Source organism: Zalophus californianus, chromosome X (assembly GCF_009762305.2).
Source record: "Zalophus californianus isolate mZalCal1 chromosome X, mZalCal1.pri.v2, whole genome shotgun sequence".
Lineage (NCBI taxonomy): Eukaryota > Metazoa > Chordata > Mammalia > Carnivora > Otariidae > Zalophus > Zalophus californianus.
Genome location: NC_045612.1, coordinates 16,590,492 through 16,724,997, shown reverse-complemented (window position 1 = coordinate 16,724,997; position 134,506 = coordinate 16,590,492). Strand labels below are relative to the sequence as shown.

The 134,506-nt window shown below is 47.1% G+C and overlaps 4 protein-coding genes and 1 non-coding gene across 20 annotated transcripts; 4 read left to right on the top strand and 1 right to left on the bottom strand.

Annotated features, from left to right (window-relative positions):
• The first annotated feature begins 8,195 nt into the window (after positions 1 to 8,195).
• Positions 8,196 to 9,013, top strand: LOC113931084 (thymocyte nuclear protein 1-like). Its single transcript, XM_035725685.1, has one exon. The coding sequence runs from the start codon at positions 8,213 to 8,215 to the stop codon at positions 8,900 to 8,902; it is 690 nt and encodes a 229-aa protein (XP_035581578.1). The 5' UTR covers positions 8,196 to 8,212; the 3' UTR covers positions 8,903 to 9,013.
• Positions 9,014 to 26,334: 17,321 nt separating this feature from the next.
• On the top strand, positions 26,335 to 97,022 carry ZNF75D (zinc finger protein 75D). Of its 15 annotated transcripts, none has more exons than XR_004819784.1 (8): positions 26,335 to 26,587; positions 28,079 to 28,605; positions 30,000 to 30,192; positions 30,907 to 30,998; positions 31,350 to 31,476; positions 59,943 to 60,069; positions 68,606 to 68,810; positions 81,160 to 81,289. XR_004819784.1 is itself a non-coding variant. In XM_035725360.1 (7 exons), exons 2-7 carry the CDS (start codon positions 28,159 to 28,161, stop codon positions 81,284 to 81,286), a joined length of 1,113 nt encoding a protein of 370 aa, XP_035581253.1. In that variant the 5' UTR covers positions 26,335 to 26,587; positions 28,079 to 28,158; the 3' UTR covers positions 81,287 to 81,506. The 15 variants fall into 15 exon arrangements, 13 of the variants coding, with proteins under 13 accessions (XP_035581253.1, XP_035581254.1, XP_027465377.1 ...); XR_004819785.1 differs by lacking the exon at positions 81,160 to 81,289 and adding an exon at positions 74,345 to 74,359; XM_035725360.1 differs by lacking the exon at positions 68,606 to 68,810 and having other exon boundaries at positions 81,160 to 81,506.
• On the bottom strand, positions 50,369 to 50,475 carry LOC113931618. The gene has a single exon (XR_003522784.1). It is a non-coding gene; the product is annotated as a U6 spliceosomal RNA (small nuclear RNA).
• Positions 79,057 to 80,151, top strand: LOC113931520 (ATP synthase subunit gamma, mitochondrial-like). 2 transcript variants are annotated; one of them, XM_027609584.2, is made up of 2 exons: positions 79,057 to 79,962; positions 80,000 to 80,151. In XM_027609584.2, exons 1-2 carry the CDS (start codon positions 79,073 to 79,075, stop codon positions 80,001 to 80,003), a joined length of 894 nt encoding a protein of 297 aa, XP_027465385.1. In that variant the 5' UTR covers positions 79,057 to 79,072; the 3' UTR covers positions 80,004 to 80,151. The 2 variants fall into 2 exon arrangements, with proteins under 2 accessions (XP_027465385.1, XP_027465384.1); XM_027609583.2 differs by having other exon boundaries at positions 79,057 to 80,151.
• Positions 96,989 to 117,635, top strand: ZNF449 (zinc finger protein 449). Its single transcript, XM_027609582.2, has 4 exons — positions 96,989 to 97,365; positions 99,365 to 99,569; positions 113,827 to 113,940; positions 114,139 to 117,635. The coding sequence occupies exons 1-4, from the start codon at positions 97,012 to 97,014 to the stop codon at positions 115,020 to 115,022; spliced, it is 1,557 nt and encodes a 518-aa protein (XP_027465383.1). The 5' UTR covers positions 96,989 to 97,011; the 3' UTR covers positions 115,023 to 117,635.
• Positions 117,636 to 134,506: the final 16,871 nt, after the last annotated feature.

Here is a 134,506-nt window from a genome sequence, read left to right as displayed (position 1 = left end):
CAGGGCCTCTTGGCAGGCAGCCTCCCCTCTGCTGTCCTGCCCGCAGGTATTCGAGAAACTTCTATCTCCTTTGCTCTGCCTCAGGTGAATCCTTTTACTGCCTGCACCACCGGCTTCCACCCCACCGATCTTTGGCCCACATTTGAGGGCCCTCATCTGGCTGAGAGAGACACCCCGTTTAGACACCACACATACTTGTGAAGATCTTTTGTTGCCTACAAAGTAGGCAAATGCCCATTATGTAAGCCTGGGGGGCACTATTCACCTAGAATGGAATATGCATGATGCCTCCAGAAGCACGAGGTTATGCACATTTCCTCCCACCTAATTCTGAAAAAAATCATTGACGTGCTTTCCGTTATGTGTTGAATTGTGCCCCTGACAAATTCATATGGTGAAATCCTAATCCCCAATACCTCAGAATGTGAGTTTATTTGGAAATAGGGTCGTTGAAAATGCAATGATTTAAGATGAGGTTATTCTAGACTAGGGTGGGCCTCTAATTCCATACAACTTGGTGTCCTAAAAAGGGGACATTTGGACACGTATTATGCAGGGAGACTGCCATGTGAAGGTGAAGCCGAGATCAGGGTGATGAAGCAGAAGCTATAAGTGTGAGGGTTGATTTTACATATCAACCTGCCTGCACAGGGTACCCAGATATTTGGTCAAATATTATTGTGAGTGTGTCTGTGAGGGCGTTTTGAATGAGATTAACATTTGAATTGGTAGATTGAGTAAAACAAATTGCCGCCTACTGTGGGTGGGCCTCTTTCACTCAGTTGAAGACCTGAAGAGAACAAAAACACTGACCCTCTTATTCATAAGAAGAAACTCCTCCTGCCTGACTGAGCAAGGACATTGATCTTTGCTGGCCTTCCAACTTGGACTGAGACATAGGCTTTTCTTGGGTGCCAAACCTGCTGGCTTTCAGACTAGAACCTACCCCATTGGTTCTCCTGGGTCTCCAGCTTGCTGACTGAAGAAGATCTTGGGACTACTCAGCCTCCATAATAACACAAGCCAATTCTTTCCCATAAATCTGTCTCCATCTACCTATCATCTATTGATCTGTCCGTCCATCTGTCCGTCCATCTATCCATTCATCCATCCATCCATCCATCCATCCATCCATCCATCCATCCATCCATCTGTCCATCTGTCCTATTGGCTCTGTGTCTTCGGAGAACCCTGAATACTACACTAAGAAATGCCAGATCTTGCTGGCAAACCACCAGAAGCTATGGCAAGAGGCCTGGAACAGAATCTCCCTCACAGCCCTCCGAAGGAACAGCACTGCCCATGCATTATCACCGCCGCTAGTCTCCAGAACTGAGAGAGAAAACATTTCTGTTGTTTAATCCACTGAGTCTGTGGCAAACTAGTAAACCTTCTGACACTACAAATTGCAGAAGAGAATTGAAAAAGCAGCATGCGGGGCGCCTGGGTGGCTCGGTCAGTTAAGTGACTGCCTTCGGCTCAGGTCATGATTCTGGGGTCCTGGGATCCAGTCCCGCATCAGACTCCCTGCTCCGCGGGAGGCCTGCTTCTCCCTCCCCCACCCACCCCCCCGCTTGTGTTCCCTCTCTCCCTGTCTCTCTCTGCAAATAAACAAAATATTTATTTATTTATAAATAAATAAAATCTTTAAAAAAGAAAAAAAGAAAAAGCAGCATGCTAGTTCCCCCTTGTAAAACAATGACTTTTCCGGTTGGGAATGGTTGTAGGGGTAACAAGAACCCATAGGTTAAGGCACTGTTCTCTTCCTTACCCATCTCTGGCTTTCTTTGAGTGGCTTTTATTTCTTTGGGTTTTCTCTTTTCTTTTCTATTTCCTTGTACCAGCCCTGTTTCTTCTGTTCCTCAGCACTCTCCATTCTGATTCCTGATGCTTCCAATGTGGTTTCATTTAAGTCATGGCTTTATTTCTTCCTCTTTTTACATGGACTTTGCTAGCTCATTGTTGTCTGTTTATTTTCTTCTTTATCTTATCATTTCTTCTTTAATTTAGTTTTTTCCCATGATTTAATATTTCTTAGTGCTATTAAAAAAAGAGTATGTCTAACTTTCTCTTATACCACCTGAGAGTAATTCTTTTTCCCAGAATTATACTTTTTCTGCCTTTTGTATTTCGTTGTTGTGTTATCTTGTTCTTCTTATTTCTTTGTTTCTTACTTTTTTTTTTCTAATAGCATCAGCCCACCATCTCCTTTATTTAAACTTCTGCTTACTACTTGATTTGAATCACAGCAAACTTAACTCAGCCTTACATTGCTTAATAACAGATCAGGGAGGGGAGGGGGGTGTGTGGAATATGAACAAAGGGAAGGTCACTGGTACTTAAAAAGGTAGTTCTCAAGTGGTTCCCATCTCTGATTTTACTCCCTCTTGTTGGAACTAGAACCTATTGGGCTCCCTGACTGCCTTCCTGCCTGTCTGCCTGCTTGCCTTCATCTTTCCTTCTTTTGTTTTTTTCAAAGTTTATTTATTTAAGTAATCTCTACACTCAACGTGGGGCTCAACCCCCGAGATGAAGAGTTGCATGCTCCTCCAACTGAGCCACCCAGGCGCCCCCTTCTTCTTTTAATGAAATCTGCACATTACATAATATCTGAAAAGACTAGTAAGAGCTCTGCATTCTTTTTATTTTTTTTTAAAGATTTTATTTATTTATTTGACAGGGAGACACAAGAGAGAGGGAACACAAGCAGGGGGAGAGGGAGAGGGAGAAGCAGACACCCCGCAGAGCAGGGAGCCTGATGGGGGGGCTCGATCCCAGGACCCCAGGCCCATGACCCGAGCCAAAGGCAGACGCTTAACCAACTGAGCCACCCAGGCGGCCCTGCATTCTTCCTTTATATGTGGTTTGTGGCTGATTCGATTCCTACTATTATTGTAAATGGAATTTTATTCCCAACATTTTAATTTTTTGTTTACCTCTATCACAATGAGTTTCTAATCTCTATTCTACAAAAAGCCACTTAGAATCAAGTTGGATAGACTAAAAATATCTGTTGCAACCCCATGGAGAAACAAGGTATACAGTTCTAGGACCGAGGGCCTCCATCCCGATGTTTGAGGAACAGACTGGGGAAAGCTCCAAGTCATTATGCCCTACTTATGGCTCAGCTTTGTATGTATAACATGAAGGGTTTAGAGAAAATACATTCTAAGCTTTCAACAGCTCTAAAATGTTTTGACAGTAAACGTGACTTCATGATTTCATGAATCATAATTGAATTATTTCAGGGAAAAGAGACAGGTTTTTGAAAGATTTCTGTAACTGTACTATGTCTAGGAAAATGAGCAGGCAAAAGTATTTTGCCTATGTTTGTTTGATTGATTGACCGCCTCACATTGATCTGTGTTCAGCTCACTAAAGAAGAGTCCATCCAAAAGAACAAAGTGCTTTTTATGGGAATTTTGCTTTCAGAAAGAAGTTATAGTCTTAGAGACTGTACTTGATACTAATAGAACTTTCTAAAAAAAGATTGATTGATTGATTGATTGATTGATCAGAGAGAGAGAGAGCACAAGCAGGGGGAGCACCAGGCAGAGGGAGAGGCAGGCTCCCCACTGAGCAAGAAGCCCAATGGGGGACTCAACCTAGGCCCCCAGATCATGACCTGAGTGGAAGGCAGACACTTAACCGACTAAGCCACCCAGGCACTCCAGAACTTTTGTTCCTAGACAGAGGTATGTTTTCTTTTTCCAAAAAATTATTCATTTATTTATTTGACAAAACTCTCGAGCATGGTGTGGGGGACAGAGGGAGAGAGGGAATCTCAAGCAGGCTGTGCGCCCAGCGCTAAGCCCAAGCGGGGTGCGATCGCACAACCCCCAACATCTTGACCCAAGGTGAAACCAAAAGTCAGACATTTACCCGACTGAGCCAACCAGGCCCCCCCAGATGTATCTTTTCTTTAGAAAGATTCTTTACAATTATAAATGTATCCATAATGCACAAGCGATGTGTCCACGTACCCTTCCACTAAATGGTCTCCCATATCCCTCGGAGCACAGACCCCGTTACACACATCAGGGAGCCCCTTCGTCCCCTTTCCTTCCAGCTGTCTCAGACTTGGGGTAGAGAGAAGGGGAGGCGGGCAGCCAACTGAAAAGTGGGAAAGAGATTTGGTGGCCCACCACTTCCTGGTTTCATTTTCACTTCTTGTTGCTCCCCAGGAAGACAGAGGACGGGTGGGCATTGTGACCCCTTTTCCGGAGCCTTTGGGAAGGATGGAACATCTTCCTTGGACGTTTGGTTCTGGTTCTCCAGGCACTGGACAGGAGACGCTGTCAAGCCCCATAGGAAGGATTCTTTTCAGAAGAGGGTCTGAGCCCGTAGACAAACCAGAAGGCAGAAGACTCTTAAGGAGGATGGGTGTGGACATGGCCAGTCCTGTGCAGGGGGTGCCCAGGATCGACTTCTGGGGTCAATTTCCTTTTCCTTCGCCCCTTTCTGTCTCTCTCTCCTGTCTTTCTGTCTCTACCAGCCACTGCCCTTTTGAATGTCTTATGTGTGCTTCTGGTTTCCGGAGACACAAATGGAGCTCTCCACATGGACACTGAAACCAGTAACTTTGTGGTGGGGGGACGTCCGTCCAGTACGATCGATCAGCACATGGTGGAGGCTCTGTGAGGAGGCCTCTCTAACCTCCAAGGCCCCCACCCCACCCCGCCGAGGGGCCCAGCCATGCACACTTCAGGGGGCAGTGAGAAGAGCTGTTACCTTCAGGAGGCCCCGAAGGTGTGACGTTCCCATACTAAAATGCCGTGTGCTCTGATTTTTTAAAAATATGAAACAGAAACCAAGACACAATGCGGTAGTGTCTCAATGATATTCCCGAGAGCGTCGGAATAAAAGAACAAACCAAAACCAGCATCCTAAACTTCCCCAGCCCGCTCGTGGCCCGCTCTTCATGTCTTTCACCAGGGTTAGCAACTAGGTTTTCCAGGGGGACACAGCCGGTGTCTGCTCAAATGCCTAGGGACAGGACTCTCCGTTCCCGGAGGGACCCACTTCTATCTACATCACCGGTCCCTGGCTTTTGTTTCAGGTTAAAGGTGGACGAGATGTGACCTGCCGTGGGATCTCACCACCTCCCAGGCTGTGCGAGCTGCCGCATTCCACGTTACCATGCATGGAATCCCCTGTCCCGCGTAACTAACCTAAAAACGCCGCTTGGGCAAGAAAAACCCACCAAACCGAAAGGGATGAAAACTCAGCTTTTATTGTAGTAGCTGAAACAAGGGAGGTGTATATTACTTTAAATCAATTTTTTTTTGTTTTGCATTTTCAGAAATTGTGGGTGGGCATAAGCAGGTAAGAACCCATGCTCTTTAGCAAGGGCCAGCTCCACCCTGCTGTGTGGCTCAGGTCAGCATCCACACCCACCTGGACAGATCCACATCACCCCTGTGCCTCCCCACCTGCCTCCCCACTAGAAAGTGCAGCACATTTTGGGTGGGCACGGTTTGTTTTGAGCTGCCACTTGTCTTCTTCTCATCGCTCGGTGTGCATGTGCTGGGTTTGACTTCAGAGTTCTCTTTCTCCATGACTGGCCAATGCCGCAGATGGCCTCACAAAAGGAGCACAACGGAGGAAGCCTGAAAAAGATGATGAAACTCAAGTGGATTCCGGGGACCCTCCTGCCTCTTCCCCCGGCCACCTCCCCGCCACACACGCTTCTTTCCAGCGTAGTCCTAAGAGATGGCTTTTTTTTTTTTTTTTTTTTTGCCTCGTTCCCCCCATCAGTCAAGAAAGGTTAAAGAGAAAGGCATTTCAAGAAGGAAAAGATCTAAGGCTGGGAACTAGGTGCTGACAGATCAGTTTAAGGCCTGGAGAGGCTGTCTGTGAGCGTCATGACCAATCGTGTTCGAAGACTGCACTCACCCCGATAGCTGACCATGAGCCCCACACCCCTGATACCTCACCAGGACCCCCAGACTGCCCTGCCTCCCAAAGCTTTGGGCAGTATTTTTTGAATCTGACCCAGTGCCAGGGTTGGGGGCAGGTACTTACTGTGTTCTCAGTTGTTGACTCAGTGGAGAAATGAAGGCACTGGCTCGGGCTACACACAGAGCTGGGACAGAAGTAAAAAGGCCGGATCTAGAGGCCCTGCTCCGCACCACTTCTCTACAGACCGTCTCTGTGCCAGTTTGAGCAAATGACAGTCCTGTAACCTCCCTCTTCTATCCAGTAGGGCTGGGGTTCATCAGGTGGGTTAGTGTGGTAACGGTCCCAAACCATATTACAGACGATGGCTTACCTCAGAGACCACTCAGGTTTCTGTAGAGAAAGGTCCGGAAGAGAGATCAAGGAGCGAGAGGAAAAATTCTTTCCTTGTTTTCTTCTTCCCTGAGCCCTAAGGCCTGATTGGCTAAGCCCCAGAGGTGTCGTGGTGACTCACAATGGCTCTCAGAACCTTGCGGCCACGTGCAAGATCTGAACACTGGACGTTATTACCAGGGTTACCTCTGGTTCAGGGCTGACGACAGTGAGTGGGCGAGCGGTGCTAGAGGAGGGACGGCTCTTATCCTCAATCATGTGACACTTGAAACAGTTGAAGTCAGTGAGAGCCAGGTCACACACTCTTTGTCTTGAGAGGCAGGGAAGGCCCACTCCGCCCACTTTCCTCCCATCCCCTGTAGAGCCACGTCAAGACATTCAGATACCGCGATCAGGGTCTAAAAGACCTCAGAAAGGGATAAGACCTATTATTAGTGTCCAGTATCATGTCACCAAAAGAAAGTAGCAAAACTGCCTTTCTCTAAAGGGATTTCCTTCCTAGAAAAACCAAAGCCACCACCCAGGAAGTAGATCAGGAAAGGTCAGTTGATAAAAGTTAAACACACACACACAATAAATTTTCCATACACTCCCTCTAGGAAATAGAATGGAAATAAATAACCGATTCTCATTAGTCACAAGCATGGTGAAACACCTACAAATATAATTAACTTTTAAAGAAACCTAGGGAAAATATACATGAACCTTTTTATGCACTTCCTGTTTGGACACTAAAATAATATTTTAAATTATTTTTACGGAGGGGGGACGGAAGACTAATCTTTGAAATGGTATCAATTCTCCTCTAAATCTGTGATTTCAGTGCAATCCCAATCAGAAGTCACAACAGGGTTTTGAGTGCAGATTTGGAACTAGATGACTGGGTTATACAATTACCTTGAAGAGAAAATATGAAGGACTTTCCCAGGGGAGAGCTTCTCATACTATCTATTTTTTTTTAAGATTTTATTTATGTATTTGACAGAGAGGGAACACAAGCAGGGGGAGTGGGAGAGGGAGAAGCAGGCTTGCCGCCAAGCAGGGAACCCGATGCGGGGCTAGATCCCAGGCAGACGCCTAACGACTGAGCCACCCAGGCGCCCCTAGCTGAACATTTTTGAAACTGCCTTACATGCATACCGGTTGAACAAATTCAGTTTATGGATGCTGGATGGTGGGAGCCAGGGCTGGTGAGTGCGGTTATACTTAAGCAAGAAGGGAATGCTAGAATGACCCACGTGGTAATGGATCAGAGTTGGAGACGTGGGTATGAAGTCATATTTATCTTAGCAGAGAGAGATGGATAGATGCAGAAATATTTACAGGTAGGCACATACAAGTCATGTTAGTTTCCTATTGCTGCTGTAACAAATTATCACAAACATAGTGGCTTAAAATAAAAACTTTTTTTTCCCCTCTTAGCCTTCTGGAGGTGAGAAATCTAAACTCAAGTTGTTACAGGGTGACGTTCCTTCTGGAGGCTTCAGGCAAGAATCCATTTCACTTGTCTCTTTCAGTTTCCGGAGGCTGCCTACATTCTTTGCTTCATGACCCCTTCCTGGCACCACACCACCTACTGGCTTCCATAGTAATATCTCCCACTACTAACCCTGCTCCTCCTGTCTCTCTCTTAAAGGATTCGTGGTGAGTTCGGGGACTGGGGGGGGGGGGGTGATCAAGGAAGACACAGGACCATGAGAGGCAGAAACAAGCTTTGTTTGGGCAGCACAAGGTCAGGGTTGTCTGAGAGGGGAACTCCCTCCCGGCAAGAGACCTTCCAGAGAGTGCCGGCCTTTCGACGCCTGGGTGGGGTTCTGTCTGCGGAATCGTGGAATCAGTGGCTTGGGAGAATGGTGACTGAATGAGAGAAGGATCAGGGAGAGAACCGAGGAGACTTTAGCGCAGTCCCCGCAGGGAAACCATGCCGAAACCCCGGAAGAGGCTCGCCGGGGCTGCTGGGCCTGCCGGGCCAGACAATAAGGGGCCAGCAGGAAAACGTACCAAGACTAAGAACCCAGTAGGGACATCAGCTACATTGGGTAACTCCAGCCCTGAGAAGACTTCAGCCTCTAAAAGCTGTGGGAAGAATCTAAGCAGTTACTGGCTGATGAAGTCTGAGCCAGAAAGCCGACTAGAGAAAGGTGTAGATGTGAAGTTCAGCATTGAGGATCTTAAAGCACAGCCCAAGCAGACAGCATGCTGGGATGGTGTTCGCAACTACCAGGCCCGGAACTTCCTGCGAGCCATGCAGCTGGGGCAAGAAGCGTTCTTCTACCATAGCAACTGCAAAGAGCCAGGCATCGCAGGACTTGTGAAGATTGTGAAGGAGGCTTACCCAGACCACATACAGTTTGAGAAAAACAATCCCCATTATGACCCATCCAGCAAAGAAGACAACCCCAAATGGTCCATGGTGGATGTACAGTTTGTTCAGATGATGAAGCGTTACATCACCCTGGCTGAGCTCAAAACCCATTACCAAGCTCACAAAACCACTGGAGGCCCCTTAAAAAATATGGCTCTCTTCACTCGCCAGAGACTCTCAATTCAGCCCCTGACTCGAGAGGAGTTTGATTTTATTTTGAGCCTGGAAGAAAAGGAGCCAAGTTAACTGGGACACTGTTGCTGGAATGGGCAAGCCATTACTCCAAAGAAGTCAAGCTTTTATAAGACAAACGAAGGTGTGTGGCACCTTGCGTGGTTTTCATGTACCTTTTCCAATAAAACATTAATATAAAAAAAAAAGAGAGAGACCTTCCAGAGACAGAGGCATGGGCGCCGCAACCCCCCCGCCCCGCCCCGGCCCAGATGGGGAATAGGGCAAGGACATTTGCAGGGAAGAAGGGGAAATGAGAGAGGAAATGTTTGTGTTTAGGTAATGACACTGAGCAGCTCGGTGGGGGGCCCCCAGGTCAGACAGTTCCAAAGCATGGCAGCAGTCTGGGGTCTTTTATGGACCCCAGTATTTGACTTACCTGTGGTTTGCAGGTGATGGGTGAGGTTTTATGGAGTATGTAAATAGGTAGGCTCCAAATGGCTTTGAAAATGTGTTTTTTGGACTATTTAAAAGAACTGAATGTATGAGAGTTTCAGTTTGACATCAGTGGCCTTTGGGCTAACGGTCCTAGCCTGCTATGAAGAAGTAAACAGCATAGCGGTTCATCATGAGGAGCCACCCACAGCTGAGGACAAGACAAAATGAGAAAGAAGGAACAGCAGTGGTCACCAGAGGCCATACTCAGCTCCCTCAACTTGCTTACTTTCTGCCAAAGCCATAAAGCAGCAGATCCTAATTTTGTTGGTAGTTATGAGAAGCTGATGAAAGCCATGGACTCACTTCCTAGAAAAAATACACACACACAACCAATTTAAAAAGTTTACAAAATGTTCTCGAACATCCACGGGCCCTCTAGAACTGTGCTTCCCAATATGATAGTCCCACATGGCGGTTTCAGTTTAATTAAGGTTAAAAATTCACTTTCTCATTCATACTAGCCACATTTCAAGCGTTCCATAGACATAATTGCAGAAAGTTCTATTGGACAGCTTGGCTTTAAAATTTCATGGGCACAAGGCTAAGGGCCCCATCCCTTAAATGAACCCTTATACATCTGGTGGCCTGAAACCCCAATCCCAGTCTAATATGGGCTATCTTCTGTTTCTGTAGATACACAGGCCACAGAAGAAATGCAGACCAATACTGACAACTCTGGTGAATGACCCTGAAAGTCCACGTGGCTCTGAGTCACCCTTGGTCACCTTCAGCCACGGGCGTCTTAGGTAGTTAGAGCCTTGCGTCCAAAAGCTACAGATCCACAACCCTTCGTTCTTCTCCACTCAAGGGCTGTGTACTTCAGCCCACATCAGCCTGACCCTCGTCCCGCGATGGCATGCCAAGTGGCTTTTTCATGAGAACGATACACTGCCTCAGGGCAGGCCACCAGCCATCTGGTCCGCATGAGTAAGCAAGGACACTGATCACGTTCCTCTTGCTATGTCCACGTGCTGTTAAAAGTCTCCCGCATACGGCAGGTCACGTAGCTCTCCCCCAGAGCGAGGACGTGGGGACTAGTATGATGCCCTGAGTACAGATGAGGGGACCGAGGTTGGAGGCTCAGGAGCACTGAATGACTTGTCCCAGGTCACACAGGAAATGCCAGAGGGAAATGGTGAGAAGGATGGAATGAAGAGATCTCTGCAACACTCATGTCTCAAATCATCCAAACGTTCTTAGTGCAATGTCTGAGGTCAAGGACATGGTCACACGCACGTCTCAATGTCGGTACCCACCTTATGCTACAGATCCTCTCTGTATCTGCCCAGATGCCTCATGTGCCTGTCTTCTTCCCTGCAGTGGCACAAGTTAAAAAATACTCATAATCTTCCTACCTAGCCATCCGAAATGTACATTGGGAACTTATCATCCTTTATCTTGATGGTAACCTGAACTTCAGCAGCAGACCCATCCACGTGCGATAACCTGCTGGCTTTGTGACCCTGACACTGAGTGCTTCTGTCTCTAACATGAAAATAATCATAGCATCGATTTCATAAAATTTCCTGTGGTGCATCCAACTGCGTGGAAGAGAACGGCAGCTGCCTGGCCTGGCACAGAGGAAGCGCTCAAGCAAGGTTACTGCTCCCCAGCACTCATTCCTAGAAAGTTCCACGTCCCCTCCACCCCACCCCAGGCATCCAACCCTCCTCCCTGGATGGCATCCAGGGACCGGCCGGCTTGAGCTGTGGAACCGCCCTGACGCTGCTCAGCCTCGCAGTTGGCCGCCCTCCCCAGATGGACCCGAACCCTCCACCACGTCCAGCAGGGCCCTGACTGTCCTGCCAGCCCTCCCTCCGCCCTTCCGCAGGGACCCTCGACTGCACCCCGGGGCTCCCGGCTTCCCCCCAAACCGGCCCGAGCGAGCCCGCGCTCCCATGGCGCACGGATAAAGAGGGTGTGCGCAAAGCGGGAACTCGGGGAAAGGCGAGGAGGGACACGTCGCGGGAACTTCTAAAAGCCGGTTACACATCGGCCGCGCGGGGCGGGGGCACGGCCCCTGCGCGCTCCCCACGGGATGTCCCGGCGCCCCGACGGGCGCTCCGGGCTCCGGACAAGCCCGGGAACGCCCGGCCGGGGCACAGGGAGCGGCGGGGGGGACCCGCGCTGGACAGGGGCCCGCCGCCGGGTCAGGGCTGGCGGCGGCCAGTTGGCGTCGCCCTAGCGGGATGGGGGCCCGGCAGCCCGCGTCCGCGGCCGGCTCCGCCCTCTGGCGGCTCAGGGACTTACTGCGTCGGGGCCCACAACTTTCCCAGGCTCCCCGGGGCAGGCGCGCAGGACGCAGGCGCGCGGCCTCCCTGAGGACTACATTTCCCGGCGGGCCGCGAAGCACGCGCCCCGCCGCCTGGGCCCGAGAGCATGCTGACGTGGGAGGGACCGCCCCTTCCTTGGCCTCCTAGGGGCCTCCTACCGCCTGGAAGCGTTCCCGTTTCCGGCCTTAAGCGCTTCCAGAGCCCGGGGGGTTGGGTGGGGCGTCCCCGGTTCGTGATCCCAGCAAGGGCTTCTCTTCCATCCGCCCCACAGTAACCCGAGTGGTGGGGACCTCCTTTAACTCTTTTATTCCTGGGTCACTGATTCTCAAACTTCTCAGTGCAGGAAGAATTTCTTGGGAGGCCCTGGTAAAACTTCAGATTTCTGGGCCCCTTTCCGATACCCTGGCGCACCGCATCTCGCATGAGCTGGAGAATTCACATTTTAATAAGCTTTCCTGGGCTTAGGACTCTAGTCTTCTTCTCGCGGGTCACACTGGCCTTGAGCTACCTTTCTAGTTTCGTTCTTGAAGACCCGAGCTTCGACCTCGTGCCACCCCGTGCGCTCCTCTCCGCCCGCGGCCACCACCAGCGGGCTCGCGGGTGTTCGGGTTCCCCCGGCGGCCCGCCTCTTGTCCTCCAAGTGGCCCCGCCGCTGGGGTCACATTTTCCCTCCCTAGTGAGTTGGCGCGAGGCCAGAGACGATGCTGTCACCGGGGAGACGTCGTCCTCACATTGGTCCACAGCTGGTGCCGTTGGTGTTGGGACACCAGACTTTAGTGCGGGGACTTCCCTGGTGGGAGCAGGACCTAGTCCTGCGTGGGCCCCGGACAGAGAGGAGACGGCAGCCTGCGATTGTGCCTCCCAACCCCGGGCGGAAGCGGGTCGAGGGGCAGGCGCCCCACCGCCCCGAACGCACAGAGGTCACGGCGCTGGAGACAGCTCCCCCCCGGGCTGGGGTTGGGCTGCTGCGCTGGGACGGGGAACCCAGGGCACGCTGATCCTGCTGTTTATTGTTGCCCGGGGCGCCTGGCGCCTTCGACGGCGGTCCCAGCTGCCTTCAGGGTCAAGAGATCTAGGAACCTGATCCTGGCGTCCGGCCCAGGCTCCCAGGAGCGAAAAGGCTCCTGATGAGACATCCCCAGGAGCTACTGCGCCTGCCGCCAGGAGCTGGCCCGCCTCCCCACCTCCGGGCGCAGCCTGGTGGCCTCCCGCCTGCTCTTGGGGCTTTTGCCGCTGGGCCCCGGGAAACCGTCAGGCGGCTCCCGGAGCTTTGCCACCGCTCGGTGGCTTCGGCCTGAGGTGCGCACCCTGGAGCAGGTCTTTGAGCTGTTGGTGTCCGAGCGGTTCCTGGCCCTCCCGTCGCAGGACATCCACAGCCCGCTGCAGAAGCTGCTTCCGCAGAGCTGCGAAGAAGCCGTGCCTCTTGCGGCGTCTTCGCGGAGAGCTTGCGGGATGAGGGAAGCGGGCAGAGAGACAGCGAGAGCGGGCGTTTCTGGTCTGGTTTGGGTTGGTCCGGAAGACGGAGACACCGCGGACTCTTACTCCCGGTTCGGATTTTCTGCATCGCCCTGAGTAGACCTTACTTGGGCAAGTGACTTTTTGTAGGTTGGTCTGGAACGTGGACCCTGCAGATTTTCCGCGGGCGCAGAGTGAGCGGCAAGAGCGCCTGTGCCCAGCGGGAGGCGGTGTTGCTGCTGCCGGCGTCAGGGTGCGCTCGCCCTGGAGCCAAGGGGCTCCGAGCCTGGCTCTGCTCGCTGCCCACTAACGGTGGGACTTTGGGTAGCTTACTGTCCCCCCTGGGGACTGTCCCTCGCCGTGGCTCAAAGGCTCCTGGGGTGGTTTTGAGGACGAAGAGGGGAGCAGCGTGTACGTGTGACGACACTGCTGGTGCGTCGTAGCTGGTGCTTGAGACTCGGCTGGCCTGGCGTGTGGTGGCTGCGCCCGGAGTCGCCGCGACTCGCGAGGCCGAGGCGGCAGGGTGGCGTGGGCCGGCGGGCGCTGTGCCGGTCGGTGTGCGGGCTACGTTCGCAAGTTCGCCGTCCCTCTGGCGAAGCTCCCAGAAGCGGGAGACCGCCAGGGTGCCCAAGGAGGGGTGGGCCCGCCCGGGTCGGAAACGGAGCGGGTCCAGATTGGCGTGGGGCCCGGCAGTGGGCTCGTGCCCGTGCAGAGCCCGTGCCTGCAGCCTGGACCACACAGGGAGACCCGTCTCCAAACAAACGCAGCGCTTCGCTGTGGTTCTGTCTGGCTCGACGGTCCGGCCTCGTCCGCGGAGCTGGGTCTCAGTTACTGGTGAGGTCAGAGAAACAGTTTGGCCCTGAGGCTCTGAGGTCACGCTCCCCAAGGCCCCCCCAGGTTAGCCGACCTAGCAGTGAGGCAAGGGAGCCACCGGAAAAGGGGGGGGGAGGCAAAGAGGGAGTGCAGATCATCAGGCGATCTGTGCACGGGGAACGAGGACCCCCTCCCGCGCCCCCCACGTACAGTCACATACACACATTTTCACTCAAACCCCTGTAGTTTAAGCCATTCTTTTTCTCTTGTTGTGTCCAGAGTGACTGGTCATGGTCTTCTGTGGACTCTGCCTTCAGATCCTTGTAATAATTTCCCTTGCCTTGTTGGGCCCTTTTATGATGATAAGTGATGGCAGGGTGGCTTTTAGGTCAGAAACAATGGGCTGAGAACAAAAATGCTTTTAAAGCAGCCTTTGCTTCAGGGGACAGCATGCAAGTCGCTGAGCTTCAAGCTGGAGCCCGGTGACACTCAGGGAAGCCCCGGCCGCATTAGCCATGGGGCCTCAGCCCAGAAGAACCCACAGCAGTAAAGGATAGAGGTGAGGAACAGAATGGGCGGGTGGGAGGGGAGAAGGGCTGTGGAATGGCCTCACTGACACCGGCCCCTAGAACATAGCCGCTAACGAGAGGGAGTTTCTGAAGTCAGTTTCTGGAAGGACCTCAGAAAGAGTGGTCTGGGTTTTTCTGGAGGAGGAGGAATTTCTTAGTAGTGTCCCTCTTTTAAATTAAACTTTTAATTTTGACATTATTATAGATTGACATGCAATTGAAAAAATGGACGGGTATCCTTTACCCTTTAGGTAGTTTCACCAATGCTGACATCTTGCACAAACTATACTACAATCCAGGGTATTGACATGAATACAGTCTGCATAGAGAACAGTTCATCCCTGCAGGAATCCCTCCTGTTGCTCTTAGAGGCTCAAACCCAACCCCGCCTCCTCCTGCCCATCCAACTCTTTTACCCAGTCCCTGATCTCTGGCCCCTGGCAACCACTTTTCTGTTTCCCCCCGTTTTTTGTTTTTTGTTTTTTTTAAGTAGGCTCCATGCCCAGGAGCCCAGTGCAGGGCCTGACCCCACGACCCTAAGATGAAGACCTGAGCTGATATCAAGGGTTTGGCACTCAACCAACTGAGCCACCGAGGTGCCCCAGTCTGTTCTCCCTTTATATAGTTTTGTCAATTCAAGAATGTTTTATAATTGGAATCCCATCATCTGTAACCTTTTGAGAATGTCTTCCCCGCCCCCACTCAGCATAATTCCCTGGAGATTTTTCCAAGGCATTCTGTGTAACGATATTTGTTTCTTTTTATGCCTGTATAGATATACAGCAGTTTGTTGAAACAGTCACCCAGTGAAGGACGTCTGGGTTGTTTCTAGCCGTTGGCTATTACAAAGAATCTGGTATGAACATGTAATTGCAATTTTTCAAAAAATATTTTATTTATTTACTTGACAGAGACAGGGGAGAGAGGGAACACAAGCAGGGGGAGTGGGAGAGGGAGAAGCAGGCTTCCTGCCGAGCAGGGAGCCTGATGTGAGGCTCCATCCCAAGACCCTGGGAGCATGACCTGAGCCGAAGGCAGAAGCATAACGACTGAGCCACCCAGGCGCCCATAATTGTTATTTTTATGATCGATGCTTTATCAGATAATTCTGACATCTCGTTAATTTTGGAGTTAGAGGCACTTGATTGTCCTTTCTCATTCAGGTTGAGAATTTCCTGGTTCTTTGTATGAAGGATGATTTTCCATTGTGTCCTGGACATTTTGGGTGTTATGTTGGGAGCCATTGGGTTCTATTTAAACTTTGTATTTTAGCAAGCAGTCCTCCTGTATGGTTTGGCCTGCGGGTCCTGGGCTACTCTTGTGGGCTGTGGTTGTAAGGACAAGATGATTTTCAGGGCCTCTGTGGTGCTTTTTTTTTTTTTTTTTTAAGTAATCTCTTCGCCCAGTATGGGGCTCGAATCATGACCCAGGGATGAAGAGTTGCATGCTTCTCTGACTGATCCAGCCAGGCGCCACTATGTGGTGCTCTTTTGGTATGCTTGGTTTATGCTGCTGCTGGGACTTCCACGTGTGCCTGTGAATCTCGCTTGAGGAAATAGAAGAAACCTATCCAGGCCAGCCTACGTCATGATTCTCGGTGGCGGATGGGATCCCACCGCCTTCAGAAAAAGCAATGTTTCCAGTGTTGGAGCTTTGGGAGTCAGTCACTTAACCGAATGAGCCACCCAGGCGCCCCCTAAGTTGTTCGTTTGTGTGTTTTTAGATTTTATTTATTTATTTGACAGAGAGAGACACAGCGAGAGAGGGAACACAAGCAGGGGGAGTGGGAGAGGGAGAAGCAGGCTTCCCGCGGAGCAGGGAGCCCGATGCGGGGCTCGATCCCAGGACCCTGGGATCACAACCGGAGCCAAAGGCAGACACTTAACGACTGAGCCACCCAGGCGCCCCTCCCTCTAAGTTTTTGACTCCTCAAAATTTCAAGGTACTTTTTTTAAAAATTCTCTTATATATTCTCCATTAATATCTTTAGACCCTTCTCTTACGACAAAAATTTCAGGAGAACTGGCTCAGTGTTCCAGCTTATCAGCTGTCCTGTCATTTGGGAAGGAGGGTCTGTGTGCTCAGGGATTTTCATCAAGCATTACTTATCATTTTGGAAATTGGGAACCGAGGACTATATCCAAATTAGGAGATTGTCTAAATAGGGTACGATGCGGCAGCGTGATGAACTATTACGCAGAAGTGTAAAACAATGCCCTAAAATATGACAAAAAGCTAATCGCTGGAGTTTGGGTGGCGGGTATACAATGTGCATTGCCCAATGTTTCCAGCTTTTCTGTATGTAGCAGAATCCTCATGAGAAACAGCTGGGGAAAGTCTTAACAAAAATCATGGTTCATGCTCACCCAGGGATGCAAAAGAAGGCGGGGGAGGGAACCCCATAAAACAAGACCCATGTACCTTAGAATCAGAAGTGCATCGAAGCCCAAGGAGGAAGGAATAACCCTTCCATTTGCTTGCATGCATCAAGTACAGGAAGTGAGTCACAGCTGTGAAAACATCGCCACTAATTCTGCAAAGGGGTCACAGCCCCTGTTTCCTTTGCCCGGGATGGTCTCCACTGTCTCCACGTCACTCTTCAGCCGCTGTGCTGCCCCAAGTCGAGCCCAGGCCCTTCGGGGAGCGCCAGAGACAGACAGGAGTCCGGACCCCCACTTCCCGGCCCGGGGCTCGTCTGAAGTCTGTCTGTGGCCGGCGGAGGCGGGGTTTGCTGCTGCGCGTGGCTCGGCACCCGCCGCTTGGGGTGTGCATTCTTCACTTCATCTTCCTCTGGACCCCAGATCCCTTTCTGGCTACCCATCTTTTTTTTTTTTTTTCCCCTCTCCCTCTGGAGTTTCCCAGGCACATGCAGTTCTATTTTATATCGACGCATAAGAATTAGGCTCTTTTTTATCCTATTAAACCCGGGTTTCAGGGTGTCACCCACCCACACATTGTAACCTCCCCCAGGAGGATCTGCCTGAGTCATCAAACCGCTTTTGCTCTTCCTTGAGGCGTTGCGCGTGGAGTCTAGAACAGTGAGCAGCCCCGGACACTCGAGGGGCACTAGAAAGGCACCCCAAGGGGAGCCCTCGCCCAGCCCCCAGTCTTGCGCCCCTACTGGCAAACGGCCCAGGCGGAACTGTTGTCTGCTGCTTGCGTGAGATGGTGCTACACGGGACATCACAGGTAAAACACCCGGCACAGAAAAAATAAACACAAAATAAAATGAAATATAAAACACTCAGCGCAGAGCCTGGTGCACACGTGCGTGTGTGCCCACGGGGGGGGGGCAGATAAAGCTGGCCCATCTCCTTCCTTCTAAGTCCCTGCCCTTGGGGTCACAGTGTGAGGTAACCCTGGCAGGACCTTCAGGGAATCACCTGCCCAGGGAAGTCAGGATTGATGACCTCCCATTCTCTCCAGGTGGTATTTCAAGCAGCAGGTCCAAGCCCCTTCCCCCAGGAACCCGTGAGGTCACTGCATGGGTGTTTTGTTTTGGGAGACAAATTATGCCCAGAGACTGAAGAATGTATTTTTTTTTTAAAAGATTTTATTTATTTATTTGCCAGAGAGAGAGAGTATGTGCATGAGCAGGAGGAGCGGCAGGCAGAGGGAGAAGCAGGGTCCCCGCTGAGCAAAGGAGCCTGATGTGGGACTCTGGGATCATGACCGGAGCCAAAGACATATGCTACACCAACTGAGCCACCCAGGTGCCCCTGAACAATGTATTCAGCACAGGTTTGCTTAGGGATTTCATAAGCCAACAGCATACAGGATAATATGTTTCAGTAGACTAATACAGAACCATCACAATCCAAATCGATCACACTATTGTTCCAGGTAAGGAAGAGGAAAAGAATAAAGTCCAGATTTAGTTGAGGTGTACCTTTATATGAGTTGGTACTAGGGAGAGATGACTTAGCCAATGGAGAGCTGACCTCCAGCTAGCAGCGCAAAAGTAAAAGTCCCCTGTTGCTAGAGCAGGTTGCTAGGGAACCAGTGGTGCCACCAATGTTGCTAGGCAAGAAGATGGCCTTCCCATGGCCAGGGCATGGCTTTCATCACTGTTGGAAAAAAGAGATGTCTTTACTGTGGCAGTAGCTAATTGCCCCCAAAGTCTTTGGAGAACTGTTTAGATCACCAAAGTGTGGCCTTGTCCAGACCAAACACTTTTGGATAGTCCTCTCAAACTCTTGGTATTTATAGTCAAAATGTCCCCTTACATGGATATGTTGCTTCTTCATATTTCTTTTAAGATTTTATTTATTTATTTGTCAGAGAGAGAGAGAGAGCACAAGCAGGGGGAGTGGCAGGCAGAGGGAGAGGGAGACGCAGGCTCCCCCCTGAGCAGGGAGCCCGATGTGGGGCAGCGTCAGTCCCGGGGTCAGAGACACTCTGTTGTGTCCACTGGGTCTTAGGGGCCCAGGATCTTTATTTATAACAATGGAAACAAAGCCCTAGTACCAGACCTAGGGTGGGGAGGTGGAAGAAGTTTTATAGCAATAATCAAGCTGATTTTTTTCCCCCAGGAAATCATTTAAAAATTTTTTCTGCAATAAAGGACCATACAGTTCTAAATATCATAATGAGAAATTTGAGGTTTTAAAGTCAGCATCCTTTGGAGAAGAATTTCAAAGCTTACAGTTGAATCGCTACATTAATTCATATCATTTTGGAATGTGCAGTATCACCACCACTGCTTGGGGGGTGCCATTGATCTAGATGTTTTGCAAGTGGTTGAAACACCTAAGTCCTAAATATGTGTTATAAGAAAACCAACTAGCAAATTTATTAGCACTAAGAGAATTTTTATTTTTGGGCACCTGGGTGGCTCAGATGGTTAAGCGTCTGCCTTCGGCTCAGGTCATGATCCCGGGGTCCTGGGATCGAGTCCCGCATCGGGCTCCCTGCTCAGCGGGAAGCCTGCTTCTCCCTCTGCCTCTCTCTCTCTCTCTGTCTCTGTCTCTCATGAATAAATAAATTAAAAAAATCTTTAAAAAAAAAGAATTTTTATTTTTTTTAAAAAAGATTTATTTATTTCTTATTTGAGAGAGAGTGCCCGAACATGAGCAGGGGGACAGGCAGAGGGAGAGGGAGAAAGTCTCCAGCTGAGTCCCTGCTGAGTGCAGAGCCCAGTGTAGGAGCTCAATCCCACCACCCTGAGATCATGACCTGAGCCAAAATCAAGAGTCAGACACCCAATCAACTGAGCCAGCCTCTAGCACTAAGAGAATTTCTAACTTTTCTTTCTCCCCAGGAGCTCAAGCATATCAAGATCAAGGTCAGTGAAAGGAAAAATGTTTGTTTTGAAGCATTTTTCCTTTATCTTTCAGTCTAGCTTACAAGCATTTTTTAAAAGATTTTTATTTATTTGACAGAGAGAGACACAGCGGGAGAGGGAACATAAGCAGGGGGAGTGGGAGAGGGAGAAGCAGGCTTCCCGCAGAGCAGGGGAGCCCGATGCGATGCGGGGCTGGATCCCAGGACCCTGGGATCATGACCTGAGCCAAAGGCAGACGCTTAACGACTGAGCCACCCAGGCGCCCCTTACAAGCACTTTTGAATAAAAACTGACTTCCATTCTGGAAAAAAAGATTTGTTTCCTTGTGATCATGTAAGTCCTTACAAAGAAGGGATTATATGTATTTCTTCTATAAGAAGAGTTTCAGATTGTCTCTTGCCTGACACAGGTACAGAGAAGAGGCAGCAGGAGGAGTGACCTAGGGAAATTGAACAATATTAGATAATGGCTACTGATGAAAACTTGCTCATATCACATCCACAAAATATTTTATTTTATTTTTTAAAGATTTCATTTATTTATTTGTCAGAGAGAGAGAGAGAGCACAAGCAGGGGGAGCAGCAGAGGGAGAAGCAGACTTCCACTGAGCAGGACCCCAGGATCATGACCTGAGCTGAAGGCAGACGCTCAACTGACTGAGCCACCCAGGCATCTCCATACCCACAAAATATTTGATAAATCTTGCTGCTAACATTAATATCCTTATACAAAGTGGCCAGTAAGCATATGCAGATATGCTCGATATCATTCGCTATCAGGGAAATGCACATCAAAATCCCAGTGAGACACCCTGTCACAGTACTGTGATGAAAAAGATTATACCAAGTGTTAGTAAGGATGTGGAGAAATTAGAACCCTCATACGCTACTCGTGGGAATGTAAAATGGTGTATCCCCTTTGCAAGACAGTCTGGCAATTCCCCCAAATGATTAAACATAGAGTTACCACATGATCCAGCAATTGTACCTTGACCTATATATGCAAAAGAAATGAAAACATGTCAACACAAAAATTTGGACATGAATGTTCATAGCAGCATTATGTATAGTAGCCAAAGGTAGAAAAAAACCCCAGTATCCTTTAACTGGTCCAGTTTTCTTTATCCATGCCTTTGTGTGGATATACCACCTTGTGAAACACTAAGTAAAAGGAGAAACTATGTAAACTTTAATTAAAGGCATTTTCTTCTTCCTGAACAGTTCAGTGTGTATATTCATACAAGGCGGCGTACCCATACAATGGTATAGTATATACCTATACAAAATCATTCGGCAATAAAATACAATTGAGGGAACAGAGGGCAAGCTGAGGACAAAGCGCAAGCTGACACCCCGCAACCCGCCCCAATCCCAGGTGGGATCTGTGTGACATTTCTCAGGCACTCCGGGCTGCCCTAAAGCTAAGGGAAGGAAAAGCAAATGGTTAACTGATAGAGATCACAGTCCTGCAGGACAAGGGTCTCCCTCGCTTTACAAATGTCTTCGTGATTTACAATAAAAAAGCATTCGTACCAATAACCTAACTTCCAGAAGGAATCTCCCAAGGATCTTAATGTTAATGCTTTACTAGAGGGAAAAACAACCTTAACTTGACAATGGCAAGGCCTCCAGGATCTTGTAGGTCCTCTTTAGCATATGAAAGTTCTTTTGAAACCCTTCTTTTTTCCTTACCTCCCCCAACTCCCAAGTTATATAATCGGTCACTCCGCACAACCCTGGTGCTGCAGCTCTTTCTGCCCACGGGTCCTGACCAGGTTTTATAGAATAAAACCACGTTTTTGCACTAAAGATGTCTCAAGAATTCTTTCTTGGTCGTGGGCTCAGGACCTCACCTACATTCAAAAACTACATCACAATGAAGTACTGATTTGTGCTACAACGTGGATGAAGCTTGAAAACATGAGGCTTAATGAAACAAACCAGACACAAAAGGTCACATATTGTATGATTCCATTTATATGAAATATACAGAATAGGTAAATGTATAGAGATGGAAAATAGATGATTGGCTGCTTAAGGTAGGTGAAAGGGAATTACAGGAAATGAGGAGTTACGGGTAAAGGGTTTGGTGTTTTCTTTTTGGGGGTGATGTAAATATTCTATAATCAATTGCCGTGTTGGTGGCACAACTCTGTGAATATACTAAAAACTACTGACTTGTAGCATATTTTAATTGAGTGAATCACATGATTTGTGAGCTATATCACAATAAAGCTGTTAAAAATATAATTACTAGAACCAGAAGTCAAAGTCATGTTTAATAAGTTATTAATATAGGGGTGCCCGGGCAACTCAGTCAAGTGTCAGATTCTTGGACTTTACTCTGGTCTTGATCTTGGGGTCGTGGGTTCGAGCCCCGCGTTGGGCTCCACACTGGGTGTGGAGCCTACTAAAAAAAATAATAGCTCTTTTAATATAGTCAGGCCTCAGTTTCAAAAGCTACCAATGTTAGAATGGAATCTATTCTGCAACCATTTTTTTTGATTACTACTTGTTGCATCTCCTTCAGCACAAAATGAAACCTTTGAGATTCACTTGTAGCATCAACAAAATCAAGGCGGTAGTCCAAACCATCATACAGCAGATACTTTTTTATTTTTATTTTTTAAAAAAGATTTTATTTATTTATTTGAGAGAGAGAGAGAGAGAGAAAACACAAGAAGGGGGAGGGTCAGAGGGAGAAGCAGACTCCTCACTGAGCAGGGAGCCTGATGCCGGACTTGATCCCAGGACTCCAGGATCATGACCTGAGCCGAAGACAGTCGCTTAACCAACTGAGCTACCCAGGCGCCCCAGCAGATACTTTTAGAAAAAGGTTTATTTATTTGAGAGAGAGAGAGCATGCACAGAGCGAGTGTGGGAGTGGCAGAGAGAATCCTAAGCTGACTCCGCACTGAGCATGGAGCCCAATGCGGGGCTCGAGATCATGACGACCTCAAGATCATGACTTGAGCCAAGACCAAGAGTCAGGTGCTTAACTGACTACGACACCCAGGCGCCCCACAGATGATACTTTAAATTCAGCACTCTGTTCTTCATTAGTCTCTCCTCTTTTCTGAACAACTGCCTTTGTAATTGCAACTTTGCTTTTTGGAGGTAGCCTTTTCTTCTTCATTCCCATTTAGCCACACCCTGTCTTTTTCCAAGTTGGCTTCTAATTCTCCCTATTTCTCAAGAATTTTTTTTAAGATTTTATTTACTTATTTGACAGAGACAGAGAGAGAGGGAACACAAGCAGGGGGAGTGGGAGAGGGAGAAGCAGGCTTCCTGCTGAGCAGGGAGCCCGACGTGGAGCTCGATCCTAGGACCCTGGGATCATGACCTGAGCCAAAGGCAGACGCTTAAGGACTGAGGCACCCAGGCGCCCCTCCCAAGAATTTATCTATAATTGCCCACTTCTTTTTTTTTTAAGATTTTTAAAATTTTTTTATTGTTATGTTAATCACCATATATTACATAATTTGTTTTGGTGTACTGTTCCATGATTCATTGTTTGTTCATAACACCCAGTGCTCCATGCAGAATGTGCCCTCCTCAATACCCATCACCAGGCTAACCCATCCCCCCACCCTCCTCCCCTCCAGAAACCTCAGTTTGTTTTTCAGAGTCCATCATCTCTCCTGGTTCGTCTCCCCCTCTGACTTACTCCCCTTCATTCTTCCTCTCCTGCTAAAAGATTTTTTTTTTTTTTTGTTCATTTGAGAGCGATACAGAGAGAGCACAAGCAAGGGGAGAGGCAGAGGGAGAGGGAGAAGTAGACTCCCCACTGAGCTGGGAGCCCAACATGGTGCTTGATCCCAGGACCTGGAGATCATGACCTGAACTGAAGGCAGACGCTTAACCGACTGAGCCACCCAGGCGCCCCTACAGTTGCCCTCTTCCTAAGCCTTTCAGATCATAGTCAGGTCCCTCTCTGTAAAGATTTCCTACGAAGCTGCTATAGTTCTTTGTTTTACTCCATCCCAGCTCTTGGCCCAGTTAAAAATCTCAACATTTTTGTGTTGTGGATTTTAATTCTGGAAACTCTTTTTCCTTGTCTTGCTCATTGTAACCTTATTCAAAATTACGATTTTCTTCAAGTTGTTTCCACCTAGAGAGTCGTTTGCAGCTCAGGATCACACCTTGATTCCTTGGGTGATTCAAGGATGAAGTGTTTAAAGGGAGGAAAATGCCCTGTAGATTTTATTTTATTTTTTAAGATTTTATTTATTTATTTGACAGAGAGAGACACAGTGAGAGAAGGAACACAAGCAGGGGGAGTGGGAGAGGGAGAAGCAGGCTTCCCGCAGAGCAGGGAGCCCGATTTGGGGCTCGATCCCAGGACCCTGAGATCATGACCTGAGCCGAAGGCAGACGCCCAACGACTGAGCCACCCAGGCGCCCCTGCCCTGTAGATTTTACATACTTTCTCTTCTGGTGTTTCAAATATATTAGCCAAACTTTAACTATAAATGGCATCTAGGTGTTAAGAGTTTAATTAGAAACCTTTAATTTTGCAGTTTTATAAATGACAACACTGCTCAATGTTTGGTTTTACTAATAACCATATTAACAATACACAATGAAATTTGTTTTAAGTAAATTACAACTTGTCTTCCTGGAGTCTATAGTCATTTGAAAGATCTTTCCCTTCAGGGTGCCTGGGTGGCTCAGTTGGTTAAGCGGCTGCCTTTGGCTCTGGTCATGATCCCAGGGTCCTTGGATTGAGTCCCCCCCATTGGACTTTTTGCTCAGCAGGGAGCCTGCTTCTCCCTCTGCTTGCTGCTCCCGTTTGTGCTCTCTCTCTCTCTCAGACAACTAGATTAAAAAAAAAAAGGAAAGATTTTTTTTCTTCAAGCATATAAACCATAGTAATTTGAAGAGAGCATTTTACTTATCTCTATATTCATTCTAAATGGTTAACTGTTTAATCTACAGATAATCTCTATTGAAGACAATTACAAGGAATAACTTTATGCAGATTAATATATGAACTTCACATGGTGTAAAAAACCGTAAGATTAAAAAAAAAACAAATAGAAAATGCCTTTTATCTAACTACGTTGGTTAGTGAATGATTCAATTGAAAGGCTAAGCCCAGGAATTGTTCAGAAGTAACGATGCCTTGACTTCTTCATTGTCAAAAAACATTAGGTTGAAAAATGCCTAACCTCAGGAACAGAGGTTTGAAAGGATGATTCTGAAAGCATTTCTCTGGTGAGGCAAACATCTTTACTAGGGTTACATATCACAGATAATGCACTGTGTCTTTGATGGGGTTTTGGAGTATAGGTGAGGTTTGGGGGTGTGAGGTCCAGAGCCCACGACCAAGAAAGAATTCTTGAGACCTCTCTGGTGCAAAAATGGTGGTTTACTAAAGCATGGGGACAGGACCTATGGGCAGAAAGAGCTGCTGAGCCGGGGTCTTGAGTGGTGATTTTATACTTGGGGGTTGGGGAAAGTAAGGAAAAACGGAGGTTTCAAAAGAACTTCCATATGCTAAAGACAACCGACCTACTAGATACCTACAAGATACCAGAGGTCTTGCCATTGTCAAGTTAATGTTTTTTCCCCTCTAGCAAGGTATTAACATTAAGGTAGTTGGGAGATCCCTGGAAGACTGTCACATGTGTCCCACCCAGAGTGGGGGGTTGGGGGAGGTTGCAGGGTGTCAGCTTATGCTTAGTCTTCAGCTAGCCTTCTGCTCCCTCATCATCTTTTTGCTTGCTTTTGGGCAGCTGTGTTTTTCAAGTGAAGACTGACCTTAACTTGAGTCTCCTTGGCTTTTGCATGTAAAAAGTCAGATAGGTGCTCTGTTTATTTTTCTCCTAGGCCTGCAGGTCTCTTTTCTGTTTGCGGGGTAGTTTCTTGCACTGACTTCCGAAACATGTCGGTTTCACCCCCACTGCCCTACTGAGCTACACAGTTTCTTCTATTTTGACTCGTAGGGACAGTTTTCATCCAAATGGCTCAACATTAGGTAAACACTGATGATTTGGAGACGCTGACAACCCAAGATACTCAGGTTCCTAGAAAGATGACTTACCCAGAAGACTATGCTGAGCATTACAGGAGTTACGCGATGAAACAAGGTTCCTATCTAACAGGGAGGCATAATGCAATAGAAAAAGCAAGGGATATAGCAGCAAGAGGCCTCAACTCTTGTCCAAAAACTGCCACTGGCAATCCTTGTGACCCTGAGGACGTCATGTCCTACAACTCAGGAGGCTCGGGACAAGTCTAGTGGCGACTTTCAGGGGCGGCGGCCCTCACTGGGGGGGGGTTCCCGGTAGAAAGGGCCAGAACGCGAGCTGAACGATCTGCACTTGGCAAGTCAGGGCCACAAGATCGCGGCACCTGGAGTCGGTGGGCTACATGCCTCCCAGGCGACTAGAAGCTTCCGGGGCTCCCCCTGGGCCTCCAGCGGGCCTTGGGGAAGGCGTGTTCGCGTCCCGGCCTGAGCCGGAGCAGAAGGCCGCGCCCCCGGCGCAGAGAAGAGCTGCGGCCCGGTTTCCGCCGGGCTGCGCCCAGACGCCACAGGTAGAGGGGGAGACGGCTGGGCGTGGCTGTCACAAAGCCGCCGGAAGCGCATTCTTTCTTTTCCGGTTGGGCCAGGTCCACAGACCGCGACCCCAAAATGGCGAGTCGGGGTACGGTCTCGGGGAGCTAGAGGGATCAGGTGGGGGACCGGTCCTCCAAGCCTCCCCCCCTCCCACCCCGCGCTCCCGAGCTCGGAGCTGCCCTCGCCAGGCCCGCAGAGGCGCGGGAACCGGGCGCTTGCTCCTCAGGGCGGCGGGGAGGCGTGGCGACATTGCTGCCGAGTCGAGGAAGAGGGAAGTGGCGCCCGCGGAAGCCGGGGCTGGGCGGAGGTAATGGAGAAGCCGCGTCGCCCCTGGGATTTGGTGGCGCGGCTGCGGGCCGCGCTGGCCGCACGTGCCAGTGGCGGCCCCCCGGGGCGGTGAGCGGGGGGGGAGGGGCGGGGCGGAGCCGGCAGCCTGCCGCGGCGCGTCGGGCGATCCCAGCCCCGCGGCGGCGCGGGCCGGGCGGGTGCGCGCGCTCGACCGCCCCGTGCAGCCTCCGCCGGCAACCTCTTTGTCCCCCAGGTGCACGTGCAGCCCGGGGACGCTCCCCGGCGCCTTCGGGGGCCGGCCGCCCGCGTTGTGCCCCGGGGGCGTCGCGGGTTCGTGGGGGCCGGGGGGGGGGCAGCAGTGTCTCCCGCTGCACCCGGCGAAACACCCCCGTTTCCGCTGGCTGATGGTCAGGTCGCCGGAGAAAGGGGCCTTTCAGCTTCAAAAGCGTTAGCTTCTGCCGACATGGAAATAGAGGAGGCTCCCCCATACCTTCTGAGCCTGCATAGGCAGCAAGGAACCAGGCGTTTCTCTGAGGACTCGTGGCATCCTCAGAAGAACTTTGTTGCTGTTTCTGCTGGAATACCTCGGAAAATCAGCCTCTCAAGGCCACCCTTAGCCTTACTTAAGCCTTACTGTGTGCCCCTGAGGAAGTGTAAAGTCAGGAGAAGGGTTACCTTTACTAGGACCCTTCCTGTCTCAGAAGAACCTTAATGATCACCCTTTCTCTTTCATTTTTTACAAGCTGACATTGTATTTGGTAAGCAAGGCCAACTTGTCTTTCCAGTAAAGTAAGCAAAAAGTTAATGCACAGGTACAAATCTGCACCGTGCCCTTGATCATCTTCCCCAAAAGTACTCCCCCCGCAAAATGTTGACATCTGGTTGCCCAGTTGGGGGGTATTTGCTGTGAGGGATAAGGTTACTTTTTTCCCTAATTGCTTTACTTTTTTTCTGATCTGGTTGCCTCCGTTCTCCTGCCAGTATTAATACAATGGAAAGGAGACTATCAAATGCTCCATGAAGTAAAGGTTTCAGTCTTCATAAGAGGATGAAGGGGCAAGTAGTTGTTTCCCCCTAACTAAAGACAAAAGAACGGAGAGGATCTGTTAAAATTTAGAGAAACTCAGATATGCCCTATTTGTGAAGATGGGACAGGAAGCACACAGATTAAACGTTGGATATTCTCAAAGCTTCTTTTAGCAAGTGGGTGAGTGTTTTCATCCACCACCTTTTCCTTGACCTTTAAGGAAAAAAAAAAGGAAAGTTGTCGATTGACAAATATTTGTCTTCTCTGAGCTGTGCTTTGTTTCAAGGCTGAGTGACAAAAAGAAATGTATGTCCTGAAGTAATCTGTCATCGTGAGTGTCCTAATACTTGGCAGTTGATTTTTAAAAGGTAGACTGGACAGGTTTTGTTTCTGTTCATTCTTCTCTGATAACTATAAATAGCAAGTAAATATGTGTCCTGTGCCTTTCTTCTTGACATGTACTTTTTTTCTCCCCTCCCTCAGTGCCCTTGGGGAGAAGATCCACTCATTGGTTTTATACCAAACCTGACAAGGCCTCAGTTGTCAAAGGTGGCACCAGGAGGATGTCACACATAGGAGTAAAACTGTTCCTAGAGCAAATGATGATGAGACATCTGGAGGTGAATGCATGCTTGTACCCACACATGGAGGCTTTGTGGGGGACTGAGGGGTCTCTGAAAGAGAGCTCCAGTGAGAGTAAGAAATCCAGCCCACAAACGGACAGTCTTGGTCCTGAGAGCGCTCGCCAGCACTTCCGGAGCTTCTATTATCATGAAGCACCTGGACCCCTTGAGGCTGTCAGCCAACTTCAGGAATTATGCCACCAGTGGCTGAGGCCAGAAATCCACTCGAAAGAGCAGATCTTGGAACTGCTGGTGCTAGAGCAGTTCCTGACTATTCTACCCAGGGAGACCCAGAACTGGGTGCAGAAGTATCGTCCACAGAGCATCAGAGAGGCTGTGGCCCTGGTAGAGCGCTTTCAGAGAGAACCTGATGGAATAAGTGATGAGGTGAGGAGATGCTTTCTGTGGACAATGAAATAGGGTAAAGGTGGAATTATCCACGTTGGGTGGGGAGGGGCAGTGGAGGAACAAGGTGGAGTAGGTAACTCTTCTGTCATTCCTTGGGGACAGCCAGGCAGGATCTGAAGCCACAGATGTGCAGCCGTAGTGGATGACAGGTTTCAGAGTCCCTGGCCATCTTTCTTGGCCCTTGGAAAAGAGAAATGCATTTTGCCCTCTTTCGGGCCAGGGCAAACTGGGGGTGGTGGGCCTCGGCTGGCGTGGCCAAGGAAGGGAGGACTTGAGTTCTTAGAAACAGAGAAATAAAAGGCAAGGCAGAGTTGGGAAAGGGGGGTGGGGAATCTGAAGAAAAAATGCACAGCACTTAGAGGTCAAAGGGGAGAGAGGGCGGCAAACAGAAGTATTAATCAGACAACTTTGGGAAGACCACAAAGAGAAGAAATGGAAAGAAAAAAGGAAGCAAGGATACAGAAAGAAGAAAACTGCCAAGAGCGGAGTGGGCAGAATCAGGGTGCCAAGAGGGGTAGGGCCCTCTCTAGTGGGAGCGCCTATCTCTGGGCCAGAAGAAAAGAGCCTCCATTGCCCTCCCTTAGTGGTCTGCCCTTGGCCTTGCTGGGAAGTGGGGAACCGGGGTATGCCCTTGGGAGATGGCAGCACCCTTCCTTTCCTCGGGAGCCCACTTTGAGGAGGACAGGGCAGGGTATGTTTTTGGCGTTTTACTACAATGGAATCACATAGAAGGAAGTGAGAGTCCAAACTTTCCTCCAGTTTTTCCTCCGCTGCATCCCCTTTCTCCATGAAATCCTTCCCTGGCTGTGGAAGGATTGGAAAATCTGGCTGGGGATCTTTTTTTATTTTTATGTTTTTTAAAGATTTTATTTATTTGTCAGAGAGAGCTCAAGCAGGGGGAGCGGCAGAGGGAGAGGCAGACTCCCCTGCTGAGCAGGGAGCCTGAAGCAGGGCTCTATCCCAGGACCTTGGGATCACGACCTAAGTGGAAGGCAGGTGCTTAACCGACTGAGCCACCCAGGCGTCCCTGGGAATCTTTTTTTTTATTCAACTCCTTCTGTTTTAGAGAAAACTGAGAAGTTAAAAATGCCCTTAGGTAAGGGTCCAAGGCAAGAACGCAAGCCAGTGAAGGCACTGTGACAGGAGGCAGTGTGCCCCCACCCTGCCAGTGGCCTGAGCTGTGGCTGTCTGACTGCCCCAGATGATGTGTATGGTTCTTTGTGGGGAATTGGTGGCACAATATCTCTTTAGTTTTTTTTATTACTTCCTTGAATGTCACAACTTCCCGAATCCGGGCTCTACTCTTGTTCATCCCTCCACCACCACCCCCAAACGAAAAGTTCTGTGCTAATGAGGATGGGGATTATTTCTAGGTCACAGCCCATGAGCTGGGAAAGGAGGCAGTGCCCTTGGGAGGAACAGCAGTGGCCCCAGGCTTTAAGTGGAAGCCAGCAGAGCCCCAACCAATGGGTATGTTCCAGAAAGAATGTTGGAATACATACCGGGTACTACAGGAACAGCTGGGCTGGAATACTCACAAAGAAACCCAGCCTGTATATGAAAGAGGTGAGGAGCATCATAATAATTCTCTTCTCCTGGGCGCTGTGATAGGAATCGGTTCAGCTGGAATGTCATGGGAATGTTCCAGGTGCCCAGCCTTGCCAGTTGTTAGGATGTCTCTCATGTGCGAGGACAATAGGCCAATGGTGGGTGAAGGTGAGGGTCAGCCTGGGGTGCACGCATGTCCAAACCAGAGAACCCTGGTATTCACACCGTGGACCTTGCTTCTTAGAAACTGGAGAGAAGATGGACTAGGGACAGGTGGGGTCATCTCACCCTTCTATGTTAGAGAAGAAACTGGGATCAGAAATGGGTCATCATGGCAGAAGGGGGAGAGAATTGTGCCCCGGGGGGGGGGGGAAAGACAGAAACCAGCTACACTGGGGGACCTGAGTCTTTCATTTTCATTCACCTCTAGTTCTTGCCTAGCCTGGTAAACCATTTATTTTATGAGAGGAAAAAAAAAATAATGGATTTCCTTTCATTAATTTCTCTCACGAAATCTGGGGGGAAACAGCCAGCTGGGGAACCAGTTCTTTGGAGTGGTAGATACTTGGTTCTCATGTCCAATGAGAAGACCACCTCTGGCACCACACACACACTTGTGAAGGTGAGCTATCCTTACTGAAGGACTCCTGAGGTTCCGTGTTCTAGAAGTCAGCTCAGGGTATTTGTAAACAAAAAAGAGAGACATTTTCTCTGGCTCTTTTCCATCCACAGCTGTGCCTGCTCAACAGATTCTAGCCTTTTCTGAGCAGAAAAGCCCCCCAAACTGGAAGATGGCATCTGAGCTCATCTTGCCTGAGTTCCAGGTGAGCTGTACTTTCCAGCTTTTCCAGGCAGCCTGCACCTGGCCTTGTCTGTGCTTTTCTTTGCTGCCCATGACCCATGGTGCTCGGCGGGTGCTCTGAGGCATGTTAGACCCGGATGTTCACCTCTAGGCGACTAGGCTGGGCACGGTGGGGACCAGGCCCCTCGCACGCTGTTTACTGTTTCCTGATCTCGGGATCTCGGGCTTTTTCCTTTTCTGATCTTACTTCCCCCCCCCCCCCCGAATCTTAATACTCTTCTTTGGTGACTGGCCTGCTGCGTAGTTCAGAGATGAGTGCTAGGACGGCTTCTGTGGTGGCAAGTACTGAACTGAAACCCATTCTCTTCTTTAGAGCCTGTTGACATTTGAAGATGTGGCAGTGTCCTTTTCTGAGGAAGAATGGAAGTTACTGGACCCTACTCAGAAGATCCTTTACAATGATGTAATGCAGGAGAACTATGAGACTGTCATCTCTCTAGGTAAAGATTCTTCCTTTCCTTTGTGTAGAAGTTGAGTAATCTGGCCGCGGTTTATGGAAGACGATCTTCTGTGGGAGAGTCCCCGTGTTCGAGGACCTGTTTGGGTCTCACTTTGACGCTGTGGGGGAAAGGCAAGGCATATCCAGACGATTCAGAATAGATCCTGACTTACCAGCCTGTCTCCCCGTCTTCTGCTCTTAGCAGCCTCGTCCAAGCTGCTGTCAGCCCTGACCCTGTCTGCTTCAGTAGCCCTGGATTCCCATTCCCCATCCCATTCCACGTGCCCTCCTGAGGCTTCCTTCTCCACTTCCTCCTTGCGTCTCCACCCACAATCACTGTAGACTAGAAGGAAGGTGCTAAATCTAAGATTCTGCCCATTTAGACATTCGGAGTAAATGAAAGTATGAAAGAGTCATTCACTCTTCCTGAAAACGAGTCTGGAATTAGGATGGCAGCCCACGACCTCAAGGTTTTATACGCAGAGCATTATTGTTACCCCCTAAACCTGAAGTAATCTGCCTAGAACAAGGAAGAGAACCATAGGTCCAAGGTCCCCAAGAGTTCAAGGACAGTCTTGGAGAGTCTCCTACAGGTAAGTATATACACGGGAAGAAGAGAAATGTTCCTTGATGAGCACCTTTACAGGGGATTAACACTCCAAGCTTCTACTCCTGGGTTTTTCTTTCTGAACTTCTTCTTGAGATAATTGTAGATTCACATGCAGATTTAAAGGATCATACAGAGAGAACCCGTATACGCTTTACCCAGTTTCCCTCAATGGTAACTTTTGCAAAAAGTATCATATAATGTCACAACCAGGATATTGATATTGATACAGTCTTCTGACCTTCATATTTTCCATTTTATTTGTCTGTGTGTGTAATTAGTTCAGTAAAGTTTTTTTTTAAGATTTATTTATTTTAGGAAGAGAGAGAGAGAGAGAGCGTGCGCAGGGGGAGGGGCGGAGGGAAAGATTCTCCAGCAGACTCCCCACTGAGTGGGGAGCACAACACAGGGCTCAATCTCTTGACCCTGAGATCATGACCTGAGCCGAAATCAAGAGTCTGAGGCTTAACCAACTGAGCCACCCAGGGGCCCCTAGTTCTGTAAAGTTTTATTGCAAGTGTAGGTTTGCACGTTCACCTCTGCAGTCAAGATACTGGACAGTTATATTACCACAAGGACCTTTCTTGTGGCCCTTTTATCATCACACACGTGTCCGCTATACCTCACCCCATCACCGACCCATGCCAACCCCTGATCTGCTCTACATTTCTGATATTTTGGCGTTTCAAAAGTGTTACATGAATAGAACCATAAAATGTGTAACCCTTTGGCATTAACTTTTTTCATTCAGAATAATTCCCTGGAAATTGATCTGAATTGTTGTGTGTATCAATAGTTGTTTGTTTGTTTGTTTTAATACTGAGTAGCATGCCATGATGTTGAGAGACCACAGTTTGTGTAACCATTCACCACTGAAAAGAGATCTTTGCTGTCTTCAGTTTTGGGCTAGTGTGAATAAAGCTGTCAGGAGCATTTGTGTGCAGGGTTTTTTATGGAGATAAGTTTTCATTTCTCTAGAATAAATACCTTAAGGGTACAGTTGCTGGTTCATATGGCAATTACATGTTTAATTTCCTGAACACTTGCCAAACTGTTTTCCACAGTGACTGTACCATTCCACATTCCCAGCAGCAAAGGATGAGTGGTCCAGTTTCTCCATGTCCTTGCCAGTGTTTATATTATCTCCATTTTATGTTTGCCATTCTGATCGGTGTATAGTGTTATCACGTTGTGATTTGGATTTGCATTTCCCTAATGGCCAGTGATGTTTTATAGCTTTTCATGCACTTACTTGCCATCTCTATTTTCTCATCAGTGAAATATCTTTCACCCACATCTTAATTGGATTGTTTTTTAACTGTTGAGTTTTGAGAGTTTCTTATATATTATAGATTCTAGTGCTTTGTCGAATATGTCGATTGCAAATAGTTTCTCCAAGTCTGTATATTGTCTTTTTAATCCTCTTCCCGTGGGCTTCCACAGAGTAAAAGGTTTTCATTTTGATGAGGACCAATTTTTCATTTTTTCCTTTTATACATTGTATTTTTGGTGTCAAGGCTAGAACTTGGACTAACCTTAGATCCCTAAAATTTTCCGCTATTTTTTTTTTAAGATTTTATTTATTTATTTGAGAGAGAGAATGAGGTAGAGAGATCATGAGAGGGGGAGGGTCCGAGGGAGAAGCACACTCCCTGCTGAGCAGGGAGCCCGATGCGGGACTCGATCCCAGGACTCCAGGATCATGACCTGAGCCGAAGGCAGTCGTTTAACCAACTGAGCCACTCAGGCACCCCTCTGCTATTTTTTCCTAAAAGTTTTATAGTCTTGTATTTAAGTCCGTGATCCATTTTGGGTTTATTATATGAGGTGTGAAGTTTAGGATGAAGTTCATTTTTTGGCCTATGGAGGGCCAATTGCTTCAGCTCCATTTTTTGAAAAGGCTGTCCTTCCTCCATTGAATTGTTTTTGTTTTTGTTTTTGTTTTTTTTAAAGATTTTATTTATTTATTTGTCAGAGAGAGAGAGAGCAGGAACAGGAGGAGGGACAGAGGCAGAGGGAGAAGCAAGCTTCCTGCTGAGCAGGGAGCGCAACTGGGGACTCAATCCCAGGACCCTGGGATCATGACCTGAGCCGAAGGCAGACAGACGCTTAACCGGCCGAGCCACCCAGGCGCCCCCTCCACTGAATTGTTTTCGCACTTTTGTCAAAGAGCAGTTGGGTATATTTGTGTCCATCTCTTCTGTTCCATTGAGCTTTGTGTTTGTGCCTCTGCCAATATTGCACTGTCTTGATTGCTGTAGGTATGTAATATCAAAGCCTTAATATCTGTCAAATAGACCGATTCTTCCCACTTTATTCTTTTTTGTAAAATAAAATTTTATTTTAGCCCTTCTAGGGCCTGTGCCTTTCCATGTAAATTTTAGAGTAAGCCTACCTATGTCTACAAGAAACTTTATTGGGATTTTGCTAGATATGACATTAAACCTATGTATTAGTTTGAGGAGGATTGTTGTCTTTACTATGTTGATTTTTTTGATCACTGAACACAGTGTGTGTCTATTTATTTAGGTTTTTAATTTCTTTCATCAACTTTTTGTAATTTTCAGCGTACAGATCCTCTATGTGTTTTGCTAAATATAGGCCAGAGCGTTTCATTTTCACAGGAACATTTGTAAATGGTACTATTTTTAATTTTGGTTTCTATGTGTTCATTGTTTTTTATATAGGAATGCCACTGATTTTGTATTTTGATCTTGCATTCTGTGATCCTATTAACTCACTTATTCTAAGAGGTTTTTTTTTTTTGTAGATTCCTTGAGATTTTTACACATAGATAATCACACTATCTGCACTGCCTTTTAATTTCTTTTTAATGCCGTAACTGCAGTAGCTCCAACTTCCTGCTATGTTGAGTAAGAGTGGAAAGAGCAGACATCCTTATCTTGTCCCAATTTTATCATGAAAACATTAAGTTTTTCACCATTACCTATTTACATTGGTATGGTTTTTTTAATGTTGATATTCTATTATTGAGTCAGTATAATTCCTAACTTAGTGTTCTTATCATGAATGGATATGGAATTTGTGAAACACTTTCCTGTGTCTTTTGATAGGTGTATGATCTTCAAAGCTTGTTGATGTGGTATGTTATGCTGATTGATTTCAATTGTTGAATCAGCCTTGCATACTTGCAGTAAATCTTTCTTGATCCTGATATATAATTCTTACATATTGCTACATTGTTTGCCAGTATGTTGTTGAGTATTTCCACACTTAAGGTCATGGGAGATGTTAGTCTGTAGTTTTCCTTTTTAAAAAACGATTTATTTATTTTAGAGAGAGAGAGAGAGGGAGAGCATGCACATGCATGCATGAGCGGGGGTGGGAGGGGAGGGACGGAGGGAGAGAGAACCCCCAAGCAGACTCCCTGCTGAGCACAGAGCCCGACCTTGGGCTCAATCCCAGGACTCTGGGACCATGACCTGAGCCAAAATCCAGAGTCAGCTGCTTAACCACCTGAGCCACCGAGGCACCCCAGTAGTTTTCTTTTTTAGTATTGTCTTTATATGATTTTGCTATCAGGGTAATACTGACCTTATAAAATGAGTTGGGTAGTATTTCCTCCTCCTCTCTGGAAGAGAGTGTGTAAAATTGGTGTTAATTCTTTAAATATTTGGTAGAATCCTCCAGTCTCACCATATGGACTTGGATTTGGGGGGGAAGCTTTGAAACTATGAATTCAATTTGTTTAATGGTGATAGTGCTGTTCAGATGATCTGTTTCATGTTGGTTGAATTCTGTTAGTTTGTGGTTTTGAAGAATTGGTCCATTTTTTCCTAACTTTTAAAAGTCATGAACATAAGATTGTTTATAGTATTATCTTACCATCCTTTTATTCATTTTTATTATTTTTTTTTAAGATTTTATTTATTTGAGAGAGAGAATGAGAGATAGAGAGCACGAGAGGGAAGAGGGTCAGAGGGAGAGGCAGACTCCCCACCGAGCAGGGAGCCCGATGCAGGACTCGATCCCGGGACTCCAGGATCATGACCTGAGCGGAAGGCAGTCGCTTAACCAACTGAGCCACCCAGGCGCCCTATTTTTATTATTTTTTTAAAGATTTATTTATTTATTTTTTAGAGAGTGTGTGAGCAGGGGGAGGGGCAGAGAGAGAGGGAGAGGGAGAGAAGCAGACTTGCCTGCTAAGTGCAGAGCCAGAAGCAGGGCTTGATCTCAAGAGCCTGAGGTGATGACCTGAGCCGAAATGAAGAGTCAGATGAACGGGCTGAGCCACCCAGGCGCCTTTCTTACCATTCTTTTAGTTGCTGCGGGATGTGTAGGGATATATCCAGTTTCCTTCCTGATACTGGTGATTTGGATTTTCCTTCCTTTTATTTTTGTCAGTGGTGATAGAGGTTTATCAATTTTATTAAGTTTTTTGAAGAACAAGCTTTTTGTTCGGTTGTGACTTTTGCTCTGAGCTTTATTATTTCCTTTCTTTAACTTGCTTTGGGTTTATTTTGCTTTTTTCTCTGGTTTATTGAAGTAGAACCTAGATTATTGATTTGAGACCTTTCCCCTTTTCTCTTGTAAGCACTTAGGGCTGTACCTTGTCCTCTGAGCACTTCTTTAGCTGCATTCCACATATTTTGATATATTGTAATTTTCTTTTCTTTTTTTTTCTTACTTATTTATTAAAAATTTTATTTTTTAGTCATCTCTACACCCAACATGGGGCTTGAACTCACGACCCTGAGATCAAGAGTCACCTGTTCCACTGACTGAGCCAGCTAGGCACCTCTGGAATTTGATTTTCTTTGTTTCTTTGTTTTTTTTTTTTTTAAGATTTTATTTATTTATTTGTCAGAGAGAGAGAGAGAGAGCACAAGCAGGGGGAGCGGCAGACAGAGGAAGAGGGAGAAGCAGGCTTCCCGCTGAGCAGGGAGCCCGATGCGGGGCTCAATCCCAGGACTCTGGGATCATGACCTGAGCCAAAGGCAGACGCTTAGGCAACTGAGCCTCCCAAATGTCCCTGGAATTTGATTTTCATTCAGCTATGTATTTTTAAATTTTCTTTGAGACTTTCTCTTTGAACCATGGAAATTTTAGAAGTATATATATATATATATTTAAAGATTTTATTTATTTGAGAGAATGAGAGAGAGAGAATGAGAGGGGGGAGGTTTAGAGGGAGAAGCAGACTCCCCGCTGAGCAGGGAGCCCGATGTGTGGCTTGATCCCTGGACTCCAGGATCATGACCTGAGCCGAAGGCAGAGGCTTAACCAACTGAGCCACCCAGGCGCCCCTTGTTTCCACATATTTCTAGATTTTCCTGTTGTCTTTCTTTTTTTTTTATTTAAAGATTTATTTATTTATTCATTTGACAGAGAGAGATACAGCGAGAGAGAGAACACAAGCAGGGGGAGTGGGAGAGGGAGAAGCAGGTCTCCCGCTGAGCAGGGAGCCTGTTGCGGGGCTCGATCCCAGGACCCCGGGACCATGACCTGAGCCTCAGGCAGACGCCCAACAACTGAGCCACCCAGGCGCCCTTCCTGTTGTCTTTGGGTTTTTGATTTCCAGTCTGATGCCATTTTTGTTAGATTGCCTTTTTTTACTCCAGTTGTGATTTTTTTTGTTTCTTGGCCTGACGGGTGACTTTTGATTGTATCCTGATAGTTTGTCTATTATTTTAGAAGAGTCTGGGTCCTTTTTAAATATTTTAATTTAACAGTCACCCTGTTTTAGTTTAGCACATAGTTCTTTCCTACTTTTGTGGGTTATACTTCTAGTGACAGTTTTATTTTTTTATTTTTTTAAAGATTTTATTTATTTATTAGAGAGAGATACAGCGAGAGCAGGAACATGAGCAGGGGGAGTGGGAGAGGGAGAAGCAGGCTTCCTGCCGAGCAGGGAGCCCGATGCGGGGCTCCATCCCAGGACCCTGGGACCATGACCTGAGCCGAAGGCAGATGCTTAACGACTGAGCCACCCAGGCGCCCCTCTAGTGACAGTTTAATTTTCAGAGCCTTTGTGGTGATACTGTGGTTTCCTTGGTTTATGTGGTACTACTAGGGCTCCCATATGCCCCTGCTGGTATCGCCTGAGGGTGAGGAAGGTATTTACACAGGCCAGAGTGCCTCTCAGTGGGAAAGGGGAATCTCAGACCCTCAGGGATGAAGAGGCTTCCTAGGCCAGGCTACTGTGGCTAGGTGCCTCTTGCTCGTCCCGCCTGCCCACTCTGGTGTCTCTTAACTGGGGTTCTGATATTGGCAGGCTTCTCATTCAGAGCTAAGGCTGTCTAGGTAGCTTTGTGTTGCTAGGTTGAGGGTTGGAAGATGCTAGCTCGGGTTGCCTTCTCCTGGCGGCTCTGGGGATGCAGGACACCCTGCTGTGTTACTCTGCTAGGCCTGGCATCCCAAACCATTTTGCTTTCTTCTTACCATGTTTTGGAATTCTCTGTTGGTTGTGGCTTGCGTTCTTTCATTGGCTTGTTGTTGTGCCCAGCAGGGAGGATCAGGAGGAAATGCATCTGTGCCATTTTGTCCATATTGGACCAGAAATCACTTATTCTTTGTTTTTTAAAGGCAATCATCATTGATTTTTCTCTCCATTCCTATAGTTTTCTTGTTCTGGGACACAGACGGCTGACTCTTCTGTTTGTTCCAACAGGGTTAAAGCTCAAAAATGACACTGGAAATGACCAACCTATATCTCTTTCTGCATTAGAAATACAAGCATCAGGATGCAAAGTATTAAGAAAGGCCAGAATGAAAGTTGCCCAGAAAACAACAGGCAAAGAAAATCATGGTGGTACACGCAGGGTACGGAGACGGCACCGAGCTTTTCTAGGGAGGAAAAGAAAGAAACTTTCAACTTGTAAACAAGAGCTTCCAAAACATAAGGATCTTCAAGGGAAAGGCCATGCAGGAGAGAAACCTTTTAAGTGTCAGGAATGTGAGAAAAGCTTCAGAGTTAGCTCTGACCTTATTAAGCACCAGAGAATTCACACTGAAGAGAAGCCCTATAAATGTCAACAATGTGATAAGAGGTTTAGATGGAGTTCAGATCTTAATAAGCACTTAATGGCACACCAAGGAATAAAACCATACAGATGCTCATGGTGTGGGAAAAGCTTCAGTCACAATACAAATCTACACACACACCTAAGAATTCACACAGGAGAGAAGCCCTTTAAATGTTATGAATGTGGAAAAAGATTCATTCAGAACTCCCACCTTATTAAGCACCAGAGAACCCACACAGGTGAGCAGCCGTATACTTGTAGCGTATGCAGGAGAAACTTCAGCAGGCGGTCAAGCCTTCTTAGGCACCAGAAACTCCACAGGAGAAGGGAGTCCTGCCCAGTGTCTCCAGTCTGAAGAAAGTCACCATGTGGATCTTGACCCTAGAGGTGACGAAAGAGTATAAAACTGTGAGGCACCAATGATAGGAATTGGTCACCCACAGGAAATTTGGGAGGGGTTCGTGTCCTACTTCACAGAAAGGAATCTAAGCTGTCTCTCTTGTTCAGCATTGTATCTTCAGTGCCTAGCACGAGACTGATACACAATGAGTTACTTGATCAATAAAAGTGGAAATATAGCTATCAGCTATCTATAGTTATCTATTCATCTATCTATCTGTCTATCTGTCTGGTTACTCAGCTTCCCCACCCTCGGTGATCTAAGTTCTTCAAGTGTCAGGTGCTCAGCAAACACATGATGGCCATGAGTCCTACTCTCATTCTTTCTCAAGAGAGGTGGAAAATAAGAGTGTTCAGGTCCTCTGAAGGGAGCCTAGAGAGAATTGCTAAGCTGGAGAGAGTTTCTATGGCTATCATTCTATCGACATGACCAACCAAGCCCAGGGCTGAGGGAACTTTATTCTCCAGCAGGAAGAGAGCATTCGGTGTTTGCCCTGGGAGAAGTGCCCCCATTCCAGTGGCCGTTCCCCTCAGCGCCCACTACCACAGTGTTTTCTGTCAGAGTCCCAAGCAGCAAGCGGAGGCCTGAATGCCGCCACAGACCTAGGGACCTTGCACGCCCTTGATGTCTCTCCTGCTGACCCTCTCAGCACTGAGGTATATAGAGTGAAACGATGAAGGAAGCAGTCTGGGCCCTCAGCCACAGATTTATCTCTTTGTAGAAATCCCAGGGCCATGGTAAATGGCCTTTTTCTTTTTATTTTTTTGACTTCTCACCATGTGGACTAGAGGTTTTCAAATTGGTGCCACACTGCTCCAGGGCCTAAAGGGAAGCCGGTTTTTATGGCTGTTCAGCTACAACCCCATACACTTGGGATGCTGTGCAGGAAAGTCTGGAAGTTTTGTAAACGGATATACTGAGAATGGCAAGGTGAGCCCCGTGGCCTCATGGTCTCAGCACACATTGGATAGCAGGAGGGAACATCCAGAAGTGTCAGGGCAGAGTCAGGCCCACGGCCTAGTGGGATGGCCCCAGTGAGAACTAGGTCAGATGGAAACTGTCTTGGTTTTTATTTTTATTTTTTTTGAAGATTTTATTTATTTATTTGACAGAGAGAGAGACACACAGCGAGAGAGGGAACACAAGCAGGGGGAGCGGGAGAGGGAGAAGCAGGCTCCCCGCAGAGCAGGGAGCCCGATGAGGGGCTCGATCCCAGGACCCTGGGACCATGACCTGAGCCAAAGGCAGACGTGCTTAACAGACTGAGCCACCCAGAAACTGTCTTGTGATATTGGTATTTTCTCTTCCTTCCCCATTGGCCTCAGGGATTGTCTCCTGAGAAGACAATGTCATGTCAAGGGCAGGGCAGGGAAGTTGGAGGACATGGATTTATAGCTATGTCACATCCTACTTTAAGATGTTGGTCAAGGCTTCGCTACCTTTATTATTTCATAAAATTTTACTTTTTTAATGACATGAAATGTTTCATATTAAACATGAAACAAAACTCCATGGTTACTAAATCACCCAGAGATGGCAGTCACTTTTTTAGCATAGATATCTCCAGATATTTTTTCCATCAAGGGACCCCTCTACGCCTGTTTTCAGGTTTGTAAAATGGAGATGATAATTCTATCCTGTTGGCTGCTGTGAGGATCAAATGAGGTGTGAGCATGCCTCACTCTGATGGGCCACAGTAGGTGTTCCATAAACATTTGGAACATTCTTCCTTCATCTTTCAGCTACTTTTTAAAAAGATTTTATTTATTTGTCAGAGCGCGCGTGTGCACAAGCAGGGGGAGCGGCAGGGAGAGGGAGAAGCAGACTCCCTGCCGAGCAAGGAACCTGATGCGGGACTCAGTCCCAGGACCCCGGGATCGTGACCTGAGCCGAAAGCAGACACTTAACTGACTGAGCCACCCAGGCTTCCCTCAGCTAGTTATTTTAAAAAGAAAATTAATTAGGAAAGTTGAGCATCCTTAATTAATGGTGTTTCCATCATTCCCAGCTGTTTTTTTAAGCCTCTTTGTGGTGGTCAGAAGGGTAGCCTGGTATGCCATTCTTTTCTAGAGATACTTCTCTCTAGTCAGTGTGAAGTAATAAGCTAATGTCCCCCAGTGAGCTAGATATAGCCCTAGCAAGTGACAACCCAAATAGACTAGAAGCCCCCAACTTGACATACCTGCAGTGTGGCGGGGAAGCGATGGCCAATGGTGGGCTTTTTGTGGACGGTATTTGCACTATTAGGTGTGTCCGTCCTCAAACTAGTGGGAGAGGAAAGAGGAGACTAAAATGGACGCTACAAAGAATGCAAGGGCTCAGCCCGGAGGAGGAAGTGACCCAGAAGAAAAGGATCCTGAAGGCTTGTAGACTGACGGCCCCACCCTCCCTCCTAGAACTGAGACTGTACTCTTGGAATTAGGGGGAAATTCAACTTCTTTCAGAGGGCACTCTCTTTGCATGGCTCTGCGTCCAGTACCACCCCGGACAGCTGCTGTCATACCGCACCATTGAAAGGACCTTTGTTCACGTAGCATGTAGGAGAGGAGACTGACGTGAAAACTGAAGGAAGTTCTCTATCAGTGGAGCTAGCCGTTACTGCCTGCTTTTTTTTTTTTTTTTAAGATTTTATTTATTTATTTGACAGAGAGAGACACACAGTGAGAGAAGGAACACAAGCAGGGGGAGTGGGAGAGGGAGAAGCAGGCTTCCCGCGGAGCAGAGAGCCTGATGCGGGGCTCGATCCCAGGACCCCGGGGTCATGACCTGAGCCGAAGGCAGACGCTTAGCCACCCAGGCGCCCCCGTTACTGCCTGCTTACGAGAGTCAGCAGAGTGCCTGAAAATGAGTCCGCAAAAGGCCACTCCCATTTTCTTAAAGCTGCCAACCCCTGTTATCACACCTGTTAGCCTGAAAGCTCATTTCGGAGGTCCTTGTCTACACTGGCATCCCCAGGAGAGGCCAGAACCAGGGGGCCTGGGGCCTATTGTAGAGATCAGTTATTTAGGGCAAGTGGCAGGAAGGCCTTTGGATGTCAGTGGGCAGAGACAGGAAGAGACTTGAGGATTCCCGGTTCTGAATTCAGACTCCACTGCCCTTCGCATGCAAGGGCTCCAGGAAGAAAGGACATTCTCGTCCCTGCGGTTGTGGGACAGGATTTCGAACTTGGGGCTCCTGGCTGACCTATCAGTACCCATTCTTTCCCTTTCAGCCCTCTGACATAGCTTCCCAGGGCCCCCCATTCCCCAAGCATCCTGACCATCATGTCAGCCCTGTCTCAGAAAGAGGAGAGACAACGGGCACTAGGGAAAGAAATGGCCGAACGGAATAAAGGAGAGCGATGTCCTGCTGCTTTACATCGCCCGCCACCTCCCCAGCATATGGCTAAGAGGCCTCAGCTCCGCTGCCTTTCTGAGGACGCGACGGGAAGACACACAAACACTCGGAGACGGCACAAGCAGGCTGATGAGTCATCCGACGGGCAGAGCCAGGAGGCCAGAGGCTCCCAGTTCAGACCCCACGGGCAGGGACGGGACTGAGGAGACAAAGGCTGGCCTGAGCCCCGTGTGAGGGCTGTGGGTTGCTATCCCAGTGCCGGTGCTCCTGTCCCTGGCTCAGAGAGCACAGCGCCACCACTTGCTGGGGCCGAGGCCCGTTCGTGTAGGACCCAGGTCTTGACCTTCTCTCTGCCAGCAAACCAGGGCACGGCCGCCACCCAGGAGCGTGTTCGGGTCCCTCCGCAGTGACTGTTGCAATCGCTTGGGGCTGTATCCCCTACTCCCTCCAGTCTCGTAGTACACCGGGGCTGAAGGGCCCTTGGAAGCCAAGGAGACCTCACTCCTTATGTTACAGAAGAGGCAACTGGAGCTTGGGGGGGTTTCCCTTCCCAGGGCCTTGTGGCAGAGGGAGGGACTGAAATAGTCTCCCCAGCCCCAGGCCTCTCTCTCCAGACAGGATGGATACGTTCAGCTCCCGGCAGCGGCTTCTCGGAAAGTGTCATTCGTCAGCCTCTTGGCTGTCGCCCACAGGGTGAGGAAATCCCTTCTGAGCCATGGTCTGCTTTGTTCTTGGAGGACTCCAAACCCAGTTCTCTCAAGATAACCCCTCAGGTGGGAGGTTCCACATCTGAGCTCTTTACAAAAGAGCTGCCCTGTTAACAGGGGGTGCCAGTCCTCCAAAAGTACATCTTGTCCCTCTACATAGACTAGGACCAGGGAGCCATCCCCCTTCCAGCCATTCTCTCACCCAGAGGGGTCTGGGACTTGTAGGAGAGTCACGGGAAGAGCTGGGCATGGGGGGCATGGCCCCTGAGAGGCAGGCTCTCCGAACGCCCCACCTCTTTACTTCTGGGCTACATATTCCTGAATTTTCGTCCCAACACCGTGCTCACTGAGTCAGTCTTCACTCAAGCCCCCAGCAGCCCCCAGCTCCCACATCCTTTATGTTCTGCCTCTACTCGGGTTTCCTGTGCCCCAGCTCACAGACCCGATGCTCAGCCATACTGTTAATGCGCCTTCAGTTAGCCTTTGTTTTTAGCCCCCAATAGCGCCTCCCGACCTGTCCAGATCCTTCTTTCTCATGTCACATCACTTCCTCCTTTTGCTCCCCAAACTCACTCCATACTGACTGTCCTCTTAGAACGGCATTTATTTTATTTTATTTTTTAAAGATTTTTTAAATTTATTTGACAGAGAGACAGCCAGAGAGGGAACACAAGCAGGGGGAGCGGGAGAGGGAGAAGCAGGCTTCCCGTGGAGCAGGGAGCCCGATGCGGGGCTCGATCCCAGGACCCTGGGATCCTGACCTGAGCTGAAGGCAGACGCTTAACGACTGAGCCACCCAGGCGCCCCTAGAACAGCATTTAAAACCCAGGTTTTGTTAAAACACTGATGGCCGGGCCTCACCCCCAGAATTTCTACCTCAGTCGGCCTGGGGTAGGGCCAGGAAATGGGCATTTCTGACAAGTTCCCACGTGATGCTGATGCTCCAGCACTCCCCCTTTGAGAACCGCTGTCTTAGAACACCTCTCGTGTACTTTCTCTTGTGGGCAGAGATGGTCTTAGAACCTCAGGAACTGGCAACGGCTGGCCCAGGGCTGGATGTCAATATAAACTCCCTGAATGTGTGGGGCTCGCTGCTTTAGGGTTAAATGTGAACTTAAGCTGCACTTCACTCTTCTATAACTGGCAAATCACTACCAAAAACGAAGTGTGGCTGTAAAGGCTCTCGGTGTTTCCTGAGTTTTGAGGCCTCCGTCCCGTCTCCCTGATCTTGCTGTCGGTTTCAGCCTCTGGGACTGCCAGCGTGCCTGGCCCTCCTCCAGCTCTCTGGACTTGGGCCCACACTGGCTGGGGCACTGGTGGATCAGTCACCATGAAGCTGGCTGCATTCAAGACCCCTGGGATCTGGTGGCCTCTGGGAGTGGCTCTGACCGAAACACCTCGGAAGCATCTCTGCAAACTGGTTTTTCTCCTTCCTGATGCTGTGTCTCCTTCGATGTTTCTGCCCGCCTGCCAGCCTGCCAGCCTTTTGCAGCTCAGCCTACCCAGCATGCTGTCCTCGCTGAAAACTGACCTTGGCAGAGGTCATCGAGCAGCCCCAAAATGATGCATTAGGGAAGCACAGGGGCCTGGTGGTCTCCAGGGAGATTGGCCTTTCTCTCAGGGCTCTTAACTCCTTCCTCATTTTGGAGATGAGTGAGGGCAAAAAACATCCAGTGCTCCAGAGGTGAACTTGGCAACTGGTGCAGTAAGGTAGACCCTGCACCCGCGCTGTGGCCTGCAGCTCCCCAGCCCCTGTAGGTCAGCAGCGGCCTGGGTGCTCAGGACCCAGAGAGGCCTCTTGGAGATGCAATCTGAGGAGCCTCTTTTTTTTTTGGTAAAGATTTTATTTATTTATTTGACAGAGACACAGCAAGAGAGGGAACACAAGCAGGGGGAGTGGGAGAGGGAGAAGCAGGCTTCCCGCTGAGCAGGGAGCCGGATGTGGGGCTCGATCCCAGGACCCCGGGATCATGACCTGAGCCAAAGGCAGCCACTTAACCGACTGAGCCACCCAGGCGCCCCTGAGGAGCCACTTCTGAGGAGTCCTTTAGTGACCAAGGTTCACTTGTGCCTGGCAGGGGTGCGTCAGGACCGCCCAAGGGAGATTGGGGGCATGGATAGTTTTACATGAATCTATTTCTTTTAAAAAAAAAAAAAGATTGTATTTATTTGACAGAGACACAGCGAGAGAGGGAACACAAGCAGGGGGAGTGGGAGAGGGAGAAGCAGGCCTCCCACTGAGCAGGGAGCCCGATGCGGGGCTCGATCCCAGGATCCTGGGACCATGACCTGAGCCGAAGGCAGACACTTAATGACTGAGCCACCCAGGTGCCCCAACAGAAATCTATTTCTGAATCCTTAGTTCCATACGTTCTTTCTGAAACTGATGTGAGGAAAACCCAAAGGGATGTCCTACATCCCCACCCTCCCCTTCATCACCACCCTTCCACCGCTCTTCCCTGCTCTGGTCTTCCCATGGTGCATTGCCCCAGAGTTTAACATGTCTGAGGAGCCAAAGAGGCATTAAAATATCCTGGCTGGGAAACTGAATGATGAATGACTGGGCAGGGAATCCTGCATATCGAATAGTTTCCCGTGTTTTCCTTTAGACAGAATTGAAGGACTTATTAATGAACTGATCAGCTGATAGATCATTGGGAAAAACTTGGGGGTGGCTCAGTACTTGATTTATGCCATATAACTCTAAAGGAAATTTTAAAATTTTGGGTGACCCTGCTATAACAAAATTCTGTCCGTGCCCATTGACATATCTCTGAAAATGAGAAATAGGGATATAATTGGTGATGAGCCAGGCCTCATTCTGGAAATAACTAATATTTATTCATGATATGAACTAATTTCAAGGAAGTCATCTATATCATTAGGAGTGGGATTTTCAATACTTATTTTTGCTTATAAGTACCCAAATTTATAATATGTTTATGTTATTTAATCAATACTATTTAATACTTGTAATAATCAAAAGAAACACATTGATACTTAGAGTCTCCTCCTCTTAGGGCATTTTCCCCTATTTTCATTTACAAGTCATATTATTTTACCTTATACATTTAGATCTAAAATTCATCTGGAATTGACTTCTTAAACAAAATGTGGTATACGCAATGGATAATTACATAGCCAAAAAAAGAATGAAATATTGTCACATGGATACATGACACATGGACACATGCTACAACATGTGGGTGGATGAACCTCAAAAAACAATATGCTAAGTAAAAGAAATCAGGCACCAAAGCTCACATACTGTATGGTTCCATTTATATGAAATATTCCGTATTGGTAAATCCATAGAGACAGAAAATAGATTAGTGGTTGCCAGAGGCTGGGGAGGATGGGAGTCTCCTTTGGGGTAATGAGAATGTTTTCAAAGTAGATATGATGGATGTACAACATGGTGAAGGTACTAAATGCTACTTTTATTGTACACTTTTTTTTTGAGGTCCATCCGCGTTGGAGGTCCATGTATCAGTTCCTCATTCCTTCTTATGGCTGAATTATATTCCACTGAATAGATATACCATATTTTGTTTATTCATTCTTCCACTGAAGGATGTTTGGCTTATTTTCATCATTTGGCTTTGTGAATAGCGCTGTATGAAAATTCATGTACAAGTATTTGTTTGGATGCCTGTTTTCAAAATAATTGAGATAGTTTTCAAAATAATTGAAAATCCAATTCTTTCAGTATACCTAGGAGTAGAATTCCTGGGTCAGTTGGTAATTGTATGTTTACCTTTTTGAGGAACCTCCAAATGGTTTTCCACAGCAGCTGCACCATTTTACATTCCCACCAGAAAGTACAAGGATTCCAATTTCTCCACATCCTTGCCAAGACTTGTTAATTTCCATTTGTTTTTAATTATAGCCATACTAGTGGGTGTGAGGTTTTGTGGTTTTTACTTGCATTTCCCCAGTGACTAATAATGTTGCGTATCTTTTCGTGTGCTTATTGGCCATATGTATATATTCTTCGAACAAATGTCTATGAGAGCCCTTTGCCCATTTTTTAATTGGGTGGTTTGTCTTTTTGTAGTTGAATAGTAATAGTTCTTCATATATTCTGAATAATGGGCCCTTATTACATATGTGATTTGGAAATATTTTCTCCCATTCTGGAGAAATGCATCTCTTTCTTGATGCACAAAAGTTTTTACTTTTACTGAAGTCCAAGTTATTTATTTTTCCTTTAGTTGATTGTACTTTTGGTGTCATATCTAAAAAAATCACTGTCAAATCCAAAGTCATCAAGATTTGACCTTTGTTTTCCTCAGAATTTCAAAGTTTCAGCTCTTTGAACATTTAGGTCTTTGGTCCATTTTGAATTAATTTTTGTATATATTGTAAAGTAGGGGGTTCAGCTTCATACTTTCTCATGTGACTAGCCACTTGTCTCAGCATCATTTTGTAAAAAGCCTAATTTTCTTCATTGAATCATCTTGCACCTTTGTCAAAAATGAGCTGACTGTAGATGTATAGGCTTATTTCTGGACTCACAGTTCTATTCAATTTCTCTGTATATATCCTTATGCCAGTACCACACTGTTTTGATTATAATAAATTTTGAAATCAAAGTAGGAGGCCTCCAACATTGTTCCTCTTTTTCAAGGTTTTGGCTATTCGACTTGTCTTGCAATTTCATATCAATTTTGGGGTTGGCTTTTCTGTTTGTGCATAAAAGGCTATTGGAAGGGGCGCCTGGGTGGCTCAGTCATTAAGCTTCTGCCTTCGGCTTGGGTCACGGTCCCAGGGTCCTGGGATCAAGCCCCACATCGGGCTCCCTGCTCGGTGGGAAGCCTGCTTCTCCCTCTCCCACTCCCCCTGCTTGTGTTCCCTCTCTCGCTGTGTCTCTCTCTGTCAAATAAATAAAATCTTAAAAAAAAAAAGGCTATTGGAAGTTTGATAGGGATTGTAATGAATTTTGTAGATTGTTTTGTGTAGTATTGCCATTTTATTTATTTATTTTTAAAGGTTTACTTATTTATTTTAGAGAAAGAGTGTGAGTGGGGGTAGGCACAGAGGGAGAGGGAGAGAGAGAGAACCCCCAAGCAGACTTCCCACTAATCTCAGAGCCTGACACAGGGCCCGATCCCAGGACCCCAAGATCATGGCCCCGGGCTAAAACCAAGAGTCAGCTGCTTAACCAACTGAGCCACCCTGGTGCCCCTAGAATAAATAAATCTTAAAAAAAAGAATACAACTGATTTTTGCGTGTTGCTCTTTTATCCTGCAACTTTGATGAATTTGTTTATTAGCTTTAGTAGTTTGTGTGTGAGTTCTTTAGGATTTTCTATCTATAAGATCATGAAATCTGTGAATATAGTTATAGTTTTTCCATTCCGATCTGAGGATTTTTTGGTTTCTTCGTTTATCTGATTGCTGTGGCTAGAACTTCCAGGAGAATGTTGTCCATTCTATCTGGGTTACCTAATTTGTTGGTGTTCAGTTATTCTTAGTATTTGCTTATAATCCTTTATATTTATGTAAGGTCACCACTTTCATTTCTGATTTTAGTGATTTGAGTCTTTCCCCTTTTTTTCTTACTTTGGCTAAATGTTTGTCAACTTTGTTGGTCTTTTCAAAGAGCTACCTTTTTGTTTTGTTGATTCGCTGTAGTATTTTTCTGTTCTCTCTTTTCTTTATCTCCACTCTAATCTTTATTATTTCTTTCATTCTACTAGCTTTGTATTTAGTTAGATCTTTTTTGGGGGGGGGTTTCTTAAAGTGTAATGTCAGGTTACTGATTTGAGATATTTCTTCTTTTTTAATGTATATGTTTACACCTCTCAAGTTCTTTCTTTTTTTTAATATTTTATTTATTTATTCATGAAAGTCAGAGAGAGAGAGAGAGAGAGAGAGGCAGAGGCAGAGGGAGAAGCAGGCTCCCCGCATAGCAGGGAGCCTGATGCGGGACTCGATCCCAGGACCCTGGGATCATGACCTGAGCTGAAGGCAGACGCTTAACCATCTGAGCCACCCAGGTGCCCCTCAAGTTCTTTCTGAGCACGGCTTTTGCTACATCTCATAAGTTTCGTTATGTTGTGATTTAATTTCATACATTTAATTTCCTTTCTGGTTTCTTCTTTGACTCAATGTGTTTTAAGAGTGTGTTGTTTAATTTCCACATATTTGTTAATTTTCCAGTTTTCCTTCTGGTTTTGACTTACAGCTCCATTCTGTTGTGGTCAGAGAAGATATTTTGTGTGATTTCAGTCAGTTAAAATTTATTGGGACTTTTTAGGGGGGCTTTTAAATTAAGTTAAATTTATTTATTTATTTAAAGATTTTATTTATTTATTTGACAGAGAGAGAGAGAGCACAAATAAGGGGAGTGGCAGACAGAGGGAGAGGGAGAAGCAGGCTTCCTGCCAAGTGGGGAGCCCAAATGTGGGGCTCCATCCCAGGACCCTGGGATCATGACCTGAGCCAAAGGCAGACGTTTAACAACTGAGCCACCCAGGTGCCCCCAATTAAGTTAAATTTAATTTTTGTAAAATGCTGAATATGAGATCTACCCTCTTAAAAATTGTGAATTGTGAAGTGTACAATACAATGTTGTTGAATATATGTACAAATGTTGTACAGTGGATCTCTAGAAGTTACTCATCTTGGCTTAACTGAAACTTTATGCCCGTTGATTAGCATACTCCCCATTTCCCCCTGTCCCCCAGCCTCAGCCAACCACCATTCCACTCTGACTCTATGAATTTGACTTTTTAGATACCTCATATATTTGTCTTTCTGTGAGTGCCTTATTTCATTTAGCAGAATGTCCTCAAGGTTCTTCCATATTGTCACATTTTGCAAGATTTCCTTTTTTGTGTGGCGTTTCTTTAAAAAATACGGAACAGTTCACAAATTTGCATGCCATCCTTATGCAGGGGCCATGCTTATCTTCTCTGTAAAGGGCCAGTTTTTGTACATGTACTGCTGAAATGAGCATCCTTCCTTTTAATGCTGAATAATACTCCATTGCATGTATATACCACATTTTCTTTATTCATCTGTGAATGGACATTTAGGTTGTTTCCACATCTTGGCTGCTGTGAATAGTGCTTCCGTGTACATGGGAGTGCTAGTACCTCTTCGAGACCCTGACTTCAGTAATTGTGGATAAATACTCAGAAATGGGATTACTGGATCATATGGTAATTCTATTTTTAATTTTTTGAGAAACCTCCATATTGTTTTCCATAACGACTGCACTATTTTGCATTCCCACCAACAGTATACAAGGGTTCCGATTTCATTACATCTTTGCCAACCCTCGTTGTCTTTTTTTTTTTTTTAAAGCCATCCTGACAGGTGTGACGTGGTTATCTCATTATGGTTTTGATTTACATTTCTCTGATGATGAGTAATTTTGAGCATTTTTTCATATATCTGTTGTTCCATTTGTATGTCTTCTTCGGAGAAATGTCTGTTCAAGTTCTTAGCCCATTTTCCAAAAAACAATGATGAAAGAAATTAAAAATCCAAACAAATGGAAAGACACCCCATGTTCATAGATCAGAAGACTTAATATTGTTTCAATGTCCGTATTTCCCAAAGCAATCTACAGATTCAGTGCAATCCTATCAAAGTCCCACCGGCTTTTTGAAAAATAGAAATAGAAGAAACCAATCCTGAAATTCATATGGGACCACACAAGGCAATGAATAGTGAAGTCAATCTTGAGAAAAAAGGACAAAGTTGGAGGCATAATTCTTCCTTATTTCAAAATATATTACAAAGCTACAGTAATCAAAATGGTATGATACAGATATAAAAGTAGACATATAGACCAGTGGAACAGAATAGGGAGCCTGGAAATAAATCCATGTATATATATGGTCAACTGATTTTTGATGAGGGTGCCATGAATTCACTATGGGGAAGTAATAGTCTCTTCAACGAGTGGTATTGGCAAAACTGGATATCCGCATGCAAAATAATTAAATTAGACCCTTATCTTACACCTTACACAACAATCAACTCAGAGTGGACTTAAGACTTAAATATAAGACTTAAAATAAAACTCCTAGAAGAAAATATATTGAGAAAGCTTCATAACATTGGTGTCGGCAATGATTTCATAAATATGACACTAAAAGCACAGGCCACAAAAGCCAAAATAGACAGGTGGGACTATATCAAACTGAAAAGTTTCTGCACAGCAAGGGAAACAACAGAGTTAAAAGGCAACCTATGGTATGAGAGAAAATATTTGTGAACCATGTATCTGATAAGGGGTTAACATCCAAAATATATAAGGAACTCCTACAACTTAACAACAAAAAAACTAATAAAAAATGTGCTACAGACTTGTGACCTAACATATAGTCTATCCTGAGAATAGTCCATGTGCACATGAAAATGTATGTTCTACTTATTGGGAGTGGAATATATGTCTGTTAGGTCAAGTTGACTTATAGAGTTGTTCAAGTCCTCAATTTCCTTATTGATCTGTCTGGGTGTTCTATCCATTACTGAAAGTGAGAAGTGAAATTTTTGATGTTGTAAAACTATTTATCCCTTTGATTTTGTCAAATATTGCTTCATATATTTTGGGACTCTCTTGTAAGGTGTGCATATGCCTATAATTATTGTATTTAATTCTTGATAAATTGACTCTTTTATCAACATGTAATGTCATTCTTTGACTCTTGTAACATGTTTTGATTAAAGTCTATTTTGTCTAATATTAGCATTGCCACCTCAGGTCTCTTGATTACAGTTTGCATGGAATATCTTTTCCATCCTTTCACTTTAAACCTATTTATGTCTTTGGGTCTAAAATGAGTGTCTTGTAGACAGACTATGGAAGGATCATGGTTTGTTTTTTAAGCGCATTCTACTAATCTCTGCCTTTGGAGAGTTTAATACATTTACATTTAAAGTCAGTACTGAAAAAAAAAATAAAGTCAGTACTGATAAGGAAGGACTTCTGCCATTTTATCATGGTTTCCTATATATCTTATATCTTTTTGTTCCTCAATTCCTCCAATACTGCCTTCTCTTGTTTATAATTGATTTTTTGCAGGTACCGTTTTGATTGCTTTCTCATCTTTAAGGTTATTTTCTAAGCATTTACCCTGGGACTACAATGAACATTTTAAACTTGAACAATCTAGTTAGAATGAATACCAGCATAGCCTCAGTAGTTTACAAAAGCTTTGCTCCTAGGGGCACCTGGGTGGCTCAGCCGTTAAGGGTCTGCCTTCGGCTCGGGTCATGATTCCAGGTCCTGGGATCAAGCCCCGCATCGGGCTCCCTGCTCCGCGGGAAGCCTGCTTCTCCCTCTCCCACTCCCCCTGCTTGTGTTCCCTCTCTCGCTGTGTCTCTCTCTGTCAAATAAATAAATAAAATCTTTAAAAAAAAGCTTTGCTCCTATACAGCTCTGTCCCCACTTTTGTAGTTACTGTGACAAATTACATTTCTATATATTATTTCCATTAACATAGATTTATAAGTATTGTTTTATGCATTTGCATTTTAAGTCATATGGGGCAAATAGAGACATTACAAACCAGAAGTATGTTACAAGTGGCTTTGTAGTTACTTGTATTGTTACTTTACCACTGTTCTTTATTTCTTTGTATGACTTCCATTTATTGCTTAGGATCCTTTCCTTGTAGCCGGCCAGACTAACCGTAGCATTTCCTGTAAGGCAGGTCTACTAGCAACAGATTCTCCCAGCTTTTGTCTATCTGGGGATGTCTTAATTTCTCTTCCCATTTGGAAGCATAGATTTGCCAGATACAAATTCTTGGTTGACATTGACAGGTTTTTTTTTTTTTTTTTCTGCCAGAGCTTTAAATAGGCAATCCCACCACCTTTTAGCCTCTGTGGTTTCTTTTTTTTTTTTAAAGATTTTATTTATTTATTGGCTAGAGAGAGAGCACAAGTAGGGGGAGCAGCAGGCAGAGCAGGGGGAGAGGGAGAGGGAGAAGCAGACTCCCTGCTGAGCGGGGAGCCTGATGGGGGGCTCGATCCCAAGACCCTGGGATCATGACCTGAGCCGAAGGCAGACGCTTAACCAACCGAGCCACCCAGGCGCCCCATGGCCTCTGTGGTTTCTTATGAGAAACTGACTGAACCGTTTTGAGGCTTCCTTTGACCTAATGAGTCCCTTCTTTCTTGCAGCTCTCAAGGTTCTCTTTCTCTTTGCCTTTATCCAGCCACTCTCACCACGAGAGTTCGGAGTTAGGTGAGAAAAGGCAAGCCCCTTGCGTCGGTCCTCAGGGAAACCCCAGACAGCTAAAAGTAGACAAATATAGTTCCTTGGGAACAAGGTCTCCTCTGCTCCCTCCAGAACAAACTCCCTATGTGAGGAAGGTCAGCTCTTGTCTTCAAGACTGTTGGGGTGGAGGGGAGGCGGGTGCGGCAAGGCTCGCAAAGCTCTCCTAAGTCTTCTGTGTTTATTCAACATTTATTGGTTGCTATAAATCTTTATTTCCTAGAGTCTGACTAATTCTGACCGGTTTTTGCCTATTTTTTGGTGTTTCTGTGAAGGGGCAGGCCCTTCAGATTCCCTACTCTACTGTCTTTGCTGATGTCACTCTAAGGCTCTTCTACCTCTCTGTTCCTGCCCATCGCCCATTCTTTTTTCCACTATGCCCCTTCACATTATTTTTTTTTAAAGATTTTATTTTTATTTATTTGAGAGAGAGAGAGAGAAAAACAGCATGAGAGGGGAGAAGGTCAGAGGGAGAAGCAGGCTCCCCGCTGAGCCGGGAGCCTGATGTGGGACTCGATCCCAGGACCCCGGGATCATGACCTGAGCCGAAGGCAGACGCTTAACCGACTGAGCCACCCAGGCACCCGCCCCTTCACGTTATTAATCACGGTTACTTAAAATTCCCTGTTTGATGATTCTAAAATCCGTGTCCTATCTGAATGTTGTTCTGAGGTTTGCTTTGTTTCTTCAGACTCTGTATATTTTTGCCTGGTAGCATACGCCGTACTTCTTACCGAAAGCCAGAACGACATATTGGATAATAGGAGCTAAGGAAATAGGCTTGTGGTGTGAGGTTTTATGTTGATCTGCCTAGGAGTTGGGCTTCGTTCAGTGCTTGTTCTAGCTGTCTAGATGTACGTGCCAAGGCTGCGATTTCCTCAGCATCCTTGTTTGTCTCTCTCCTGTTGTCTTTGGCCGTCTCTCAAAACTCCTCCTTAAATAAGAAGCTGGGCCTTGCAGCCCTTCTCACTGTGGTGTAACAGTCCAATAATCCACTGCTATTCTTCTAGACCCCGTTACTGTGGTGGTATGATGTGGGGTGGGGGGGGAAGTCAGGTGTTCTATAATCTTTTCTTTTTTTAAGATTTTATTTATTTATTTGTCAGAAAGAGAGAGAGAGAGGCTGAGCACAAGCAGGGGAAGTGGCAGGCAGAGGGAGAAGCAGGCTTCCTGCTGAGCAAGGAGCCTGATGTGGGACTCAAATTCAGGACCCTGGGATCATGGCCTGAGCTGAAGGCAGACGCTTAACCGACTGAGCCACCCAGGTGCCCCAAGTGTTCTATAATCTTATGTTTAAATCTTTATCTTTTAGTAGGCCCATGTCCCTGGGCTGTGACCTTCACTGGCATTTCTCAGCTTTTTTTACCCTCCTCTTACTTAAGACCGCAAGGCTAGAGGGGGTGGAATTGAGTAGTTTCCCTTCGCAGGTATGACAAAACTCTGGTAAAGTCTTTTTCCCTGCTGAATAGGGGAACTTTGTCATGTAGAAAAGCACTGCCTGTATTTCAAAATATTTAACATTAGCCCCCTCTGGCCTAGTCCGTCAGAAACATGAGGTGTCCTTAGGTCTTCCTGTGAAAAGTTGGTGGGGTTTCTGGAGGTAAGACTCCCCCCTAAAGTGCGACAGCCCTCCTAAGCCGACAGCCCTCCTAAGCCCGCAGCCCCCAGGACTCTCTCACTCTCCTGCTAGTCGGGCTCGGCCTCTGGTCATTTGTTAAAGGTCCTGGGTAAGTGTTCCTACCAGCGTATGGCTCCAGTGGCTTGGACTCCAGGCAAACCGTCTCTCTTGGCACTGTCCCTACATTTAGGGACAACCTGAATTTTCTGAGGAGTACGAGAAAAGGTGATGATTTACAGTTTAGTTACATTTTCCTTACTGTTGCGGACAGGAGCACTTTAGAAGCACTTTAGAAGTCAGAACTGGGAACAAGTCACTTGTTTTTTATAATCTTTTTTTTCAAGATTTTATTTAAAGATTTAGAGATTTTATTTATTTGAGAGAGAGAGAGAGAAAGAGAGGAGGAGGAGGGTCAGAGGGAGAGGGAGAAGCAGGCCCCCCGCAGAGCAGGGAGCCCAATGCGGGGCTCGATCCCAGGACTCTGGGATCATGACCTGAGCTGAAAGCAGACGCTTAACCGACTGAGCCGCCCAGGCGCCCCTCACTTGTTTTTTATTACACTAAGTCTACTGAATAGAACTTCAGAACTTCTTAAAACTCTCACTCCTCAATTACTGCCAGACTTCTTGATGCACACGCTCTGGTTTTCACACAGCCTCCCCAGTGTCTTCTCCTCAGGCTCCTTTGTGGCTCCTTTTTCTCTGCTCGCTGTCATGGAACAGTCATCCACTTGGGCTTTGTCCTTGACACTCTCTTTTCATTGGAAAGTGATCTTTTCACTCTCTTTATTTGCCCTGGTTGAACATGTCCACAGTGATAGCTCTGTGTACCACTCCTAAAGCTAGAACCCAAGTCTGGACTCTTTCCCTAAGTCTCTGACCCTTATCTGCATAAACATACCCAAAAGTGAACTTCCTATTTTTCCTCTGAAACCTGTTTTGCCACCTATATTCGCTTTGTCATTAGATGTCACCACTGTCCACAGAGCGTTCCAAGCCAAAGAGCATGACATCATCAAAGACTCTTACCTCTCCTCACCCACTATGTAATCTACCACCAGATCCTCTAAATTGTGCCTCCTTATTTTTTTTCTTGTGTCTCTTTTCCCTCTTCATCCCGCTTTGGCCCTATTTTATTTATTTACTTATTTATTAAGATTTTTATTATTTATTTGAGAGAGAGAGAGAGCGAGAGAGCACAGAGGGAGAGTGAGAGGGAGAAGCAGACTCCCCAGTGAGCAGAGAGCCCAATGTGGGGCTCGATCCCAAGACCCCAAGATCATGACCTGAGCCGAAGGCAGACGCTTCACTGGCTGAACCACCCAGGCATCCCCTGCTTTGGCCCTATTTTAATTCTATTTTTGGTCTGGATTACTGTGATGGACCTTGTATAAATCAGAACTCTGGGTTTTCAGTCCAAGAAGTTGGACTCCCACTAACTTAAGCAAAAAAAGAAAGAAAAAGAGGAGGAAGAATTTACTGGCTGGTGTAACTGAGAAGTCAGAGGAGTAGAATTTTTTCAGGCTTTCCTGGATGTACAGGCTCATACCGTGTTGCCAGGACTCTGCCCCCCCCTCCGTGCCGTTCTCCATCGTGGGAAGATGGCCACCGGCAGCCCTCAGCCTACACAAGCCTTTTGGTTAACCCTTCCAAAAAAGAGCTAAGCATCTTTCTTGATGGCTTCAGCAAAAGCCATTTTATCATTTGGGTTGGGCTACATGCCCAACCCCAACCCAGTCACTGTGGCTAAAGAGTGAGCAGGGGTGAAGATGATAAAGAGGTATTGTGATTGGTCAGGCCTCTGGTCGTTTGTCCACTTCTGAGGTTGGAAGAAAGCATATGAGCCCCACCTGAGTCATGTGGGCGGAGAAGGATATTAGGATGGGAGAGAGTTGGTGTTTTGGTGACCATGATGGACAAAGAGCATGTGCCTACTCTAGCCTCCTGACTTCCTTACCGCTGCTCTGGCCCCTGCCAACCCATCCCGTACACTGCTTTTCAGAGTAGAACAGGGTGCAGTTATGAAAACAGTCTTTGTTGAAAATTCTTTAGGAGATCTCCAGTGCTTTCAGCATGAAGTTCAAATGCCTTAGTTTAGGACACAAGATACTTCCTGATCTGGCCTCTGCCTACTTCTCTAGCCTCATCTTTGTCCACTTAGCCACAAGTGTATCTAACGTCTATCTAACAAACTTCTTAACATACTATTTTGAATATCTGTGCCTTGTCCAAGAACTGTTCTTTTTTTCTGAATGTCTCCACTCATCTTTCTTTGCCTTCTATAAAACCTAGTTAACTCCTTTTCACCATCCTCTGAAACTTACTTGAAGGGTCATCATGTCTTTTGGGAAACCCTTTCCTTCTTTCAAGTTTGCTTTAAAAATGTCCTTTGTGCTCCGATAGCATTCTGTGGTCCACTCTTGAACAACACACTTTATAAGATATGTTTGCTAGTTTACATGTCTGCCTCCATTTTACTGTGTGCTCTCTCTCTCTCTCTCTCTCTTTTTTTTTTTTTGAGAAAGAACAGAGGGAGGGGCAGAGGGAGAGGGAGAGAGAGAATCTTTTTTTTTTAAGGTTTATTTATTTTAGAGAGAGTGTGTGTGCGCGCGCGCGAGAGAGCTGGGGGGAGGAGCAGAGGGGGAGGGGGAGGGGGAGCCGACTCCCTGCTGAGCTCGGAGCTTGATCCCAGACCCTGAGTCCTGACTGGAGCCAAAACTAAGAGCTGAACACTCAACCGACTGAGCCTTCCAAGCACCCCGGAGAGAGAGAATCTTAAGCTGGCTCCATGCCCAGCGCAGAGCCTGAGGTGGGGCTTGATCCCCTGACCCTGAGACATGACTTGAGCCGAAATTAAGAGTCAGAAGCTTAACTGACTGAGCCACCCAGGCACCCCTGTGTGCTCTTTTATAATGAGTAAATGTGTTCTATTCGGTGTTTTCATCCTCAATACTTAGCCCAGGACCTGACTTATAGGAGAAAGCCAGAAAATGCTTTAAAGAGCTAAACACCAGCACTCGTCAGGCCCCCCCACCATTAAACCCAAACAACAAATTGTGCCTTCTTTCCTTTCAAAATTGTTCGTTGGGGCTAGTACTATTTTGATTTAATTTTATGACACTTTCTGCTTGTTGCTACCTAATTGAAGATGGATGATTGATACGTGGCAATACCACTGATGTACTTAAGAAACTGAATTCCATTGGATTATTCATTTGGTGGGACCTCTCAGTCTGTTGTGATGGCAAGGATCATATTTGATTCATTGGTCCACAGCCAATGCCTGGCTCACAGAAGGTGCTCATTGAATGTCTGCCGGGTAAATAAACACACACCTCCATGTTTTTCCAAGCAAGCTCTCAACGATTTGTAATAAGGCTGTGAATGGTTTTCTTTTTTGGTCACATACCTTGGTCTCGTCCTTTTTATCTCCCCCGAGCCCTATTTTCATATTTTTCCTCTTACTCTCCAACCGTTTTTATGTTCTCCATGTAGCCAGGAGGGGGTGGGTCATCTTCTTGGCCCTCCTTCCCCTGGGTCCAAATTAGAGGCAGGGACAGCTAAAGGGGAGTCAGCCATCAAGAGTCCCGATGCAAGAAAGTCACGGCCTCTATATGTCTGTCTGACACAAATAAGGACAATACAGACCTGCAGGCCGAGCTTAGGAGCTCTATGAAGCCAGACCAGTGTTAACTCGGTGTGTAGCTCTGACATCATGAATCGCATAGTCACTTTCTGTTGTGTAAGCCCCCCGCCCTGGTCTGTGGCACTTTGTTACGGTAGCCCTGGCACGTGAATACGCATGGTTTTCGTAGGAAGCACTTGTGTTCACTTCTTCCACTGTGAAGTGCTAAGATGTGGTGCGGCCAGATGGAAAGGGTGCTAGAATAAGAGTCAAAGGTCAGAGAACTGGGTGTCCATGTTTCCTGTTGACCTGCAAGACCTGGAGCAAGTCACGTTACCCCAACGAGCCTGGGTTTCTGCCTTTCTGAGCTAAGGTAATCGTACGTGCTCTACTCACTTTCCTGGATGGCTTCTAGGGTCACGTTTATGGCTATGAAATCACACTTTAATTACGAATCAGTTTACAAATATCCGAGGTTATCATTCCCACCATTCTCATTATCAGGTCAAGGAGTTTGCCTTCTCACCCACTTTCCAAATGTGCCAAGGTTAAGAAGGGGAGTGCAGGCTCTGTGGTTTTCCTTCTTACTGAGAAGCACAGGGAACCAGAAAAAGGGGAGAGGAATGTGCAAACTGACAGCAATGATATTCAATAGTTATTTTTTTTCTCATCATTTGACCTCGTGTGGATTAATTTTGTGGAGAAAGCTCCCCTCGTGGGAAATCAACATTCCGTGGGACATCCATCTGTGTTCGGAAAGGCTCAGTCTGTGCAAACCGAGTATCTGTTGAGTACCTACCGTGTGTACCAGACACTAGATTACAGGGCAAGCAAGGCGCACAGACCTTGCAGTGTATTATGCAATGGAGAAGAAAAAAAAAAACCACTAAAGAATTACAGACATCTAATTTAACTAATTGTGAATTGCTAACTGTGCAAACATTTCCAGCTTGGGAGGATTCTAGTTCATCTCCTCCGGACTCAGTGGGGTCCCGTGACAGTGCTGGTGAGGAAGGGACAGAGACCGCCATCACCCAGTCACGGCTACAGATGGACTTGGGCAAAGCAACACGGAGGTGAGTTAGTGCCTTCTCTAAAGGAGCAATGATTCGGCAGGGCTGGCTGGTATTTTGTTTTCCTGGTGTGATTTTGCAGGTTGCGATGGCATTTCCATATTCAAGGCACTCAAAGAAAAGCGGATGCCAGGGCTGCTGAGCCTTGTCTGGGGAAGCCTAGGAAACAGGATATGCTAAGTGGCCAAGAGCAGGATTGGTGGTACTGGAAGTGCAACCTGGTTCAGGTGCCTGAGGCTGAGAGCACTGCAGGCAGCACCAAAGGTTGCGTGTGCATGGGCGCGTGCGTGCACACACACAGGATCGTGCACACACATGAGCGCGCACACACAGTCACCCTTCCCTTGTTTGCACCTCTCATTAGGAGGGACAAGGCAGTGAAACTTTCTGTTTGATGCCCGTCTCTTCCCAATTCCTAAAACTGGCCCATCCTTTAGGAAGACAGAAAAGAGCACCACTCCGCAAGGACTGCAGTGCAGGAAGGTGTGATGGTAAATTTTAGGCGTCAGCGTGCTGGGCAACAGGGTGCACAGACATTTCGTCACACGTTCCTTGGGATGTGTCTGTGAGGGCAGTTTTGGTTGAGATGAACATCTGAATTGGTAGACTGTGTAAAGCACATAGCCCTCCCCAATGTGGGTGGGCCTCATCTAAGCAGTTGAAGACCAAAGTAGAACAAAGGCCAAGTAAGAGGGAACTTCTTCCTGACTCCCTGAGCCAGGACAATCCGTCTTCTCTTTCCTGTGGACTGGAACTTAATCATTGGTTCTCTTGGGTCTCCAGCTTGCTGACTGCAGGTGTTGGGACTTCTCAGCCTCCATCATCTTGTAAGATAATTCCTTATAATACATACATACATACACACATACATACCAATCCAACCTTTATATCATCAGATCAGTCCTTTGCTAAAGAATTCTGCTTTTCTCCACCTTTGAAACAGACAAAACCAAAATAAATTATAGATAAATGTTACAAATCTGACCAATTATACATAGAATAGTGTAAACCAAATATTAACAAACTGTACAATTCTATATCACATTTTCCCTAAAATGTCATCGATCATAATACAAATCCTGACTTCTGCTATGTTACACGAGGGAAGAAGAGGTCAATTCATATCAGGGTGGTCATCTTTCAATGAGGAAAAATCCTCCCATCTCCCTCAAAGTCCACGGCAATGATACAGGAGTTACATTTTATTTTTTTTTATTGCAGAATTGTTTATTTTCTTAATTTAAATTCAAGTAATTAACATATAATGTATTATTGGTTTCAGAGGTAGAGGTCAGGGATTCATCAGTCTTACGTAACACCCAGTGCTCATTCCATCGCGTGCCCTCCTTCATGCCCATCTCCCGGTTACCCCATCTCCCTACCGTCCTTCCCTCCAGCAACCCTCAGTTTCCTGGAGTTAACAGTCTCTAATAGTGTGTCTCCCTCTCTGATTTCATCTTGTTTTATTTTTTCCTCTCTTCCCCTATGATCCTGTTTTGTTTCTTAAATTCCACATATGAGTGAGATCATATGATACTTGTCTTTCTCTGATTGACTTCTTTCGCTTAGCATAATCCTCCCCCCCCAGTTCCATCTGTGGGGTTGCAAGTGGGAGTTATATTTTATAAAGAAGTAAAAAAGATCTATCCCCAGCTAAAAGTGAGATAACTATCTCCATGGGCCAGTGGGGAATCCTAGACAGAGGAAAAAGGGCGTGGAAGGCTTCAGGACCAAAAGTAAATGGAATGACCAGAAATGCACATCCAGAGCTTGGCGTGGGGACAGGAACTCCTGTCACCCACAGGAGGGGGAGGCGGGAGGAGAGGCAGAAGCAGTAACAGGGTTTCTGTTGTTGGGGCTGCTGAAGACAGTCCAGCCGTCCTCTTCCTGGGGGCATGCATGGTTGCCCCCAGGTTCAGTCCTTAACAGAAGCCTCTCACTTGTGGCTAAGTTTTTGTGAAACAGAAATGTAAGACTTTGATCCCTGCCAGAAGATTCGCTTTTTTTCCTCTCTCTCTCCCTTTCTCTCCCTTCTCTTCCCTCTTTCTTTTTCCCGGCTTTATTGAGCTCTACTGGACATATAACATTATATACGTTTAAAGTGTACAACGTGATTTGATACAAGCACATATTTCGAAATGATTATCACAATAGTGTTAGCCACCTCTGTCACCTCACATAGTTACCTTATTCTTTGTGGTGAGAATATTTAAGATTTACTCTCTCAGCAGTTTTCAGGTATGCATAATGCAATATTGTTAACTAGAGACAACCTCCTGTACATGAGATAGTCAGAACTCAGTTATAATTAATTATAGTTATTTAAAGTTATAAAATTATATGAAGCTATACAATATAAAAATTATAAAATTATATGAGCTATAAAATTATAATTATTTGTTATTAAAGTTATAATTAGTCTTATAATGGGAATTTTGTCCCTGTTGACCAATATCTCCCCATTTCCTGCAACCCTGCCCCTCCCAATACCATTGTTTATTTGAGTTTGGCAATTTTTAAATTAAAAAAAATTTTTTTAAATTTTATTTTTTTTAAGATTTTATTTATTTATTTGACAGAGAGATAGCGAGAGCAGGAACACAAGGCAGGGGGAGTGCGAGAGGGAGAAGCAGGCTTCCCTCCAAGCAGGGTGCCTGATGAGGGGCTCGGTCCCAGGACCCTGGGATCATGACCTGAGCCGAAGGCAGACGCGTAACGACTGAGCCACCCAGGCGCCCCTGGCTCTTTTAAGATTACAAATATAAGTGAGATCATTCCGTATTCTGACTGGTCAATCATTTCTCATAATTTCAGGTCATGTTCCATAAGCCAAAAAAAAAAAAAGCTCAAAAACGCAAATTTGAGCGCAATAATGGACCAAATCCCCAGGAACACTTATTAAAATGCCCGTATTGGAGCCCAAGCTAGAGCCTACGACTCAGGGCGTCCAGGTGTGGTGAAGAACTCTAAATGTTCAACAGGCTCTCGCAAGAACCTCTCCCCTGGCCCGGTGGAAGGTAGAGAGTGCTGAGCGCGGATTTGGGAGATAGTGGGGCCCCCGCCCGGCCTGCCCCTCACCCCCTCCCCGCCTCCTGCTGAGCTGGCACGTGGGGCAGACCCCCGCTGGCCCCGCCCTGGTGCCGCCAGGACTCCCCCGCCCGGCCTCAGCGGCTCCCATCAGGCGGAGGCCAACCGACTGACCCCTGGCAGCAGCGGACCCAGCCCCAGCCCCAGCCCCAGCAGCAGAGAGCCTGGAGGCAGGGAGTCCTGGGGCCGGAAGCGCGGACTCCCCAAGGGGGGGTGGCGGGGCTCTCTTGGGTGGCTCACATCCCGCGACAGCTGCCCCCAGCCCTGACCGTGGGGCGGAGCGGGTAGGAGAGACAGCACAGGGCCACTGCACGTCCCCGGGCCTGGCAATGGAAGGGGTGGCGGGTCCCTGTGCGTCCCCCGGTCCGGGAATGAAAGGCCACTGCATGGCGGGTCCCTGTGTATCCGTGGCCGGGAGAATGGAAGGACCGTCGCGTGGATCGTCCCTGTGCGTCCCTGGACGCAGAAATGGAAGGGGCGCGGGTCCCTGTGCATCCCTGGGCCGGACAATGGAAAGACGATTGCGGGGCTCATCCCTGTGCATCCCTGGACGCAGGAAAGGAACGGGAGCAGGTCCCTGTGCGTCCCTGGGAGCAGGAATGGAAGGGGCGGCGCGAGGCGGGTCGCTGTGCGTCCCGAGCCTGGGAATAGAAGCGGCAGCGGTACCCTGTGCGTCCCCAACACGGGAAAGGAACAGAAGGCAGGACCCTGTGTGTCCCTGGGCGCGGGAATGAAAGGGGCGGCTCCTGGCCGGCCCTGTGCGTCCTAGAGACGCTTGCCCGGGGAGCTGGGCCCCTTTCGTCCCCCGAGGCCGCGGGACCCGGTCGCCTCCATCCCTGACGTGGGATGCAGTGGGAGTAGGCGCGACCCGTGACGCGCCTCTGTCCTTCCAAGGAGTGCAGGGACGAGTGACGGGGGGCGGGCCCCTGTCCAGCGCGGGTCCCCGCCGCCGCTCCCTGCGCCCTGCCGGGCCTTCCTGGGCGTGTCCGGAGCCCGGAGCGCCCGTCGGGGCGCCGGGACATCCCGTGGGGAGCGCGCTGGGGCCGTGCCCCCGCCCCGGGCGGCCGATGTGTAACCGGCTTTTAGAAGTTCCCGCGACGTGTCCCTCCTCGCCTTTCCCCGAGTGTCCGCTTTGCACACACCCTCTTTATCCGTGGGCCGGGGGAGCGCGGGCTCGCTCGGGCCGGTTTGGGGGGAAGCCGGGAGCCCTGGGGTGCAGTGAGGGTCCCTGCGGAAGGGCGGGTGGAGGGCCGGCGGGACAGTCAGGGCCCTGCTGGATGTGGTGGAGGGGTCGGGCCCATCTGGGGAGGGCGGCCAACTGCGAGGTTGAGCAGGGTCAGGGCGGTTCCACAGCTCAAGCCGGCTGGGTTCCCCGATGCCTTCCAGGGAGGAGGGTTGGATGCCTGGAGTGGGGTGGGGGGGACGTGGAACTTTCTAGGAATGAGTGCTGGGGAGCAGTAACCTTGCTTGAGCGCTTCCTCTGTGCCAGGCCAGGCAGCTGCCGTTCGCTTCCACGCAGCTGGATCCACCACAGGAAATTTTCTGAAGCTGATGTACAAGGAGAGACACTGGGTGTCCTTTAAGAAACTTGCGCCGGGGTGGGGCGCCTGGGAGGCTCAGCTGGTTGAGCTTCTGACTCTTGGTTTCAGCTCAGGTCATGATCTCAGGGTCGTGAGGTCAGGCTCCAGCTCAGCCAGGAGTCTGCTTGACATTCACCCACTCCCTCTGCCACCTCCCCCTCTCAAATAAATAAATCAATCTTTCAAGAACAGACACTTGCCCAGGGATGGGATGGGAACAGTGTCGTTTTCCATGACCCGGCAGGAAGAGTCATGAGGATGTTTTCACTTGATCCCCTCCAGGGAAGAGGCCAGGTCCACGAGTTGTGTGAGAGCAAATAGAGGGAGAGCACGTGGGTGGGTACAGGTCTTGAGACCTATGGAGACGTATGTGACCACCTCTGTCACCACAAGTGTGGCCTCAGACGTTGCACTTAGAACATTTGGATGTTTGTAGATATGGGCATTGCAAGGTCTGTGCATTGGAGCCTCGTCACCATTTCCCTCTGGCATTTCCTGTGTGACCTGGGACACGTCATTCAGTGCCCCTGAGCCTCCAACCTCGGTCCTCTCCTCTGTACTCAGGGCATGATACTAGTCCCCACGTCCTCGCTCTGGGTGAGGGCTACGTGACCTGCCATATGCGGGAGACTTCGAACAGCACGTGGACACAGTGCCATGAACGTGATCAGTGTCCTTGGTTACTCATGCGGACCAGATGGCTGGTGGCCTGCCCTGTGGCAGTGTATCATTCTCATGAGAAAGCCACTTGACATGCCATCGCGGGACGAGGGTCAGGCTGATGTGGGCTGAAGTACACACCCCTTGAGTGGAGAAGAACGAAGGGTTGAGGATCTGTAGCCTTTGGAGGCAAGGCTCTAACTACCTAAGATGTCCGTGGCTGCAGGTGACTCAGCCAGATGGACTTTCAGGGTGACTCACCAGAGTTGTCAGTATTGCTCCCCATTTCCTCTGTGTCCTGTGTATCTGTAGAAACAGGAGACAGCCCACATGAGACTGGGAGTGGGGTGTCATGCCAGCACGTGGGTGGTGGGTCCTCCTTAAGGCAGGTGTTCTCAGCCTTGGTGAAATTCTAGAGCCAAGCTGCTCGAGAGAACGTCCTGCACTGATGGCTGGGGGGCATGTGAAATGTAGCGAGGACCAGAATTGTGTACTTTAATCACTTTGGACTTGAATGTCCCTGTGGCTGGAGTGGCTACCCTCTTGGGCAGCACAGTGCTTGAGGGTCTGGGGATGGGCTTGGACATGCTATGAACCTTTTGGAAACTGGCCGCAGAATTGGATGTGTCCGTGTACTTCTCTAGAAGGTGAGTCCATGGCTTTGCCCTCAGCGTCCGCTGTGCTTAGGGCTCTAGTGGAAAGTGAGCAAGTGAAGGGAGGTGAGCTTGGCCTGGGGTAACCACTGCTGTTCCCCCTTTCTGCTTTTGTCCTGTCCTCAGCTGTGGGTGGCTCCCCCTGACTGGCATCTGAGACTTGGGGCTCCAGAGCCATCGCATCCCGCCAGAAGGGGGCCGTGGCCGTGGCTTGTGCAATCCAGGCCTCGCTGAAGATGGGCTCCGGGTTTCAAGAGTCTGATGCGGACTGGGAGGCCTTCCGCCTGCGCTCCAGGCAGCTCCAGCATGAAGAAGCAGCCGGGCCTCGCTGGGCTTTCCACAGACTCTGGGAGCTTTGCTGTCCACGGCTGGAGCCAAACACGCGCTCCAAGGACCCAGTCCTGGAGCTGCTGGTGTTGGAGCCGTTCTCAGCATCCTGCCCACGGAGACAGAGAGCTGGATGGGGCTGCTGGGCCGGCAGCACAGAGCAAGGTCGTGTCTGTGAGAGAAGACTTCTGCCCAGAAGCCGGGCTACCAGAGCCGAGGGTGGGCATCGCCCTTGGCGTCTTGGGGGTGAGACCCCGGGAAGGAGCAGAGGTCCCTGGCGCTGGGTCAGACGTTTGTCTCCGTGTCCTGTTCGGCCCCAGGATCTCGGCCCGGTCCTTTATATTTGTCTTCTGCTCGGATCAGTGTATGGCTTGCTTCTCCGGGTATCAGACCCAGTCCCCTCCTATAGCAAATAGTCTGTTGTGTCCCCTTAAATACATTGGAATGGAATTCAAAGGGAACACAGCCTACCCACATCCATCCTCCAATAACATCAGTATCGTGCTGTGCGGGGTGCTGGTCAGATCTGGCCACGGCCTGTGTGTGTACGCCCCGGGAGCTGGAGCAGATTTAACCTGTTAAAGGTTTGCTTTTTTATTTTTTATTTTTTTGAGACTGATTTATTTATTTGAGGGGCGCCTGAGTGGCTCAGTGGGTGAAGCATCTGCCTTTGGCTCAGGTCATGATCTCGGAGTTCCGGGATGAAGCCCCCATCAGGCTCCCCCTTCACTGGAGAGTCTGCTTCTCCCTCTGCCTCTCCCCTTCTTGTGCTCTCCATCTCTTTCTTCTCAAATAAATAAATAGAATCTTTAAGAAAATGTTTTGAAAAAAAGATTTATTTATTTATTTGAGAGAGAATGAGCACGAGCAGGAGGGGCAGGGGAGAGAGAATCCCAGGCAGACTCTGCACTAAGCGCAGAGCCTGATGTGGGCCTTGATCTCAGGACCATGAGATCAGGATCTGAATCAAAACCAGGAGTTGGATGCTTAACTGACTGCACTACCCTGGTGTCCCCCAAAGGGTTGCTTTTTTAAAAACAAGGATGAAAGACAGTAAGATACAGACTGAATGTGGCCCACAAAGCCTAAAATGTTTCCTGTCTGACTCTTTCTAAGAAAATGTTGCCAACCCGAGTCAAGTGGAGCCCGGAAAGAATATAAAGGAAAGGGAATGTAGTTTGTCATCGTGGAGGAAGCATGTGAACACACACGTTGGGGCTGGACCGCACCGGCAGACCTCACGAGGTTGTCACGTGCTCGCACCTGTGCAGAGACTCACTGTGACGGCGACAGCCCCCGGCACGGCTGCTCTGTGGTTTTCCAAAGTGGCCACACGTGTCGGTAAATCTGAGCAATGAGCAAGAGAGTGGTTGCTTGAGTTCCAAAGGCGGGCTTTCCTAGAAGTAGCAAGTCGTGCTAAATCATGCAGAAATGTCTTGTGTCTATACGCGCCCCAGGGTGAGGTTGACACGTTCTTTCTCCCTCGACGCAAGTTTGCGGGGGCACCCCAGAGTTGGTGGGGACCCGGAGCAGTTCCGCACTGGGAATGATACCCACTCCTGTCTCTGCCCGCCGGGTCCTGACAGCCACCTGCCATCGTGCCGCATCCGCCTTGGGTGGCGGCGCCAGGGCCCCCTGCTCAGAAGCCCCTGGCACAGGGCAGAACCTTTGGCAGAAGGGAGGAAGGGCTTCGGTACTGTGTGTTGATAGGGCTCTGCAGGTAGCCCGCCCGAACCAGAGTCTTGCAGACTTTCCTGCCGCCTCCCCCCGACCCCCCAGGATAGAGTGAGTTTATGGTGCGCCCTCCCTTTCTCTGTCTCCTGGGTTTGGCTTGCTCTGTAGGATTTTTATCCGCCTGTGGCCTAATCGTGGCGCTGCCCCGTATGGTAGCCACCAGCCAGGCGTGGCTCTTGAGCTCTAGAAATGTGGCTAGTCCCAACTGAGATGTGCTGTAAGTGTAAGATGCTCATCACGTTCAGAAGACTGAGTACGAAAGATAAAGTAGGTGAGATGTCTCATGAATACTTGTTCATAGTGGTTACGTTCTGAAAGTGTGGTATCTCAGCCATATTGGTGGAATCATGCGTGTCGTCAGGACTGACTTCACCAGTGTCTTCTTTGTTTTATGCGGGTCCTGGACAATGAAAACGACGTGGGTGGCTCCCACCCATTGTTGGCACCGGGCGGTGCCGGTGTAGACTGGAGAGTGACGGGTTGTGCCATTTCCCCCAGATCGATAGGCAGGAAATGCTGTTGGAGGAGCTGGTACCAGTGGGCCCGGCACACATACCACCAAACATCCACCTGGAGTCGCCCCCACTGCAAGTGATGGGACCCGCCCCGGAGGCCCCCGTGGCAGAGGCCTGGATGCCCCAGGCGGGGCTGCCGGAGCTGGGCTACGGTGCTGCCGAGGATTGCCGGCCCTTCCTGGACCCTGGTAAGGCAAGGGGTTGACTTCCTTTCTGCGGTTCGTAGTTGGAGAGCTCGAGAGCTCCCCAGCTTTGGGGGTGGGTTAGAAACACCGAGTCCTGGATGGAAGCGGGCCGCTGCGATAAAGGGTAGGAGGGGGGATGCCTCTCTGGGAACAAAGCACGGGACGTCAGATGGGATTCAAAACCCCTTCAGCTAATGACCCCGCTCAGGAACATTTTGATGAAGAATGTTACGCAGGAAACCCTGGGGAGTATGGACACTGCAGATAAGGCTGATTTTGCCAGCACATTTTAATTAATGGGGTCTGTGATGTTGTGGGTTCCTTAGTTGCTCTTACAGCATTAAGAGCCTCGTTCAGACTGGTACTTTATGAATATACTCGCTTCAGATCCTTGAAGACGATTTAATCACGTACCAGAGTGTAAAGCCAATACCTAGCTCATTCGATCAGAACCTACGAGAGCATTTCTCCAAGTGTAGCAAGCAGCCTATGTGTATCAGGGTCACCTAGGGTGCATTTTCTCAAGCTCTCTGGGTGAGACCTATATACACTACAGTCTGAGAACCTCTGCTGCAGACCCTCCTAGAGTTTATACTAGAAGGAGAACGTCCAGGCAGAGAAAGGCAGCTGGACTTCGTAGCTCCTGTGTTCCTGCGTTTCACTTTCCTTTGGGGATTCTCCCACAGTGCTACCAACAATTCCTGTCTCTACCCAACACCCCTCTGCTCTCCCCGCCCCCATGAACTTTGGCCGAAGTGTGGCCAGAAACCTCCTTTCTAACTCTCTCAGGCACCGCTTCAACATGTTGGCATTTTTAAGACACTGAAATGCTGAGAAAGCAAAGAGACATGAAAAATGAACATACCGAGAATAGTCCGAGTTACAAAACGTTGGTATCTGGTCGATCCATAACCAACCCAGTGCCTGGGCTTTGAAACCATGTCCCTTTCCACATCTTAACGTTTATTCATTCGACCAATAGATACAAGCACGTGTTAAGAACTAGGCACTGCTCTGATATGTAACTAGGACTGTAGGTCCTGTATGTGGTGTAAATAGGCCTGGCAAATGCTATGGGGGTCTATAGGAGGGCTGCCTTCCCTGCAGACAGGGAAGTTGTCCTGGAGGAAGGGAAACCTACGCGGTGAGTTGGAGTAAGCTGCTGGCTGGGGGAAATGGGGAGGGGAGAGGGCTCTGGGCAGAATGCTCAGCATGTGTGCTGAGAGGGGCACAGAGGAGCTTGAGCGGCCCTCAAGAGGCTGGAGAGAGAAGCAGCGTCCTGGGTCACGAACAGCTTTGGGCACCATTTGGGGGGTCGTTGCAATCACCGCAGGCGAGAGGATGATTTTCTAAACTAGGGTCGTGTTGATGATGATGGAGTGAAAAAAGTGGGACCAATTCAAAAGCTCAGTGGCCTGTGTAAAATTCAGGACTTGGTGCTCGGCTGGGCTTCGGGTGATGGAGAAGAGAACGTTGAGAACAGCATCCGGGTTTCTGGCTCGTGAACTGGGTAGAACACAAGAAGAGAGTCAGATTTGGAGGGCGGGGGTCAAAGTGAGTTTCGATTTGAACATGAGGAATTTGGGAGGCTTATGGGTCTCCAGGTGGCCAATGTGGAATCAGAGCTCAGGAGAGAGATTGGGGTTTGGGATAAAGATGTGCAAGCCAAAGGCTTAGAGAAGGTGACAGAAGCTTCTAAGATGGTCGAGGTCTTTGGGGGATGGTGTAGAGTAAGAAAGCACGAGGTCCTCTGGGCAGAGCCTGGGAGAAAACATGTCAGAAATGGCCATTTTATGTGGATTCCAAGCTCTTTCAAACTTGCAGTGACTTTGTCTGGCTTCCCTGCTTTCCAGGGCCCTCTCTGGCCATCTGAGAACATCTAGACACTCTGACCCATTTGCTCTTGAAGCTAACAGATAATTCTCCCTCCAGTGCTTACCTCTGGCTCCCCCCCCCCCCCCGTCCCCATCTCTTCTGGTTTCTGTTCGGAGTGCCACCTCTCTTCTCCAGGTCCCTGGCCCACTATGGGGGAGGCACAGGCGGGACTCCACACTCTCCTTGGAGGCAATGGCTTGGTCCTTGCACACCTAACACTAGGACTGTACATTGTCTATACAGTGCCATAACTCCCGTAGAATTCAACTCCTACCATTATGGTGGGCTGCTTGGCGACAAACTTTGTGCCCCTTTCTACATTTAATCAATTCGTCCAGGTACCCTGTTCTGTAGCTTACTGTAATGAGTCCTGGGCATGTAGAAGACACGGACTCTGTCTCGTTTTTAATTGAGGTGACAGAGAAGGGTGCGTGGCTGGCTCATGCAGATGGGAGAACCTGTGGCTTTTGATCTCAGGGCTGTGAGTTCGAGCCGCGCGTTGGCTGTAGAGCCTACTTTAAAAAAATAGCAGTGACAGAGGAAAAACCCACAAGTACGTATGTGTATCTATTATGGTCAAAGCCAAACTATATAAAATATTGTTATTTATATTCCAGTCTTTGCCTGACCTACATCTCTGGTCTGTCATCAAGGTGTGTAAAATCTGTGTTTTGTGTATATGCCTGCGACCAGCGGCAGAACCTAGCCAGTCATATTTAAATATAAATCTTTCTGCATGTGCATCCCCATTCCCCATGCTAACTTGCTCCTCTTAGCAACAGCGCCAAGTACCAAGATCACATATGATGCCCAGCAGCAATATTGTTCTTGGCTGCAATACTTTGCTCTCTAAAGCACAGGAAGGTCCAGTATATTCAACGAGATATAGGATGAATTCAAAAAATAAAATACACCTAGTGGGAACAAAGGCAACGACCCCTTTCTCATCACTGTTTAAGGTGATATAATATGCTTCATCCTACTGACTGGGAGGTCCTCATATCCACCTCCTGATCACCAAAATCCCATCCTTCTTACCACTTGGAGAAGGTCTGAGAGATCTGGGGATGGAGCAAGGAAAAAGATATGACCAGGAGGTGGCAGCAGCGAGCACAAGGTTTGTGGCAACTGTGGGGTTTGCTTGCTGGAGAAGTCCAGAGTCCCAAAGGGAGGACAAGGGAACTCCCCAGGGAGTAAGGGCTCACAGAGAGGACTTGTGTCTCTTATGATCTTATAGCCCAGTAGCACACCGGGCAGCTGATGGGCCAGAGAATCCTGAAGGGCTGCAGAGGCGTGGGGTTATAGAAAGACTGAGGAATCCCAGACCTGTACCTCTGAAACAAATAATACATTATATGTTTAAAAAAAAGAAGAAGATAGCAGGGAGGGAAAAATGAAGGGGGGAATCGGAGGGGGCGACGAACCGTGAGAGACGATGGACTCTGAGAAACAAACTGAGAGTTCTAGAGGGGAGCGGGGAGGGGGGATGCGTCAGCCCGGGGATGGGCATTAAGGAGGGCACGTACTGCATGGAGCACTGGGTGTTATACGCAAACAATGAATCGTGGATCACCACATCACAAACTAATGATGTAATGAATGGTGATTAACATAACATAATAAAATTTAAAAAAAGAGTGCACTTACAGTGGTGAGTACTGAGAAATGCATAGAATTGTGGAATCACTATATTGTACACCTGAAACTAATGTAACACTATGTTAACTAATAAAAAGAAATTAAAAAACAAAAAACAAAACAAAAAAAAGCTCCATCTTTTCAATGGCTGGCAGATGGGGGGTGAAGTTTTCTGTGATCTGCAAAGTAGGCATGGTCTAAATGGCTAACAGTGTGCTTCTGGGGTAAACTTTAATTTTTTTTTTTTAGATTTTATTTATTTATTTGAGAGAGAGAGTGCACGTGAGACAGAGAGCGAGCATGAACAGGGGGAAGGGCAGAAGGGCAGAGGGAGAGGGAGAAAGAGAAGCAGACTCCCCGCTGAGCAGGAAGTCCAACATGGGGCTCGATCCCAGGACCCTGAGATCATGACCTGAGCCAAAGGCAGACGCTTAACCGCTTAACCGACTGAACCACCCAGGTGCCCCTGGGGGCTAATTTTTAAATCACTGGATGTGTGAGAGTTTGAGTTTGGCACCGACGGCAGGCTTGGGAGCTAAGGAATCTCAGCCTGCAGGGAAGAGATGAACAACCGAGGGGCCAATACAAGAGGGCGCGTTTGTGCACTTAGGCTCATTTCTAGAACAACCCATCTGGTGGTTGGTTATGTGGTAACCCAGACTGGCTGGTGATGAAGATGAGGAGAAGAGACTCACCAACAGAAGTAGGCATAGAGCCATGACTTCTGGCTGTTGACCAAAATACCCTGGGGCCAAAGCTATAAAACACAGGGAGCATCCTTCTATGGGCCTGTGTTGGTAGGACAAATTTCTAGAATAGGAACGGTTGGTCAGTGGGCATATACATGGTCAAATGTCCTCCCAAATGATTGTGTCCATTTATGCTCCCGGCACAACCTAGGAGAGAGCCAGTTGCTGCTTTCGCTCACCAGCTTTGTCTTGTGATGAGCGCTGTGGCTGTTTTCCCCAGGTTGGCAGACATAAGGAGGGCTGCTCTCTGTGCACACCTTTTTTAACAAGCATCACGTTCATTCGGCATTCCTGATGGTATTTTACGGGAGGTAGGAGAGTAGAGGATGGAACTGAGGTCAGGAGGGTGGGGGACGGGCCGGAGGAGATGGTTAGTGGCCTTAGCTGACAGGGGCTGTGGGCACAGGCTGGGGGGCGCAAACTAACGACAGGGTCGGGAGCCGGCCTTGCGCTTTCCTCCTGTGGCAGTCAGCAAGCCAGCGTTTCTGTTTTTGTTAGCCAGCTCTGGAGGCAGAGCCACTTCGTGCTCTGGCTTTCACCTAAATCCACTCTCAAAATGATGTGCATTGACATCACCCCAGAATTGGTTCGCTCTCCTTCCACAGATTGAAGATCCCACAGTGGGATCTTCCCCTCCCCTCATTTGGGTCTTGTTCTTTTTTTTTTTAATTTAATTTTATTTTATTTCAATTCAATTAATTAACATATAGTGTATTCTTAGTTTCAGAGGTAATTTAGTGATTCATCGGTTGCATATACCACCCGGTGCTCATTCCATCACGTGCCCTCCTTAATGCCCATCCCCCAGTGACCCCTTTCCCCCAACCCCCTCCCCTGCAGCAACCCTCAGTTTGTTTCCCAGAGTTCAGAGTCTCTTCCGGTTGGTCTCCCTCTCTGAAGTCGTCCTATTTTATTCTTCCCTCCCTTCCCCTGTGATCCTGTTTTGTTTAAGTTCCGTTAAGTTGTTAAGTTTTGTTTAAGTTCCGTTAAGTTTGTTAAGTTCACATAGGAGTGAAATCATATGGTATTTGTCTTTCTCTGACTGACTTATTTCGCTTAGCATAATACCCTCTAGTTCCATCCACTTGGGTTTTGTTCTTATCCTAAAAAACAAAAACAAAACAACAAAAATGACATGTCAGAGGCTCCTGGTGAGGCAACCGTGAGAAGGAAATAGGTAGCTATTGAGAGGCCATGTGGCCAGGAAGCAGCCAGGACTCGGGAGAAACCCGTGGCCACTCCATGCACCCCTCCTCCCGTCTCTCCTCTGCCCAGGAGAGCCAAGACCAAAGCCTGACCCGGGGTGCCCAGTGGAGCACAGAGAAGAGCCGAAGTGCCAGGAACTGCAGGATTCCAAGAAAGTGAAAGAACAGTTCCAAGACCCCAGGATAGGTGGGTGAGGGTTCATCGGGCACTCGGGGAGAAAGAGAGGTTCAACCTTAATCCCGGGGTAAAGAGGTTCAGGGTGCCACTTGAGAGTTTCTGTCTTCCCACAAACTGCTGAGGATCTCTTCTTAGTCCCCATGTCCGCTCTCCTGGGAACATGGTGACATCTGTGATTTTTATTCCTTCCCTCAGATTTTGATAACGGGGAGCGGGGGGGGGGGAAGAAAATGAAGAAAAGATGTCAAAGCAGAAAAAAAAAAAACTGGAGGGCGTGTATCCATTTGCTGTTTCTTTAGATGGAAATGTCCTTCTTGGTCCCAATGTGCCCAAATTCTCCGAACGGGTAACGAATCCATTGGGAAACCCAGCAGAACAGCTACCCAGAGATTGCACAATACCTGTCCGCCTTCAGAACCTCTCTCTTCGAGAGACAGCCGAGAGCTCCAAGCGGGAAAGACCTCTCAGCCCCCACAGCCCAGGAGCAAAACAGTCCCAGAGGGAAGGCGCCCCAGCGTATGCAGTGTGGGAAATGTGTTGCTAAAAAGAAGCTACGCAATAAGCACCTGCAAATTCCCTGGGGAGAGCTCCCTCGCAAGTGCCTGGAATGTGGGAAAAGAGTCCTTCTTACCCCTTCTGTGGGTAAAGCAGACCTCTTTAGGCACCGTCAAGTTCACACAGGGGAGACACCCTATGAATGCTTTCTATGTAACAAGCCATCCACTCAGGGGTCCCACCTCATAGCACACCAGAGAGCCTATCCCCCGCGAGAAACGAACCAGCGCTTTGACTATAAGAAAAGGTTTTGTGATAGATCAAGTTTTATGAGACATCAGAAGATGCACGCAGGAGGAAAGCCCCATAAATAGCCCAGTTGTGGGGAAAATTTCAGCCGGCAGAGGGGTCTTCACTTGGCACCAGAAAACGCACATTGAAGAGAGACCATTTATCTGCGAGTATTGTGGGGAAAGCTACAGACAGAGATCAAGCCTTGTTAATCATTTAAAAAACACAGAAGGGAGAGTCCCTGCAAGTGTAGTCATTGTTCTACAAGCTCGTAAAGCAAGCAGGTCTTACGATGCACCAAGCTGCTCACTTGAGAGAAGAATCCTCCGACAAAAGGTTGAGGGAAACAGCTCCTACACCCCATCAATCAACGCTCATTCATAAATCCTTCACCTGCACGAGGCTATCTCGGAAGAACAGTTTTGCCAGACCTTATTCCTAAGGACAGCTTTATGTTTTACTCCGTTTCAAACCCATCTTCCAAGGCATGCAAATTCTAGAGTATTCACCGACTCTTACCACTGTCCTAGATCTGTTTAATTGTTATGATGAAAATGTCTTTGTCCAACGCCAACCACGACATAGGTGTAAGTGAGAAGCAATCCTTCCAGATTTAGGGCCAGCTTCTCAGTAAACAGGGATGCGCCCCATTGACCTCTATCTATGCGATATTTAAGTCATGTGGAAACATACGCTCTTCCTGTTTTGTTCCCACTAACTGGGTGTTGGAGCAACGCAGATGCCTCCCTAACAGTGGCAAAGATCACTTCCCTTGGCTCCCAGGTACATCATGTGTCACAGTCACTTTTTTTTTTTTAAAGATTTTATTTATTTATTTATTTTTCAGAGCGAGAAGGAGCACAAGCAGGGGGAGTGGGAGAGGGAGAAGCAGGCTCCCCGCTGAGCGGGGAGCCCGATGCGGGACTCGATCCCAGGGCCCTGGGATCATGACCTGAGCCGAAGGCAGACCCTTCACCGACTGAGCCACGCAGGCGCCGGTGAAGTTCATCTAGTTTCTTGAAGACTGACTTACCAAGGCTATAGAGAATAAGAGTCTCGTTTGTAGGGCGTGCCCTAGGAGCGCGTCCTGTAATCTACATTTATTCACCTTATCTAGATACTGGCAAAATGTACCACAATTCCCTTTTCCCACTCCGTGGCTTGTGGTTTCACTCACTCATTAGCGTACCTCGATGAAGAGAAGTTCCCGGTTGTGACCTACGCCAATATATCTCTCCCCACCTTTATTATTAGTGCTGTTTGAATCCTGGTGAAATTTTTGTCAACCCCAAGATCAGGAACATCTTTTCTACATCTTCCTTTTAAAGTTGTCTTATTTTACCTTGCACATTGAGATCACATTTCACCTGGATTTGATTTCTGTTACAGATGGTATGAGATCCGGGTCAAAATAACTTGAGAATGGGAGAGTACTTGCCACTTCCGTTTTGTCCTTGGCCTTTGGGGCTTAGGGAAAAAAACAAAAAAACAAAAAAACAACCGAGATGGTAAGAGAACATTTTTGCCAGCCTGTCACATGGAGGCGTGCAAGAATGTTAAGAATAGCATCCCAGGCAGCAGGGGTGTTTCCTAGAAAGCCCTGAGGAGCGGAGTGCAGAGGGGCTGGAGGGCAAGCTGGAATGCAGGGCAGAGGCCCGGTAATGGCAGGTCTGGTAATCCGCCTGAGGGAGTTGCAGCTCAGTCTACACTCACGGGAAGCCACAGGCTCTTGTTGAGAGGTACAGGTGAGCTATTCCTTTTAAAAAGGTCCCTCGGACTCCTGAATGGGCATTTGGGGAGACGAGATGTGGGACAGGGAAACTAGCAAGGAGGCTGCTGCAGATGGGAGAGGTGGGCTGAGATCAGGGCGGTGGTGTGAGCACACAAGGCAAGGGTTTGAGAGGCTCTAGGAGGCAGGAGACACAGGCCCTGGTGATTGGCTGAATGTGGGGGGATGGGGGTGACAGCCAGATCTGGGTCCTGAGCACCCGGGTGGGGAGACTGGGGGAACAGCTCATGAAAAGGGAATGAAGGCCTTCTTAGCCTTGCTTCCCTGTTTTCCTAGCCAACAGGTCATGGCCGCCCATTTAAACTCACTAGAACTTTCGATGCTGTCAACCCTATTCACTCTCCTAGACTGCCTCCCACCCACAGTGATTCATTCCTTTCATAATCTTCAGGGGCTTCTTTTGTTCTTAAGAATATGATAGGTACGGAGGATGACCGAGTTCCAGTCCTCAGAAAATCAGTTTAGTAGGAGAGGGCTAACTATTAAGCAGATAATTTTATGGCAAGGTGTTAAGTGCAGCAACAAACAGATATGTACAGGTTAATATGGGAGCAGAGCAGAAGAATCAGTGGTACATGTTTAAGGGAAGCTTCAAGATGCGTAGAAGCAAGCCTGGCAAAATGGGACAATGCTGAGTTACTCATCCCAGTTGCGCTTGAGGCCAACTCTCTCAAATGGGGTTCCATTTGGTGAGACAGCTTTCATAAGCTAGTTTTAGTTGGATCTCTGTCACGTGAACTGAAAGCCTCTGGACTGAAACAATATCCAGGCCCTTCCCCAAATGAGCTGGGCACACAGGTATGGCAGGTAGGTCTGAGTGGGAGGGCTGGGGCTCGGGGCCTGTGTATAAGGCCGGATGGTGCCAGAGAAGGGGGGTGGCAGGCCTGAGTGGGGGTTCGGAGCTTACACAGGAGTCAGGCAGCAGGCTAGCAGGATCGGTTTGAGTCCATACAGGGGAATGAATAAAACGAGACCTAGATTTGCCTCATTAGAGAAGGGAGGTGCTAATGTGGAAAGGGGGAAGACTAGAACGAACTCTGCTGTGGCACTGGAACTGGAGGTCTTGCTTTGACGTTGTGGATGCTCTGTCAGTTTCCGAGGACTGCTGTAAGAAATGATCACAAACTGGGTGTCTAACAACAAAAATTATTCTCTTACATGTCCGAAGGCCAGAAGTCTGAAATCGAGATGTCAACAGAGCCGTGCTTCCTCTGAATACTCTAAAAATCTTTCTTGACTTCCTGGCTTCTGGTGGCTCCTGGCAATTTTAGGCATTCCTTGGCTTATAGCTGAATAACCCCAATCTCTGCCTCTGTCCTCACGTGGCTTTTTCCTCTGCGTGTTCTCCTCTTCTTGTACGGACACCGGTCATTGGATTGGGGGGCCCACCCTAGCCCGGTATGCTCTCATCTCAATCCCTAACTACTTACAACTTCAAAGACTCTATTTCCAAATAAAGTTACATTCTCCGGTTCTGAGTGGATATGCATGGGGGGGCGGGGCACTATTCAATCGTATATATGTATATATACGATGTTTGTATGTATGTGTACACACACACACACACACACACACACACTCGTCTAGACATACACATATCCTAGCACTGCCCGCTGAGAAAGCCACTACACCCCAATACCAGCAAGCGCACCTAGCTTGTAGATCTTGGTTTCAAAAACACCGCAATTTTCACCAAAAGGAACCAGGAGTCTTTGGACAAATGGCTGATTCCCCAGCTGGGGCAGGGAAACAAGATGAGCCTGGAACACCTTGTTGTTCCAGAAAGTAAAGAAGCACTCTAAGAATGATGGCACAGAAGCCAGTTTGAAGGGGCTCCCGTGCGCCAAATGTGGGATAATGACAGTAACATATCATAAACCTCTGAACAAGTAGGGACATGAGTCCACAGTGACAGATATAAATGAATGGATCAGTCAATGGGGGAGAAGAGGGAGGTCTTCCTTATAGTAGATACCCAACTAATACATGTAGAAGGATTGATGATATCAAGAAATCACCATTTGTGAAGCCGGGCCGGTACCACCATGTTCTCTCGGGCGGGCGTCGCAGGGCTCTCGGGCTGCGCCGTGCAGCCGCAATGGATCCAGGTTCGAAATATGGCAACTTTAAAAGATATTACCAGGCGACTAAAGTCAATCAAAAACATCCAGGAAATCACCAAGTCTATGAAAATGGTAGCGGCAGCAAAATATGCCCGAGCTGAGAGGGAGCTGAAACCAGCTCGAGTATATGGGACAGGATCTTTGGCTCTGTATGAAAAAGCTGATATTAAGGTGCCTGAAGACAAGAAGAAACACCTTCTTATTGGTGTGTCCTCAGATCGAGGGCTCTGTGGTGCTATTCATTCCTCGGTTGCTAAACAGATGAAAAGTGAGGTGGCCACGCTCACGGCAGCTGGGAAAGAAGTCATGCTTGTTGGAATTGGTGATAAAATCAGGGGTATACTTCATAGGACTCACTCTGACCAGTTTCTGGTGTCCTTCAAAGAAGTGGGAAGAAAACCTCCTACTTTTGGGGATGCGTCCGTCATTGCCCTTGAACTACTAAATTCCGGATATGAATTTGATGAAGGGTCTATCATCTTTAATCGGTTCAGGTCTGTCATCTCCTACAAGACAGAAGAAAAGCCCATCTTTTCCCTTGAAACCGTTGCAAGTGCTGAGAGCATGAGTATCTATGATGATATTGATGCTGACGTGCTGCAGAATTACCAAGAATACAATTTGGCCAACATCATCTACTATTCTCTAAAGGAATCCACCACGAGTGAGCAAAGTGCCAGGATGACGGCCATGGACAACGCTAGCAAGAACGCTTCCGAGATGATTGACAAACTGACCTTGACGTTCAACCGCACCCGCCAGGCTGTCATCACGAAGGAGTTGATTGAAATCATTTCCGGTGCAGCAGCTCTGGATTAATGAAAACCAAGTTTCATCCTCAGACAAGAGATAAAGAAGGAAAATTCAGCCAGCTGATTTTATTTTTAGCTTACTGCTGACCTTGTCAGAAGAAATTGTTGGTCCATTGTTTAAACTACTAAAGACAGCAAGATGTTTGTAAATTATCTTACAATAAACAACTTACTGAAAGAAAAAAAAAAGAAATCACCATTTGTCAATAGTAATTACTTCAGTCAAACTAAAAAGCTTCTACATAGCAAAGGAAACCATCAAAAGAGTAAAAAACCTACAGAATAGGAGAGAAATTTGCAAATGATTTATCTGATAAAGGGGTTAAAACGCAAAATATATAAGGAACTCCTATAACTCAATAGTAAACAAACAAACAAACAAACCAAACCAAACCACAACCACCTAATAACCCAATTAAAAAAAACGGTCTAAGGACTTAAATAAATATTTCTCTAAAGCAGACATACAAATGACCAATAGGTACATGAAAGGATGCTCAGTGTCACTAATCACTATGGAAATGCAAATCAAAACCACAATGAGATAACATCTCACACCTGTTTGGATGGTTATTATCAAAAAAACAAAAGGCAGCAAGTGTTGGCAAGGATGGAGAGAAATTGGAACTCTCATATACTGTTATTAGGCACGCCAAATGGTGCAGCCTCTATGGAAAACAGTACGGAAGTTCCTCAAAAATTAAAGAGCAAATTACCCTATGATACAGGAATCCCACCTCTTGGTAGTCATCCAAGAGAACTGAAATCAGGGGGCGCCTGGGTGCACAGTCGGTTAAGCATCTGCCGTCGGCTCAGGTCATGGTCCCAGGGTCCTGGGATCGAGCCCTGTGTCAGGCTCCCTGCTCAGCGGAGAGCCTGCTTCTCCCTCTTCGTCTGCCTGCAGCTCCCCCTGCTTGTGCTCTCTCTCTCTCCATTAAATAAATAAAATTAAAAAAAAATAATAAAAAGAACTGAAATCAGGATTCCGAAGAAATATTAGCACCCCAATATTCATAGCAGCACTATTCTCAATAGGCAAGATGTGTGCCCCAGATGGTGACCCAGAGCAACATCCTCTGACTACTCTGGACAATGTGTGTGGTGGGGAGGTGGCAGGGGGGAGAAGCCCTGGGGCCCACTGGATCAGCTGGGTTTACTCAACTTTTTCAGGCTTCCTCTGTTGTGCTCTTTCCAAAGCCATCTGGAGCATCAGCGAATCATGGAGAAAGGACGCTCTGAAGTCCATCCCAGCATACCCATCCCGAGCATCAAGAGGAAGGCAGATGCATACTTAAAACCCACCCTGGCCTGGAAAACGTGCTGAGCTTTTTACTTGGTAGGCAACTAGGAAGCCACAGAAATGATCTGGATCTGTCAAACTGGCTGTGGATGCTGACACGAGCCACACCAGGGTGGAGATGGCCCTTGCCAAAAAGTCACATAACGTACCTGCTTAGGCCTGTGCGCAATTTTGGAAAGTGCAAACAAACAGGTTTAGAATAACAATAGCCTTGCGTCCACTGTTAAAATAAAAGCTGCATTTTCACTCCTATGGTTTGATTCGTTTTTATGACCAAGCAGCTTTCTTGGGTTAGTTACGCGGGACAGGGGATTCCATGCATGGTAACGTGGAATGCGGCAGCTCGCACAGCCTGGGAGGTGGTGAGATCCCACGGCAGGTCACATCTCATCCACCTTTAACCTGAAACAAAAGCCAGGGACCGGTGATGTAGATAGAAGTGGGTCCCTCCGGGAACGGAGAGTCCTGTCCCTAGGCATTTGAGCAGACACCGGCTGTGTCCCCCTGGAAAACCTAGTTGCTACCCTGGTGAAAGACATTGTTTAAGAACAGGGTTCGAGCCCTAGGGAAATTGAGGATACCCATATTTTTCATTCTGAGGCTCATGAGAATATCATTTAGAGCACACAGCATTTTAATATGGGAAGGTTACTTTGTAACAGCACTCCAACCCATCTTAAGGGTGAACTTGCTTTTTTTTTTTAAGATTTTATTTATTTGACAGAGAGACACAGCGAAAGAGGGAACACAAGCAGGGGGAGTGGGAGAGGGAGAAGCAGGCTCCCTGGGAGCTTGATGTGGGCCTCGATCTCAGGACCCTGGGATCATGACCTGAGCGGAAGGCAGACGCTTAACGACTGAGCCACCCAGGCGCCCAAGGGTGAACTTGCTTTAAGCTTAGGTGTTCCTTGCTTACTGACCTAAGTCTCTTGGACTGTAGTGGAACTAACCTACTTTCCTTGAGATTTGCAGCCCACTGGCCTTGAGGAGTGAAGGACTAGATTTTCCCAGAAGGTAAGGCCTGACTGCTTTGGAAAACAGCCCCCGCTGATGTCAGCAAGTCTGTCCAAGGACAGGTCAATATAGGACTAACCACCAGGGCACCTGCTTCTCCTGTGCACAGCCCCCCCACCTTTCCCAAGCCTTCCCGTTTAAAACCCCCAGGCTCCCGCTGCATGGGGAAGATGGTCTTTGAGACCTCTGCCCACCATCCTCCCAGGCTGCTGACCTCCTGAATAAAGCAACCTTTCCTTTCCCACTATTACTTCTTTCTTGAGTATTCCTTTTTCACTGGCGAGGAGCTGAACCTGAGTTGGGAACCGGTTCTCTGTCTGGTACCAATACCCTCCAAGCCTCCTGAAGGTAATGGCTCTTCTCACTGCCCCCCGAGGTGTGCATGGCCGGGCCCCTCGGCGGGGTGGGGTAAAGCCGGGCGGGCGGCGGCTGCGGACACTATGCCGGACTGAAGGCCCCAGCCCGTCTCAGCAGGACTGGGGTGCCGGCTCCCGGGACAGAGCCCCCCCCCTCCCCGGGAGGCTGAGGGGGGCGACAGGCCCTCGGGGAAGTGGGCACGCGAGTGAGGACGTGGGGCGTGGAGAAGCGGGCCGAGGACGAGGGGAGGCGCTGTGGGGGGGTGGGGGGGCACGACCAGGGGACCCGAGCGAGGGCGGAGCCGGGGGAGCAGCGCCGCGGCGGACACGCGTGTGCCGGGCGGTGGGGCCGCGGCCTGTCCCTGCGCCCCCTGCCGGGCGGGGACGGTCCTCCGCCATCCCCCCCCCCCCCCCCCCCCCCCCGCCCCGCGCCTGCCCGCACCTGGGGCCGCCGGCTCCTCCCCGCCCCTCCGGCCGCCGGTGAAGCGGGACCGCTGCAGCCCTCCACGTCCGGTCACCTCCTCCCCGGGCCTGTCCCCTCGCCGCGCGCGGTCTGACTCGGCCTCCGGGGTCCCCGGCGGGGCGGCTTCGCGCACCGGGTTGCCGCGCCGCTCACAGCCAACGGAGGCGCGACGGGCCGCGACGCTCGGGACGAGTCCCACTGCCATCCCCTCGAGCGACGGGAAGCGCGGCGCAGAGGGCTGTGGCAATGTACCTTGTGGTGCCGGGCAGCGCGGGCGCCCACGTGAGCGCAGGGTCCCCGACCCGGCGCAGCAGGGGGCTCTCGGGACGCCCCAGAGCGGCCGGCACCGCCTACCGCGCATCTCCCTGGGGCGCCTGGTGTCCATTGATGCAAAAATGGTAAAATTGTTGATGAAGCACAGTTTATCTATTTGTTTTCTTTAGTCAGTTGTGCTTTGGGAATTGTAGGTAAGAAACCAGGGCCAAATCCAAGGTCGTGAAAATTCACCTCTATGTTTTTTTCTAGGAGATTTATAGTTTTAGGACCTACATTTAGGTCTTTTGATCCATTCTAAGTTTTGTATGGTAAGAGTCCTTTTTTATCCCTTGCATGTGCTTACCCAGCTGTCCCAGGATTATTTGTGAAGAAGATTTTCCTTTCTTCACTGAATTGTCTTGGTGTCTTTGGCAAAAATCAGTTGCTTATTCTAATAGCCCACATATATAATGAACTCTTACAACTGAATAACAAAAATCAAAACCCCAATTTAGAAATTGGCAAAGGACTTGTATAGAGATTTCTCCAAGAAGATATACAAATGGCCAACAAGCACATGAAAAGATGCTCAACGTCATTAGTTACTGGGGAAATGCAAATCCAGTCCACAATAAGGTATCACTTCACACTCACTAGGCTAGCCAAAAAACAAGACAAAACAGAAATTAACATGTGCTGGAGAGAATATGGAGAAACGGGAACCCTCATACGTTATAGGACTGTAAAATAGTGCAGACACTTTGCAAAACCGTCCAGCACTTCCTCAGATAAGAAACACAGAATTACCAATGGCCTAGCATATACCCAAGAGAAATGAAATCATGTCTACACCGACACTCGCAGGCAAATGGAAATTTTACCTTTATTCAGAATAGCCCAACAGAAGAAACAGCCCATATGTCCAACAAAAGATTATTGGATAAACAAATTGTATATCCACACAATGGAATATTATTTGGCCATGCAAGGGAATGATGTAGTGATCCATGCTACAACATGGATGAACCTCGAAAACATTGTGCTAAGTGAAATAAGCCAGAAAAAAGGCCACATTTTATAGGATTCTGTTCATAGAATAGCGAAATCTATAAAATATCCTTGTCTTGTTTCTGATCATGGGGGTAAAGCATTTATCCTTTCACCATTAAGCTGTGGGGTTTTCACAGATACTCTTTACAAGGGTGAGGAATAAATTGAGGATATTAATGTTCACTGGAAGATTTATCAGGTTTCTTTTTGGTGTAGTCCGAATATTTTTCATCAGCAACAAGTGTGTGACACTGTTGAACTTAACTAAGCCGTACTCTGCACACCTACTGTTTATCACCGTCCGGCAGCTGGTAACCTTACGCCTTTTCTCTTGCGGAAGAAATGCATGTAATCCATTCCTAGTAAGAAGTAATATTATCAGAAAGAAATGAGACTTCCTTCGGCAGTGAATTTTTATTAAAAGTGCTGGCAAGCTAGTTTGAAGGCTAAAATATGTTTCAAAATACATGCACCCCCCCCCCCCCCCGCATTCAGCTGCTCTTGCTATTCTTGAGCTCCTGACTTTCAGAGTTAGGAATTCTTCTATTGCTAAGAAATTTGCTAGTAGGTTTCCCTGTAATATATGTTAAGACTTAGTTATTTCAAAGGCTTGTGAAATGTTTGGAGAAGTTGTAACTCTTAAACCAGCAGGGGTGATTTTGGGCATTCTAAAATTGTGTGTTGATACAGTTTTCGACAGTAATCTTGATTTTTTTAGAAAGATTTTATTTATTTTAATCATTTATTTGAGAGAGAGAGGTCAGGCGGGTGCACGCTTAGGGGGGAGGGCAGAGGAAGAGGGACAAGCGGACTCCCCACTGAGCAGGGAGCCCAACCCTGGGTGGGGCTTGATCCCGGGAATCCTGGATCATACCTGAGCCCAAAGCAGCGGGTTAACCAATTGAGCCACCCAGGCGCCCCTAACCTCAAATTTCTGATTATGATGTTTGGATCCATGCATTCCTTAATTGCTGCAGTAAAAATTTTTAGATAAAGCGACTTCTTGAAAAAAATCAAATAATTCAGTGATTTTTGTTGTTATAAAACTTCTTTCACCTCACGCCTTAGGTCTGGTCCTAGGGCTTTGTTTCCATTGTTATATAAATGTGGTCCTGATTGATTCTCTACCCGGGAGCCTCCTGCTAGCCTCTCTGGGTACCTGAGCCAGGAGGAGGCGTGGCTCTGGCACAGGGTCAGTCCCTGTGTCACAGACACTCTGTTGTCTCCACTGGGTCTTAGGGGCCAGGGATCTTTACTGTCCCCGGCATGGACCTCACTTTTAGATAAAACCAGTTGAACTCTGTTCCGGATTCTTTTGCAGGAATATTAGAGCATGCAAGTAAAAAAAAAAAGTATATAATATGTGATGTAAAAGTAGGAATATAAAAAACTTAGCTGTCCCTTCTCGTGACCTCACGGGACCCTGGAGGGAGGGGCTTGGACCTGCTGCTTGAAATACCACCTGGAGAGAATGGGAGGTCATCAATCCTGACTTCCCTGGGCAGGTGATTCCCTGAAGGTCCTGCCAGTGTTACCTCATACTGACTCTAGGGGCAGGGACTTAGAAGGAAGGAGATGGGCCAGCTTTATCTGCCCCGCCGTGGGCACACACGCACGTATGCACCAGGCTCTGCGCTGAGTGTTTTATATTTCATTTTATTTTGTGTTTATTTTTTTTTATGCCGGGTGTTTTACCTGTGATGTTCCGTGTAGCACCATCTCACGCAAGCAGCAGACAGCAGCTCCGCCTGGGCCGATTGCCAGTAGGGGCGCAAGACTGGGGGCTGGGCAAGGGCTCCCCTTGGGGTGCCTTTCTAGTGCCCCTCGAGTGTCTGGGGCTGCTCACTCTTCTAGGCTCCATGTGCAATGCCTCAAGGAAGAGGAACAGCGCTTTGATGACCCGGGCAGATCCTCCTGGGGGAGGTTACAATGTGTGGGTGGGTGACACCCTGAAACCCGGGTTTAATAGGATAAAAAAGAGCCTAATTCTTATGCGTCGATATAAAATAGAACTGCATGTGCCTAGGAAACTCCAGAGGGAGAGGGGAAAAAAAAAAAAGATGGGTAGCCAGAAAGGGATCTGGGGTCCAGAGGAAGATGAAGTGAAGAATGCACACCCCAAGCGGCGGGTGCCGAGCCACGAGCAGCAGCAAACCCTGCCTCCGCCGGCCACAGACAGACTTCAGACGAGCCCCGGGCCGGGAAGTGGGGGTCCGGACTCCTGTCTGTCTCTGGCGCTCCCCGAAGGGCCTGGGCTCGACTTGGGGCAGCACAGCGGCTGAAGAGTGACGTGGAGACAGTGGAGACCATCCCGGGCAAAGGAAACAGGGGCTGTGACCCCTTTGCAGAATTAGTGGCGATGTTTTCACAGCTGTGACTCACTTCCTGTACTTGATGCATGCAAGCAAATGGAAGGGTTATTCCTTCCTCCTTGGGCTTCGATGCACTTCTGATTCTAAGGTACATGGGTCTTGTTTTATGGGGTTCCCTCCCCCGCCTTCTTTTGCATCCCTGGGTGAGCATGAACCATGATTTTTGTTAAGACTTTCCCCAGCTGTTTCTCATGAGGATTCTGCTACATACAGAAAAGCTGGAAACATTGGGCAATGCACATTGTATACCCGCCACCCAAACTCCAGCGATTAGCTTTTTGTCATATTTTAGGGCATTGTTTTACACTTCTGCGTAATAGTTCATCACGCTGCCGCATCGTACCCTATTTAGACAATCTCCTAATTTGGATATAGTCCTCGGTTCCCAATTTCCAAAATGATAAGTAATGCTTGATGAAAATCCCTGAGCACACAGACCCTCCTTCCCAAATGACAGGACAGCTGATAAGCTGGAACACTGAGCCAGTTCTCCTGAAATTTTTGTCATAAGAGAAGGGTCTAAAGATATTAATGGAGAATATATAAGAGAATTTTTAAAAAAAGTACCTTGAAATTTTGAGGAGTCAAAAACTTAGAGGGAGGGGCGCCTGGGTGGCTCAGTCGTTAAGTGTCTGCCTTTGGCTCCGGTTGTGATCCCAGGGTCCTGGGATCGAGCCCCGCATCGGGCTCCCTGCTCCGCGGGAAGCCTGCTTCTCCCTCTCCCACTCCCCCTGCTTGTGTTCCCTCTCTCGCTGTGTCTCTCTCTGTCAAATAAATAAATAAAATCTAAAAACACACAAACGAACAACTTAGGGGGCGCCTGGGTGGCTCATTCGGTTAAGTGTCTGCCTTCGGCTCAGGTCGTGACCTCTGGGTCCTGGGATGGAGCCCCGCGTCGTGGGGCTCCCTGCTCAGCGGGGAGCCCGCTTCTGCACTCCCCCTGCTTGTGCTCTCTTGTTCTCTCTCTGTCAAAGAAATAAATAAAATCAGAGGGAGGCAAAGGGAGAAGCAGGCTCCCTGCTGAGCAAACAGGCTGACACAGGACTCAGTCCCAGAACCCTGGGATCATGACCTGAGCTCAAGGCAGACGCTTAACCGACTGAGCCACCCAGGTGCCCAATAAATAAAATCTTAAAAAAACAAAACAAAAACGACTTAGAGCAGGCACAGTATCGGAGATGGATTCTGTGTGTGTGTGTGTGTGGAGTGCTGTCACTGGATTCCACTCCTTCCACCTGCCATAGGGCGTCCACTATGGTGCAGCCTCCCTTACTTAAGCTCTTCCAGCTGAGGCTTGACTCCAGGGCTACTGTGCCATGTGGCCCATGTTGAGCTGCTCCCACACAAGGCAACATGAGATCAAGGGAGGCCTCTTAGCAGAGCCATGGAATAGAGTGCTAACCTTAAAGATAAAAACTGCCGGTTATTTTACCAGCAAAAGTTGGGTTTATTTGGGAATAGCAGAAAACTGCAATCCAGGGCAAACAAGCTGTGGTAAAGCCATAGGCGGGTCTGGGGAACAAAGGAGAGGTAGGCTTTTTTTTTAAGATTTTTTTTTTTTATTTGTCAGAGAGACAGAGAGCAGGACAGGCAGAGGGAAAAGCGGGCCCCCTGCTGAGCAAGGAGCCCGATGCAGGACTGGATCCCAGGAGCCTAGGATCATGACCTGGGCCGAAGGCAGACGCTTAACCGAATGAGACGTGCAGGCGTCCCGAGAGGTAGGCTTTTTTAAGGAGAAAAGGGGAAAATTGGGAAGGCTGTTATAAACTCTAAGTCCACTGGAGTAAACTGGGGGTTCCGAGGATGATGCCTGAGCTGTTGTGGGGTGGGGGAATAAGGAGAGTATCTCTTCCTCTGGCTGCAATAGTAGAGTGGTATCCACGTGCAAGTTCAAGTCCATGTATGGTCAAGTCCGGCTGTTCTTGTTAGGTTTGCAATTGACCGAGAGTCGTAGGGGCTGAGAGGTCCCCCTGCCAAAGCCTCCTGACTCCGTTTTAGTGAGGTTTCCCATTACCCATTTTCACAAAAGGGGCAAATATGGACTTGCTGAGACCAGGGTTCATGGCGGAGAAGGGGAGCGGGGCCACATCTGAGATGTTGGCGGGAGGAAAATGTGGAGGGGGGCGTGAGACATGTCAATGATCTCGAGCAAAAGAACCCTCTGCAGGTGGCAGGAGAAGCCCCTAGGAGAGGAGCACGCAGCAAGGAGGAAGGGCACTGGGTGGGGGGAACACAGTAGCATCTTCCATACCACCTGGTTCCACCATCCTGTCTCCCGTGGCCCCCTGGGGGGGGGCGGAGAAGTCAGAGGACAGATAACGATGAAGGTGAGAGAAATCCCAATGACAACAGCATCCCTACTCTGTAGCATCCTGTGGATTAGTACCACATGGAATGCCTTCCGCCAAACCTGGCCCTTGCTCCTTAGGGCTACATACTCTAAAGAGGAGGCAACTGGGGGTGAATAATATCTGAAATGATGGGGACACAGGGAAGGAATAACAGCTCTCTTCCCCGCTAGCTTGCAGTGCTCCAAGCCTCCCATCATCCGGCTGGCCCTCCAGCAGCCTCGAAAAGGACTCTATTCCCCACCATGTCCAAGGCTCCCCTCCTGACACAGAGATACCTTGTAACTGGGGCATGAGCAAAGGACATGCCAACACAGCAAGCACCCAGCCCGGGAAGCGCTCTCCTTTTCAACCTAGCCTGAGATTCCCCACTCCCAGACAGGCCCCCTGAAACCAAGGGACACCAGCAAGGGGGAATCCCACCACAACGGAGAGCCTGCCCAGCAACCCTCTCCTTCACCCCTGGGCCTCAAAATGCCCACCCTGAGACTCTCCGAGGGCGGGAGGCACCAGCACAGGGAATCGGGCCCCAACAAGGGCTTAGGGCTTGGCCCAGAATGTTCCCCACCTTCCACTGGCAGAGGGCATCCTGCCTCCCAAACCTCCAACACTGGACACATTGCTTTTTCTGAAGGCAGTGGGATCCCATCCCCCACCGAGAATCATGACGTAGGCTGGCCTGGATAGGTTTCTTCTATTTCCTCAAGCGAGATTCACAGGCACATGTGGAAGTCCCAGCAGCAGCATAAACCAAGCATACCAAAAGAGCACCACATAGTGGCACCTGGCTGGATCAGACAGCGAAGCATACAACTCTTCATCCCTGGGTCACGATTCGAGCCCCATCCTGGGCGAAGAGATTACTTAAAAAAAAAAACAAAAAAACAAAAAAAAAACACCACAGAGGCTCTGAAAATCATCTTGTCCTTACAACCACAGCCCACAAGAGTAGCCCAGGACCCGCAGGCCAAACCATACAGGAGGACTGCTTGCTAAAATACAAAGTTTAAATAGAACCCAATGGCTCCCAACATAATACCCAAAATGTCCAGGACACAATGGAAAATCATCCTTCATACAAAGAACCAGGAAATTCTCAACCTGAAAGAGAAAGGACAATCAAGTGCCTCTAACTCCAAAATTAACGAGATGTCAGAATTATCTGCTAAAGCATCGATCATAAAAATAACAATTATGGGCGCCTGGGTGGCTCAGTCGTTATGCTTCTGCCTTTGGCTCAGGTCATGCTCCCAGGGTCTTGGGATGGAGCCTCACATCGGGCTCCCTGCTGGGCAGGAAGCCTGCTTCTCCCTCTCCCACTCCCCCTGCTTGTGTTCCCTCTCTCCCGTGTCTCTGTCAAGTAAATAAAATCTTTTTTGAAAAATTGCAATTACATGTTCATACCAGATTCTTTGTGATAGGCAACGGCTAGAAACAACCCAGAGGTCCTTCACTGGGTGACTGTTTCAACAAACTGCTGTATATCTATACAGGCATAAAAAGAAACAAATATCGTTACACAGAATGCCTTGGAAAAATCTCCAGGGAATTATGCTGAGTGGGGGCGGGGAAGACATTCTCAAAAGGTTACAGATGATGGGATTCCAATTATAAAACATTCTTGAATTGACAAAACTATATAAAGGGAGAACAGACTGGGGCACCTGGGTGGCTCAGTTGGTTGAGTGCCCAACCCTTGATATCAGCTCAGGTCTTGATCTTAGGGTCGTGGGGTCAGGCCCTGCACTGGGCTCCTGGGCATGGAGCCTACTTAAAAAAAAAAAACAAAAAACGGGGGGAAATAGAAAAGTGGTTGCCAGGGGCCAGAGATCAGGGACTGGGTAAAAGAGTTGGATGGGCAGGAGGAGGCGGGGTTGGGTTTGAGCCCCTAAGAGCAACAGGAGGGATTCCTGCAGGGATGAACTGTTCTCTATGCAGACTGTATTCATGTCAATACCCTGGATTGTAGTATAGTTTGTGCAAGATGTCAGCATTGGTGAAACTACCTAAAGGGTACAGGATACCCGTCCATTTTTTCAATTGCATGTCAATCTATAATAATGTCAAAATTAAAAGTTTAATTTAAAAGAGGGACACTACTAAGAAATTCCTCCTCCTCCAGAAAAACCCAGACCACTCTTTCTGAGGTCCTTCCGGAAACTGACTTCAGAAACTCCCTCTCGTTAGCGGCTATGTTCTAGGGGCCGGTGTCAGTGAGGCCATTCCACAGCCCTTCTCCCCTCCCACCCGCCCATTCTGTTCCTCACCTGTATCCTTTACTGCTGTGGGTTCTTCTGGAGCTGAGGCCCCGTGGCTAATGCCGCCGGGGCTTCCCTGAGTGTCACCGGGCTCCAGCTTGAAGCTCAGCGACTTGCATGCTGTCTCCTGAAGCAAAGGCTGCTTTAAAAGCATTTTTGTTCTCAGCCCATTGTTTCTGACCTAAAAGCCACCCTGCCATCACTTATCATCATAAAAGGGCCCAACAAGGCAAGGGAAATTATTACAAGGATCTGAAGACAGAGTCCACAGAAGACCATGGCCAGTCACTCTGGACACAACAAGAGAAAAAGAATGTTTTAAACTATAGGGGTTTCAGTGAAAATGTGTGTATGTGACTGTACGGGGGGGGGCGCGGGAGGGGGGGTCCTCGTTCCCAGTGCACAGATGGCCTGAAGTTCTGCACTCCCTCTTTCCCTCCCCCCCTTTTCCGGTGGCTCCCTTGCCTCACTGCTAGGTCGGCTAACCTGGGGGGGGCCTGGGGAGCGTGACCTCAGAGCCTCAAGGCCAAACTGTTTCTCTGACCTCACCAGTAACTGAGACCCAGCTCCGCGGACGAGGCCGGACCGTCGAGTCAGACAGAACCACAGCGAAGCGCTGCGTTTGTTTGGAGACGGGTCTCCCTGTGTGGCCCAGGCTGCAGGCACGGGCTCTGCACGGGCACGAGCCCACTGCCGGGCCCCACGCCAATCTGGACCCGCTCCGTTTCCGACCCGGGCGGGCCCACCCCTCCTTGGGCACCCTGGCGGTCTCCCGCTTCTGGGAGCTTCGCCAGAGGGACGGCGAACTTGCGAACGTAGCCCGCACACTGACCGGCACAGCGCCCGCCGGCCCACGCCACCCTGCCGCCTCGGCCTCGCGAGTCGCGGCGACTCCGGGCGCGGCCACTACGCCAGGCCAGCCGAGTCTCAAGCACCAGCTACGACGCACCAGCAGTGTCGTCACACGTACACGCTGCTCCCCTCTTCGTCTTCAAAACCACCCCAGGAGCCTTTGAGCCACGGCGAAGGGAGGCCCCAGGGGGGACAGTAAGCTGCCCAAAGTCCCACCGTTAGTGGGCAGCGAGCAGAGCCAGGCTCGGAGCCCCTTGGCTCCAGGGCGAGCGCACCCTGACGCCGGCAGCAGCAACACCGCCTCCCGCTGGGCACAGGCGCTCTTGCCGCTCACTCTGCGCCCGCGGAAAATCTGCAGGGTCCAAGTTCCAGACCAATCTACAAAAAGTCACTTGCCCAAGTAAGGTCTACTCAGGGCGATGCAGAAAATCCGAACCGGGAGTAAGAGTCCGCGGTGTCTCCGTCTTCCGGACCAACCCAAACCAGACCAGAAACGCCCGCTCTCGCTGTCTCTCTGCCCGCTTCCCTCATCCCGCAAGCTCTCCGCGTAGACGCCGCAAGAGGCACGGCTTCTTCGCAGCTCTGCGGAAGCAGCTTCTGCAGCGGGCTGTGGATGTCCTGCGACGGGAGGGCCAGGAACCGCTCGGACACCAACAGCTCAAGGACCTGCTCCAGGGTGCGCACCTCAGGCCGAAGCCACCGGGCGGCAAAGCTCCGGGAGCCGCCTGACGGTTTCCCGGGGCCCAGCGGCAAAAGCCCCAAGAGCAGGCGGGAGGCCACCAGGCTGCGCCCGGAGGTGGGGAGGCGGGCCAGCTCCTGGCGGCAGGCGCAGTAGCTCCTGGGGGTGTCTCATCAGGAGCCTTTTCGCTCCTGGGAGCCTGGGCCGGACGCCAGGATCAGGTTCCTAGATCTCTTGACCCTGAAGGCAGCTGGGACCGCCGTCGAAGGCGCCAGGCGCCCCGGGCTTCAATAAACAGCAGGATCAGCGTGCCCTGGGTTCCCCGTCCCAGCGCAGCAGCCCAACCCCAGCCCGGGGGGGGGGAGCTGTCTCCAGCGCCGTGACCTCTGTGCGTTCGGGGCGGTGGGGCGCCTGCCCCTCGACCCGCTTCCGCCCGGGGTTGGGAGGCACAACCGCAGGCTGCTGTCTCCTCTCTGTCCGGGGCCCACGCAGGACTAGGTCCTGCTCCCACCAGGGAAGTCCCCGCACTAAAGTATGGTGTCCCAACACCAACGGCACCAGCTGGGGACCAATGTGAGGACGACGTCTCCCCGGTGACAGCATCGTCTCTGGCCTCGCGCCAACTCACCAGGGAGGGAAAATGTGACCCCAGCGGCGGGGCCACTTGGAGGACAAGAGGCGGGCCGCCGGGGGAACCCGAACACCCACGAGCCCGCTGGTGGTGGCCGCGGGTGGAGAGGAGCGCACGGGTGGCGCGAGGTCGAAGCTCGGGTCTTCAAGAAGGAAACTAGAAAGGTAGCTCAAGGCCAGTGTGACCCGCGAGAAGAAGAGTAGAGTCCTAAGCCCAGGAAAACTGATTAAAATGCGAGTTCTCAGGCCGCCCGGGTGGCTCAGTCGGTTAAGCCTCTGCCTTGGGCTGTGGTCGTGGTCCCGAGGTCCCGGGATTGAGTCCCGAGAGGGGCTCCCTGCTCGGTAGGTAGTCGGCTTCTCCCTTTCTTTCTGCCCGTCCCTTGTGTTCTCTCTCAAAGAAATAAATACAATAAAATGCTAATTATCGGGGGTGTTGCGGGGGTTCTGCTTGGCTAAGGTCATAATCCCAGCGTCCTGGCTTGGAGCCCCTTGGGGCTACCCTGGTGAGTGTCTGCTTCTCCCTCTCCTTCTGCCCCTCCCGCCCCAACCCCACCCCCGCTTGTGCTTGTGCTTTCCCGCTCTTATAAATAAAATCTTAAAAAAAAACAAAAACAAAATGCGCATTCTCCACGTCATGCGAGATGCGGTGCGTCAGGGTATCGGGACGGGGCCCAGAAATCTGAAGTTTTACCAGGGCCTCCCAAGAAATTCTTCCTGCACTGAGTGGCTGGAGAATCAGTAATCCAGGAATAAAAGAGTTAAAGGAGGCCCCACCACTCGGGTTACTCTGGGGCGGACGGAATAGAAGCCCTTGCTGGGATCAGGAACCCGGGACGTTCCACCCAACCCCCTGGGCTCTGGAAGCGCTTAAGACCGGAAACGGGAACGCTTCCAAGGCGGCAGGAGGCCCCTAGGAGGCCAAGGAAGTGGCCGTCCCTCCCACGTCAGCATGCTCTCGGGCCCAGACGGCGGGGCGCGTGCTTCCGGGCCTGCCGGGAAATGTAGTCCTCAGGGCTGCCGCGCGCCTGCGTCCTGCGCGCCTGCCCCGGGGAGCTTGGGAAAGCCGTGGGCGCCGAGGCGGTGAGTCCCTGAGCGGCCAGAGGGCGTGGCCGTCCCTGGGGCGCGGGCGCGGGCGCGGGCGGCGGGGCTCCATCCAGCTAGGGCTACACCAACCGGCTGCCGCCAGCCCTGACCCGGCGGCGAGCGCGTGGACGAGCGACGGGCGGCGGGCGGCGGGCCCCTGTCCGGCCGGGTCCCCGCTGCCGCTCCCTGCGACCCGGCCGGGCCTTCCCGGGCTTGTCCGGGGCCTGGAGCGCCCGTCGGGGCGCCGGGACATCCCGTGGGGAGCGCGCAGGGGCCGTGCCCCCGCCCCGGGCGGCCGATTTGTAACCGGCTTTTAGAAGTTCCCGCGACGTGTCCCTCCTCGCCTTTCCCCGAGTGCCCGCTTTGCGCACACCCTCTTTATCCGTGGGCCGGGGGAGCGCGGGCTCGCTCGGGCCGGTTTGGGGAGAAGCCGTGAGTCCTGGGATGCAGTGATGTTTCCCTGCGGAAGGGCGGTTGGAGGGCCGGCGGGACAATCAGGGCCCTGCTGGACGTGGTGGAGGGTTCGGGCCCATCTGGGGAGGGCGGCCAACTGCGAGGCTGAGCAGGGTCAGGGCGGTTCCACAGCTCAAGCCGGCCGGTCCCTGGATGCCATCCAGGGAGGAGGGTTGGATGCCTGGAGTGGGGTGGGGGGGACGTGGAACTTTCTAGGAATGAGTGCTGGGGAGCAGTAACCTTGCTTGAGCGCTTCCTCTGTGCCAGGCCAGGCAGCTGCCGTTCGCTTCCACACAGTTGGATGCACCACAGGAAATTTTATGAAATCGATGCTACGATTATTTTCATGTTACAGACAGAAGCACTGGGTGTCAGGGTCACAAAGCCAGCAGGTTATCGCACGTGGATGGGTCTGCTGCTGAAGTTCAGGTTACCATCAAGATAAAGGATGATAAGTTCCCAATGTACATTTCGGATGGCTAGGTAGGAAAGATTATGAGTATTTTTTAACTTGTGCCACTGCAGGGAAGAAGACAGGTACATGAGGCATCTGGGCAAATACAGAGAGGATCTGTAGCATAAGGTGGGTACCGATATTGAGACCTGCGTGTGACCATGTCTTTGACCTCAGACATTGCACTAAGAACGTTTGGATGATTTGAGACATGAGTGTTGCAGAGATCTCTTCATTCCATCCTTCTCACCATTTCCCTCTGGCATTTCCTGTGTGACCTGGGACAAGTCATTCAGTGCTCCTGAGCCTCCAATCTCAGTCCCCTCATCTGTACTCAGGGCATCATACTAGTCCCCACGTCCTTGCTCTGGGTGAGAGCTACGTGACCTGGACCTGCCATATGCGGGAGACTTTGAACAGCACGTGGACATAGCAAGAGGAATGTGATCAGTGTCCTTTGTTACTCATACATCCCAGATGGCTGGTGGCCTGCCCTGTGGCAGTGTATCGTTCTCATGAGAAAGCCACTTGACATGCCATCACGAGGGTCAGGCTGATGTGGGCTGAAGTGCACATCCCTTGAGTGGAGAAGAACGAAGGGTTGTGGATCTGTAGCTTTTGGACGCAAGGCTCTAGCTAAGATGCTGGTGACTGAAGGTGACTATGGGTTATTGAAAGGCACATGGACTTTCAGGGTTCTTCATCAGTGCCTGTGTATATTCAGAGACACAAGATAGCTTGTATTAAACTGTGAGTGGGGTTACAGGCCAGCACATCTGTGGTGGTTTATTTACGGGAAGAGGTTCTTAGCTTTGGATCAATGGAATTCTAGAGCTGAGCTGTCCAGTAGAACTTTCTACAATGACATCCTATGTATGGAGCACTTGAAATGTGGCTAATTTGAATGAGAAACTGAATGCAACTTCAATGAATTTATTTTTTTAAAAGATTTTATTTATTCATTTGACAGAGAGACACAGCGAGAGAGGGAACACAAGCAGGGGGAGTGGGAGAGGGAGAAGCAGGCTTCCCGCGGAGCAGGGAGCCCGATGTGCGGGGCTCGATCCCAGGACCCGGGGCTCATGACCTGAGCCAAAGGCAGATGCTTAATGACTGAGCCACTCAGGTGCCTCTCAATGAATTTAAACTTGAAATGGGGTCCATGTATGCTCTAGAACATTTTGTAAATTTTTGGAAAACGGATGCAGAATTAGATGTGTCTGTGTATTTTTCTAGGAAGTGATACCATGGCCTTTATTAGAGTTTCAAAATCACCAAAGAAGATTAAGGTTTGCTGCTCTAGGGCTTGGTGGAATGTAAGCAAGTTAAGGGAAGTGAGTATGGCCTGGGGTAACCACTCCTGTTTCCTTTTTTGTTTTGTTCTGTCCTCAGCTGTGGGTGGCTCCCCCTGACGCCTCCACAAACAGATTGGAATCTGAGACTTCAGGCCCCAGAGAAAGTGTACACGACCAGAACAGTGCAATGGCGGTGGCCCTGGGTTGCGCGATCCAGGCCTCGTTGAATCAGGGCTCCGTGTTTCAAGACTATGATGCCGACTGTGAAGTCTTCCGTCAGCGCTTTAGGCAGTTCCAGTACAAAGAAGCGGCCGGGCCTCATGAAGCTTTCAACAAACTCTGGGAGCTTTGCTGTCAGTGGCTGAAGCCAAAGCTGCGTTCTAAGGAACAAATCCTGGAGCTGCTGGTGTTGGAGCAGTTCCTAACCATTCTGCCCACAGAGATAGAGACCTGGGTGAGGGAACATTGCCCAGAGAATAGAGAAAGAGTTGTGTCACTGATTGAAGACTTACAGAGAGAACTGGAGATACCAGAGCAACAGGTGAGAAAAGAGTTTGGGATCTTGGTAATTAGACAAAAAGAAGTAGCAGAGACATCTTATACTAGATCAGACATTTCGTTTTGAGCTCCATGCTTTCCCTAAAGTGATTTTCATTTTTCCCTTCTGCTGGAATTAGCATATATGGCTCAGCAGTTCTCAACTATTAAACACAACTCCTATTCTGTACCAGATATTTCATACTGCCTCTTCTGCCATCCTGAAATGAAATTGATGTATAGTGTAACCTGCTTACATACGCAAAATCAAAAACATTGCTATAAGAAGTGCTCTGTGGGGCGCCTGGGTGGCTCAGTCGTTAAGTGTCTACCTTCGGCTCAGGTCATGATCCCAGGGTCCTGGGATCGAGTCCCACATCAGGCTCCCTGCTCGGCAGGAAGCCTGCTTCTCCCTCTCCCACTCCCCCTGCTTGTGTTCCTGCTCTCGCTATCTCTCTTTCTCTCTGTCAAATAAATAAATAAAAACTAAAATAAAAAAAAGTGCTCCGTGGTCCATGGGACAAATGGAGCTCATGGCCTGTTTTCTGCAGCCTGTGACTAATAATGATTATTACCTTTTTATTTTTTAAAAAAGATTTTGTTTATTTATTTGTCAGAGAGAGAGAGAGAGCACAAGCACGGGGAGTGGCAGGCAGAGGGAGAAGCAGGCTCCCCACTGATTAAGGAGCCTGATGTGGGGCTCGATCCCAGGACCCTGGGATCATGACCTGAGCCGAAGGCAGACGCTTCACTGACTGAACCACCCAGGCGCCCCCAGGCGTTCCTGGTTATTACCTTTTTAAAGGGTTGTTAATACAAGAACTGTAGGCAGTAGACCAACATGCCCCACAAAGTGTAAATTATTTATTATCTGACTCTTTCTAAGAAAATGTTGCCAACCCGAGTCAAGTGGAGCCCGGAAAGAATATAAAGGAAAGGGAATGTAGTTTGTCATCGTGGAGTGAGCATGTGAACACACACGTTGGGGTTGGACCGCACCGGCAGACCTCACAAGGTTGTCACGTGCTCGCGCCTGTGCAGAGACTCACTGTGACGGCGACAGCCCCCGGCACGGCTGCTCTGTGGTTTTCCAAAGTGGCCACACGTGTCAGTAAATCTGAGCAATGAGCAAGAGAGTGGTTGCTTGAGTTCCAAAGGCGGGCTTTCCTAGAAGTAGCAAGTCGTGCTAAATGATGCAGAAATGTCTTGTGTCTATACGCGCCCCAGGGTGAGGTTGACACGTTCTTTCTCCCTCGACGCAAGTTTGCGGGGGCACCCCAGAGTTGGTGGGGACCCGGAACAGTTCCGCACTGGGAATGATACCCACTCCTGTCTCTGCCCGCCGGGTCCTGACAGCCACCTGCCATCGTGCCGCATCCGCCTTGGGTGGCGGCGCCAGGGCCCCCTGCTCAGAAGCCCCTGGCACAGGGCAGAACCTTTGGCAGAAGGGAGGAAGGGCTTCGGTACTGTGTGTTGATAGGGCTCTGCAGGTAGCCCGCCCGAACCAGAGTCTTGCAGACTTTCCTGCCGCCTCCCCCCCGACCCCCCAGGATAGAGTGAGTTTATGGTGCGCCCTCCCTTTCTCTGTCTCCTGGGTTTGGCTTGCTCTATAGGATTTTTATCCGCCTGTGGCCTAATCGTGGCGCTGCCCCGTATGGTAGCCACCAGCCAGGCGTGGCTCTTGAGCTCTAGAAATGTGGCTAGTCCCAACTGAGATGTGTTGTGAGTGTAAGATGCTCATCACGTTCAGAAGACTGAGTACGAAAGATAAAGTAGGTGAGATGTCTCATGAATACTTGTTCATAGTGGTTACGTTCTGAAAGTGTGGTATCTCAGCCATATTGGTGGAATCATGCATGTCGTCAGGACTGACTTCACCAATGTCTTCTTTGTTTTATGCGGGTCCTGGACAATGAAAACGACGTGGGTGGCTCCCACCCATTGTTGGCACCGGGCGGTGCCGGTGTAGACTGGAGAGTGACGGGTTGTGCCATTTCCCCCAGATCGATAGGCAGGAAATGCTGTTGGAGGAGCTGGTACCAGTGGGCCCGGCACACGTACCACCAAACATCCACCTGGAGTCGCCCCCACTGCAAGTGATGGGACCCGCCCCAGAGGCCCCTGTGGCAGAGGCCTGGATGCCCCAGGCGGGGCTGCCGGAGCTGGGCTACGGTGCTGCCGAGGATTGCCGGCCCTTCCTGGACCCTGGTAAGGCAAGGGGTTGACTTCCTTTCTGCGGTTCGTAGTTGGAGAGCTCGAGAGCTCCCCAGCTTTGGGGGTGGGTTAGAAACACCGAGTCCTGGATGGAAGCGGGCCGCTGCGATAAAGGGTAGGAGGGGGGGTGCCTCTCTGGGAACAAAGCACGGGACGTCAGATGGGATTCAAAACCCCTTCAGCTAATGACCCCGCTCAAAAAGCCTATTTTTCTCTTTTCAATTTTTTTATTGTTGTTAAATACACATAAAATAAGATTTAGGATCGTAATCGTTTTGACATGTATAGTTCAGTGGTATTGAATACGTTAGTAATGTGAAACCATCCCTGCCACCCATTTCCATAACTATTTTCATTCTGTAAAACTGAAAGCCCATACTCATTTAAACAATAACTTCGCGTCTCCCCAGACCCTGGAGACTACCATTCAACTTTCTGTCTCTCTGAATTGGACTCTATGTACCCTCATATAAATGGAATCATATAGTCTCTGTCATTTTGTGACTGGCTTATTTCACTTAGCAGAATAACCTTAAGGTTTATCCAGGTTGTAGTGAGCGTCAGTGTTTCCATCCAAGTAAAGGCCAAATAATATGCCACTGTGTGTCTATCCCACAGTTTGTTTATCCATTTTCCATAAGCATGTACTTGGGTTGCTTCTGTGTTTTACCTGTTGTGAATAATGCCTGTATGAACATGGGTGTGCAGATATCTTTTTGAGACCCTGGTTTTACTTCTTTGGGGCATATGACCAGAGGTGGAATTGCTGAGTCATATGGGAATTCTATTTTTAATTGTTTGAGGAGCAGCCCCGCTGCTTTCCACAGCAGCTACACCAGTTTACATGCCCAGCAACGGTGCATAACCTTTCCAGTTTCTCCACATCCTCACCAACCCTTGTTGCTTTCTGTTTTGTGATAGTAGCATTCCTAATCGGTGTGAGGTGGCATCTCAGGGTAGTTTGGATTTGCACTTCCCAAGTGATTAATGGTATTGAACATGTGCTTATTGACCATTTGGATATCTTCTTTGGAGAATGTCTGTTTACATTCTTTTTTGCACATTGCAAAATCGGGTTGCTTTTTGTCGTTGAATTTTAGAGTTCTCTGTATATTCTGGATATTAATTCTTTATCAGATAGGATTGGCAAAAATTTTCCCATTTGTGGGTTGCCTTTTTACTCTGTTGAAGCTATTGATGGATAAATTTTAAAATTTTTCATGAAGTACTCTGTGTCCACTTCTTTCTTTTGTTGCCTATACATTAGGTGTCATATCCAAGAAATTATTGCCAAATTCAATGACTTGAAGCTTTTCCTCTATGTTTTCTTCTAAGAGTTTTATAATTTTAGGTCCTAATTTTAGGTCTTTGATCCGTTTTGTGTTAATTTTTGCATGTGCTGTTATGTAAGGTTTTAACTTCATTCATTTGCACATGCATAATCCAGTTTTTCTAGCAACATAGGTTGAAAAGAGTATTGTTTTTCTGTTGAATGATCTTGCTATCATTGTTAACAATCATTTCACCATATATATGAAGGTTTATTTATGGGCTCTCTATTCTATTCCGTTGGTCTATTATGCCTGTCTTTATGCCGGTACCAAACTATTTTGATTACTGTTAGTTTTTATTAAGTTTTGAAATCAGGAAGTGTGAGACCTTTAGCTTTTTTTGTCCTTTCCAAGATTTTTTTTTGTCTGTTTGGGCATCCCTGGAGATTCCATATAAATTTTAGGTATGGATTTTTCTATTAAACTTTTTTTTTTTTTTTAAGAGAGAGCGAACAGCAGTTGGGTGTAGAGGGAGAGGGAGAGAGGGAATTGTAAGCAGGCTCCATGCCCAGCACGGAGCCTGATGTGGGGCCCCTGGTTTTTCTATTAATGCAAAAAAGAGTATCATTGTTTATTTTTATTTTTATTATTTTTTTTAAAAGGTTTTATTTATTTATTTGACAGAGAGAGAGAGAGAACACAAGCAGGGGGAGCAGGAGAGGGAGAAGCAGGCTCCCCGCTGAGCAGGGAGCCCAATGCGGGGCTGGATCCCAGGACCCTGGGATCATGACCTGAGCCGAAGGCAGACACTTAACTGAGCCACCCAGGCGCCCCGCTCATTGGGGTTTTGATAGAGATTGTATTGAATCTGTACATCACTTTTGGTAGTATTGACATCTTAACAATATCAACATAGGATGTGTTTTCCTTTATTTATATCTTCCTTAATTTCTTTTACCAGTGTTTTGTAATTTTTATTGTACAAGTCTTTCACATACTTGTTAACTCCTAAGTATTTTATTCTTTTCAATGCTATTGTAAATGGAATTGTTTTCATAGTTTCCAGAATTTTTCATTGTTCATTGTTAGCATATAGAAATGGAACTGATTTTTGCAAGTTCGTTTTGTATCCTGGTACTTTGCTGAATTCATTTATGAATTTTAACGATTTTTAATGCAATCTTCAAGGTGTCTGCATATTAGATCATATAATCTGCCAGTAGAGATTATTTTACTTCATCTTTTGCAATTTGAATGCCTTTTATTTCTTTTTATTGCCTAATTGTTCTAGCTAGAACTTCCAGTACTGTGTTGAATAGAGTGGCCAAAGCAGGCATCCTTGCCTTCTACCTGACCTTAGAGGAAAGCTTTCAGTCTTTCACCATTGAGTATTAAGTTCCCTGTGGGTTTTTCATATATGGCTTTTATTATGTGGAGGCAATTTCCTTCTGTTCCTATTTTGTTGAGCATGGTTTGTTTTTTTTTTTTATCATGAAAGGGTGTTGAATTCTGTCAAATGCTTTTTCTACATCATTTGAGATGATAATGTGTTTTTTTCCTTCATTCTGTTAATGTGGCATTGTACTGACTGATTTTCATATGTTGAAACATCCTTGCTTTCCAGGAACAAATATCACATGGTCATGGTATAGAATCCTTTTAATATGCTGCTGAATTCAATTTGCTAATATTTTTTTTCAGGTTTTTTTTGTATCAGTGTTCATAAGGGATATTGGTGTGTTATTTTCTTATAGTGTCTTTTCTGGCTTAGTATCAGGGTAATATTGGCCTCAGAGAATGAGTTATGAAGTGTCTCCTCCCCTTCATTTTTTTTTTGAAAAGTTTTTTTTTTTTAAGATTTTATTTATTTGAGAGAGAGAGAGCACAGCAGGGAGAGGGGCATAGGAAGAAGGAGAAGCGGACTCCCCACTGAGCAGGGAGCCCAACCACGGGGCTTGATCCCAGGACCCTGAGATCATGACCTGAGCGGAAGGCAGATGCTTAACCAACTAAGCCACGCAGGTGTGCCTTTTTGAAAAGTTTAAGAACAGTTTGTATTAGTTCTTCTCTAAATGTTTGGTAGAATCTACCAGTGAAGCCATCAGGTCTACGGCTTTTCTTTTTTGGGAGATTTTTGATTGTTGCTTCAATCTCTTTACTGGATATAGGTGTATTCAGACTTTTCTATTTCCTTATGATTTAGTCTTGGTAGGTTTTGTGTTTCTGGTAATTTATCCATTTCATCTAGGTTATCCAGTTTGTTCATGTTCAATTGTTCATAGTACTCTTATAATTCTTATTTATGTAGAATCATTGGTAATACCACCACTTTAATTTTTTTAATTCTTTATTTAAATTCAATGTAGTTAACATACTGTATTAGTTTCAGAGGTAGAATTTAGTGATTCGTCAGTTGCAAATAATACCCAGTGCTCATTCCATCAAGTGCCCTCCTTAATGCCCATCACCCAGTTACCCCATCCCCCCACCCACCTCCCCTCCAGCATCCCTCAGTTTATTTCCTAGAGTTCAGTGTCACTTATGGTTTGCCTCCCTATTTTCATCTTATTTTATTTTTCCTTTTTATTGAGCCTTCTTTCTCTTTTCCTTAGTTCATCTAGCTAAAGGTTTCTCAAGTTCATCGATCTTTTCAAAAAACCAATTTTTGGTTCATTGATTTTCCCTATTGTCTTTCTAGTCTTTATTTTGTTTATCTCTGCCTATTCTTTATTGTTTCCTTCCTTCTGCTAGCTTTGGGTTTAGTTTTTTTCTTTTCTTATTCCTTAAATTATAAATTTATGTTACTGTTTTGAGATCTTTTTTGTTTACTAATGTAAGTACTTATAACTGTAAATTCCCTACTGAGCATTGCATTCATTGTGTCTCATAAGTTTTGGTACTTTGCATTTTCATTTTCATTTATCTCTAAGTATTTTCTAATTTTCTTTGTGATTTCTTCTTGCATACATTGGTTAAGAGGTGTTATTTAATTTTCACAAATTTGTCAAGTTTCCAGTTTTCCTTCTGTTCTATTTCTAACTTCATCCCATTGTGGTTGGAGTATGTACTTTGAATGATATCTATATTTTTAAATATATTGGAACTAACTTGTGGCCTAACATATGGTCTGTATCCCAGAAACTGTCTCATGTGCGCTTGAGAAGAATCTGACCTTTTTATTCTAGTCATCTTAGTAGGTGTTAAGTGCTATCTAATTGAGGTTTTGATTTGTGTTTCTTCAAAGACTAATGGTGTTGAGCATCTTTTCATGGGCTTATTGGTCATTTGTATACCTTTATTGGAGAAATGCCTATTTAGATTTTTTGCCTATTTTTAAATTGGATTATATGTATTTTTATTATTGAGTTGTGTATGATCTTTGTATATTCTAGATAAAAGTCTGTTACTAGATATATGACTTGTAAATATTCTTTCACGTTCTGTGGTTTGTCTTCTCACTTTCTTTTTTTAAAAATTTTATTATGTTATGTTAATCACCATATATTACATCATTAGTTTTGGATGTAGTGTTCCATGATTCACTGTTTGCGTATGACACCCAGTGCTCCATTCAGTACGTGCTCCCTTTAATACCCATCACCAGGCTAACCCATCCCCCCACCCCCTCCCCTCTAGAACCCTCAGTTTGTTTCTCAGAGTCCATAGTCTCTCATGGTTTGTCTCCCCCACCGATTTCCCCCCCTTCATTTCTCCCTTGCTACTATCTTCTTTTTTTTTTTTTAACATATAATGTATTATTTGTTTCAGAGGTATAGGTCTGTCTCACTTTCTTTTTTAAAAGATTTTATTTATTTGAGAGAGAGTGAGCGAATGAGAGAGCATGAGCAGAGGAAGAGGGAGAAGCAGACCCCTGCTAAGCAGGGAGCCCACGGCGGGGCTTGATCCCACGACCCTGGCTGGGATCATGACCTGAGCTGAAGGCAGACACTTCACCAACTGAGCCACCCTGGTGCCCTTCTTTTCACTTTCTTAATAGTGTTCTTTGTAGCACAGTTTTTAAAAATTTTGATGAAGTCCAATTTGATTATTTTTTCTTTTGTTGGTTGTGTTTTTTATGTCATATCTTAGAAATCATTGCCTAATACAAGGTTGTGAAAATTTACCCCTAAATTTTCTCCTAAGAGTTTATAGGTTCAGCTTGCATTTAACCCTTTAATTCATTTTCAAATAATTTTAGTATAAGTTGCACAGTAACGGTCCAAATAATATGTATATTTATATATATATTTTTAAAGATTTTATTTATTTATTTGAGAGAGAGAGTATGAGCAGTAGGGAGGGGCAGAGGGAGAGGGAGAAACAGGCTCCCCGCTGAGCAGGGAGACTGACATGGGACTCGATCCCAGGACCCTGGGATCACGACCTGAGCCGAAGGCAGACGCTTAACCGACAGCCACCCAGGCTCCCCTATTTATATATATTTTTGCATATTCAGTTTTAGCATGATTTGCTAAAAAGGTCATTCTTTTCACATTGAATGGCCTTGAAACCCTTGTCAAAAATCAGTTGACCACAGGTATGTAGGTTTATTGCTGGATGGTCATTTCTGTTCCATTGATGTTTATGTCTCCTCTTATGGAAATACCACACTGTCTTTATTATTGCATTGTAGTATGTTTGGAAATATGAAAACGTGAGGGCTCTCAACTTTTTTTATTTTTCAAGATTGTTTTGGCTCTTCTGAGTTTGTTACAATTCCATGTGATATTTAGAATTAGCTTATCAGTTTCTACAAAGAAGTCAGCTGGGATTCTCGTAGGGGTTGTGTTGAACCTGTAGATCAATTTGGGGAGAACTGCCATGTTAACAATATTAAATTTGTGATGCATGCACACGGGGTGCTTTTCCATTTATTTAGATCTTATTTCAGTTTTTACAATATTTTATAGTTTCCCAAGTATAAGTTTTAAACTGCTTTTATTAAATTTGTTCCTAAGTAAATTTTATTCTTTTATTTTTTTTAAAGATTTTATTTATTTATTTGACAGAGAGAGAGACAGCAAGAGCAGGAACACAAGCAGGGGGAGTGGGAGAGGGAGAAGCAGGCTTCCCGCTGAGCAGGGAGCCTGCTGTGGGGCTCGATCCCAGGACCCCGGGATCATGACCTGAGCCGAAGGCAGACGCTTAACGATTGAGCCACCCAGGCGCCCCAACTTTTTTTTTTTAAAGATTTTATTTATTTGTCAGAGAGAGAGGGAACACAAGCAGGGGGAGTGGGAGAGGGAGAAGCAGGCTCCCCGCTGAGCAAGGACCCTGATGTGGCAGGACCCTGGGATCATGACCTGAGCCGAAGGCAGAGGCTTAACCCACTGAGCCACCCAGGTGCCCCTATTTCCTTAACTTTTGAATGTTAAATCAACATTGCATTCCTGAGATAAATACCAGGAGCTCGACGCAGGACTAGATCCCAGGGCCCTGGGATCACGACCCAAGCGAAGGCAGTGACTTAACCAACTGAGCCACCCAGGCGCCCCTCAGTGTTAATTCTTTAAGGGTTTGGTAGAATTCACCATTGAAGCCATCCGGGCCTGGGCTTTTCTTTGTGAGAAGTGTTTTGATTACTAATTTAGTCTCTTTATTAGTTTCAGGTCTATGCCAATTTTATATTTCTTCAATCAATTTTGGGTAGTTTGTATGTTTCTAGGCATTTGTACATTTCATTTATCTAATTTATTTTCCATACAGTTGTTCATAGTATTACTTTATAATTCTTTTTATTTCCATAAGGTTAGTAGTAATGTCTCCCCTTTCATTTCTGATTGTAATAATTTGAGTTTTCTCTCTTGTTCTCTTGGTCAATTTACTGAAGTTTTGTCAATTTTGTTAAATTTTTTTCAAGGAACCCACCTTGGTTTCATTGATTTTCTCTATTGTTTTACTGTTCTATATTTCATTAAATCCTGCTTTAATCTTTATGATTTTCTTTCTCGTTGTTCTAGGTTTCATTTGCTCTTCTTTTTCTAGTGTTTTAAGGCACAAAGTTAGGTTATTAATTTGAGATTTTTCTTTCTTTTTAATAAAGTCATTCATGGCTATAAATTTGCCTTTAAGCACTGGTTTAGGTATGTTCCTAAGTTTTGGTATATTGTATGTTCATTTTCATTTATTTCAAAATATTTCTAATTTCCCTTTTGATTTTTTCCTTTGATTGTCTATTTAGTAGTGTGTTGTTTATTTTCCATGTATTTGCGAACTCCCCAAATTTCTTCCTGTTATTTATTTCTAATTTCATTCCACTTTTCTGGGAGAATATAAGTTGTAATTGCGATCCTTTTACATTCTTGAACATTTTTTTTTTATGGTATAGCATCTTGACTGACGAGAATTTTCCATGTGCATTTGAGAAGAATGCATATTCTGTACTTCTTGGTTGGAGTGTTCTATAAATGTCTGTGACATTTAGTTGGTTTATAATTTTTTGTCTTCTGTTGTTGATCTTCCGCCTAATTTTCTATCCAGCAGTATAAAGAGGGTTTGAATTCTCCAACTATCATTGCTCAATTGTCTATTTCTTTTACTATTTCTGTCAGTTTTTGTAATCATGTATTTGGTACTGTGTTTTTAAGTGTACATATGGTTATAATTGTTATATCTTCCTGATTGGTCATTTTATCATTATAAAGTGATCCTCTTTATCTCTAGTAACTTTTTTTGTTTTGATGTCCATTTTGTCTGCTGTTAGTGTAGTCACTCTGGCTATCTTATGGTTGTTTACACGATACATCTTGTCCATCCCTTTACTTTCAGTCTGTTTGTATCTTTGAATCTAAAGTGTCTCCCATAGACAGCATATAGTTGGATTTTTAAAATCTAGTAGGGCAGTCTTTGCCTTTTGAATTGTTTAATCAATACATATTTAATCTTATTTTTGGGATGGTATAATTTACATCCGCCATTTTACTTTTTGTTTCCTATATGTCTCATATCTTTTTTGTTTCTCTTTCCTTCATTTGCTGATTTCTTTTTAGCACTAAGTAAATGTTTTGAATGTAACACTTTACGTAAATGAATTTTCAGCATTTTTTTAAAGTTATTTCCTTAGTGGTTACTCTAGGGATTAGCATGTACATCTTAACATAATCAGCTTTAGACTTATATTAATTTAATGCTAGTAAAATATAGAAATATTTCTCCTGGGGCACCTGGGTGACTCAGTTGGTTAAGTGTCCAATCCTTGATTTTGGCTCAGGTCATGATCTCAGGTTTGTGAGATCAAGCCCAGTGTTGGGCTGTGCACTGGGTGTGGAGCCTGCTTAAGATTCTCTCTCTCTGGACGCCTGGGCGGCTCAGTCAGTTGAGTGTCTGCCTTCGGCTCAGGCCATGATCCTGGAGTCCTGGGATCGAGTCCCACATGGGGCTCCTTGCTCAGCGGCGAGCCTGCTTCTCCCTCTGCCTGCTGGTCCCCCTGCTTGTACTCTCTCTCTCTGACAAATAAATAAAATCTTAAAACATTATCTCTCTCCCTCTCCTTCTGCCCCTCCCCCCTCTAAAACAAGAAATATTTTTCCTATATGGCTTTATTCTCTTTTCTCCCTTCTTGTGGTATTGCTTTCATACATATTACATTAAAAATGTTAGACACTCAATTGTATATTTTTTTTTCAATTGTATATTGTTAAAGGTATTAGTTTATATAATTTTAACACTTCTAAAAGAGCTAGAGGGAGAAGGAATACAAATAGATATTACACTTTTGTTGTATTAACCTTATTTATACTTCTGGTTTTCTTCATTTTTCCTGTAGATTTTAGTTATTAACTGGAGTCATGTTTTTTAAAGATTTTATTCATTTATTTGACAGAGAGAGAGAGAGAGAGAGAGAGACAGTGAGAGAGGGAACACAAGCAGGGGGAGTGGGAGAGGGAAACAGGCTTCCCGCCGAGCAGGGAGCCCAACGTGGGGCTCGATCCCAGGACCCTGGGACCATGACCTGAGCCGAAGGCAGACGCTTAACAACTGAGCCACCCAGGTGCCCCTGGAGTCATTTCTTTAGCCCAGTACAGTTTTGCTCTCATCCACCTCATTTGTGCACATATATTACATGTCTAGATTATTTGCCCAACAATGCACTACATAGATATTGTTTTATACAATTGCTTTTAAAATCTCTTAAGAGAGGGGCGTCTGGGTGGCTCAGTTGGTTAAGCGGCTGCCTTCGGCTCAGGTCATGATCCCGGGGTCCTGGGATCGAGCCCCGCATCGGGCTCCCTGCTCAGCGGGGAGCCTGCTTCTCCCTCTCCCTCTGCCTGCCTTTCTCCCTACTTGTGCTGTCTCTCTCTCTCTCTCTCTCTCTGTCGAATAAATAAATAAAATCTTAAAAAAAACAAATAAAAATAAAATCTTTTAAGAGAAAAAAGAAACAAATTAGTATTTATACTATCTTTTATAATTACATAATCACCGTTACTTGTGCCCTTTGTTTTTTTTCATGTGGGTTCAAATTACCATTTGGAATCACTAGCTATCAGACTGAGGAACTTCCTTTATTTAGTATTTCTTTTTTTTAATTTATTTTATTTGACAGAGAGAAAGAGAGAGAGAGTACAAGCTGGGAAGCAGCAGGCAGAGGGAGAGGGAGAAGCAGGCTCCCTGCAGGGAGCCCGACATGGGGCTTGGTCCCAGGACTCTGGGATCATGACCTGAGCCGAAGGCCAACGCTTAACTGACTGAGCCACCCAGGTGCCCCTATTTAGTATTTCTTGTTAGGCAAGACTGCTTACCAATGAATTCTCTCGGTTTTTGCTTATCAGTAATGTTATTTCACATTCATTTTTTATTATTTATTTATTTTTGAGAAAGAGAGTGAGTGTGAGCAGGGGGGAGGTGCAGAGGCAGAGGGAGAGAGAGAATCTCAAGCAGGCTCCATGCCCAGCACAGAACCTGACACGGGGCTTGATCTCACGACCCTGAGATCATGACCTGAGCCGAAATCAAGAGTCCAATGCTTAACTGAGCCACCCAGGTGCCCCTCACATTCATTTTTTAAAGATAGCTTTTCTGGATATAAGATTCTTGGTTGGCATTTTTCATTTTTCTTTGAGCACTTTGAATATGCTATCCTCCTGTCTTCTGGCCTCCACTGTTGCTGATGAGAACTCAGCTTTTCATTTCATTTGGGTTCCCTTGTAAGTGACAAGTCATTTTTCTCTTGCTCTCTTTCAAGGTTTTCTTCCTTTTATGTGACTTTTAGGAGTTTTACTATCATACATCTGTTTGTAGATCTCTTTGTGTTTCTTACTTGGAACTCATTGAGCTTCCTAGATGTGTAGATGAATGTTTCAGTACCTTTGGGCAGTTTGGGGCCATTATTTGTTCATTTTTTTTTTTTCTGCTCCTTTTTTTCACTTCTCTCTTTGTTCTCATTATGTATCTGTTAGTACACTGAGTGGCACCCCACTTTTCTCTGAGGTTCCATTCATTTCCCTTCATTCTTTTTTTTCTCTCTGTTCTTCTGATAGTATAATCTCTTTTGATCTATCTTCAAGTTCACTAATTCTTCTGACAGTTCAGATCTCTTCTTGAGCTATCTAGTGAGTTTTCCATTTCAGTTATTGTACTTTTCAACTCCAGAATTTCCACTGGATGCTTTTTTATACTTTCTATTTATTGATACTGTTTGATGTGATGTGATGTTTGTCATCATAATTTTACTTGACTTCTTTAACCATGGTTTTCTTTCATTCTTGGAACGTACTCATAATGGCTACTTTCAAGTCTTTGTTGAATTTAGTGTGTAGTCGCTCACATAGGTAGATTATGTTGCCTGCTCTTTTTTTTTTCAGTGTATGAGTCATGCTTTCCTGTCCACATGCGTGTCTCATCATGTTTTGTTGGAAACTGGACATTTTAGATAATATATTGTAGCAACTCTCTGTTCTTCTTTCTCCTCCCCAGGGCTTGTTATTGTTACTTGTTTGTTTATTTGTTTGGTAAATGGCTGCATTATTTTAGTGAAGTCTAGTCCACTCCTAAATGTTAAGCATTTGACTCCTCAGGGAGCACAGCCCTGGGTGTGCACACAGTCACCCTTGAACGACAATACTTTTTACAGGGTTTTCTTTGGCTGTCTCTTTCTCTGCCCTGATCCAGCCATTAATTGCCAGCTAATTGCTCTACTGTTTTCAACAGTGCTCTGGAACATAATTTCTCTGCAGATGAATCCAGTCAATTTCAGACACCTTTTTGGGGCTAATTCCTAAGGTCAATTTTTGAGATTTGTCCTGACCCCAGGAGGGCTCCTCCTGGCTGTCTTTTCCCCCAGTTCTCTCCCGCAAACCGGTCAGCCTACAGTTTAGGGTGTATAGTCAATAAATCTATCAAATTCTTTCCAGATGCCTTGCATTATAACCTCTGCTCTTTTTGAGAGTATCCTTAGGATTGACTGTTTTCGTTCTCTGTTGCAAATGAATCAGTTTCTGTGCGAATACATTAGGAGCTACCTGTTTTAAGGCCTGCTCCCCCCCGCCCCAGGCCAAATCTCTGATACCTTGCTCTGGAGGTAGGTGAAATGGTGTGCTTATCTCTGAGTGACATTGCCACTCTAGGAGCTGAGCACTAGGTCTGGGGGTCAGGTCCTTTTGGGTTGCCTCTGCAGGCATAGAACTACTGCCTTCCAATCACAATTGCCTTTTGAGGACAATCAGGGAGCCCTCTAGGATTCACAGCAGTACTACACCCAGGGTAGATCCTTCATGCCACCAGTAGGGACTGGGTAGATAAAAGGAGCTCCCAATCTCTCAGCCAAATTGCTTGGACTTTAGAACCAACAATGGTTAGCTGGGGGTAGACTGAGAAATGCTGACATCCTGCCCCTCCCAGGAAGCTAGCCCTCTGAAAGGGAGCTGGGGGCCCTTAGCTATGGCAGTCTAGCGTGGAGCTGGGAGAGGTACTAAAGAGAACTGTTGTGGTTTAAAATCTTAAGACTCTGGGTGCCTGAGGGGCGCCTGGGTGGCTCAGTTGGTTAAGCGTCTGCCTTTGGTTCGGGTTGTGATCCTGGGGTCCTGGGATCGAGTCCTGCGTTGGGCTCCCTGCTCAGTGGGGAGCCTGCTTCTCTCTCTGCCCCTCCCCCCTCCTCGTGTTCTCTCTGTCTTAAAAAAAAAAAAAAAAAAAGACTGGGCGCCTGGGTGGCTCAGTCGGTGAAGCGTCTACCTTCGGCTCAGGTCGTGATCTCAGGGTCCTGGGATCGAGCCCCTGCTTCTCCCTCTCCCTCTGCCCTCCCCCTGCCTGTGTTCTTTCTGTCTGTTAAGTAAATAAATAAAATCTTTAAAAAAATAAAATCTTAAGACTCCGAAGTCCGTCTCCCCTGCTATGTTTAGGTCATAAATCTGTATTTTACACTTCCGCCTTTGCTACTCTGCTTATTTCATATTTCTGTTTGCTCTCACTCTTCCTTCATGGTAGCCTTCCTTCCATCTGTGACCCCCAGTTTAGTTTGACCTGTGCCGTATTACCCTTTGAGCCCACTCGTAGCTTTGAAATCTATAAACAAAAACAATACAGTGAGTTTAAACAGAATTTCATTTGAAATACATTTTTGTTAATCTTAAAAGGTCTTTTTTCCATGAAAATATAAAATAAGGTATCTTAGTCCCCTTCCTGTTTTGACATGTTTTGAAACTTAAATTTTCATTAACTTGCTAACGTTATTTTAATAATGCTAATATTTAAGAAAATAATGCTACTATTTAAACAGCATCCTGCATTTAGATTTATTTTATTTTTTTAAATATTTTATTTATTTATTTGAGAGAGAGAGCACAAGCAAGGGGAACAGCTGAGCAGGGAGCCTGATACAGAACTCCATCCCAGGACCCTGGGATCATGACCTGAGCTGAAGGCAGCTGCTTAACTAACTGAGCTGCCCCTGTATCTAGACTTAAAATCAACAATTCCCACACGTTATTGCAGACCAATATACTTTGCCGGAGCTGAGGAAGGGGAGGAAGGGTCGTGGAAGGAGAACGGAAGCCATAGCCGCTCTCAGTGGGGAGGGGAGAGGGGTGGTAGGACGCAGGGGACAGGGGACAGCAGTGTCAAATCTTGTCCTCATTCTTTTTTTGTTTTTAGAGAGAGATCGAGAGAGCATCTTAACCAAGCTCCAGGCTCAGTGCAGAGCATGATGCGGGGCTCGATCTCACGACCTGAGCCAAAACCAAGAGTCAGCCGCTCAACCAACTGAGCCACCCGGGCGCTCTGTTGTCCTGGTTGTTCTTAGATTGGCAGTGAGAAACGCTTTGAGAGTTGTTTGGGTTAATTTCAAGAGAGTGCACTTCTAGACTTGGGCTGAATGAAGCAAACCGCTTTTGCTCATTGCCAGCTTCATCATTTTCCCTTTTAATTGGAAAATCTCAATGGAAATGATTCTAGTAAACAGTTTCCTAACCCCTACTTTTAGCTCTGTCTTCACTTGGTACTCAGTAGCAGCATTTCTCAGTTTTAATATGCCAAAACTTTATGAAGATTTACTTCCTATTTTGGCTCCAACCTGAATAATCGAACATCAAAATAGATACAGAAATCATTTAGGGCATTGATTTCAACAGAGAGAAACATTCACTCCCCTTCCATTGATTAGAGGAGAGTAGCCTTGAATTTCATGTTTCGTTCCTTTTTTTTTTTTTTTAAGATTTTATTTATTTATTTGACAGAGCGACAGCGAGAGAGGGAACACAAGCAGGGGGAGTGGGAGAGGGAGAAGCAGGCTTCCCGCGGAGCAGGGAGCCCGATGCGGGGCTCGATCCCAGGACCCTGGGATCATGACCTGAGCCGAAGGCAGATGCTTCACCGACTGAGCCACCCAGGCGCCCCTATGTTTCGTTCTTAATCTTTAAAAAAGAGAGGCTCTCGTAAGAAGTCCCGGGTGGAGTCATTCTAACTGGGGAGGAAGTAGACACTAAGTGGCCACGTGTGGATATCATCAAAGAAAGACCTATTATGCTTCTTGTCTTTCTTACGGCCAGGATATCCAATACCAAAGCTTGACGTGAGCTTTCCATTGGAGCCTCGGGAAGAAGCGTGGGTGAAGGAACTACAAGATTCCAAAGAAATGAAGCAATTACTTGATTCCAAGATAGGTAAGTCATTGTTCACTGATACCACAGAAGAGAGAAAAGAAAAATTCAGTCTTGATCAGGAGAAAGAGTTTGGGATTCTCCATAGGAATTTCTGTTTTCCTACTGGTGGTTTAATACAACTTTTCACTTTCCCTCGTGTTTTTGTTTTTTTTCTCCATGGGACATGGTGACAGCTGCCATTTCTCTTTCTTCTCTCAGGTTTTGAGATCGGGATAGAAAATGAAGATGATACTTCAAAACAGAAAAAACTGGAGAACATGTACCCATTTATTGTTACTCTAGAGGGGAATGCTCTCCACGGGCCCATCTTGCAGAAGGACTATGTACAGTTGGAGAATCAATGGGAGAGCCCCCCAGAGGATTTACAGACAGATTTAACAAAACTGGTAGATCAGCAAGACCCCCCGGCAGGAGAGAAACCTGAAAATTCCACCGTGGAAGAACCTCTCAACCCCAGGCCCCAGAAGAAAAAGAGTCCAGGGGACAAACCTCACCGATGTCCTCAGTGTGGGAAGTGTTTTGCTCGGAAGTCACAACTTACAGGGCACCAGAGAATTCACTCAGGAGAGGAACCCCATAAATGCCCTGAGTGTGGAAAAAGATTCCTCCGTAGTTCAGACCTTTATAGACACCAACGGCTTCACACGGGGGAGAGACCCTATGAGTGCACCGTGTGTAACAAGCGATTCACTCGGCGGTCACACCTGATAGGCCACCAGAGAACCCATTCTGAAGAAGAAACGTACAAATGCCTGGAGTGTGGGAAAAGCTTTTGTCATGGATCGAGTCTCAAAAGACATCTGAAAACGCATTCGGGTGAGAAACCTCACAGATGTCACAGTTGTGGTAAAAGTTTTAGTAGACTGACAGCTCTAACTTTGCATCAGAGAACTCACACAGAAGAGAGACCTTTTAAATGTAATTACTGTGGGAAAAGCTTTAGACAGAGACCAAGCCTTGTTATTCATTTACGAATTCATACAGGGGAGAAGCCATACAAGTGTAGTCATTGTTCTAAAAGCTTCAGGCAGAGGGCAGGCCTTATTATGCACCAGGTCACTCACTTTAGAGGACTTCTTTGAGAATTGTTAAAGGCAACAGGCTCCTGCAGAAATTGACACTCAAAAAAAAAAAAGTCTTAACCGACAGCAGCCTGTTTGTCTTGGAAGAATCTTTTCGTTTGAGCTTATGAGAACAGGTTTTAAAAACTATTTTAAAACCCCGTCTTCCAAAGCATATGAACTGTAGAGTATCCATCTACTCTTGCAGTGTTCCCAGATTCGATTTATTCTGTCTCTTATTTTTTTTTTTTTATGACAATGAAAAGTTTTGTGTCCCAGGCCAACCGTATCGTAGATAAAAAGCATATAATTGATGACAATCCTTTTCAGGGTAGGGTTAATATGATGGATAATCGTGTCCATCAACATATCTCCTACAGCAGCACCAGAATTAGTCTGCTGTCATTGTTAAAGGCGATTATATTAGTTCAGAGCTTTATGTGTCGTAAGTAGCAAGAAAGGAGACAGTGTATTTTGTCAGATAATAAAAATGTGTCGGGAACACATTTGCCTGGTAAGAACGGGGTTATTTCCATAGAAAGTTTTTATGTTTAAGGAAATTAAGATTTTTAACCCGAGTTGGCTAGTCTGCTTAGTTGGCGGTCTGGAGTGATGCTGCTTAGAGCTGAGTATTCATTTGAGGATTTCTTTTGTTCACAGAATAAGTAAGCTCTTTGTGGAAGAATCCATTTGACAGTTGATGTCATCCAAGTAGAATTTGATTTAATTTAGATTGACTGAGGAACCAGTGTCTGTTCTTTGTACTCTCCTTTGGTATTCACCCCTGTGTCTCTCAGTGCTTTTAAAATTTTACCCATTCTTTAATTCAGTGTCCCCCTAACTGTGTGTCATAGAGCACTTAGTTCTACAAGATATTTTACAAATAACTTCGGGACTCCCTACTGTCTCCACTTTCTAGATTCACAGTGCCCATCAGCATGTGAGAATGTCTGAGAGGCCCTCCAGTAAAGGTGTGGCAGAAGCACCTCTTTTGGCTCAGTGTTTTGCCAACCTATTTGACCCTAGAACCCCTTTTCATGTACACCCAGTGATAACCTACAGAACTAGTATTCTGCAAATATTCCTTGGAACACACTGTCTTTAACAAATAGATCTATAGCTTTCAGTATAGTCTTGTTGCTCCCAAGCCTAGTTATCTCCAGTTGTTTCAAGGGTGTTATGAAAAGTTCTTTACATATATACATTTTTTTTTATGTAATACACACACACACACACACACACACACACACACACACATCATTTTAAGGAGGTGTGAGGGTCAGTAATTGAGATAATTTATATGTCGCTCAGTGATTCTCAACCTCTTTGAAATTTACTTATAACCACACGCACATATTGCTACTTATATAAACATTCTCATGTAATCGTGGTAATGACTCAAAGTCCTGTAACAAGGGAAGAACTCTCTTTGTCAGTTATAGCTGTTGATACCTGAAAATATTCCTTCAGCCTAGTTCCTTGTTGTGAAATACAAGAGGTAGGACATTCAAGTATTTTCCCTTTTTGAAGATACCAGTCATTGTTTCCCTAACCTAGAATTAGGGAAAGTATATATATTTTTTTCTATTCCATTGAAGTTCTCGGAAGTGATATTGACTATAAATATTTCCGGGGCAACTACGATGTGCCCAACTAGTCCTGTTCTAGGCTTAATGGAAACCAGTAAAGACATTAATCCGTGAGTCAGGTTCATAAGGAGTTTATAATATCGTTAGTTAAACAAGAGTTGGGAAACACATGGAGGACAATGCAAGAGAGTTTGGAATTAAGTGCCAAATCATATGAAGTGCTAGAGCCAGGGTGTGTCTTTAATTCTTGTCATCTGGGTCCCTGTAAGATGCTGCTATAAGTGTGGGGTTAACGTTGAGATCCCAGTAGCAATAAACATGTTAACGTGGGAGGAGTCTGAATGTAGAGATGAACAATACAGAATGTAACGGCTTCTCTTTTCTCTCTTGTGGACTTGCATTCAAACCAGGACAGTGCCTTAGAAAGGATGTGCCCAACTGCTCTGTATCTATGCAATATTTTAATAAAGTGGAAATGTGTATGCTCGTCCTGCTTTGATCACATTAATAATGGTTTGTGCAACTCAGAACCACTTCCCTGAGCCGTGGAGACAAGCACCACGATTGACCCCTGCTCCCACCCTACGTTGCAGTCACTTTACTCTCTGCACCCATGGTGCTGGGTTTATGCATCATTCTGAGCATTTAATACAGTCAATTTTAGCTAGGAGGCTTAGTTGCCGTCATCATACGAGCTGCATCCTCCCCGCCCCCCCCCCCATCTGGAGCATAAACGCACAACTGGATTTTGCAGCTTAGAAGACATCTATTATCTATTTCTTTGTTCTAGTGTCCTGTATGTAACAGGCACTAATCAATATTTGTGGCATTGAGTCAAGAAATATGTGAAATAATTCTTGGAAACATATATCCCAGTGGATGTGCCTAGTGGATCCTATTGGATGTGCATAGTTTATATTTCTGAACATTTCCAAAAGGTAATGGCAAAATACAGTCCCTACCTCCTTAGTGTTTTGAAGGACAAAAACCAGGAGCCATCCCATAAGTGCTCTGAAGGTTAAATGTAAAGTGTATTGTCCAGGCCTGATACAGTGTAAGCTTTTCAATAAATATTCAGGATATTGTCTTTTCATTCTTTGTTGTTTAATGATAAAAGCCCTTAAGTTATGGATTTTCCTCTAAATATGGCTTTAGTCACATTCTATAGTTTTATACATAATGTCTGTATTAGTCAGGATTTTCCAGAGAAACAGAACCAGTGGTGTGTGTGTGTGTGTGTGTGTGTGTGTGTGTAGAAAAGGAGAGGGAGAGAGAGATTGATTACAGGAATTGGCTCATAACAGTTACGAAGATAATCGGCTATCTGCTAGCTGGAGAGCCAGGGTGGCTGGTAATATAATTCAATTCTAGTTGGAACACGTTAACTCCTAGTCCGATGTTGTAACTCCCAGTCCAAGGTGAAAGACTTGAGAACTGGGGGGTTGCAGGTGTTAAGTCCCAGAGTCTGAAAATCAGAGAACCAGGAGCTTTAGTGTTCAAGAGCAGGAACAGAAGGACATCCCAACTCAAGAAAGAGAGCGAGGGAATTTGCTCTCCTTTCACCTTTTTGTTCTGTTCAGGCCCTCAAGATTCGGTGCTGCCCACCCACTTGGTGAAGGCAGATCGCTTTACTCAGTCACTGAGTCAAAGGCTAATAATCTCTTCTGGTGACACCCTCACGGACAAGCCGAGGAATAATGTTTTACCAGCTATCTGGGCATCTCTTAGTCCAGTCAAGTTGGCACATTAAATTAATCATCACAGTGTTATTACTGATGATTTCAAAATTATTCGTAATTGCAGTTTTCATTATAATTCCTCTTTGATCCAAAGCTATACGATATTGCCATTTTCTTTTTAACTTTTCATTTTGCCACATTGTGATTAGAAAATGAGGTTCATTCTATTTCTGCTTTTAAAGTTCATTTAGGAAAAAAAGTTCATTTAGACTTTTTTTAAAAAAGATTTATTTGAGAGAGAGCGTGCATGTGCATGGGTGTGAGAGCAGGGGAGGGGCAGAGGGAAAGGGAAGCAGACTCCCCGCTGAGTATGGAGCTCCACACGGGGCTCGATCTCACGACCCTGAAATCTTGAGATCCTGACCACCGAAATCAAGAGTTGGGCACCTTAACTGACTGAGCCACCCAGGCACCCCCATTTAGTTTTTTTTTTTTTTAAAGAGGTATATGTGATAACATTTGGTTAAGTATCCTAAAGCCCTAGAAAATAAGGATTCCAGATGTAATGCAGACACTTAGAATACAGTCGTGTACCTCTCAGTTACTTTAATGCCTTCAGAGGTGTCCTTGGTGTTTGTGAGGGGGCAGTGGCACAGAAGAGATTAGGTTGCTCCCCATTCTGCCTCCCTGCATTTTTGGACCCCCTGTTCCCTTGCTGCGAGGTTTTTTGGGAATACATTCTGGATATCATATAGCAATTATTAACAGCTGCCAAGCTATCAGGGCTGGCAGTAAAAGCGGGAGGCCAAAGGACCTTGGAGAGACCTAGCCTCTCCGCACCAAGCCGAGACGGTGCTCCCTCGGATGTGGTAGCGGTCTGTCTCACCCCTGAAAGCAGAGAGAACCTGCACTGGGCGCCTTGACGTTTTTGGAACGGTGGCCCTCCTGAATCAGCAGGGATTGCTTCCGAGCGTGTGGAGGAGGCGGTCCAGGTTAAAATCCAGGCAATCAGGGGACATACAGGTGAATCGGCCCCAAAGGGCTCACTATCAGGTGGGGGAGGAGAGGCATTACCCTTTGCCTTCTTGCACTTGCAGTCCACATGACCTTTCCTGGCCACCTCCAGGAAACTGCATGAGCTTTCTTCCTGAAGCCTCCTGTCATTTCTAGCCTGGGGATATGGGCTGAGTCATCTCATAAATTACCAAAGCTCACACTTGAGCCCCGGGCAGCCCCTGCTTCTTCTCTAGTCCTCTGTCCCAGATAGGGAAGGGTTGGGAAGAACGCTCACCTCCTAGTGTCTCCGTAGCACTTAATAATCGATGTACTCAGAACCCCAATTCTGGAATTTTAACTACTGGGATTGAAGGGTGGTGGTAGTTTCTTTTCTCACCAGAGTGATGGATAAGTTAGTCTCTATCCAGCATTTTCCATCTTGCTTTGTCAGACGGGACTTCTCAGAGGTCTTGCAAGGCCTAAGTTCACATTCTTTGAGGATCCAAAGATATGAAAATAATATTTCTCTTTTCTCCGAATGAGTGAAACCCATCACAACCCCCAATATACATGAAACACTGATATGCAAAATCAAAATTTTATCTCCAAGGATTACCTGAAAACCTGATTCATAGGTTAGAGGACCAATTTACATTCAAAAGACACACAGCTACTGAGTCACTGAAGAATCCCCCTAGATTTTTATTTGAACCAAACAATATGAGTAGTCCATGTTGATGGGACGCAATCACTTGGTGCTGCACTCAGAATTTCCCTTTGACAAAGCAATGCGGATTCCATCCATGACCCTCCCTCTCCTGGACACTCCTACCCGCTTCTTCACCTTTCAACAGGGCCTGCATTTTGTGTGTGTGTGTGTGTGTGTGTGTGTGTGTGTGTGTGTGTGTGTTTAACAATTTTTAAAAAAGATTTTATTTATTTATTTGAGTGAGAGAGTGACTGGGGGGAGGTGGTGGAGGAGCAGAGAGAGGGACAGCCAGACTCCAAGCTGAGCACGGAGCCTGACGTGGGGCTCGATCCCATGACCCTGAGATCATGACCTGAGCTGAAATCAAGAGCCGGACACTCAACCGACTGAGCCACCCAGACGCCCCACACATGGCTTGCATTTTGAAGTGCTACGTGCCAAAGAAGAATGTCTAGGATGAAAAATACTCTGTACCTCACGCCAGACTTTTTTACATTCCTTGAACTACTCACTTCATCATAATCCCTTTCAAAACAAAATTCCTTTTCTCTGAGTTTCACCGAAGCCCCTGCTCCGACTCCCACATGAACTGACCCAGATTTCACGCGTTTAGAGAAGTCAATATGTGAAATAGAGAAGCCAAACCACCCCTCTGAATGCAACATCCCCCTTATCCTTCAACCACTCCAGCTGCTGAAGAACTGTAAGAAGCTGAATAAATCTGTTGTGTCCACAACACCTTCCTTGAGAGTGATGAGTTCAAGCCAGGATGCTCCTTCTATCCACTCCAGCAATCTTCAAGTTCCTTTCAGACCTCCTTCTCAATGCACTGCATTCTGACAATGGAATCTCCACACTTTGGAGTCTGGTTTTCCCCTCAGAGGGCATGTCTTAACTTTCTCTGATTCACCTCTTTAAAGGCCTCTGGGACTTTAAGAGCATCAACAAGCCATTGGATTAATAAAGCCGTTGTACCAAGACCATACCCCATACACAAGGAGAGGGGTCACCCATATTGGTATAAAGGTGGGACTAAAAATTCAATTCTCCCACGTGACGCAGAAAGCCTCTTAGTACAAGTCATTTGCTCATAGTAAAGGTGCATGTCGCTACAGGATTTAGTCCTTAGTATGGAGAACTTGATTTGCCCTCAAGAAAATGGCGCACTCTCCTTCTCTCCTCTGCTAAAAGCCATTGGCGATTGTAGTCCGAACCCATTTGTCGTTTTGGTCTTCTCAGGGGGGCCCTTGCATTGCCTCAAAGGGGTATTGCCTACCAGAACTTTATCTGTGAAGCCTTAGTCCTCTGCATTTCGCTTTACAAAACTCATTCAAGGTTTCCCTTTCTTGTCTGCACCTGATAGTGTGATGACCTTGTTCCCTGGAGGAGTAAACAATACATGGTTTCAAGTGGGCTTCTAGGATTTGAGTCTTTTTTTTAGAGGGAGGGAGAGAGAGAGGCAGAGGGAGAGAGAGAATCTTTAGCAGGCTCCATGCCCTGCCCAGTGCGGGGTCCAACATGGGGTTCGATCTCACCACCCTGAGATCATGACCTGAGCCAAAACCAAGAGTCGGATGCTTAACCGACTGAGCTACCCAGGTGCTCTGTCTTACTTAAAAAAAATGTTTATTTAAATTTTAGTTAACATACAGTGCAATATTGGTTTCAGGAGTGTCTTCCTTTTGACTTGAAACCACATGGCATAAACTTGTACAGAGGTGGCCTGCTTCTTGGTCATGGCCTAATGGTTCCTGGGAGAATCATGCTGGATTGGAGCTCTGTGTGGTTCAGGAGATTGAGCAATTCTCCTGCTCTCAAGCCTGGGCCATCTGTAGCCTCTTCCCGCCTTTGCGGCGGCCTGCAGCTATGTGCCCTGGTGGGTGCCGAGGAGTAGCAAGGTACGCAGTCAGCCTGGAGACCTGGCCTGGGATGGTGCTGGGCACCCAGTGTTTTCTCCAGGTGCCCATTAGGATTCCAGCTCGGGAAAGGGTAAGGTTCACTATAAGACACAGCATGAAGCTGGCCTCGGGAGAAGTTTAAGTTAGAAGTGAGGTAAGTATGAGGAGGTTCGGTGGAGTAAGTTTAAGGTTTATTGTGAGACAACAAGAAGGATGATGATACCGGGAACAGCTACTGGTCAGGAGACAAGGAACGTTAAGACCAAGACTCCAATAATGTGAATGTCCAGTGTGTGACAACACCATAAGATCGACTGCTACAGGTCTGGGCCAGGGGTGTGTGGGGGGGTGCTGCTCCCAAGGGGATGTGGGCCAGTCATCTCCCCCTCCTCTGTCTGTACTCAGTGACCAGGTCCCCTACAGAAACCACATCGCACTGGATCATTGAATGAACCGGGGACGGAGTAAAGCATTGATTACAAATGTCTTAATGATGAGCGAAGGTGGCAGGAAAAATTATAGTAAGACGAGAGATCATGGGAACAACTGAATCCCCGCAAGATGGAACATTCTGTGGCACAGACTCTGGTGGCAGAGAGGGAATCCGCTCACCCGCAGACTTCAGACTGGTCCACATTCAAGCCCTGCTTCAGCTCTCGTTTCTGCAGCCGGCCCGGGCACCGGCCGACGCTCCCCAGTCGGAAGTCTAGTGCGTGCGGTTACCGTCAGGCCCAACCGTACGCGACCAGCAAGCGACTGAGACGCCCCAGCCTTCGGTTATTCCGGCTGCAAATACACAACTGCTCGGGTGGTGGGAGTTGCAGAGAAAGCTGAGTCTTTAGAATCAGGGGATGTAATCAGGCCCCATAAATGTGGAGAGATCCTTTCCTGAAGACCCTTTATAGAAAAAGACGGAATGAACTTTCCTCGGATGTGCCTGGCGTTCCCAAGGTTGAAGAAGAAACATCCGAGGAATGAGGAGCGCCCCGTCCCGTGGCTTCCCGGGCGGCGCTGGCCCGCGTGTGTCAAGCCGCCCCCACCGGGCGCAGTCCCAGCTGCAAGCCGCCTCGGCTTCCGCGGAAGCAGCACGGGCCCCGCCTGAAGTTATTCCACGTGAAAATGCATCACGAACACCGAACCGTGTATCACAAAATGCAATGTGAATGTTAAAGTGAGAAATTCATACTGAGAGCTGTCATAGACTTTGGAAAAGTAACAATTTTTCTTACTGAATATAGAAGAAAATTTGGGGTAAAAATAAACGAGAGTTTTTCCTATTTATATATATTTTTATTTTTTTACTTTTTTAAAAGATTTTATTTGTTTATTAGAGAGAGAGAGAGAGATAGCCAGAGAGAACATGAGTCGGGGGCGGGGAGAGGGAGAGGCGGACTCCCCTGCTGAGCAGGGAGCCCGATGGGGGACTCGATCCCAGGACCCCAAGATTGTGACCTGAGCCGAAGGCAGACGCTCAACCGACTGAGCCACCCAGGTGCCCCAATTTATGTATGTATATATATATATTTAATATTGAAGTATAACTGACATAGAATGTTCTATTAGTGTCAGGTGTACAACATAGTGATTCGACAATTGTATACATTACTCAGTGTTCTCCGTGATAAGTGTAGTCACCAAACAACGTTATTACAATATTATTGACTATATTCCTTATGCTGTACTTTTCATCTCCAGGACTTCTTTGTTTTATCCTGGAAGTTTGTACTTCTTATTTCCTTTCATCTATTTTGCCCATCTTCCCACCCTCCTCCCCTCTGGCAACCACCAATTTATTCTCTGTATTTAAGAGTCTGTTTTAATTTGTTTGTTTTAGATTCCACGTGCAAGCAAAATCATATAGTATTTATCTTTCTCTGTCTGACGCATTTCAGTTAGCATAATACCCTTTAGTTAAGAAACTAACATGTCGCAAATGGCAAGATCTCATTCTTTTTTATGGCTGAGTAAAATTCCAGTGTGTGTGTGTGTGTGTGTGTGTGTGTGTGTGTGTGTACCATATGTTTATCCATTCATCTGTTGGTGGACACTTGGGTTGCTTCCATATCTTGGCTATTGTAAATAATGTTGCATGAAACATAGGGGTGCATGTATCTTTTTGAATTAGTGTTTTTGTTTTCTTTGGGTAAATAACCAGTAGTGGAAATACTGGATCATAAGGTAGTTCTATTTTTAATTTTTTAAGGAACCTCCATACTGTTTTCCACAGTGGCTGCACCAATTTGCATTCCCACCCACAGTGCACGAGGGTTCTCTTTTCTCCACATCCTCACCAACACTTGTTGTTTCTTGTGTTTTTGATACTAGCCATTCGGACTAGTATGCTAGTCATACTAGTCAGAATACTATCTCATCATGGTTATTTGCATTTCCCTGATGATGAGTGATGTTGAGCATCTTTTTATGTGTCTGTTGGCCATCTGTATGTCTTTAGAAAAATGTCCATTCAAGCTCTCTGCCCATTTTTTTAATCAGACTGTTTTTTTTAGTGTTGAGTTGTATAAGTTCTTTATATATTTTGGGTATTAACCCCTTATAAGATATATCATTTGCAAATATCTTCTCCCATTCAGTATGTTGCCTTGTTGTTTTGTTGGCGGTTTCCTTTGCTGTGCAGCAGCTTTTTATTTTGGTGTAGTCCCAGTAGTTTATGTTTACTTTTGTTTCCCTCGCCTGAGGAGACGGATCCATAAATATGTTGCTGAGGCTGATGTCCAAGAGATGACTGCCTATGTTTTCTTTTAGGAGTTTTATAGTTTTAGGTCTCACATTTAGTTCTTTAATCCATTTTGAGTTTGTTTTTGGGTACGAGGTAAGAAAATAGTCTATTTATATGTTTATATTCATCTCTTGTAAAAGTTTAAAACATTTTTATTGTCTTTATGATGCATGTAAACATAAGATACAAATGTTTGTATTTTATTTTTGTTACGTTTTGTTACCAACAATTATATATCATACTTGCTAACCTAAGTACATTTGTTTTCTAAATATATTTTACTTTATTTTTTAAAGATTTTATTTATTTGAAAGAGAGGGTAGGAGGGGGGCGTGCAGAGGGAGAAGCAGACTCCCCACTGAGGAGGGAGCCCAATGTGGGGCTCGATCCCAGGACCCCGAGATCATGACCTGAGCTGAAGACAGAGGCTTAACTGACTGAGCCACCCAGGTGCCCCTTCTAAATATATATATATATATATATATATATATATATATAAAGATTTTATTTATTTGTCAGAGAGAGAGAGAGAGAGAGCACAAGCGGGGGGAGGGGCAGAGGGAGAGGGAGAAGCAGGCTCCCCGCTGAGTAGGGAGCCTCACATGGGGCTCCATCCCAGGACCCTAGGACCATGACCTGAGCCGAAGGCAGACGCTTAACCACTGAGCCACACAGGCAACCCTCTAAATGTATTTTAAATGTAATTCTGTTTTCACTACTCTCTACTGAGTCAATTTGTGCTGCAGGGTTTTTTCTTTTTTTTTAATCTTTTTAAAATTATTTATTTATTTGACAGAGAGAGTACAAGCAGGGGGAGCAGCAGAGGGAGAGGGAGAAGCAGGCTCCCCGCTGAGTAGGGAGCCTCACGTGGGGCTCGATCCCAGGACCTGGAGATCATGACCTGAGCCAAAAGCAGATGCTTAACCAACTGAGCCACCCAGGCGCCCCTGCAGGTTTTTTTCCTGAAGAGAATGGAAAAATTTATTTTTAAACTGTAGCAATTCAACAGATAATTTTATTTAAATATTAAGCACCAAACAGATACAGTCACATTTACTTTTTTTAAATGACCTCCATGAAATAGATTAATGGTCAGAGCGAGACAGCAAGTATAGATGGCACTTGGAATAAAGTGAGGGTTCAGGGTTTGATAACAGGCTTATAGCTCTGACCGGTGGAACCACTGTAAGGTGCGGCATTAGCAGCGCAGGTGACCGGTGGAGTGAAATTAAGATTCAGGCTGAAAGCAGAAGCATGAAGATGACCACTTGTTCCTTGTACAACAAAAGCAGGCAACTTTCACTGGGGTCAAGGTTATGGTCCAGCATGAGACACCAAGCACGAAGATGAGCACTGGAAAAAGGTGTCCTCAGCGTGAAGAACAATCCTGAAGATGTCTGCGGGAATGTTGCAACAAAAGCAATTAGATGTCTGCTCGAGAGAGGATTGTTTCTGTTGTAACACCAGGCTAATGACAAGTGCCGGAGTGAATTTACTCCTCCATGTGAGACAGAGAGCATCAAGCTGATAGCTGGCTGAGGTTAGGGTCGGTGTGCCACAACAAGATAGAAGATCACTGGGGGAATAAAGTTTAGTGTGACCCAAAAACCATGAACTTGACGGCTGCAGTACAGCAAAGACTTTGAGTTTGATCACAAGCTAGGTCACCGCAGGGATAGGATAAAATTCAGTGTGGCCCAACAACCAGAAAGATGGCTGATGGATTATGGTTAAGGATCAGAGGGAGACAACCGCATGAAGATGGCGGCTAGAATAAGGTTCATGTTCAGTGTGAGTCAGCGATTGTAGGGATAACCACTGAATTCAGGTTATTTTTAGCGTGCGACAAAGAGCTGGGATGGGAGGTCCAGGCTTCCGGTTATGGAATGAATGTTACAGGGATGGAAGGACACGCTTTAAACCTAAGCACAGGGACTATAGCCAACGGTACTGGAATAACGTTGCGTGGTGACAGATGGGAGCTACGCTTGTGGGGAGCACAGCAGAATGTATAGACTTGTCCAATCACTATGTTGTACACCTAGAACTAGTGTAACATTGTGTGTCAACTAGACTTCAATAAAAAAAAAAGATAGAGTTCTGGAACTAGAAAAAGCAATTTGAGTAATACATAAACTATGCTTAAAATGAAAAAAAAAAGGAATTGAGTGCTGGAAGAAAGTTGCAGTTGCTGTGAGAAATGAGCACGCTGATCTGATTTCTGCTGGAATGAAGGTGTGGCTCAGCGTGACACACAAGCACGTGGCTGACAGCTCCAACAGAAGTTCCGAATGAGATGACGAACCTGAAATATGATTAACGTTCAACACGTGGCAATGTGTATGAAGACATCTGCTGGAATAAGAGTCAGCTTCAATGTGCAACAAGAAGCAAGTCGAAGAATTACAAAAATGGGATAGCTTCAATGTGAGGCAACAAGATGAAGATGCCTGCTGGAAGAAGGTTAGGCTTCAGTGTGAGAAGACAAGCATGAAGATGGCCTCTGGGATAAGGTCAAGTTCGCGGTGAGACTACAGTGATTCCGAAGACCATACAAATAAGGTTGTGAGACATCAAGCCTGAAGCTGACCCCGGCCTTCAGGCTGTTGTTCGATGGGAGTCCACAAACCCGAAGATGACCCCTGGGGTAAGGGTAAGTGTCATAAGATCGAACCTTGTCAGGGTCATGATTGCTTGAATCAGGTTATGGTTGAGCAAGGGACAACAGACGTCACGATGGCCACTGGTATTAGATTAAAGTTCCTCATGAGACAGCCAGCATGACAGGGACAGCTAGAGCGTGGGTGAGATTCAGTATGACACAGAATGTGTGAAGGTGACCAGTGGAAGAATGTTTTGCCTCATGGGAGATATCAAGCGTTCAGTTGACCGCTGGAGTGAAGTGAATATACAGTGTGAACAAGAGCATGAAGAGGACACTGAAATAAGTTTGAGGTCCAATGAGTGGCAACCAGGATGAAGACGAGGGCTGGGATACAGTTAAGGCTCACCAAGTCAGCACAAACAAGGAGAGTACTGGTGGGGAAAGGCTAAAGTTCAGTGTGACCCAACAATCATTAACATCACCAGAATGAGGTTAGGTTTAAAGTGTGTCAACAATTGGGGCGCCTGGGTGGCTCAGTCGTTAAGCGTCTGCCGTCGGCTCAGGTCATGATCCCAGGGTCCTGGGATCGAGCCCCTCATCGGGCTCCTTGCTCTGCAGGAAGCCTGCTTCTCCCTCTCCCACTCCCCCTGCTTGGGTTCCCTCTCTCGCTCTCTCTCTGTCGAATAAATAAATAAAATCTTTAAAAAAAAAGTGTGTCAACAATCTAGAATATTACTGATGGGATAGGTTAAGATTCAGTGTGGCACAGGGGCGCCGGGGTGGCTCAGTCAGTTAAGCGTCCGACTCTCGGTTTCGGCTCTGGTCGTGATCTCAGGGTCTTGGGATCGAGCCCCGTGTCAGGCTTGTGCTCAATGCAGAGTCTGCTTAAGACTCTCTCTCCTTCTCCCTCTGCTCCAACCCCTCCGGGCTCTCTCCCCCTCTGCCCTTCCCCCTGCTCTCTCTCTCTCCCAAATAAAAATAAGTAAATCTTAAAAAAAGAAAAAAGATTCAGTGTGGCACAACTACCAAGAAGACGTCTGTTGGAATAAGGGCAACATTCAGGTGAGACAAACAGCACGAAGATGTGGGATCCACATTCAGTGGCAGATAATGACGAGGAGGATGACCACCGGAATAAGTTGAAGTTGTGTGTATGACCCCAGCATGACGATGAAGGCTGAAATAAGGCAATTTATTCAGTGCGAGACCACAGGCATGAAGACAACTACTTCAAGGGGTCACAGTGCTTTGTGGGCCAGGAACAAGGATGCGCGCGGCCATAAGGTGAAGTTTCAGTGTGAGGCAACAGGCAGCAGAGTGCGGACTGCTGAATAAGGAGCTTCAGTGTGAGACAGCAAACATGAGAGATCGGCTGCAGTAAGGGTAACACGACAGACATGAGGGTGGCTGCTGGAATGACTTCACGGTCCCATGTGACACCACGGGCAGCAAAATGGCTACTAGAGAAGCCTAAGGTTCGGGGTGTGACAACTAGCATGAAGACGGCCCCTGGAATGAGGAGCGGCGTCAAATATGAAGATGAACGCTGGCATATTCAATCTCCTCTGTGAAAAGGGAGATACAAGTAGTTGTGTATCCCATAGGGGTTTTGAGAAGATTAAGTGAGACGGATGAAGAGCCGAGCACAGTTCTGGTCCTAGTTAGGCTTTGAGTCATTGGGTTAGGGTTACCATCACCTCCACTGCCAGCAGCACCAGCACCACCATCAAAACGTCCATTTCCAGCAAGTTAGCGCCTCTTTCTTTTTTTTTATTTTTAAACATTTTGCTTTTTTCGTTCTTTTTTTTTTTTTGGATTTTTTAAAAAATTTATTTGCCAGAGAGAGCAAGCGAGCACAAGCAGGGGGAGTGGCAGAGGGAGAAGCAGGCTTCCCGCCGAGCAGGGAGCCCAATGTGGGGCTCGTCCCAGGACCCTGGGATCATGACCTGAGCCAAAGGCACACGCTTCACCGACTGAGCCACCCAGGCGCCCCTAGTTTGTTTTTTTTTTTTTTTGAGAGAGAGTGCACATGTGAGCAGGGGGAGGGGCAGAGGGAGAGGGAGAGAGAATCCCAAGCAGGCTCCACACTCAGCGCAGAGCCTGACACAGGGCTCGATCTCATGATCCTGAGATCACGACCTGAGCCAAAATCAAGAGTCAGACGCTTCACCGACTGAGCCACCCAAGTGCTCCTAGTGCCTCTTTCAAAAGGACTGTTGCTGCGTGGGTTCCTGTGTTGGCTGGTTTAATAGGAACCCTTTTTCTCTCAGGAAAGAATACACACAGCTACATTTTTTCCCAAGGCTAGTGTCTCCCATCTGTGGTTGGAACCTAAGCTCCAGAAAAACAACCTAGTCACTTGGAAGATTGAAGGTGGCACTCGAGGTGGCAAGGACAGGCCTGAAATTTCCAGCAGGGGGCAGAGGGGAGGAGCGCCTTCCCCTCACCTGTAATTTTTCTTAAACGGGGCTTGTCTCCTGTTGTTGGCATATATCCTCACTTTACAAGGATCCTGAGAGAGGCAGCCACTCAGCAGCCACAGGGAAACAGCGAAAATGAGAAACTGGGCTTGTTGGGTCGATAGTACATTTATTTATTTTTATTTTTATTATTTGTTTAAGTAGGCACCACACCCACCTTGGGGCTCGAACTCACGACCCTGAGATCAAGCGTCACATGCTCCACCTCCTGGGCCAGCCAGGTGCCCCCTAGATGGTACATTTAGGGAAGGGATAAAGTTACCCTCCGAGTGGGAGGCTACACAGGTTCCTTTATGCACTAAGAACAGTCCTGGTCTCTCTCTGCAACTCTCCCCCCACGCTTCCAGCTGGTATCTCTTTCTCTGCCCCCTCTGGTGAAGTCCTTGCCCAGACCTCAGTTACTGCATCATCAGATGTAGAAGGGTCCAAGTGAGGTATGACTCTGCGAGGAGAGCTCTAGCAGAAGCTCATAGGTCTGCTCTTTGGAAATCTGCCATTTACTAGGCTATTCTATGCCACTTTATGCAATAGCATGGTAGAGACAAGCAGACTTTCCACCCAGTCTAGCTAGGGAGTTAGGGAAGCATAACTACAAATATGCTAAAATGCTAACAGTGGATATAAATCTAGGTAGATGGATTTTTGGTGATTTTATTTATTTATTTGTTTATTATTTATTTATTTATCTTTAAAAGCATGCTCCACGCCCAGCATGAAGCCCAATGCAGGGCTCGAACTCAAGACTGTGAGATCAAGACCTAAGCCAATATCAAGAGTCATACACTTGACCGACTGAGCCACCCAGGCACCCCAATTTTTTGGTGAATAAATCTCATGCACTTCTGAAGTCTCTAGGCCTTTTACCTAAGCACATATTACATCTATTGTTTGAAAAGTCATTTCAAAAAGGACAAAAATTGGGCAGAGCCAACCTTTTTGGACATTGTGCTTCTTCATCAATTACTAGCAAAAGTGCCTCCCACGTAGGTGGTCCACAGGGTTTAAGTCGATGGCCTTGCCTTAAAGCTTCAGTGGTAATTCATTCTCTTGTCAATAGGGTAATAGCAAGGAGAGGGAGAAGACACTTAATCCAATACTTTGTTTGCTGTGGAGTACATCACCCCTAATTTATAGCAAATGAACAGTCCCACCACTGAGCAGAATGCCCATGAGTGAAAAGACAAAAGCTTGCTAAGAGTCAACTCCTTGAGAGTGACCCGAGGAGCCATGCTTCACCATAAATTTGGAGGAGAGTAACCTTACCTTTCCCTGGGGGAGTGGTTTTCCAATTTTGGAGATTGCTGCCAATTAGAGTAACCCTTCCTGGACTCTCCTATGCCCCTTTTAACTTTATTTTATTTTAGGAAAAGAATTTATTTATTTATTTATTTATTTATTTATTTATTTAATTATTTGAGAGAGAGAGTGAGCACACACAGGGGTGGAGGGAGGAGCAGAGGGAGAGGGACAAGCAGACCCCGAGCTGAGTGCAGAGTCGATGCAGGGCTCGATCTCACGACCCTGAGATCATGACCTGAGCCGAAATCAAGAGTCAGATGCTCAACTGCTCAACCGACTGAGCCACCCAGGCACTCCTGCCCTCTTTTAAATGCCAGTTCTCAGTGGGATTGCTCCTTAAACCAAATAACTCAGGGATGCCTTTCCCCAGCCTACAATAAAGGCACTCAAGAGGACTGAATTTCTAAGTTAAAAGATTTTTTGTTTGTTTTAAGATTTTCTGTATTTGACAGAGACAGAGAACACAAGCAGGGGGAGCAGCAGAGGGAGAGGGACAAGCAGGTTCCCCACGGGGCAGGGAGCCCAATGGGGGGCTCGATCCTAGGACCCTAGGATCATGACCCGAGCTGAAGGCAGATGCTTAACCGACCGAGCCACCCAAGTTCCTGGTAAAAGATTGGTTTTATAGATATATTTCTCTTTCACAACTTTCTTGCTCTAACAAATAAGCAACATTTTGGTCAAAAACCGATGATAAATGTGGGTGGTGACTGGCCCTTGGTCACTATCAAGTCACCTGGTACAAGAACTTGGCTGCCACGGTTCACATGAGTGGTTTAGGCTTAAACTTTTTCTAAATACATAAGGCTTCAGCTTTTCACAGGTAGAAAATAACAATGATCCCCACCTTCCTAGATTTTTCCATTATTTAATCAGTTATGGTAATAAATCTAAAGGCTTTGCAATGTCAACATGATCTGCAACAGCGAGGAAAAGCCTGGGGTCCTGGGCCACCTCTTGTTTCAGAGCAAGATTATAGAAGCGTGGTTTCCCAAAGAGAAGCCCACTGCATCCCCAAGGAAACTTGCTGGCCCTGGGAAAAGACAGAAACAATGAAAGGAAATGATGACCGAGTATAAAGAGCTTGGATGTGGAGTGGGGGGTGGGAGGCGGGGAGTGGGAAGAAGACCGGGTAGGAAGAAATGCTCAATCAGGCACCATTCATGTGCTGCCCCCAAATATGGATTAAGGATATGGGCTACTAAATCCTTGACTCTCTCCCGTGTGCTGGGCTCTTTACAAAGATAATCACACTGGGTCCTCGCAATGTTCCTCACAGCAAAGCGCAATTCCCATTTCGTGGCTGAGGAAATTCACGCTTGAAGCTGAGGTTTCCTGGGAACAAGCCAAGGGGCTTCCAGACTTGGACACAGGAGACTTGCGAATAAGACATGGTTTGTGGTTCCAGCAACGTCTGCAAAGCAAAAAAAAAAAAAAAAAAAGGATGATCTATCAAAGGTGAAGATTGGAGTGATACTGATGTACTTATTACTTTGATTGTCGGCCTATGCCTCCAAGACCCCCAGCAGTGCCCACCCCACACCACCACTGCAGGGAGAGACTGGGCAGACCGCCACTCTCCACTCTGTCCGCGGGCCCCATCTTTTCCCTTTCTCCTAGATAGAGCTGGTTTTGAAGAACATTCGGGGGCACCCGGGTGGCTCAGTCGGTTGGGCGTCTGCCTTGGGCTCAGGTCATGATGCCAGGGTCCTGGGATCCAGCCCCACATTGGGCTCCCTGCTCAGTGGGGAGTCTGCTTCTGCCTCTGCCCCTCCCCCTGCTCATGCTCTCACTCAAATAAATAATAATAATAATAAAAAAGAACATTTGGATCCACATCCTCACCCCTACAACAAAGGCACCTGAGCAGCATTCCCACAATCCCATCCAGAGCCCATCTTCCTATTGCTTCTGGCTATGGCAAGGCTTTCTGAAAAAAGGAGAAAAATAAAGATCAAAACTTGGGTGCGAAGGAATAGTGCAGAGGCCTGCAGGGGGAGGGAGGGAAAACTGAAGGGGAAGAAATCAGAGAGGGAGACAAACCACGAGAGACTCTGGACTCCGGGAACCAAACTGAGGGTTGTGGAACGGGAGGGGGTGACCCGGTGACGGGTATTGAGGAGGGCATGTGATGTGATGAGCACTGGGTGTTATATGTAACTGATGAATCGTTGAAAACTACCTCAAAAACTAATGATGATACTATATGTGGGCTAATTGAATATAATAAAACAAAACAAAACTTGGGTGCTTAAAAGGTCAAATTTAGGTTTATTTCTAAATGAGAACCATTTAATAAAGTCGCGATGTCTATAACAATGGCACCCACAATGGACAGAGGAACACAAATAAGAACTGGAAAAAGATGTCACCACATAGTAAAAAAGCCGATCGTAGAAATGCCCAGTAGTGACCCTACCACTGCTGGTTGTTCCTGTCTCTAGAGACCCGGAGAAGTGGTGATCTCCTGGGTCGTGGGATTGAGCCCTTTGTTGGGCTCCGTGCTCAGTGGGGAGTCTGCTGGAGATCCTTTCCCTCTGCCCCTCCCCCCACTCACACACTCTCAGTCTCTCTCTCAAATAAATAAATAAATCTTCAATAAAAGAATAAAATGGGTAACAGATCAAAGTGAAACACTGAGACTGTAAAACTTCTAAAATCAAGCATAAGAGAAGATCTTGGTAACTTTGGGACCGGCGCAGATTTCTTACACAAGACCAAACACCAGGCACCCTAAAGAAAACACTGATCAATGAAACTTTATCAAAATTAAAAACTTCTGGTCTTTGAAACTGTCGAGAGCAAGATGGGGTCACTCCTGTCAAGCAGTGATGCAGCAGCTAAGACCAGACACCACGAGACCGGCATCAGCAGGTGACACACTCAGAACTGACCACCTCAAAAAGGCATGTGCTGCCCAAGGCTCTGCCCCGTTGATCTCGGAACAGACCTGAGATCCTTGGCTGCTGGGACATCAAGAAGCAGTGAGTGCCGAGAGCTGACCTGGACCGAACCGAGCCTCATCTCAGCTGCGCACCCACAGACTCACTTCCCTTTTGGTTCCTTAACTTCCTACTCCCACCCCCCTCTTCTATCTTGTTTGTTGTGTGACTTGTCTTGTGCTTTGCTTTGTGTGCCCTGTAAGAAGCCAAGTGAAACACGTGGTGAAATGTCATGGAGTTTGGGATCCTGAACCTGTTTTATAATTATGTTAACGTTGCTCGAGGACTGAATACAGCGGACACTGTGGAAAGACACAAGCCACGTGTGCGCCTTCATAGCGTGCTCACGACAGAAATACATTGCAAAAAATAAAAGGGACAAAATATTTGCAAAACATCGATCCCAGAAAGGCTTGGTATCTAAAATATATAAAGGCCTCTTACAACTCAATAATAGACAACCTAACTTTTAAAAGGGAGTAAAAGATTTGGATGGCCACTTTAGGAGAAAATAGATATTAAATAGCAAACAAGCATACGAAAAGATACTTAGCATCATTAGTCATAAGGG

What these genes read in the sequence shown, in the direction of transcription:
- ZNF449 (XM_027609582.2), top strand. Translation starts at nt 97,012, where the DNA reads ATGGCGGTGGCCCTGGGTTGCGCGATCCAGGCCTCGTTGAATCAGGGC. An exon ending in TGGAGATACCAGAGCAACAG is followed by an intron (nt 97,366 to 99,364) that starts GTGAGAAAAGAG and finishes CATTTCCCCCAG; the next exon opens with ATCGATAGGCAGGAAATGCT. An exon ending in CCGGCCCTTCCTGGACCCTG is followed by an intron (nt 99,570 to 113,826) that starts GTAAGGCAAGGG and finishes TCTTACGGCCAG; the next exon opens with GATATCCAATACCAAAGCTT.
- LOC113931520 (XM_027609583.2), top strand. Translation starts at nt 79,073, where the DNA reads ATGTTCTCTCGGGCGGGCGTCGCAGGGCTCTCGGGCTGCGCCGTGCAG.
- ZNF75D (XM_027609573.2), top strand. Translation starts at nt 28,159, where the DNA reads ATGTCACACATAGGAGTAAAACTGTTCCTAGAGCAAATGATGATGAGA. An exon ending in CTGATGGAATAAGTGATGAG is followed by an intron (nt 28,606 to 29,999) that starts GTGAGGAGATGC and finishes GATTATTTCTAG; the next exon opens with GTCACAGCCCATGAGCTGGG. An exon ending in TGAGACTGTCATCTCTCTAG is followed by an intron (nt 31,477 to 38,713) that starts GTAAAGATTCTT and finishes TTGTTCCAACAG; the next exon opens with GGTTAAAGCTCAAAAATGAC.
- LOC113931084 (XM_035725685.1), top strand. Translation starts at nt 8,213, where the DNA reads ATGCCGAAACCCCGGAAGAGGCTCGCCGGGGCTGCTGGGCCTGCCGGG.